A 144,179-nucleotide genomic window follows, 5' to 3' on the forward strand; every position below is an offset into this window, starting at 1 on the left:
CTAGCTGATTTTGACTCCCCCCCAAAAAAACCATTTATTTGTAGCTAGTACAAGCCATTTGTTAAGTGATAATTAGCTTTTCAATCGGGTATTTGGGAGTCATGGGAACACGGCTCAGAGAACCCGCAGGGAACTGTCAGGGTTTGAATCTTTGAGGTTCCTCTCTCGGGTCATGGGGTCAAAACTCACCACATGTTAGAAAAAAATGAACTCCACTGAGCTGAAAATTTATTGAGCATGAGCTCTTAGGAAAGAGATGAGTAAAAACTTCTGATAATTAGTCAAAAAGTCCTAAGTTAGCACAGCTTTCTGAGAAATTTTGACATGTTAGGAAACCCTTAGAACTATAGAATGGTTTTCTGCAACCACTCACCACCCCACTGCACATACACACACACACACGTACACTTACACACACACACCACCCACACAGGCTACCAAAGGTCATTCTTAAATTTCCTTGCGGTTTGAGTTCTGTTGCCAAATCAGCAGCAGTAAATGTTGGCCACAGGGGCATGCCGCTCTCTGTGTTCGGTTGCCGTGGGTCTCCGTTGGGAAACACAGTTCCCTCAAGCGACAAGGGCTTTGCCTTGCAATCATGAGTTAAAAATAGATGTGTACAAGCAAGAGGAACAACCATGGGAAGTGGGTTTTGGCATTTCCTTTGGTCATATGTGCATCTGTTATCCACCAACTGATTTCTAGAATGTGATTACGGATAGCTTACAGTAACAATTTTTATACCAAATACCTAATTAATAAAAATATGTGACTCTTCTAAGGTACCAATGCAAAATATGGTGAAGAACTGAAGAAACTATCAAGATGATTCAGATCCTAAAGTAAAATAAATCAGCATAGATTATAGGATTAAATATTCAGTGTTCGCCTCCCTTCCCTCCACTCTTCTTAATCTACATACCTTCCATCAGTGAGCTCATTCAGAACCATGGAGTTGAGCGCCATAATATGCCGGTGACTCTACAGCTCCATCTCTAGGCCTACACCTCTCCATTGAGCTCCAAACTTGTGTAGCCAACTGTCTCTGACATCTCGAAATGGTTGTCTAATAAGAGTCTCAAACTCAACAAAACAGAACTTTGTAGAGGTTTTTTCCCCAAGAACCTATTTCTTTCCTGTTTTTTTCCAAAATGAGTAAATGGCACCATTATTCTCTCAGTTGCTCAAACCCACCCTTAGGAATCACAATTAATTCCACTTTTTCCCTCATATCCAATTCATCAGCAGTTTGATCCAGATCTTTCCATATCCACAGCTGGTCTTCTGGTCCAAGCCTCCTCCATTTCCCACTTGGACTACTAAAATACACTTGCTTTTGCCCCTGATTCCTGACCCATTCTCCCCTGCTAAAAATCTCTAATATTGTCCCATCACACTTAGAACAGAGTACAAATGCCTTATCAAGACCTATGACGCTATACAGGATCCAGCTCCTACCTACCCATCTGACTTACCTCATCCCACTCCATGAATGCTCAGTATGCTCCCATGCCTTATTTCTGTTCCTCAAACAACCAATCCTGTCCCTTAGGGCTCTAGTTTCTTCCTCTTCCTGGAAGATCTTCACCCAGATCTCCATAGGGCTGGTTCTCTCTGTCATTTGTCTCACTTCACCACCTCCTCAGGCCTTCCCTGAGCACCGTCGTCTATATTATTCCCTCTACTCCTTAGTCACTCACACATATATCACCTCACCATGTTTTATTTTCAAAATGATTCCCATTGCTATCCGAAATTTTCTTTTCTTCTTTTTAATTTTTGGTCTCCACCCTTAGAAAGTGAATTCAAGATCAAGCACCTTGTCTGTCTAACTCCTTATTTCCCTTCCCCTTCCCTCTATTTCCATTCCCTTCGCTAGAAAGGAGGGCATTTTCTCTCACAAGTAGCACAAAGCTGAGTGACCCCACTGCATCTAACCATCTTGCAGGACCTGCCTGGGGCAGCAAGGGGAAAAGCAAATGACCTGCATGAGCCAGCTGGTCTGTGATATGCTCACCCTTGCCCTCCTACATGCTCACTAAAAGTCAATATGTAGCCAAGAACTTACCCAGTCAGGAACAATACCACCCAGACTACTAGTATGACTTCATCAGCATCCTCATTGGCTAGCATTTACTTCGAGCTTCATGTGGACCAGCAAGCATCCTAAGCATTTACTTTCCTGATCTCCTTCCATCTTCATCACTATTGTGCTAGCTACAACCATTCATGGCAGTTTTCAGGTGAGAAAACTGATACATAGAGAATTTAAGTAACTTGTCCAAGGCCACTTGACAGAGTGACAAACCCAGAATTAAAACCCAGGTCTGTCAGTCCACTCTTAGTCACCACTCTTATGCCACTTCTCTATGGTGGAAATCAACAACTAGAACCTTCTTTACAGTAATCTGACTTGCTCAAGAGGTTGAATTAGTATGTCCAGGGTGCTAGAATCCCTGAGATAATGCAGGATAAAGGAGAAGCCTCACTTACATTCAAGATTTTACCGGAAATGAACCCCCCAGGGTAATCTGTTTACTAGTCACATTTTGTATTTTCAAGACACAGTGTACTTTGAAGATAAAACCTCATTCATTCTCAGAAAATTTGAGTGAGAAACCATTGTGACCACTTTGCAGATAAGGCAACTGAGGCAGAGGACCAACAAACTAATGTGGCCCAAATCCCATAAGTTGCATCAGAAGTGGATGACAAAAAGCAGGTCCAATCTCTTGTGCTGTAGGCTAGTCACCCAGCATCTCTGAGCTTCTGTTGCCTCATCTGCAGCATGAGAAACCTAGTCAAGGGCTTCTCTGAGAACCACTGTTTTCCCAAATTCACATTACCCAGTTCTGGGTGTAGTGGTCACCAGTTAGCTCTGCCTGCCCAACAAGTGTGCTCTTTTCTTTTGTCAATGTTCCTGCGGGGAACCACCTTCCTTGAGAGCCCAAATGCAGTTCCTCGGCCAGGGGAGGGGAGGGCATGTGGCTCCATACTCGCTCTGCATCCAAAGGAGGAGGTGTGGTTTCCCAAAGGAAAAGGAAGGTGCCTTGAAGCCATGAAGGGTGTAAGCAAAACCCATGCACATCTACTGCAGAGACTACACCTCAGAGTACTCAAGAACTTAAGCTCTCTCCAAACCTGGATGCAAGAAGCCCCAGGCCTGGGTTCAGTAAGAAGAGAGATCCCTTTAAGCAGGAAGGCAGGAAGGGCATTGTTGGGGAACAAAGCAAAATGTGGACTTGAGCAACTTGTTCGAGGTTCAGGTGAGGCTCTGAGGAGGGAAAGCTGACCACCTGAGTCTTATTCCAAATTTTCTTCTAACCCCTCTGCTCCTTTGCTCCAAAGTCTGCACAAGGTAGCTATGTTCTCCCATTGTAAATGAAGATTTGCTTTTGTTTTGGTTTTTAAACTTTCCAAACCAAGTTATCTATAAGGATGATCCTTACTGTTTCTTCCTCCATTAAGGAATGACGGAAAAAAAATCTAGACTAATTTAAGGTCACTTAGATGAGAGGAAACAAATGTGACACCAAGCCAAGAAGGAACTAAGGAGATCATGGAAGAATACAGCAGTGGTGTTACTCCAGACCAGAAATCATAAAGGTGGCCAGAGGACTGATTCAGGCCTGAGCTATTCAGATGGTACAATGGGTCTTTTTAATTGAATTAATTGCCAGCATTTAAAAATTGAAGTTTTTCATATAAAAGGTTTGCATGGGAGCATTAGGCTAAAACTGAAGACCAGTCATTCCCTCCGGATGTCGTATAAATTCTCTGCTCCACGTCTCTCTCTCTCAAAGCTTAGTCCCTATTCACGTTCACTGCTAGGCCCCAGAGCCATCTGTATTTTGGAGCCTCTGCTCTAGATAGTTCTTTACAGCAGCAGCTGCAGCCGCCAGGAGCCAATGTCACATTTTCCTGAGCTTCCTGCTCACCGTGGAAACTGAACCACTCCTGAGAATGCTGTCAGAACGTGCACTATGTATCTTCTCATGCTTTGTCAGTCCTCCCTTTGAGGAAGAAACCTAAATCAATACCCAGACTAGTTGGAGAAAATAAGATCCATTATGGTTGGGGTTTACATTCCACTTAGGCTTCTGCTGCCAGACCCAGGGGTTTAATCTGAACAGCCTGAAGGAAGGTGAGTCAGTGAGGATGGGATGGAATGAAACTGAGAACTGCCCGCTGCCAAAGATCTGCCAGTTAGAGGACCCGGCCAGCTTCCAGAAACCGCTTAAGCCTGGCTGGGGCAAGGTGGAAGAAAGGGTGCTGGTTAAAACTGTAAGCCCCACAAAGGAACCAGAGAATAATACAGAAAAACAGCAAGAAAGGTGTCTGAAATGTTCATAGTCAAGTGAGGGTTTAGCAGTTCTATTTATTGGTGAATTTAAGAAATTTTAGAAAGTTAATAAGTAAATTTTAGGTCACAGAATTAATCTTATTTTTAGTCAATGAATTCTTTCTTCATCCACTTACTCATTCAACAAACATTTATTGAACACCTACTGTATGTCAGCCATTGTCCTAGGCTTGGAAAGCTTGAGCATGGGAGACGAGCAGAAGTTTACTTTTAACTTGTTATTTTTGTTTTAATTCATTGATATAAATTTTGGCCTAAGTTTTCTCTGAATCTCTGTAGCATATGACAATAAAATCCTAGAACAGCAATTTCAGGGGTGGAACCAGGGCAGCCTCTGACACAGGTAATAGACTCATGGCATGGGATGGCATGAAAAGCCACCCAATCAGTAGAAAGCTTGTTAGCACCACCCCATATACGTATATGTGTTTGTATATAAATTGTATACATAATTAAATAACACATAATTATGTTATATATTATATCAAATATATAATTACTATAAATATATATGTTAGAGTATATTTTGTACATTATAAAATAAACAAAGAAATGGATAATTTGAAAAGAATGAAATTTTAATTTATTTTTTTATTTACTATTTTAAAAAATAGAAGTCCTAATATTTCCTTACCACCCTGCAATGAATTGTCTTGTGCACTTTCTGGAGCATGTCACCCCAGGGTGGAGACCACTGGATTAAGTCGCCAGTTCCTAAAATTGTTGTGGGGCCGCGTGGTGAGAGTACCAGATGTTCACATCCACAGGAATTTGGATGGTCCTCGCTGATCCAATCCAGCGGGTGACGGATTGCCGCCCGGTACGTTCCCAAGGCTGCTAAGGTCCCAACTGATCCTCTAACCCACCTCACTCATTAATACACTCTCATCACGTTTTATTCTTCCTTTATAGCACTTATAATAATTTGGAATCACAAATATATTTGTGTGTTTTCTGTTTAACATCTGTCTCCCCGACAGACCCTAAGCTCTACAGAGAGAGGACACTTGGGGCATTTATAGCTGCTGTGTGGCCCAGCCAAGTGGATGCCATTTAGCATGTGCTCAGTAAAGACTTATTAGAGGAAAGGAAGGAAATGAAAAAAGGGCAGAATTGATTCTTCCACAAATACATTGGAACATATATATTTTCAGAGTACTGAGAAAGCAAGAGAAATTTCCTAGGAAACAGATTTTAGCAAAATTATTGGTGAACTTCCCTAATAATACCTGCCAGTGAGACAGACCACTAAATATGTCTGTAATTACAGGAAAAAGAAAAAAAATGTCAACTATGCCAGGCCAGCAATTTTTTTTTAAGTGCTCAAAAGAATTTAAGTGCTCTTATGCTCTTGGATCATGATAAATGCTAAAAAAAAAAATTTTGTTGAAAGACCAAATGAATGAACAAATGACTGAACAAAGTGTAAGAGACCAGAAAATATTAAACACTAAAGCAATAAAAATAATGTTCAGTGATAAACTAGCTAAATAAAAATAACAGGGAGATAGAAGTGATACTATACAATAGTAACCCATTAGAAATATAATAGTAGTTAATATTTATATAATGGTTACTTCGTGCCAAGCACCTCAGAAACTTATGTATATTTACTCATTTAATTCTCACAGTCATCCTAAGAAGATAATAGCCTCCTTTATTACCACCATTTTATAGACAAGGAAACTGAGACACAGTAAGGGGAGAACACACCCACTGTCTTGCAGATGGTAAGTGACAGACTCAGAGTCCCAGCCCAGGGCACCAGGCTCCAGTCTCTGAGGTCTAACCACTGTGCTAATACTGCCACTTTTAATTAAATGAAAATTTTACACATCCTGTGACATCTGTTGTTTCAAAGAGCAAATTGATTCTCACCCATGGCCCATCAAGAGCTTTAGTCCGAACTTTTATTTTTATGATCTCTAAAAAATGTCTGTTACTCTTTGAAGTTAAAAGTGTGTCTTGCAAAGGGATGAATGCCCTGACTTTCCAGGGGTATGTGGGTGAATACCACTCAAACATTAGAAATCTTCATAGAAGGGAATCCATTTACTCAGCAAATTTTGATTTTATATCTACTAGGTTTGAGCCACTGCTAGCACCTGAGGATTCAACAGTGATCCCCATAAGCATAGTCCCTGCCTTCAAGAAGCTTGTGATTGGATGGAGGAGAGAGACAATAAACAGGTAACTCCTCATTAATTACTGTTGTGAGCGCAGTGAGGGAAGATGCGTCAGGGTGCTGGGAGCAGGAGAGGCCAGCCACGGGGAACAGTTCAGAGTAGAGGGGGGCTCTGGAGCCTTTGTCTCAGCCTCAGCATGGGTTTGCCCCACCCCAGAGAAGATACTTCTTCAATCACATCCCGCCCCTCCCCCACTCCCACCAGATGTGTGACCTTAGGCAAGTCACAGCATCCTCAGTGCCTGCATTGGCACGTCTGTAAATTATGGATGATATTAATACTCATCTCATGAGTGTATTGTGAGGATTAAATGAGATTATAACTGTATAGCACTTAGAACTCTGCCTAGAAGGTAGTCAGCACTCAATAAGCATTAGCTGCCATCATTATTTGGAGCAGTATAATAGCACTATGTCAAAGCCAGAAATCTGGATCCAATGAATTTGGGAAGATATTAAAGCGAGTATCAATATGAAGGAATACTTTAAGCTCATAACCAAGATGAATTTTCACACCAAATCACTAAGAGGTTTCCTGAAACACCTACAAGGTCTGTTAAAATGGCCGTCCGGAAAGTGTCCCTGGGACGCCTCCAGGCTCATCCCGAGTCAGAACCCTAGAGTCAGAGCGAAAAGTCTGTTTTGGCTCTTCCCTGAAACTTAATCGAGTGTAGCTGGTGTCCCAGACACGGCATCCTGATATTTCAGATTTTAATAAAGTTATTTGGGGTTTGTAGGAAGAGTCTTGGATTCCCCTCTGCCTTTTGCCAATGTTTGATGTATTATTATTAAGTGATGGTAACTGTAATTATAATTCTATATCCTTTTAAGTAAATTAAAAATCTTTTGACTTTAATATTTATCATTGCTTTAAAACACAAAACCATATTCAAACCAATCCATATTATTTCAGCTTCATTGTGACTAGATAACACGTTCCCTTGCATTTTATTTTGCATTTGCCAGGCTTCTAGATTTCCAGTATCAGAAAATTAATTGGAGGTTCATATTTTCTATACTAAATAGGAAAAGTCATAACGGAGTGAACTTTCCTAGGCGGGTCACCCTTCCTGCCAGTGTGGTGGCCCAGCAAATTTTCAAGCCTGTCACAGATGGGAAAGATGGGGAAACACCCACTTCAGGAACTTAGAAGGAGGTGAGGGTGGGAGAGCAGAGGGAGCTGGTCTCCAGGCCTAAAGGAAGGAAGAGAATATTCCCACCTCTCATGAGTCATCAAGTAAAGTCTCTCCAGCCTGCTCAGGGGGCCTCCTGAACTTTGAAACTTGGTGTTAGTCCAGACATGAAATACAGAAAAGCACTCCTTATGCAATGCTTTCATCACCACCGCCGTCTTGCCTCTCTTTCATCTCGGTTAAGAGATATAAGACAGCTTCTTGTAACTGCTCCCTGTGATTGCCATGCTAACAAAATTGTTTACATGGAAATTAGGAAGATTTTGGAATCAAAGGGCATGTGGACATTGTAATCAAGAAAATGTCTTTATGTCCACAAGACTGCCCATATGGTAATGATTCCACCTAGATGCTAATCTAATTCAACTGTTTCATGGTATGTTGAATAGTGCCCAGGGTTATTGTCTGTTTAGTGAGCAATAGAATTAGACCCTCATTTATGAGGTGGTAGTGTTGGTCATGTGGGTGACCAGAAAGATCCCTCACAGGGATACAGAAAACACACATGCACACACACACTGGTCAGGTAAGTCTTCAAAAATCACTTAAGTTCTGGGGCTGGCCCCGTGGCTGACTGGTTAAGTTCGCGCGCTCCGCTGCAGGCGGCCCAGTGTTTCGTTGGTTCGAATCCTGGGCGCAGACAAGGCACCGCGAATCAAACCACGCTGAGGCAGCGTCCCACATGCCACAACTAGAAGGACCCACAACAAAGAATATACAACTATGTACCGGGGGGCTTTGGGGAGAAAAAGGAAAAAAATAAAATCTTTAAAAAAAAAAAAATCACTTAAGTTCCTGATGAAGAGACTTGGAATTCTAAACCAGTAATCTCAAGTTCCCTACAAGTTAACATGTCTCCTTAACAGCTGGACTCATGCCATCCCCATCCCAGAGAAAGGGACTAGAATCTCACAGAAAGCAGATTTTGCTCTAGAAACTACAGTCTGAACTCCCCAGGTTCTTTCCCCTTTAAGCAAATCCTCCCCACAGAAGAAAGATATGTTTATTTGTATTTTCAGTTAAGCTGACTATTTATCCACATTTCCTGCTGATGAGTCATTTATGCAGTTTACTGAAAAATAAAAATAAATTGAGAACTAAAGCACTGCAAAATTGAGGATCAAAGACGCAAAACTGACGTAAGCCCCAAATAGGTATGGGTTAAGAATTTAATCAGCAAACAGATCAGTCAGCACACCAGGACAGTACTGCCAGGGTGGCTGGGTTTTCGAGTTTTTTCTCCTGGGCTCAGCACAGCCTGCCTCTCAGGAGCACCTCTGTTGGTTTTGCTCATCAGATCTTTGTAAACAAAGCACACGCTGGTGTTTGGTCAAGGAACCAAACCACGTTTGCCTGGAGACCATATGAGGAAAGTTCTCAGGCTTGCTCTGCGTGGTGGCTGTGTAAAAAGTATATATGTTTGTCTCTGTAAATAAGAGGGCTGAGTTGAAGGAAGATCATAGGAGAATTGCCTGGTGCTTACAGTGTGCAAAGGCAGAGAGAGGCACCAGTCCTCGGCAGGAGATTGGGTGTGCATTCCACACTCAGACTCATTTGTCCTTGTCTACTCTAGGACTCATTTTGGCTGCAAAGCTGGAGGATGAGTGTAATTTTCATCTCTTCCTCTGGACACATTTTATCCAACATTTAAAAAAATAAATCACATACACTATACATCACACACACACACACACACACACACAATAGCTTCCTGAAAATATCTAGAGTGATTAAAAACATCACCAGGGAGCTTAGAAATGGACATAAATAACAGGCATTTAGTGAAGTTGTACTATGCACCACACGTATTATTTGTGTTAATTAATCCTCAAAACAATCCTATGAAAGGGTTGCTATTATTATTCTCTTTTCACAGATGAAGAAACTTGAGATGTGGCTTTTCCAACATCCAGAAGTGGTCCATTTTGACTCCAAGTTCAAGTTCTTAGCTGCTACTGTGCTGTCCCCTTAGAAGATAAATCGTCTAGCTGCATCTGATTGCATTATCATATCAAATCCTTTCTATTGTGCAAAGAACCAATTCTCCAAATTGAGTGTCTTAATACCACTCTCAGTCCACAATCTATAAAGCACACCTTTGAACTGTTGTATACATTTTCTTTACAATGAACAAACAGAAAAAACATTGAACTTTTCATTCAACTGATTGAAACATTGACCTTCACATGTTGCCTAACATAACAAATGAAGTTACACAATCATTTTATAGCTCCAGTCCTATCTCTGCTATTATAACCTCCAGCCTTTACAGGACTGTCCTGATGTAAAACCCACAGGTCCTCTGGACCTCACACAGTTCTACATTCACACAGCGCTCACCATGTTTATTAGGTACATTCTCACCTGTCTCAGGGGTCCCAGGTGTCTTAGCTTCCCTGAATGGAAAAAGACATTCCTGCTTCATTCTCTTTCTCTTTTTACAAAAACCACTACCCCCTCTGCCTACCTGCTCCTACGACCTCATTCTTCTCAGGTTTGTGTGCTTCAAGAAGTGCAAAACTGGTGAACTGTGGTGAAAATTCCACTGTTTTCCCAGATCAGGTAGTGCCTACGACTTCACCGAGGGCTGAAGAAAAGGATCAGCTTTAAAAGTCAGACCGTGTTCTCTTCTCTTCTCTGTTGTCTGCTTGGGCATCCCCTGTTTTCTCACTATCTGTAGACAGTGACTAGTCCTGAAAGTAAGGTTGTAGAATGACCCACGCAAAGCTCTGCTTAGAATATCTGGAATGGAATCAGTTATGTGTGAACTTCTGGTTTGCAATCCAATAACCCACTCTTCTTAAATGTATATTTATCCAAAACCACCCCTCCTCAGCAGAGCATTTACTGTATCACTCATGGGATCACTCTCTCCCACTCACTGGGACTCATTTGCCCATCTGTAAAGTTAAAGGAGTAGATTAAACCGTTTGTGACGTCACTTCCAGCTCTAAAGGTCTTTGATTCTAATCTAGGTTTCCATTTTCCTACACTAGAGTTTCCTTCCTTCCATCCATTCATCCACCCATCCATCCGCTTATTCATTCATTCACAGAAAAAAATGTATATATGGAGTGCCTACTGTGTGCTAGATATTGTTCTAGGCAGATTGATTAAGTAATAACTAGGACAGATAACATCTATCCCCCATGGGGGCATAACCTTCTCTCTTACCTCTCCCCGCAAATAATTTGAAAGTGTAAAGAAAACCAGTGGTAGAGTTGTTCTAACAGTGTTGTATAATGGAGTGAAAGCTGAGTTCAAATCCCCTTACTACATGTAAAACCTTGTGTAAGTCACTTCAGCTCTGTGAGGAGTCTTTCTTTATTTGGAAAAAATAGAGACCAAAATCTACATCATGGAGGTGTTATAAAGAATAGAGATGCTTGCAGAGTGGCTCGCGCATAGCAAATGCTCGGTCATGATCCATGACGATGTTACAATTGTGAGCAGGAAGAGCTGTTATGCACCCAGCAGGTTTCCATAGGCTACTCTCCTCGTTTTTGTTTAACTTGGTGGGGTTTTTGCCACAAAGGACATCTCTGATTTAATCAGGACTTTTCTGATTATACCCCTCCCTTGTTGAAGTACATGGGATTGTAACGTGACAACCCAACAGGCTGTACCCTGCATTTGTTTTCTGCTGTTGTAACAAATTACCACAAACTTAGTGACTTAAAACAACACAAATTTATTATCTGGCAGTTCTGGAGGTCAGAAGTTCAAAATGGGTCTTACTGGGCTAAAATCAAGGCATCAGCAGAGCTGCATTCCTTCTGGAGACTCCAGGGGAGATTCTTTTACCTTGACTTGTCCAGCTTCTAGAGGCCTCCTGCATTCCCTAGCTCGTGGCCCCTTCCTCCATAATGAAAGCCAGCTGTGTAGCATCTTCAAATCTCTCTTTGACTCTGACTCCTCTTCTGCCTCCCTCTTCCATTCTGAAGGACCCTTGCGATTACATTGGGCCCACCTAGATAATCCAAGATTTTATCTCCCTATTTTAACATCAGCTGATTAGCAGCCTTCATTCCATCTGCAACCTTAAGACCCCTTTGCCATGTAACCTAACACACTCACAGACTCCAGAGATTAGGTGGTGGATATCTTCAGGAGGTCACTATTCTGGCTACCACAACTCGCCTCAAGTTTCTCTCATCCACCTCCATCTTGGCATTCCAGTTACAACCTTCCTAACTTTGCCTCTAGTGTCCACCTTGTGGAAGCAATACCAACATGGAGGGCCCAATACGAGCTCTCTAGGGGACAGATTCAGGTCTCAGACAAGCAGCCGAGGGTCCTGAGCCGTGAGCAGTCCCTGAGTATCAAGACCAATCTGCCCTGCCGTTGTCCTTCCCTATCCAAAACCCCTCACTGCCTCCTGCTGCTTCCTGACTAAATTCTGAACACCTCATCCTGGCCTGAAAGGACCTACCTCCATGATTGACACCCTGTCTTCAGCACTTGTCACTCATTGCAATTGTGAGTTTACATGGCTGGGATCCTGAAAATCCACTGAGAAAGTCTTAAAGAGCCAGATCTTTAACATCAAACAACTTGGATTCAAATCTCAATCCCATAACTTATTGTCATCTTGGATATGTTATTTAACCTTATTAAACTTCTATATTCCATCTATAAAATAGGGGTAATACCTTTGTCAGAGGGCTGCCATGAGGATCAAGACTTATTGCATACAAAGCCCTAGCCCAGTAATTGGCACATCGTAAGTGTTTAATTAACAGAAACCATATAGCAGGGATGAGCAAACTTTTTCTGTGAAGAGCCAGATAGTGAATAATTTAGGCTTTGTGGGCCAGAAAGTCTCTGTAGAAATATTCAACTCTGCCAGTGCAGGTACGAAAGCAGCTAGAGAAAAAAATAAATGGGCATAGTTGTGTTTCAATAAAACTTTACTTACAAAAATAAGCAGGGGGCCACATTTGGTCTATAGGCCAGTCTGCTGACCCCTGCTATGTAGGCATATATCAGAAGTGCCCAACTGATGTTCACTGGCTCACTGTGGCCAAAGTGAATTAGACAAATATAAATTTAGGAGTTTCAAACTCTTCCACAATTTGCACCTGGTTTTGAACTCAGAGAGTCAGTCCCTATTCACATTTGACTGATGATGGAGACCTTTTTAATATCACATATTAATTCCTCTGCCTCTGTGATAGGCTAACAATGGCCTCAAATTCTATGTTCCTCCTCCTATTGACAGTGAAATCTAATTCCCCTTGTCTTGAATTTGGATTGGCCTTAGTGATTTGTTTGACCAATAGATGGTGACAAAAGTGACATTTGGGGCTTTCTGAGGCTGGATCATAAGAAGACTTGAAGCATAAATCAATACATACTAAAAAAAGAAGCCTTGAAGCTTCTTCCCAGCCCTCTTGGAATGCTCACTTGGTAAAGCCCCAGCCTTATGGGCAGGCCAGTTGACAGCCTCAGCTGAGCTTCTGCCATCATCCAGCATCAGCTGCCCTCCATCCTAGGACAGGATCCAGTCATGTGAGTGAAGAAGCCCTGACGATGTTATGTGCAGATGAACCAGCTGGCAAAGCCCTTTCTGATTTCCTGACCCACAAAACTGTGAGCAAGGTTAAATGGTTGTGTTAAGACACTACATTTTTAGGTGTTTGGTTACATAGCAATAGATCATCAGAATAACTGGGAGTTTAACTCTATGAGCAGAGCAATTTTTGTCTGATTTGCTCACTAGTGTTTCCTAACATTCTAGAACAGTGCCTAGCAATAGGAGAGATTCAAAAAATAATTGTTGAATAAATTAATGAGTGATGAATCCATTCTACCCTGCTTTGCCCCACCAATTTCCCTATAAACTTCAAGCCTCAGCTGAAGTATCGCTCTCTCCCAAAAGGCCTTCTCTCCCTGCCCACCACCCTCCCCCCATTAGATCAGATTCCTCCATTCTTTGCCTTTTCCTTCATTATGCTAATCTCTATTATAATTCACATAATGGTTCTTTCAAGTACGTGTTTAATGCCTGTCTGCCTTCTAGAATGTGAACTCCCTGAGGGCAAGGATGAGGTCTGTCCTGTTCGCTGTTCTACCTAGCACCCAGCAAGTGCCCAGCATCAATTAGGCACATAGCAAATATTGTTGAACAAATGACAGACTGCTATACCAAAAGGATTTTATCAAGAAAGTTCCAGGGATTTGTACAGACCCAGTCCAGAGAGCGGCATATATCATCATTGTGCATGAAATACTAGTTTTAAAATCTCTTGCAAGGACTTTTTTTCTTGACCTTTTCACTTTTTGCTGGACTGTGTGGCAGAGGTTTCTTCTCTCCCCACGCCCTGAGCATCCAACAGCTGCACGCTGAGCACAGACTTATTCAGAGAGGCAGCTTCCTGTCACATGGGGGACTCCGGAATCAGTTTTCTAACATTGCCGAATAGTCCAGAAGGGCCTGAGCTCACCTCGGCTGATCCTCGGGCCGAGCACAAGGCCCATGCTCTCCAAGGCTTCTGCCTCTGCAGGTTCCAGCCTGGCTGCCAAGCTGCCCTCTGCCCTGTGGGAAGGAGACAGTCTGCTTCTTCACAGGCCTCCACTGGGAATGGGATGAAGAAGAGGCATGCTGACGGGTGGTGGGGGAGGGGGGTGGCCAGCACGGGGCTTTTGGCATGGGAACCCAGGAGGGCGGCCCAGATCCTGAGTGGGGATGTAAAGAGCCCACCGTGGGGTAAAATAAAAGCAGCATTTCGTGTTTTATTCCAGTGCTTTATATTCCTTCACACGGGAGCAGGGAATGAGGAAACTGTATCATTGGTACTTAGCAGCTAACCCAGCTCAGCAAGTCAGAGGGCCCTGGTTCTACCAATTATTGACTTACTCATCTGAGTAAGTCACTTAAAAGCCCTGAGCCTCAGTTTCCTCACCGTGAAATGAGCATAATACCTACCTGACAGTACTGTTGTAGGCATCCGGGATTCATAAACAGCAATCATCACAATACTGACACATAACAGTATGTGAGCGCTATGCACAGGCATCACGGGATAAGCTCTACATGTATAAACTCATCACCTCTAAGGGAGAGCTGTTTCTTATTCCCATTTTACAGAGGAGGAAACTGAGGCTGCAGAGAGGTTCAGCCACTTGCCCAAGGTCACCTGGTTGGTACAGTGTGACGGGATCCACAGGACTTTCCATTACCCTAGAGGTTCAGAGCTGGGACTCCGGAGCCCGACGGCATAGATTAAAATCCAGGCTGCACAGTAGACTGGCTGGGTGACTTTCCTCTGGTCACACCCTCGTTCCCCAGCCTGCCCAAGCAGCTCTTTGGAGACGATTTCCCAGGAAGCACCCTGCTCGTCCTCATGGCTGCCGCAGCCACGTGCCTGGGTAGTAATTTACAGGGAGCTCAGCCCAGCGCAAAAGGGCCACATTCATAAAGCTTTCATTTCTTCCCTCTGGATATATAAAGGCAGTGTTCTAAACTAGGCTTTTAATACAGTTCAGTGTTCCCCATACTTCGGGTTGGTCTTCTTCCAGACACAAGAAGCTGAATATACTTTTTATACCTGCCCTTGTTGTTCTGTCCTTCTGAAGCGGACCGAGAAGGGGGTGGGGCCCGCTGCAGCCCGCAGAACCGCCGGGGCTCCAACCCCAAAAGCACTCTCGCTGCGGCGGCAGGAAAATTGGGAGGACTATAAAGTAAAATTGTCCCCAGTGGTAAAAATGAGACCAAATAGTGCCTACCTGGGTGTCTTCTCAGTAAACAGTCTGAAATTCTGTTTCCGCAGGAATTACCAGCTCGTTGAAATTTGCTTTCGGTATTTACCAGATATTTTCAAGACGTGGATATGTTGCAGGAAACAGAATCCCACTGGGCCGCCCTGAGCTAGGCTGACCCCACCCTCCCCGAAAACCAAACTGCCTTTAACCTAAAACCCAAGCCGTTTCTCAAGCCAGAAAAGAGGCCTTAGCCGAATTTTAAAAAGCAAACAAGAAGGCAATCTCTGGACCAGATAATAAATTCAGGATGATTCTGCTTTAAAAACAAACGCAAATGTTTTGCTTCAATATGCTCACAGTAATACAGGAACGACGTGGCAGGGGCTGTGCTCCGTGCGTTTAATCCTTACAGCAAGCATTGCAGAATACGCTCCTCATTTACGGGGAAGCAAAGTAAGGCCCAGAGAAGTGGAGGAACTCGCCCACAGTCGCAGAGCCTGTGAGGGCAGACTGGACTCAGATGTAGGTCTGTCAGACTCCTAAATCCGGTCTTCCTTTCCACCTCCCTGAAAGCTGGATGGATTTGTTTCTTGGGCTAAGTTCTTGGGCCCTCTTCACACTCCTGCCAAGAAGCAGCTTCGTGGGCCAGCCTGGTGGCACGGTGGTTAAGTTCGCACGTTCTGCTTCTCGGTGGCCCAGGGTTCTCCGGTTCGGATTGCAGGTGCGGACATGACACCGCTTGGCAAAAGCCATGCTGTGGTAGGCATCCCACATATAAAGTAGAGGAAGATGGGCACGGATGTTAGCTCAGGGCCAGTCTTCCTCAGCAAAAAGAGGAGAACTGGCAGTAGTTAGCTCAGGGCTATTCTTCCTCAAAAAAATAAAAAAGAAAAGAAACAGCTTTAAAGATTGTTTGAAGAAAGGGAAGGCCGACAATTGAAGTTAATTGTAGGAGCGCACCATGCACGTTTTCAGTTGTGTCTGTACAAGAAGGGACAGCTACTGGTGGAAAAGGGAACGTTTCACACTGATAATTGAGCTTATTGTCTGTGTGACAACAAGTATAACTGGTTTGACTGATGTTATCAATGAGCTGTGTGGGGGAGGGACAGGCCCAGTTTTGTAGTTGAAACGACTAGTTAAATGGACGGGGCATTCCACTTTTCAAATTGTCGCTGTGGCACCACACAGAGAGGACCAAGACGCTCAGCTCAGAAGTTTCACACATTCACATAAGCCATGTGGCTAAACTAGAATCCTAGGTCTGACTTTGAAAGATCAAGTGTGAGGTCTTCTCCCTTAGGGGAATGTTCAGAATGTCAAAAGCCACTTCTACGCAGCTGAAATTTGCCAACCATTCACCACTTCACTGGAGATCGTGTTCCTGCCTAATGCCTCAGGTGGTATTGTGGATGCTGCTGGAATTTAAAGTGTAATTTTTATTAGCAAGAGTATTACATGAATACATGCTCAGTGTTAAAAAACATTCAGATGATATAGAAACATATAAAGTAAAAATTAATGTCCCTTTTACCCTCCTAGTCCCCGTTCCCAACCTTTTTCCCTTCCCTAGAAACATCTGCTGTCAACAACACGTGCACACCCTTCTGTGCTTCCCCTGTACAGATGGTCCTGACTTACGATGGTTCAACTCATGATTTTTTGACTTTACGATGGTGTGAAAGTGATACGCATTAGGTAGAAACTGCACTGTGAATTTTGTTCTTCTCCAGGGCTAGCGGTACGTGGTATGACCCGCTATTGTGATGCTGGGCAGTGGCAGCGAGTGGCAGCTCCCAGTCAGCCACACGATCGTGAGGGTAAACACCCGACACACGTACACCCGTCCTGTCTATACAACCCTTCTGTTCTTCACCTCCAGTACAATATTCAATAAATGGCCTGAGATAATCAACACTTTATTATAAAATGGGCTTTGTGTTCCATGACTTTTGCCCAATTGTAGGCCAATGCAAGTGTTCAGAGCACATTGAAGGTAGGCTAGGCTAAGCTATGATGTTCGGTAGGTTAGGAGTATTAAATGCATTTTCAATTTAACGATATTTTCAACTTATGATGGGTTTATTGGGACATAACCCTGTCATAAGTCGAGGAAGACCTGTACAATTAGGTGCATGGATGCATAGATAGACAGATAGCTAGCTAATGTGGCATGTACATGTGTATGTAGGGTTTTTAAAAATCATAATTGGTGTCAGACTGTATAAATTATTCCACAGCATGCTTTTTTTTTTACTCAACAATCTCTTTCCACTCAGTATGGAGAGCAGTATACTATTCTTTTAAACCTCGGCATAGCATTCCATAGTTTATTATAACCATCCCTGTAATTAGACATTCAGATTATTCACAATTATTCACTACTACAATGTTGTAACGAACTTACACATTTATCCTTGTACATTCTACAGACTGTATCTGAGGGCAAATTCCTAAAAATAGAATTGCAGAGTCAAAGGATGTGTATTTTTATGTCTATTTTTTATTTTGATAGAAAAACTGCCAATTTACTTTTCCCTCTCCTCAAAAAAATAAACACACACAAAAAACAATACCAATTTCCTCTCCAACCAACAGTATATGAAAGAAAATGTGGAAATTTTGCAACTCCAGCTCCTTTAACCACTGCATGAGAGTATTTCTTTGCCAGCTAAAATGTTATTCTTGGTATCACAGCTTCCTGGTAGCTGATAAGCTCTTGGCGCCCGGTTCCGGTTCCGTGGAGGCAATTGGTGAGCTGCCCCCTGCCCTCCCTTAGCTGGAAGGGTAAGAACGCTCCACTGCCAGCTCGGGCTCCCACAGTCTTGTCCTTGTAATGCTCATCTTTGCATATTGTAACTTATCTATTTGTATTCTAGCTCGTCCACTGCAGAGTAAGCTTCTCAGGGCAGAAACTTTGCCTTAGTCACCTTGGCATTCCCAGCACCTGTCACAGTGTCTGACACTTGTCAGTGCTCTCTGAGCTGTTGTTTGAATGAACCGTGGGAGGGAGAGGAGGTAGGAGGGAGGGAAGGTAGCTTGGCTCCCTGACAAAGCTGTGAGGGTCCCTAACCCCACGAGATTTAGTAAAGCTCTATGTGAAGTGGAGAGACTCAAGGTTACTAGTTCTACCACACCCTGGAGATCGGAGCCTTTGGAACCAACCAGAGAGAGAATGTATTTTATTTCTAAGACATTCCCCAGCCACATACCTAACATGGGGGACACTGCCCAACTCTAATCTAAGCACTGCAAGATAAAATACAGGATTTTTGAGGCAGAAAAGCCATGTTCATTTTATTCTTTTGAGTTTTCCAAACATGCTTCATTCTTTTCTTTTCCTGCAGCTGTCTTAGATACTGACAAAGTTGTGTTTGGAAAAATGAAAATCATGGTAGTTTCTGGTTTGACTCTAGTCTTAACTCTTGGCACTCGGAGGCCTTCCTAGCACCACCCTGTCTTCTTTCCCACTTCATTTTGCAGACTTCCTGCAAGCTTCCTGCCCACTCCATCCTGCCTTAGCTTGATTTCCTACGCAGAGGAACCCACCGAAGGGAATCCTGTGCATGTTATTTAAACAGCTGGAACACGGCTTTGCCTTCTCTCTGCCCACATGTGGTATACACAGCTTACAGGATATGTTTTATCATTGACTCTTGAGCTGACTCAGGCAATTTCCAGAAATTATTAAAAATTTCCCAAATGCAATCAAGCTCAAGAAACGGCCTAGAGCCACGCAGGCTGAACTTGCATAACACATATCTAAGGCCCCCAGCACTTAAAGATCTCAAGTACAAGAGGAGAACCTGTACAAAGGCCAGCATCCACACACAAGGGAACGGAAGAAAAAAATTAAAGAAGGAGAGCTGGGAGGGAGGGAGGGAAAAAGCTCTTCAAAGAAAGACAAGAACATAGTAGTTGAAGGACCTGGAAAAAGGTGTGATGTCTTATATGAATCAACTAAAATGATGGATCCGCAGGTACTGCCTTCTCTAACATGCTAGTTTAATATGCTACATTAGTGAAAACCAGCTGCCTGTGTGCCTGAAACACTTGTTTTTCTATTAATGACCAAATGTTTCCTGTATCCACCCATTGCTTTAATACCCCAGGCCTCCGAGATGGCTGTAATACGTCAACAACATTGGGCATTGGCTTCATTGGTTAGTCGAGCGATATTTTAGTTTCTCCTTCCAAACCTGCCTCCTACTATCCACAGGGCCTGTCACCTCTCCCCCCCACTGTTCCTGAGCTTAGAGATTTATGAGTGGAAAACCTCTCTAGAAACTCTATATATTTTAGAGCCAATTAAGAAATACAAGTATTTCCTTACCTGGAGTTTTCTTTCTCTGATGTGTGTCTCCTATGCTGCATACCACAATGACTACCACCACTCCAATCCAAGGGCATCTTTCTAAATGCTATCACTTGCTTTCTGATTTTATATATTTATATTATTTACACATATGTATATATAGTATGATATAAATATGTAATATATAATATTATTATTATTATGAGAATATTATTTATTTCATTTGTCAAACTAATAGCATATTTGAACTTCCTCTAAACCAGAGGTTCTTAGCCACAGTGTTGAAAGACTTATGTATACCAGTGTTTTCAGTGGCAAATTCCCAACACTCAACTCAAAATGGATTAAACATAAAAGGAATGTATTAGCTTCTATAACTAAAATATATAAATAAACAAATTAATATGTGATCACACACACACACAGAGGCACATGTATGTGTTGTATGGACTCGAGGCATACTTTTATCGGCTCCAGCTCCTTGGGTCTGCAATTCTCTCAGCTCTGCTGGCTGTATCTCAAGCTGACTTCACTCATGGAGCACAATGAGAGCAGCAGCTCTAGGCTGCACATGCTCACTGTGCCGCATCTAGGGGAAAGAGCTTCTCTTCCTCACCTCCCCCTCCAACCCAACCATCAAACCACAGTCATGGCTGTCTCTCCAGGAAAACAGAGAGCACATGCCTTCCCCTGAACCAAAGAGAATGATAACAGGTTTGCTTAAATCAATCAGGGCATACTCCTAGAGCTGGGGATGGGTCATGTCAACCCAACCCTATGACTCCTGTGCACTGTGGGAGGTGTGAAATGGGGTCAGTCGGGATGGCAGCAATGTCCACAACAGAGGACAGTAGAGAAAAAGGAGAATTTCTAACTACTGAGCTCAGAATGGTACATAATGCACAGAGTGTCTTATCAGTGTCACAGTCCAGAAGTGTCTTTACTAATAATGTGAGTGGGTTGAGCATGTGAAATATTATCTAACAGGTATGACTCAAAAGGTTGAGAACCTCTGTTCTAAATTGTCAGCTATTCAAGGACAGGAATTGTGTGTTATTTGTGTTCGTTGCTGTAGCATATGGCAAGTGTGAACTGAATTTACTCCAGGTCTCCCTCACCCCCTGACCGCCCCTCACTGTTTTCTCTCCTTCTGTTAATATCCTGATGTTTACCTCCTCTTTCCTAGACCTGCCTTCCCTCACTTCAAAATTTCCACCATTAAGGAAAGACAAGTCCACCGTCCACCCCACCACCCCTTTTCTGGAGAATATAATTTGGAAAAAATAATATAACTCCTTGAATGTGTGATCAAGCGAAGTAGTTTCATTAAGAGGGTCAAATAGAGAAAAATGCGTTCCCTGTGTGAACAGTAAGAAAAGGCACCCATCCGTGGACTGGAGTGCCATTTGTCTGTGTAGCAATGTCAGGGAGACCTGGAGCTGCTTAAGGCTTTGATGCGATTGGATTTCATAAGATAAAAAGCTGTATTTAGACTGAACATGTGCCATGTGTCACATGTAGAGATGGTTCTCGTCCCACTATTTCAGGACGCGCATTTCCTATTATTATTCACTTAGAGGTGATGAGTTAAGGCTGCGCTGCAGATGCTCTTTCTCAATCCCCCTTGGGACAGGCACTTGTAAAAGATGTTTGTTTAGTCTGGGATATAATCTCTAGCCATGGATCAGGGTTTCTTCTACTCAAAGGGAACTGGCTCAAACGAGGCTGGATTATGATATCTAGAAACCACAAGTATTGACAGATTATGGTGCCCTCCCTCCTGTAATGGAAAACAAAAGAATGCTTTACTGTAAAACACAAAGTATACATGCATGCAGAAGTCAGAATAACTTCATGTTGGCTTTACAGATGGCAAAATGCTGAATAAAGCCAATTAATCTGAATTCTTCTTTACCTCCTTACATCTCTCTTTTAGTGCCCTTACTTTGCTGGTGGGACTTCAAGAAGATGCTTATTCTGTCTTTTTAATAATCCAGACTTGGGTCCAGAAAGGAATCAGATAGCTACCTTTGCCCAGTGAATTTTGCTATTCTAACCTGCTGAGTGGACTTTCCTTGGCCAAAAACAAAAACAAAAAAAGGGTAGAAAGCCTTAGGGCAACTTGGTTCTAGCGAAAGCAACGTTGAGGTCACCAAGAGAATCCAGCCTCCCAGACACCAAATGCTCCAGCTGCTGGTACCATGACCACATGGTGAGAGAAGTACCCTCTTTGACCAGGAAATATAAGAGTATGCAGGAGTTCATCTCCCTCAGCCCCACTGATGGACAACACTTTTATCTCGTGCTCCTACCTAAAGCCAGTCCTTCATCTTATGTGCATGTGACCCAATCCCCTCTAGCCAGTCAAAGACAATACTTCCACAATTCTTCCCTCCCTTTCCCAAATCCTCAGAACTTTCTCCTCTTTACTGGATCATACCCATGAAGCAGCAAACATGCTATTGTTTCTCTCATCTTAAATAATAATATTAATAACCTCCAAATCCCCGACAGCTACACTCCATTTCTCTACTCTCTTTGGCAATAAAACTCCTCAAAACAGTCGTCTATACGTGGAGACCCTAATTCCTCATCTCCCGTAAAGTCTTAAACCAGTCCAGCCAGGTTTCCCCACTCCCCTGCCCCATCGAAATAGCTCTCTTTGAGGTTGGCTCTCCACGGGACTAAGTCCGATGGTCAATATTCAGCTTTGACAGGGGTTCACACGACAGCACTCTCTCCTGGTGTCCTCCTACCTCCCCAGGCTCTCCTCCTCAGTCTCCTTTGCTTGTTCCTCCTCTTCTTCTCTACAAAGTTGGAGTGCCCCAGGGACTCCACCAATTCTCATTTATACTCACTCCTTTGGTGATCTCATTCATCTTGTGACTTTAATCTTGTGTTGACAATTCTGAGAATTCTATCTCTAACCGAGACCTCTCTCCTGAACCACAGACTCCTAACCAACAGCCAACCCAACTCCACTTGAATGTCTAATAAACATTTTTTAACTCAATGTGTCTAAGATGAACGCTTATTTTTCCCTTCCACTCACTCCCATCCCTACCAGTCCTGTTCTACCCTCAGTCTTCCTCATCTCAGTTGATGGGACCCCAAAGTTCTCTTTTGCTCAAGACTCTAACCAATCCATCAGCATATCTGTATCTTAAAAATAGAGCCAGAGTCCAGCCTCTCCAATTACTACTGCCTGGTCCAAACCTTGCCAGGAATTCTAGCCACTCTGCTTCCACCTGACCCCCTGTAGTCTTCTCTCAACACAGCAGCCACACAAATCCACATAAAACGTAAATCAGATCATCCTACTCCAGAGGCTTACTCAGGGTAAAAGCCAAGCTCCCACATAGTTTGGCTTTTCTCTTTACTTCCTGACTCCTCTCCTGCTCTTCTTCCTCTGTGTTGCCCTCCTTAATTCCACTGCAAACAGCCTGGCCCTTACTCTAGCACACTAGGCATGCTCCTACCTCAGGGCCTTTTCACTGGATATCCCTTTTGCCTGAAATATTCTTCCCCTTGACATCAGGATGACAAGTCCTTCATCTCCTGCAAGTCCTTGCTGGAAAGTCACCTTCTCAATGAATCCTGCCTGAGCACCCCACTTAAAATGAAACCTGCCCACCCTTCACCACTCCTGGTCTTCCTTACCTTGTTCTATTTTTTCCAAAGCACTCATCACTTTCTAACATGCCGTATAATTACTTACCTTCAATGCCTATTATTTATCACCACCCTCCCAGCAACCTACAGAACGTAAGCCCTTGTGGGGAGGGGGTTCTCTGTTTTATTCACTTTATATCCCAGATGCCTAGTACAGTGTCTGGTACTTCCTAGGGGTTCAATACATCGGAACTGATTTCTATTCTATAATCGACTGTTTTCACTTTATACATTGTGACCATTTTCTATGATTGATACTTTCGTATTTCATTCTCTGTCCCATCCTACGTGTATAAGTGACATACATAAGACCCTGATCCTGTGACTTTGTCACTGTCATATGAGTAAAAAGATTGGGATTTTCTCTTTCAATGGAGAGGACTTTCAAACCCCATCTCTCCAGGCCCATCCTGAAGCACCATTTCCATATGGGAGTACTGCAAGGAAAATAGGGAAAATGAGAATCAGAGCTAACGCAGTGACCTACTGTCTCTAAACTCCCAGCGTTTGTAGGTCAAGCACTTTTGCTGTGGCACAGTGGGTACGAGCACGAACTTTGGAGTCCGGCTGCCTGATTTCCTATCATGGGCCCAGGATTTATTAGGCCTCCACTTGTCATCTATAACCTGGTATTATTATTTTAATCATTATTGTTATTGTTCCCAAAATAGTTGCATGGGAGGTAAGATAGGCAGCAGAATGGCTCCCAAAAATGTCCATGTCCTGATCTCAGAACCTGTGAGTGTGTTACTTTACATGGCAAAAAGGGACTTTGCAGACAGGATTAAGGCTACAGACTTGGAGGTGGAGAGATTTTCCTGGAGTATCTGATTGGGCCCAATGTAACCACACTGGCCCTTAAAAACAGAAGAGGAGAAAGAAGAGGCAGGAAAGACAGGAAGCATGAGAGGGACTCAAGCCACTGTCACCGGCTTTGAAAATGAAGGGGCAATGAGCCAAGGAATAAGGGAGGCCTCTGGAACTAACAAGCCCGGCCGGAAGCCCAGCAAGGACGCAAGACCTCAGCCCAACATTCACGTGGAACTGAACTCTGCTGACAACCTGGATGAGACTGCGCGTGGATTCTAGACCCCAGGGAGACCCCCACCTTGATTTCAACCTACTGCAACTCACAGCAGAGAAAGCAGCTGGGCCCACGGGACTGCTGATCTACGGAACTAGAATAAATTTATAAGCCCACGACCAGGAACGTGGAGGACTACCAGGTAGCTATTTACTATTTATAGCCCCAAATACTCCTGCAGAAAGGCTTTCAAATAGGTTGGTGCAAATGGGAACTAACACACTTACCTCGCGTTAGACACCTTTCTAGGACCCGTACATACATCATCTCATTTAAAAGCACAGAGAGACTGGGACACATCCAGAGCAAGACCTTTATAATCAAGTAGAAGGTCAAGAGTCAGACAATGAAAGGGGAAGAAAATTGTACCAGAAACTGTGGTTGAGGTTAGCTGATTTCATAATTGTAATGGTGTTCATTGAAATATAGTATTTTTTATTGTAAAAAATTTCAAAGATCTAGAACAGAGAATAATATGACAAATATCTATTGACCCATCATCCAGATTTAACAAATGTAAGCCTTTTTGCCATATTTGGCTCAGATCTTTTCTTTTTATAATAAGAACAAAAATGTCCCATATGTGCTGTCGTCCCCTCTGCACCTGGCCAGCTCTCATCCCCTCCTTCCTTCCTCAGAGGGAACTACTGTTCCCAAGTGGTGTGAATCCTCTCTGCCCAGGTTTCCATAATTTTACAACATACGCCTATACCCACATGACGTTGTATGTTGTTGGGGTTTCGGCCTTACAGATGTTAATGTACTGAACCTTCCATTCTGCAACTTGCCTTTTCCATTCCACATTATGTTTTCAGTGTTTATTCATACTGATATATGTAGATCTAAGTTATTTGTTTTAACTGCTAAATAGCGTTCTATTGAGTGAATAAACTACAGTGTATTTACCTATGTACACATTCATAGACATTTAGCATCTTTCCAGATTTTTGCTATTACAAAAACTGCGATATTGAGCTGTCTTGTACGTGGATTGCATGCACATGGAGACTTTCTCTAGGAGACAGATAGATAAATAGATATAACTTACATCTAGCTGAGGACCCTGCTACACAGGTTATGCACGTCTATGCAGCGTCAGCTTCTCTTAACATTGCCAGATTGCTCTCCCAAGTGCTCGCAACAGTTTACACACCCACCAGCAGCATATCGGTTTCCCCACATCCTCACCAGCAATAGCTCTCATCAGACTTTTAAAGCATTTGTGTATCTGACGTGTGTGAAATTGTCCTTTTCATTATAATTTCCTAATTACTTTTAAGGTTAACCGTCTTTCCATAGCTTAACTGGCCAGTCAGTTTCTCTCATCTGGCAGTTAGTTATTTGTATCTTTTGTCTTTTTTTTTATTGGAAGGTTTGTCTTTTTCTGATTTATTTGTAATTCATTATATAATCCAGAAACAAATTCTTTGCTCATTGTAAGAACTGCAAATATCTTCTCTCAGTTGATTGCTTATATATTTAATTTCATTTAGGGTGCCTTTTTTAAAAAAAAACACACAGAAACCGATTTGACACAATCAAATGTATCTTTTCTTTTGTGTTGTGCTCTCTGGATCTTGTTTGAGAAAACTTCTCTACCCTGAGAAGATTCTTGGAGGCAACTTTAGAGGCCACGAGGCAGGAGGGCAAGGAGAAGGGGCCTTATTTGCAGGCTTTTCTGCCTCTGCTTCACTCAGAATAGCATCTCATATGTTTGTTTTGTATTTGGACTCCTGCATAGCTTTGCATTGAAGACGTCATCTTGCTGTTAAAAAGATTTTTTTAACTTTGAATATTGTTATATTTGCTCTGAGATTCCTGTCCACCAAAAGGAGAAAGATGATGAGTTACAGTAATTCATAAGAGAAAATAAAGAATAATGTGTCATTTGGCTTTTGTTTGCTGGGAAAGGAGGGCTACCAGTTTGCTAAGAGAGGGAAACTCAGCACGAAGTCCCAGGCGTAATGTATCCATGGACCCTCGTGGAAAGGAGGGACACAGTGAGCAACAGCACAAATAATAGTTCCGGAAGGTTCTGAAAGATTTTCATGTGGCCTTGCTTATGGAACTAGAAGGACACAAGGAGTTCATCTCGGAAGACAAGGTCCTTTCAGGGCTCTACTGAAAAAGAAAGTATGTGTGTTCTGGCTGCGTCCCAAGTCACAGATCTGCTGTGAGCTCCGCATAAGAGCTCTGATTGGCGCCTTTGCCTCTGGTGAATCAAAGGGTCTGGCCGAGGGAGCAATTCTCCCTCACGGGGCGTACATCCCGGTTTTCAGTCCCTGCTCTCCTTTTCTTCCTCTCTCTAGCGGGAGTAAGAGGGCTTACTATTTAGCAAACTCAAATCCTTCACGTTTTGAAGGATGCGGATGTTCAGCAGCCTACAAAACTGAACTAAACTTACAGAAATCACTTCTACCTTCCAGTTTCTACAAGTTTTCCTACCCACAACTCCACATTTGCAAATTTGGTGCCTGTCACCAGATGGGGAGATCCAGCTTATTCTCTCCTGTGGTGATAGCTGAATAGCCCCTGTTAGCTGGAATAGCTTATTTTTCTTTTAATGACTGGCAATTGAGTTAACATCTGTTGCCAATCTTTTCTTCTTCTTCTTCTCCTCCTCCTCCTCCTCCTCCTCCTCCTCCCCAAGTCCCCCCAGTACATAGTTGTATATTCTAGTTGTAGGTCCTTCTAGTTGTGCTATGTGGGACGCCGCCTCAGCATGGCCTGACAAGTGGCTCCATGTCTGCACCCAGGATCCGAACCGGTGAAACCCTGGGCTACTGAAGCAGAGAGTGCGAGCTCAACCACTCGGTCATGGGGTCGGCCCCTGGAATATCTTATTTTGAAACACGTATATCTTCAGAGATATGTTTCTATCTGTGGCAAAAGTACAAAGGTAAAGGAATAAAATATTTTACTTTATTATTAACTTGGCTTTTCCTTTAACTCTTTGCTCCTCCCCACATATTTATACTTTTTCTTTTTCTGTTTTGGTATGTATTATAGTCTTGTTTTACATTCTCTCTGCTAGGGCTCCTTCATTATGCTTCACTTTGTGGGGTTTTTTTCATCTAATCTGCTTAACTTTAAAATAATCTGTTTTTTAAACAGGGTTAGCACACATGATAATATGTTTCCTGGCCTTCTGCCACTGCCCATCACCCAGCTCTCTGGATTTAAGGTTTGTCTCTTCAGGAATGTGCAGAACTATTCTGAGTAAAGATAAAGTAAAGAATTCAAAACTCTTCCCCAAGAAAGGCATGCACAGTGATTTTTCATACCTGTACAGTAAAGAGGATGAGTAAAGCATTTCCTTTGAGCAGTAAGAATGTTAAAATTAAATAATGCTCAGCCAGATTTTTCTACCCCCACCCTAGAGTACATATCAGTGGAATTTCCACAGTGTGTTAATCCGTGGATATTTCGCCAATAAGTCTTCATGTCACAGGTCTGGGAATTGAATCAAGGAAAAAGAACGCATGGATTTCTCCCCAGATTGTGAAAGATCTCTAGGTCCAGTTCTAAACAACTACATGGCCAACACACATGCGGTCTCAAGTGTTTACTCAGAAAACGTCATGTATTTCAACTTATACGCCTTTCAAAGTACAAAGGAACCCGATTCACTAACCATTGTCACGGTCTTGGCAGGCAGGAAACAGAATACCACTCATAGGGTTTAACTGAAGAGACTTTAATAAAGGAATTATTTATGGGATAACTGGAGCCCACAGAGGATGCTGAAGCTTCAGGGACTGGCAACAGCAAGAAGACATTTCCATCCCTAGAGATATAAAGGACAGGGCAGAAAGGGTGTTGTGGTAACTCAGTGAGCACTGGAGCTGGGAGAACAGGCTGCGTGGCAGGAGCTGGGGTCACAGAGGAGTGTGGCCAATTGGCAGTGGAGAGACAACAAAGGAGCATGCAGAAAATATTCCAGCCCCTCTCCCTTCCTGCCTCTCATCTCCTGCTTCCATTGGCCAAACCCAACCAGCAAAGCTGGCAGGCAAGGAAGCCGGGTGAAACAGTCCACGGATCATTCTCCTGCACAGAGAAGGGTGGCGGGGAAGGGACCATTGCAGTGGGCAAATGGAAGACAACCAGCACTGAAATTAAGAGCGATCAGGTTTGAAATTTGCTCACAACTATATTTTTAAGGACAATCTGATTCAGTTGATGAGACTTTGGGGCAGGAGTGGTAAATGGCTTAATTTATTGTGAAGAGGCACTTTGGTCTTCTGAGGGATCTGGCCATGATAAGACATGAGCTGAGCCCCATCTATGGGAATTCTGTTGACCTGATAGAATGATAAAAACGTTTGAGCGGAAGGGATCTTTTAGAGAGCATCTAACTCAACCACCACTCTTTAAAGACAGAAAAAACGAAGCTCATAATCTTCTTTCCTTCCTTCTTCATAACAAGACAGATATTTATTTGATTGCCTTTTGTGTACCAGGCCCTGTTCTCACGTTAAGAATTCAACAGTGAGGAAAACAAAATCCTTTTCTCACGGAGCTTACCTTCTAGTCGGGGGAGAGAAGTAATAAACAACAATAACAAAATGTATATTAGGTCAGAAGGGGATGTGTGCTATGAAGAAAAGTAAAGCAAGATAGTAGAGAGTAAAGGAGAACAAGGGATTGGGTTTCTCCTTTAGAGGGTAGATGAGGAAGAACTCTCCGATCGGCACCATTTGAGCAGGGATCCAAAGAGGAGGAGGGACAAGCCATGTGGACATCTGGGGCAGAGCGTTGCAGGCAGAAGGAACAGGAAGTGGCAAGGCCCTGAGTGGGAGCATGCTCATTGCAGAGTTCAGTGAGAAGGGGCAGGGTGATGGGAAATGAGACTGGTGGGCCAGGTGTGAGCCAGCGCTGAGGAAACTTGCAGCCCACGTAGAACTTTGTTTCATTCTCAGGGAGATGGGAAGCCATTGGAGGGTACTGAAGAGAGCAGTGACGTGATCTGACTTACGGTATAATAAGATCCCTCTGGATGCCCTGTGAGAGTAGACTGAAGGAGGCCAAGAGCAGAGGCAGGGAAACCAGTGAGGAGGCTGTTGCAATAAACCAGCAGAGGGAGGATGACGGCTGGAAGCAGAGTGCAAGAAGTGGAGGTGGTAAAAAGTGGCTGGATCCTGGATGTATCTGAACATAGAGCTTACGGGATTTGCTGATGGAGGAGAAGGAAGGTGGTGAGACAGAAAATCAAGGATGACTCCAAGCTTTTTGGCTTGAGTATCAGGAAGGGTGGAGCTGACATTACTGAGCTAGCAGAGGAGAAGGTTTGGTGGAGTAGGGGGATAAATGGGAGTTAGGTGAGGGACTTGTAGAATTTTAAAGGCCTATTAAATGTCTACACAAAAAACACTACATATATACGTATACATGTATACGTATACACGTGTGTATGAGTATGAAACTCAGGAGAGGGGTTGAGACAAGGTATAAATTTGGAGATACTATTTAAAGTCATGAGAGGACAAGGTCATCTACAGAGTGAGTATAGCTATAAAAGAGAATAAAACTTAACACTGAGCCCTGGAACACACTAATAACATTAACACTTTAATTTTTATTATTGTTATAGTTAACACTTATTCAGTACTAACTACGTGCCGTTCATGGTGTTAACCACTTCACGTACATTATCTTATTTATTTCTCATAACAACTTTGTGAGAAATTTGCTATTATTCCCAGTTTATAGAAACAAAACTGAGGCTCAGAGGAGTTAACTAGTTTGCCAAAGTCACACAGCTAGTATGTGACAAAGCTGAGACTCAAGCCTAGACAATCTGACTCCAGATGAAGCAGCGAGCCCAAGCTTACATAGCAAGTTTGTGGCAGAAGATGTCTGATAAGCTTCTCTCTATGCTACGCCGCCTCTGCTGATTAAGTTCTTTCTCTTGCATGCAGTCCCTCAAAGAGCAGAATCACACTTGAACATACAGCATCCCAGTGCCAAGCACATCCCCATGCCCAGCCCCAGGTCACACATTTGATCTCATCCCTTCCTCCAACATTATGAAGTGTTCAACTCTGTTCGGAGGCCGAGGTTCTGAATCCTACGTCTTTAGTGTCTCCCTGGTGCCCAGCATAGAACCTTGCCCACAGACACTGCTCCATCGTTGTGGACTGGCTGACTGCAAGTCCACTGTGACTTCACTTGTCTTGTCTTGATGGTAAGGCAGAGCGTGAGAAGGGAATTCATATCCTCATGGCTGAGGTTGTAAATTAGGGCCAAGAAGAAACCCACCTTTGGAAGTCACACAAGACAGAGGACTTCCTCGTTTTAGCTATGATACATTGACTTGTCTAGGAGAATTAGTCATGACTGAGGACATGAACTAGTGGGTAGTCAGCGACCATTCTAGAGGCTATGTTTGGTATCGATGTCCCCTGGGGCATGATTGTCCAATCAGGGCTCCTTTCAAAGAATGGCATTTTGCTGTGTTTTGTACCTAAGCAAGCAGCACAGAGAGCCTCGCTTTAGCTTTCTACCACTAGCCTTCAGAGATGTGGCGGAACCATAATTGGAACCTTTCAAAGAGCTATTTAGATAAACAGACTGTCAGTTCTTGGTTATAAATAAACTGCTATCAGCCATCTGAAAAAGACAAAATGATAGCAATGTACCAAAATGCAAAGGGACACACATCTCAGAACGCCAAGCTATCCAGGACCAGTTGCGTAATCTGTAACTTCCACTGCCTCCGTTTCCCAAATTGATTAGGAACAAGGGAGGGAAAACAGCTCTGGCTTTCGAGTCAGAGGGGCCTGGGTCTGACTCTAGCTCTGATGTTCTCTAGTGGTGACCTCGGGCTAAGTGTTTAATTCCTTAGCACTTCATCTTCCTCTTTCACAAAGTGAGGAGAGAGAGTGAATAATTCCTAGTTCATAGAGTTGCTGTGAGAATATAAACAGAAGAGATGTGGAAAGCACCAATACAGGAACTGGGACATAATGGTACTTGGTAAATGATAGCTCTAGTGATCATGATGATGTTGATGGTGGCAGTTATGCTGATAATGATGATGATAGTTATGATGGTGAAGGTGATGATATTGATGGTGATAATGGTAGTGATGATGATGATGATGTTGATGGTAGCAGTTACGGTTATGATGATGGAGATAATGGTAACCATTATGATAATGTTGATGGTGATAATGGCAGTGATGATGATGGTGATGATGGGGTGGTTGTAAACATCAGCATCTAGCATTTAAGGACTTGGGCTGGGCCCATGACTCCGTAGGATATAAACTAGAAGTCTGAGAGAGAATTGCTATTTAAAGAAGAATGTTTAGTGAGATTAAACAAATGCTTGAAAACTAACTACTCAACTGTTCCTTATTATTAACAATGAGAATATTTAATATTTATTCACTGTTCACTTATGTGCCAGGCATAGTACCAGGTAGTTTCTATGTGTTTCATTTCATCCTCATGATACCCCTTTGAAGGAAAAAGTATAATTAGCTCCATGTCAGATTAGGCACCTAAGGCTCAGAAAGGTTAAGTGTCTGATCCGAGGTCACACAGCTGAGAAGAGCTAAAGCAGGAATTCAAGCCTAGGTCCGTCTGATTCCAGAGCCCAAGCTCATAACCACTGCACCGTATTGCCTATGTCCTGACCAGAGATACAGCAGCTCTTCTAAGAGGGAAGAGGTTAGGGTGCTCTGAGATAGAAAAGGGTGCATAGGGCTTATGCTGATGGTTCTTAGGAGAAATTCACACAAATAAATCAAAGTGTGTTTGAGATACATATGAGGGTTTAAGCTAGAGATTGCAAACAAGCAAATCAGAGAGAGATTGTGTCAGTCCCACATGGTATTTCTACATTTAAGATCAGGAACTTTCACTTTTAAAATCCAGATGTCTTGCTTTTCTTAAAACGTTGGATGATCTAGAAAAACTGGGTTGTGTTCCAGAATGGCTTCAATTAACTAGAACAACAGCTAGCTTTGTCTCAGGTGTGTTCTTCAGTTTGTCCAGTGCCCAAAACTCCATGTTTCTTTTCCTTGTAAACTTCACTTGTTTGTGCACCTGGCCTGGCCATGTAGATATCTGAAGAGTGCCCTGCTGTTGAGGCTCCTGCACAGGACCAGGGCACGGTTCACGTTACAGTTAGCAGAGCAGAGGTCCTTGCCCAGTAAATGCCAATGCTGAAGCAGGTGAGGAGGACCCGGGCTTCTCACGGACCATGCCATCTCTGCCTAGGGAAGATCAGTCTGTTGCTACAGCAACAGGAGTTTGCTCTGATCAGCTCTACCATCAGCCAAGGCCTCCTGAGCATCCATTGCCTGTTTTTCCTGCCCTCCTTTCTGGCTGCTGATCATTAGTTCCTTTCTCTCCCTTTTACAGGATTCTTATTCACCTCTCTTGCTACCCGTTGTTTTTACTGCAGGTTTCCTCCTAAACGTGTTTCGGAAAGCTATTTTTTTCTGGTTTAAAAAAAAATGGCTTGTTTTCAACTTTCCACAATTAGTTCCTAAGATCACGAGAGAGCAGGACCCCAGCAAGCCAACACAATATGACCTCCTTTTAAGCATTTTATTGAAAAGAGAGAAGTATAAATAAACATGGAGACAGGAAAACATCTTATCTGTATGGCACTTCACAAGTTTCAAGACAGCCCCTCTCTTCTCTCGTTTGATCCTCAAAACAGGCCAGTGAGGTGGGCAGAGTGGGAGTATCGTGTTCATTTTTCAGAGACTACAGTGCAGAAGTGAAGAACTCTTAAAGGTTCAGCAGTCAGTAGGCGAGAATGTGGATGAGCGCCCAGGCCGGGCCTGGAACGAATCACCACAGGCATAGCTCAGCTCTTGCCTCACCGCAGTTAGTTCACCGCCTTATCATGGACCTTTGCTCTGAGAACTGACGCTGAACCTCAAAGGCCAAGGATCTACTCATTATATTGCCTTTCTTTCCTGCTTCCCTTCCTTCCACAAATGACTATTGAGCACCCACTATGTGCCAGGCACTGTGCTAACCCCAGGCCACACAATGAAGTCAGTGTGAATAATGCCAAGAGAAGATGGCTCAAATGCTACAAGAATGCCACCTGTAGTTGTATCACTTTTTATGATTTTCAAAGCCATTTTCCAGCAGCCCCATGTGCTGAGTGTGTGCCCATTTTACAGATGGTATTTAGGTCCTGAAAAGCAAACTGACATACAGTTAGTAAGCCTTAGAGCTGAGATTCAAACCCAGCTCTTTGGGTTCAATGCTCTTTTCATTTCTGATACTACTAGCACCTAACAGTGCGTGACACACAGTGGGTGCTCAAGAAATGCTTGCAAAACTTAAATTAACCTCACATTGCTTCTCAAAATGACTGAAAACATCTAACACCAGCATTTCCTCTTCAAGGCGGAGAAAACAAGGCCTCTCAGGAACCTTGCAAACCTATTGCTCAGGAAAAGCCAACAATGCCTGAAATTCATCACTATTATTCTCACCTAAAGCAACATATGAAGCCAGAGAGAGAGAAAAGCAAACACCTCTGTGGAGGCAGATAACTGCAGATAAAGCTTTTTCCTAGGTTTGTTGACATTCTTCTTTGCCCAAGGACAATCTGTTAAGAAGAAAATATTTTTCCCTAACTACTTCAAACCACATTCCAGACTTGAGGTCCAATATTGGATAATAAGCAGTAGAGCAAATTGCTTAATTTGTTCATGCTCTTTTTCCCAAGGTGAGTTGTCAGGTCTACATGGGGAAGCTTCCAATAGCTTGCTCTTTGGATTTTGTTCTTTTTGGCAATTTGGTGGGGGTGCATGGGGAGCAGCTTGATAGGAAAATTTTGGCGTGGCTTGGTTCAAATATCGGTATAGAAACATGGGTAAGTGATTCCAGAGCCAATTCCGTGGTTTGAACCTTCTCTGTTGGAGGTCTGGCTGTCCACATCCCTCACTTTGGAATGGTTCGAGAGCATCTGCTGCCTGATATCACTCTCTAAGCTGGTCCACCCTTCCCTGCCGAAGGCCAGGCCAAAGTCAGTTCTCCCTCTGGAAAGGGCAACCTGGATGCTGGTAGGTAACAGAGCTGCTGTCTAGTTCACCAAGTTCATGGCCTCCTCTCCCTTCGCTACCACTTCGCTCCCCTTGCCTTTGTCTTATCCAACCACCTCTCCAGCACTCCCAGAATTAATAGGCACATTGGACTGGTGATGGAAGTGATAGGCAACAAGAGAGTGGATCCTGTAAAACAAAGGATATGGAGCTGAAAGGGAATAAAACTTTTATATTGAACCCTCAGACCCAGTGTCTTTTCCTTTCTTGTTTCCTTCTCTCTCATTGTTTGAATCAGCCGTGCTTCTCCAAGTGTAATAGCTGGACCAAGCAGAATCAACACCACCTGTGAATTTGTCAGAAATGCAGATTCTCAGGTCCCACCCAAGACCCACTGAATCTTTCTGTGTGGGACCCAGCAACTTGTTTTTATCCAGCCTTCCAGATGAATCTGATACACACTCAAGTCTGAACACAATTGGTTTAAGTTCTTTCTTCCTTCCACTGGGTATCATTCTCCTGAATCCCCGCACGGCTCTCTGTCTTCTAACTTTTCTATAAATGGACAAAGATTTTGTGATCACACTACAATACAGAGTCTTCAAACCATAATTTTTGAGATGAGATTAGAAGAAATGTCAACCTTTGAAAATTCAGCTAGCAGTAGTCAGTCACTAAGGTGTGGTGGAGAGAACAAGGACTCTAATATCAGATGGCTCTGGGTTCAAGTCCAACAGATGTTCAAATGCACCACCTGTGGAGCCTGAGTCCAGTTATTCACATCTGCGGACACTGTCTATAAAATGGGGATTAAAAAACCGAAGTTATAGGGGTATTATGAAGACTAACTGAGATAGCCCATGTGAAGTGACTATAACACACTTCAGCCACTCAGAAAACATGCCCTTCTTCATCTCCCCCCACCTCCAGTAAAATCACAATAAAAATACACACACCTGCACCTTGGTGTTCCTCCTTGCCTCTCCCAAGGCACTATCAAACTGTGTCCTGAGGCCAGCCAAAAGACCAAAGTATCTCTCAGTCTGTCTAATGAAGATGCTGGCCCAGCCTCCATCCTCAGGGTTAGAATGTAACCAACACAAATAAGTTATAACCTAGTCCTTTTATTTAATCTAACCTTACAGTGACTGTCATCAGAAAAGGTGGAAGTGAGCATGAAATCTAGAGAACAGAGATTCAGTGTTTAAAAATTTGTTGATATTCATCTAAAACTATCCAACAGAAAGAAAGTGACAGATGCCTTATCAGAATAACGCTAATGATTTTGGCCCCTAAAAATGAGGAGTGGCAGTTCAAAGCTTCTCCATTGTCTGAGCAAAAAAGTCCTTAAACATATTCTCTTCCCTTTGTGCTGGGTCTGCACTAATAATTTATTATTTGCTGACTCCTTACTTTGTGCCTGATCCTAAGCTATTAAGTGATGCACATGCATTAATGCATTGAATCCTCAGAAGTAATTACTATTACCCTCACCCCTAATACACAGATGAGAAAACTGAGATTTAAAAGCTAAAGACAACTTGCCTGAAATGACCAAGATCTGGATTCAAGCCTGGGATTCCACTCCAGAACCTGAGTTCTTAACCACTAAACCTCGAATTCCTAATTCAATTTCCCAGGTAGATTAATACAAGGGAGTGAATGTCCTGAGAAATGGAAAGCAGTATTCTACCCATTGGAAAGTTTTACGCTCCCACTACACATCAGTCAGTTGGCATTCTGATTTATAGGTCTATCTCCAATTAGTTTTCTCCAAGTCGGTGCCAGGACCCTGATAAACTCAGGGACAGCTGCCTGAATAAAGTGTCCAAAGCTACAAAGGTGAGGGTTAGGTCCTGTCCTGAGATTACCTCACCAAGAAATTGTCTACCCAAACAGGCCTGTTGAGGCAGCTAGCCCGCCAGCCAGTTATCTTTCACGCCACCTTAAATGCAGCTCAGTTCAATCACAGCTGTATAATACTGGATAATTCAGAGAAAAATTGAGGATGATTATGTTGGAAGGAGCAGGCTTCCAGAAGCTTTAAGGATATAGTGGAGTTAAACGCTGTCAGAAATTCTAAGTTAAAAATGACAAATAGGTTTCGTTTTAAGTGACAAATGCATCAACTGGTAGTAGTGATTGCCTGGGATCCCGCATTAAGGATTCTGAGGCCACTTTTGGGATAAATAGTAGAGAATGTTGTGATTGATTGGCAATGTCTGCCATGATCACAGGAGGTGGGCATAGGGGCCCATGTGTCTTATATTTATCATCTCTTCCTTGAATGCTAGAATCTCAGACAATATTGACAACTATAGAATGTAGTATCCAATTATGTTTAGATAGAAAATAACATATTTTCAAAAATACTTACCAATGATAAAATTGTGTGAAATCATTGCATGTATTTCATACAATGCAAGTGTACAAAATCAGATGGGAGAGTACTTACTGGTACATGTGCAGACTTCTATTTACTTTTCAGTACTTCTGTCCCCAGAAACTAGTTTCCACCTTAGCATGGTAAAAGTGAAAGAAAAAAATGATTTCCCTGTAACAAGTTTAGGGGTTCGTGTGGGTGCTGAATTTTCTTGTGAACAGAAGTAGATATTGCTTTGGGGACATGCTTCTGTTTATCCGACATAATCACAAAATCATAAATTAAAAATTTTAAGGGAGTAAAAAGCAGTTTGTTCTTTATTTTAAATATTGTGATGGGTGACATATATATTCTGTAAATTGGAAATGTACATAATTTAAGGCCCCCAAAACTGCTTTTGAACTGTCATCATTTGCAGATGATAAGATCATGTACACAGAATTTTTTTTTTAATTTACAGATAGGTTATTACAAGCAATAATTGAATTTAGCAAGATTAGTGGCTGTAATGTCAGTATAAAAAAAAACCCAGCTGTATTTCTATCTGTCAACAACAATTAGAAAATGAAATATTAAAAATACCCTATATAAAGCATCAAACAAGCATGAAATAAGTTAGGACAAATCTAGTGAAGGATGTTTAAGACTTCTACACTGAAAACTACAAAACATTACTGAAAGAAATTAAAGAAAATCTAAATAAATGAAGGGGTCTACCATGTTCATTGAATAAAAGACTCAATATTTCTCTTCCCAAATTGTTCTATAGATTCGAACCAATCTGGATGAAAATCACAGCAGATTTGTCTGTATGTGTGTATGTGTGCAAAAAATTTCACAGGTTGTTAGTGAAGATAACCTTGAAGGAGAAAACTGGAGGGCTTGCATTACTGGATCTTGAGATTTGTTATAAAGCTACAGTAATTAAGAAAGTGCAGTGATGGCATAAGAACAAACAAATAAACCAATAGAATAAAATCCAGAGAAGATTCCCACATATATGGTCACCAGATTTCTGACAATAGTGTCAGTCTGTAATGAGGAAAGGATGGCCTCTACAACAAATGATGCTGAGTCAATTGAATTTCCATATTGGGGGGAGGGGGAGATGAATCATGACCCCTACCTTACACCATCCACAAAAATCAACTTCAGATGGAAAAGGAAAAACAATAATCTTCTAGAAGATAATATAGGAAAATACTTTCATCACGTTGGGATGAGCAATGATTCCCCCAGTAGGACATGAAAAGCACCAATTAGGAGAAAAAAAATTAATAAATTGGACTACGTTAAAATTAAAAACTTCTGCTCATCCAAAGATATTGCCAAGAAAATGAAAAGGCAAACTGCAGAGTGGGAACAGATATTTGCCTTCATCTAACTAACGAAAGACATGTATCTATAATATATTTTCTTTTCTTTCTTTTTAAGATTGGCCCTGAGCTAACATCTGTTGCCAATCTTGTTTTTCTTCTTCTTCTCCCCAGAGCCCCCAGTACATAGTTGTATATTCCAGCTGTAGGTCCTTCTAGTTCTGCTGTGTGGGACGCTGCCTCAGCATGGCCTGATGAGCAGTGCTAGGTCCGTGCCCAGGATCCAAACTGTAGAAACCCCGGGCCGCCAAAATGGAGCACATGAACTATGGGATTGGCCCCTATACTATACTTTCTTAAAACTGTCATAAATCAGTAAGAAAAGACAAGTAACACAATGAAAGAATGGGCAACAAAATTTGAGTAGACTCTTCAAAAAGAGATATGAAAATGGCCAATAAAGCTCTCAAGATCTTACTCATCAGGGAAATGTAACATGAAATCACAATGAGATAATACTACACACCCACAAAAATAGCTAGATTTTTAGAAAGGAACTTGTAATCACAAGCACAAGTGTTGGTGAGAATGTACAGCAGATGGGACTCTTATGTCCTGCTGATGTATAAATTGATACAACATTGAAAATTGTTTGGCATTATCTACCAAAACTAAACACATAAGCATCCTATGATACAGCCAGTTTTACTCTTAGATATATGTACATGAGACATGTATAAGAAAGTTCATAGCAGCATTATTTGTAAGAACAAAAAACGTGGAACAATGCAAATATTCATCAACAATAAAATAAATAAAATATTGTGGAATATTTATGCAATGCAATACTCTACAGCAATGAGAAGAAATGAACATCTGCTTACTCAGCAATGTGGATGAATCTCACCAGTAAGTATATGGTAGAGCAGAAGGAGCCAGACACACAAGAGCACATACTATATGATCTGTACAACTCCATTTATATAAGTTCAAAAACAAAATTTATTGAAATAGAGGTCAAAAGAGCAATTCTATTTAATTCTATTTGGGTGGAATGGGGATCTTTCTGGGTTGCTGAAAATGTCCTATAATTTTATTTGTCTGGTGGTTAGGACAAGGATTTCACTTTAAAAACAAATCTACAGAAATAGAAGTCAGAATAGTGGGAATAGTGAGTTGAAGGGGCAAAGGAAGCTTCTGGGAACTGGTGATGCTACATATCTTGATTGAGGGGGTGGTTACATGGGGCATTCACTTTGTAAACGTTCATCAAGCTACTTGCTCACTTAGGGTTTCTGCCCCTTTCAGTGCGAATTTTTTACCTCAATAAGACTTTGCTTTTTTTTAAAAAAAGCTCTGTATTTGAGGGAAAGTAAGCAGTAAAACCCCTGAATAGTATGGACTGACCATCTTCATTGGTGATAATAATAGAAAATATTTATTGAGCATATAGTATGTGCCAGGTCCTGCGCTGAGTTCTCTATGTGGCCTCTCTCATTAATTCTCACGTGTCACTTGAGGATTGATCCTATTGTTCTCTCCATTTTACAGATGATGAATTTGAGGCTTAGCAAGCCCGTGGGACTTGCCCAGGGTCTTACAGTTAGTAAGCAGCAGATCTGGGATTCCAGCCCTGGTAGTTGTCAAATGAAAAATGGAATTCAAACAATGCTACTTTTAAAAGAATAAAGAAAAAGACAGGGGTGTGTGTCCCTGATGTCTGGTCATGTGCGCACTCAGAAAGCTGCCCACTGTCCACCCGCCCAGTAGATTCACCCTCAGCCTCTCAGGCCCAACAGAAGGATGCCGTAAATTGGCTTTTCCTTCACACGTTGTCGGCCTCCAGGACTGAGGGGGGTGGGTGTGTTTGTGTTGGATCTCAGGAAACTGCTGTGGCTGGCACTCACTGGATTTCCTGTAACTGGAGAAGAGTGATGTAACGGTATTGGACCAGGGTGGAAAACAGGCCTCACCATGAGGAGTGTGTGAAACTGCCCTCTGTCATGCCAGGCCTCAGACGGGCCCTCAGCCCAACCCGCCGTGCATCTCTGGCACACACACCCCTTCACACCTCCTCTCCAAGCCCCCTTGAGACTGCTCGCTTCTAAGAACCCCATGACTGGAAATACTAATGTTTGAGTCATTCCCAAGCACTGCCTTTCACTGAGAACTTAGAGCTGCTCATCAGCTAGAAACATTTCCCCGGTCTGAGTTGGAAGGTAAGATGGGGCTTTTTGCTTGGAGAAATTCTGCAGAGGTTTTTCAGAGACCTTGTGGTGAGTGACTGATTTCTGTCATTTCTTCAAGACAGTAAATAAACCCAGGCAGCAGGAGGCAATGAAGTGCCTGGAGTCAGTGGAAGGTTCTGGTATTTTCCGATCAGGAGCCTCCTTCTGCATGTGGAGGAGTAAGAGCCATCCTCAAGAATGAAGAACTTCAGCTCTCCTCAGAAACATGAGCATGACATTTAAGAGGTAGGAGGAGATGCGACAAGTAAGGAGACTCCATGATCCACCTTCAGTTGCTGACCTGGCTGAACAGTTCCCTTCCTCCCACTGCGTTCCAGAAGATTTCCAGGAGATTCTACTCTTCCCAAGAAGGCCTCAAGCACCTAATGTAAGTTTTGCCAATACTTCTAGAAAAATTGCCAGCACTCAAGGTTTCTCCCCAGCCAGCAATTTTTCACTGGGTTCTCCTACATTTATACTACATTGATCCATTCTCATCATTTATCCACTCATATATTTCTTATAAATTCATTCATTGACTTGCTCTATCATTCATGTAACAAATGTTTCTTGACTACTTACTATGTGCTCCAGGGAATCAGCTGTGAATAACAGACATTATTCTTCTTTTCCCAAGTTACACAGGTAAATGTTCCCAACTCAATTTTTATATATAATTGTACAGCTAAATAGCATTTATTGAGCACCTACTATGTGCAAGACACAGTTCTAAACATTTTACATGTATTATTTCATTAATCCTCACAATACTCCAGGAGAAATTTCTAGTTTATAGATGAGGAAACTCAGACAGAGGTGCTAAAAATAATTTCCCTTAGGCCTCCTCACTAATAAGTGACACAGCTGGGATTTAAGCCAGGCGGTCTTATCCCGCAGTCCATACACTTAATCACTTAACATGTCTATTTAGGTACATAGAAAAAAAATCCAGAAGCCTACAACCAAATGTCAATCAAAGTTATATTGTTGTTAGGAGGTAGGGAGAGGGTAGACTGACTCGTGATCTGTATTTTATTCTTGCTATACATTCTGTATTCTCATTCTCCCCGTGTCTTCCTTCTCTCCCTCTCTCTCCCTCTCTCCTGAGTCCATTTTACTTGTACAATGAGAAAAAATCGATAAGGTTACAAAAGCACTTAAAGAACAGGTTTGTAGGTCTGAGGCAGTGGAAGGGGTGCCTGGCGGCAGGAGCTTTCAATCAGGTCGAGGGCTGACCCTCGGGAAGTCCCACACAAGGAGCTGGGAGCCTCTTCACCTCAGAATTCTTTCAGCTCCTCGGCCCAGCCTGTAAGCCTTTTTGTGACATTGCCTGGTATTTTCAAATAGGAAGATTCTAAAGGAGGGAGGGTTTTTAGTGACCATGCTGGCCTCATGAGAACAATGTGTGCTCAGGGAACAAACACGTTGCATAATCACCGTCCCAGAGAAGGTTAACTGCACAAAAATACCTGCTTCGGAATAAGGCTTAGTGTCAGCTCAGTCACTATGACAAGTTACCAGTGACCCGGGCTGCAGATGCCTCCTCGCTCCAACTCTTACCCTGCCATGAAGTAAACAATCACGTTATTCTTTCGGTGGCATTCTCTGATGCCCACGTCAGACAGTTTGTTTATCTACAACAATATGGGAGGAATGCTGCTTCACGTGCTCACAGGGAAGAACACGTAACTCAACATCCACATTGCCGCAGGTCCTGTGCCCTTTGGGTCATTCAACCTTCAAAGCAAGGTATGGAGTCAAATACGACCATTCCCGTTTTACAGATGGGGAAACTGCAGCTCAGAGAGGCTAACTAGCTCATCGTATAGCAATTTTCCAGGAGATGATCTGATAGTCAAAAGGAAAGCAATCTTTTAAAAAACAGAATAAACTTAAGAAAAATGTTGGTACAAAATGAAATGCTGCGCCAGCTCATCCGTGTGGATGTTGAAAATGAAGGGGTTGGAGAGGACACTCATTCTTTTGAAAATTCATCTGCTTTCCATAAGGTAGACCTGAAACCGTATTTGGTCACTTAATGATATATTCAGACCAAAATACTATCGTCTGTGGCTCAACATGGTTAGGTTAGGTTGGGAGGTTGTATTTTATTCTAAGTGCAACAGGAAGCCATTGAAAGGTTTTTGGCAGGGAACCGACCTGACTTGATTTGTGTTGAAAGCTCATGCTGGGTGCTAAATATTTGTTGAATGAATGAGTGAATGAATTAATACAACAACAAACGAATGAATGAACATTAGGTGTGGTGAGTGCTGTGAACGCAAAGCACAGAGAGCCATGAAAGCATATGAGGAGAATTCAGCGGTGGAGAGGGTGATAAAGCTTGCAGCTTGGAGGCAGAAATGAAGAGAAGTGGATTCAAGGCATATTTATGACATAAAATTAATGGGACTTGCTGATGTTCTTGACGTGGAGCCTGGAGGAACACACTAGATGTGAAGGTGAGCTTCATTTCCTCACTTCTCCAAACCGGACATCCGAGTCAATTCAGTTCAATTTAAGATGAGTAACTGTTTTCCAAGTTGTTTATTAGCTATTTGTACAGAAAAGCGGCAGAATAGCTAGCATGATTTTCCAAATACTGAGATTCTCTCACTGAAAATAGGCGGATAAAAGTGGTTATTTTTATAGAATCTACAAGAATCAGTTGGTCTCTCTATGGTGCTTTCTTCAACACTCCCTGCTTTAATCTCCTGATATTTCTATAAGGTTTCCATGGCTAGGTTTCCATGACACCACAACAGTCAGTTTCATCCATTCTGCCAAAAAAATAACTCGTCAAAAAAAAAAAAGCCTTTTTCTGCACCAGAATGAATGCACCACTCTCCACCCCACAAGACACACACACACGCACACACACCCATTGCTCCTAGCACAGAGCTGGATACACAGATATTTACCACAACTATCAGTTAACTGGTCTGTTTAGGTTAAAATAGCTTTCACATCTTATAGACTTTTGTGGACCATCTGATTAATATTTATAAAGAGCAATTTTCAAGTTAAATGTTCTTTCACTCTGGACTCTCCGGAGACTAGTTGCTGAAAGCAGACGCTATTGTTTTACAAATTACAAATAAAATTCCTCTCATCTTATCATCCTCAAAGACTCACTGTTTTTTTATTATCTTGATTTCAAAAGCTAGTCCCAGAGGAGATTTTCACACACGAGTATGCAGCATAGATTTTCCTTTGCCCCCAACCTCCTTGTTCAGAATCTCTTGGCTAGACAGCCCTCCTGAGCTGGCCCTGTGGTGGGTTTCATTTGCGATTTCCATTTCTGTGACATGAATGTCTTGGCTGAGCTCGCAGAGGGTCCATTTACAAGTTTCAGGAGGTCTTCCCTCTCCAGATCCACAATGTGCCTTTCTGCGACACAGTGGGTTACTGCATCCCAGCCATGGGGACTGGTGGATACATGTCTCTGCCTATAATTCCAAGTCATAATGCTAGGATAACTAAATAAACAGCATGTGGACTCCATCATTCAGGCCTCCTCCTTTGGCTATAGCATGTTGACTTTTCTCGGGCAGGTGCACCTGTACGTGGTGGACAACTTTTGTGAAAGCAATTGAGAGGCTGTGGTATCTTCCCAGGCCAAAGGTTTCTGCCAGGCAGTAGCCACATAAAACACATCCGAATCATGAAAACTCTTTGGGAGTCCTCTAGGGTGAGTGTACAGTGGGCTCTCTCACACCAAAGATGTTGTTCTGGTGTCTCAGAAATGCCTACACTCATTGCCATTGTTCTAACTCGGTCTGCAACACACCCAGCTTCTATTGATTTTCCCGTTTGTCTCCGTAAGTGTGGAGTTCTAGCAGCTCTATAAACACAACAAAAGCCCAAGCCAGGCATTGACCAGGACAGCCTTATGGGTCCAGCTGGGAATTTTGTACCTTCTTGATGTCTTCAGAGTGGTCCTATACATTTATGTGTCTCAGTTTCATAAAGGGCTTGATGAAGGAGCTTTGTGAGTAACAGATCACAAAAATAAATGAACATTTTATTTTTAAAAAATCTCTTAATTGTCATGCCATGGTTGTGCACAGAGCCCTGAATAAGAATAAGAGCAATTTTAATATAGTGGTATAGCAAACATGACACAGTGCCCCAACAGCTTTTGGACATCGGTTTCCCTTCTGTTTCTCTTGTGTATAATGTGTATTGGGGGTGGAGAATGGGAACATATTTGATTGTGATTAAAACTCTTCAAAGTTTTCCAGTTGCACCTATTTCTCTCCACAGTTTACAATGCACTGCGTGTTCTGGGCCCTGCTTTCCCTCATTTCATGCTCAGTCACTTGACCCTGTTTCTCTGTGGTCCAGCCAACTGCCATTTTTTCAATTCTTTGACGTCTTCATCTTTCCTCCCACCCCAGAGCCTTCATACATAAATTTCCCAGTGCTGGACAACTCACACCACACACACATGCACACACACACGCATTCACCAACTACCCACAGTCGTCAATCACACACCCTCCTCTACCCAGTTAACTCCTAGTCATCCTTTGTATCCTAATTCAAGCACCACTCCTGCAGGAAAGCCCACCCTGACCCTCCCATGTCAGATTAAGTTCTTATACATTCTCACCCAATCTATTCTTTTCCTTCAGAGCATGTGACTCAGTTGGCAATTATGTAACTATTTGAGCAATTGTCACTGGCAGTCTCTACCTCAGGTTTTGTAAACCCAGTGAGAACAGAAACTAGATCTATTGTTTGCTAACTCTTATATCCTCAGCCTTGCCCATAAAGCCTGGCATATGGTCGGCTTGCAATAAATATTGGCTGAATGGATGGGTGGATAGATGGCTGAAGGGATGGATCAATAGGCACAAGTGTGTGCGTGCGTCTACCAGGGAATGGGAATATTGCTATTGTAACTTGAAGAGAGTAGATTTTCAGTTTTCTTTAATTCAGGATGTTCTGATAAACAGAAAGTAGAAATGACAATATTTGTCATATGAATCAACCTCTTTGCTAATTCTGCTTACAGAACCAGCATTCATTCAGTCACATAAACACCATGAATGATTCATGTGCTTCTGGTTAGCATTCAAGGAAGAAAAATCTATTTATACAACTTACAAATATCATATAAATACCATGTCTTGTTAACCATGCATCTGTGTTGATTTCAACTTAATCACAGAAACAGTAATTACTCCTCTCTAACACCAGTAACAGCTTCCTAATGTGCCAGAGATAAATTACTCAGTAAACAAATGTTTAAATATATTAGCAGTGACCAATTGAGTGTTATGTTATACACCCTGGACAGTCAGCCGCAGTCACCTTCCATTCATTTTCCCTTTCTCTCTCCACCTCCCCAGAGTGGAGCGGCCTGTGGAATTTGGGACAGCTCCAAATAGATAGGATGAGGAGGACAAATAAGTACACTGGAGCTTAAAGAGAAATGATACAGGAAGGCCCCGTCACCCACTACTGACTGGTACAATACAGCTGGGAATGCATTTTTGATTGTGTACCAGATAATTCAAATAGTTGCAGAATGGAGAAAGGTTGATAAAAAGCACATGGGGAATCAGAGAGCTTAAAATAGTCAAGATTGCATACCAAAGCTAGGTTTGAATTCTAGCTAATAACGGTTCATGCCCATTCAAAAGCTGGCTTAGGGAGAAGTGGTCATAGTATAATTCTGCTAGTAAAATTACATTCAAATATAGAAACTAAGGCCTTATAGAATTACCTTACACTTTGGCTTCCAGGGTGTAGTGTAGTCTTGCCTAAAGGGCCCAACAATCCATGAATCGTGGAAAAGGGGTTTTGTGATTCATGAAAAATGCCCTCTTACAAGCCATATTCTATGAGGACTGTAGTGAGTCCTAAGGCAGTAGTCATGGAATGCCCACAATACAATTCTTTCTTTCTTCTTCTTTTTTTGTTTTTTTGTGAGGAAGATTGTCCCTGAGCTAACATCTGTGCCAATCTTCCTCCACTTTTATGTGAGACACCACCACGCATGTCTTGACAAGCAGTGCATAGGTCTGCACCCAGGATCCAAACCCAAGAACCCTAAGCCACCGAAGTGGAGTGCACGAACTTAACCACTATGCCACTGGGCAAGCCCACTGTAATACAATTCTGAATTGCAGCTTCCATGCTATTTTAAAATTTGTCAAAATTAGAATAACTAATTCTTATAAACTTGAATTAATTTGCATGGATTTGCCATCATTCTCCTAAATTTATTGTTTTGGGTGTTTTTAAATATAAGAGCAATACATGCTTCTTGAAATACATATCTAGATATATATATAGAGAGAGAGAGAGACATCCATATAGGTATATAGATATAGCTATCTACATTAAATAGTACAGATATTTATAAATTGAAAAGTAAAAGTCCTTCATTTGCTCCTTCTCCTGCTGCATATCACATCTCATTCCCCAGAGACAAACAGTGCTAGCAGTTTGATGCATTCAGTTTTATTTTTACACAGATAGGATCCTACCATATATACCATCCTGTAACCTACTTTGTTTTTCTTTAAGACCTATTTTAAATGTCCCATTGGGGGAAGCTGGATGAAGGGTACATGGGGCTTATTGTACTTATTGTACTATTTCTGCAACTTCTCTTGAGTCCATAAATATTTCAGAATAAAAAATTTCTTAAAAAGCAATAAACTTTTCACTTTTAAAAAAAGTGTTTTCTTCCTGCTTTTTCTCCCCAAATCCTCCCAGTACAGAGTTGTATATTTTAGTTGTGGGTCCTTCTAGTTGTGGCCTGGCGTGTGGGATGCCGTCTCAGCATGGTCTGAGGAGCAGTGCCATGTCCACGCCCAGGATCTGAACCAGCAAAACCCTGGGCCGCCGAAGCAGAGAACGCGAACTTAACCACTCAGCCACAGGGCCAGCCCCCAGATTTTCACTTTTAAAAAGATGTATCTTTGGGGTCAGCCTGGTGGCATAGCAATTAAGTTTGCATGCTTTGCTTCAGCAGGCTAGGGTTCACCAGTTTGGATCCCAGATGTAGACCTGCACACTGCTTATCAAGCCATGCTGCAGCAGGCATCCCACATATAAAGTAGAGGAAGATGGGCACGACTGTTAGCTCAGGGACAATCTTCCTCAGCAAAAAGAGGAGGATTGTCAGCAGATGTTAGCTCAGAGCTAATCTTCTTCTTCAAAAAAAATGTATCTTAGTTATAGTACCATTTCAGTATATTACGACTACCTCCTTCTGTTGAACGGGCATTAGTATTTCATTGTTAGGATATATGATAATCCCTTTAACTAGTCTCCTATTGATAGGCATTTAGGTTGTTTTCTAGTTTTTCAATTACAGTAATGATGCAGTGGACAACCTTGTACTTTTACCTCTAGCTATGACACAGTTTGACAGGCCAAGCGCCTCACCTGTTTCAATTATTCTTCTGTATGAGGCACGTATGTATCTAAATTTTACAATCTCGGGTAACTGTGTCCAGGAGACCCTTTTTATTAGCAGGTGTGCATTTTTGTAAGAAACATCCAGTCAGAGCAGACAAAGCAGATTACTGGAAGGTTTGTGTCTACTCTCTGGAAGTTGTCACTTGTTTTAGGCCGTGGTCTCTCCTGGAGGGGGCTCATGTTCACCAAGTCCTTCCGCTGTGTTCAGAGGCGAACCTTTAGAAGGACTGCATGACTGAGCAGCCTTCAAACTTGACACAATCAGACAAACAAAACCATCCTCAAGTTCAACAAAGAGGAGAGAAGGAGTTTCTTCAAGTTGCTTAAAAACATAAGCAAAGAAATAATGAACTTCTAAAACCAGTTGCTTAATATTGTGCATCACCAGGACTTCTAAACTTGGCACCTCTTCCTATTTGACAACGAATGACAGACTTCACCAAAATTGAATACTTCATCCCTAGGATGAAGCCAGACTTGTTTTAAATGTTAATATTTGCCATCATAACACATATCCTTTTTGATATTTATTAAAGTAACAAATTTAGGAGTCCCTACTATGTGCAGGTCACTGTAACATAGGTATTGGAATACAAAGATAAATCAGGCACCCTCTACACCCCCCAAAAATACTCTATCTACACCTGTAGTACTTAACCTCTTTTGTAGCCATGGATCCCTTTGAGAATTTGATGAAAACTTTAGATCTAGGAAAATGTGCATGTTCATATACACCCAAAACTTCATAAACGATCTTAGTTAGTACTCTAAATTTGGGAGCCAACCATTAGTCCATGGACCTAGTTAAGTTAAGGTCCCTTGATCTACTGGAAGTGCAGGATGGGCAAGTGGAAAAATTAGAGATCATGCAGCTGAAAGTTTCTCTAGTGAAGAATGTAGTCATACTTACAGTCCTTCTCATTTGCAAAGTGCTTTCTCCTTTCCACATCCTCCTATAATAAGCTGACTCCATTTTTGTCAAATGAGGCAACGTGCTCAGTGAGATGTTGTGACTAGCCCAAGGCCACTCATCTACAAGCTGGAAGAACTTTGACAGGAATCCAGGTCTATGACATGTACTCTGTTTTGCCAAAGGTGGAGTAGATGACTAGGAAATGCCACGAGCAAGAGTTTCTTAAATATCCTAATGTCCACCATACAGGGATGGAAAGTTCTGACCAGTCATCAGGATTATCTGTATAAACGGACATTTTTAAATTTTAGAAACTATTCCTCTCTCTCTCTCCTTCTGTCTTCTTTCTCATTTAGCACATATTTATTTACACAACCAGTTCCCCTATTAACTTATGTATTCCTTGAAGAAGGGAACTATAGTTGGTTTATTTCCATTTCCTCAATGCCTAGCAACGTGCCCGGCATAGTCAGCACTAATTATCTGTTGAGTGAATGAAAGTTCATTATACAAAGAAAGAGATTAGAGAGATTAGCTTCTACTAAATGTGTTCCTCAGCTCATATTCTGCCTTCAAAGATTATCTCTAGGACATGAAAAGTGTCATCAGTTCACTGATGTATTACTCGTCATTTCTTCTGCATTTTTTATTCTCTCTCTTCCCCCACCTTTTATTTAACTGTGATATTTGATAAGTGGAACCAAGCTGAGCTGAGTCTAGTTTAAATATTCAACACTAAGCAGTCTTTCACTTCAAATAATCAAAAATTTTCCATGTTATATGCCAAAGTAGGAGAAACCTTAGGCAATAATTTAATTATTTAAATTAGTTGCAGGGTTTGGATTATTTTTTTAGCTGAAAGTATATTGAAAAAAAAATAGGAAACAGCCAAACTGTAAATTACCACCCAACCCAAGCCAACTTTGGAAGCAATATGTTTCTAAAACAATAAATGAATGGTTTTAACCCTTCTTGGGTCTTGGAATCTATACCCACACTTGACAAGAAGGAGTGAGGGAATGCCTGTATGTTATTCAACCACACTCAACTCCTTGAGGGCAGGGTCTATTCCTAATCTATCTTTGTAGTCTACAAAATTATCTGGCACACAGTGAAGGCTCAGTAAAAATTTACTTTGGATTTTTGCAAATTTGGAATTTTGAAATTAAATTGAAATTAATTTTGAAATTAAATTGGATTTTTGCAAAAGTTACACATTTCTACAATATATGTATATATGTGTGTACATATTGTATAAATACCCTATGTGGGTGAATATCTCAAAAATGCAGGCTATGCCCCATATCTTCCCATATACAAACTGGAAAAAGCACATAGTACTCATTTGTGTGTGACTACAGCTAAAGTCAGTTGTGTTATAAAATTCCATCTAGTATGTGCATATTCTGGTTAAAGCCACTCTGTATAACACCAATTCTTTACAATATTGTCTCTGAAAAATTTTCCTAAATAAAAAGGTAAAAATGGCCCATTAGAGTATATACTTCATGTACGCTTTTAAACTCAAGCCAGGACTGGAGATAGTACCAGCCACTTCAGCAAGTTTTCTACACCACACAGCCCACCCTCTCAGCTAAGAGGGGCTCCACTGCATCACCTTAAGCTGAGTATGGTCTCCAGTGTGGGTTGTAACCCCATATGAATGGCCTGTTCTAGCCATTCATTTTAGCCTTGATGCATAGTTCTGAACCACAGTGGCTGACCAAGGAAGGCTGGACTCACGGCAAAGAAGCTAAGGGAGGGTATAACATGATGGTGAAATGCCAGTTTTATGAAGGCTTAACGTGTTTTTAAGGAAATAGTTAACAAAACAGAGGGTTAAGATCACCATGTAATGGGAGATTTATGGAAGCTATGCAACAGTATCAACAGTCTAGGATACGTCACTGTAGCCTGGGAGAATGACCTGCAACTGGAAGCAATGATGGCCCAAGTTAAGTGAGGATTCAGAGGAATTACAGTAACCAGGAGAGCAATTGTTAAAGTACGGTCCAGGTCCTTCACCAACTCATTACCGAGCAGATGTAGTCAAAACTCCCATTTTCAGGAATACGTGGCACTCTTAGACTATGAAGTTGTTAAGTTTCCTACTACTTAGAAGCACCTAATCATTCTAGGAACAACAAGACGAGCTAGGAGAAGGTCCCAACCCACCTTCTTGTCTAAATTACTTTTGCAACAAGGAAAACTGAATTGGGGGACACACTTGGGGTCACTGTAACACTCAACACACAGTAATTCCACTTCCTCTAAAACTACCTCTCCCCATCTGGGGAGTGAATCCGAGGGCTCTAGAAAGGGGCCTGGCTAACTCTACCCTTTTTCCCCCAGCTCTCTAGACCCACATTGGCTAGACTGAAATGTGGTCACTCTCCACCAGCACCTAATTTAGCATCCCGGCACTTAATAAATATTTAACACTATCAAATGTACGTGCAGGAAGCAGCCTGGAAATGAATTGCCTCATTTTTAAGTAGCTTGGGAATTGTGCATTTTGCAAAAACTGAATTGACTTGTTAATAAAAACAAATGATTCCGTGTGTTATATGATATTCTTTTAGTGTTGGTTTCAAAGCCACATGTCCCAGAAATAGCTGCCTTATGAAGAGGGAATGACTCAATTTTTTATTAAAATGATGGTGATATTCATCTGTTCATTTGGCAAATATTTGAGCATGTGTTACGTGTCCAGTACTGTTGTAGGCACTGGGAATACAGTGGTGAACATGGTAGACAAGCTTTCATGGTGATTACATTCTAAGAAGCAAAGTAAATGCTCAAATAAATAGGTATATAATGTCATTTACTATGAAGAAAAAAAGTAGAGAAAGGGGATAGAAAGGATGAAAGATGCTATCTTACAAAGCATAGAAGGCATCTCAGAAGAGGTGACAAGTAAGAAACCAAAATGGAAGGAGAGTGCAGGGCATATGAATATCTAGAGAGAGTTCCAGGTAGACGGGAGAATAACAGCAAAGGCCCTGGGGTAGGAACAACCTTGGGCAAACTTGAGAACAGTGAAGAAGTCAGTATGTTTCGATGAGTGAGGAGGAAGTGAGAAAAGATGAGATTGGAGAGGTAGCAGGAAGTCAGGTGTTGCCAGGCTCTACAGGCCATGGTGAGGACGCTGGATATCATTCTAAATGTGATGGAAACTCACTATAGGCCTTTGAGTAAGGCATGGTCAGATGGATTAAACCCCCCAAACAACTTTAAAACCATCCAGGTAAAAACTTCTGTTTCCAATCGAAGGTGGACTAGATATTTAGGGCACCACTTCCTGTATCTGTTTCCAATCGAAGGTGGACTAGATATTTAGGGCACCACTTCCTGTATCTGTTTCCAATCGAAGGTGGACTAGATATTTAGGGCACCACTTCCTGTAATAGCACATCTAAAAGTGATGGACACACACACAAATGTATGTTGAGCTGGCATAAATGTAAGGGAATTCCTTGGAAGCTAAAAACATAAGTCCAGAAGGATACGTAAGCACTGGATGGCATTTGCCATGGGGTCATCTGCCAATTCCTGGTGAGTTAAAATCTAGATTTTAAAAGGCCTTTCATCTAGAAAATGGAGGCAAATCCTGACATATAGGCAGAGTGGGACACTAGATCATGAGACTCATAGTTGACACCTTATTGGTTACCAAAAGGAAAGAATCACCCTACAGAAGGAGATTGTGGGGATAGATGCCTGTTTGGGTTAAGGCCCTAGGTGGCACATAAAAAAAGAGTCCCTCTGAGAATTCCTAAATATGATACCTCAGTCACACAGATTTGGGACCATAATTCATAAAACCTTTGTGGCAAAAAGAAAAAAAAACTTAAAATGATATGGGGTCAGGAGTTCTCCCCTGCTTCCGCCAACACAAATTCTCTTGGGAGTAATATATTTTAAAAACATTACTTAAAAACATCTCACAGATAAAGTTTTCAAAGAAACATAAGCTCATCATCAAAAATCAACAAATACACGAGGAAATAAACCACCACAAGTGAGAGATGTTAAAACTACAGAATCAGACAAACCAAAAAGTCTCCTTATAGTCGAAGTATCAGCTACAGAACATAAAAATGTTTGATGAAATGTTTAAATAAATAAAAGATGGTACTGAAGTTATAACAAAGAAATAAGAAATTATCAAATTTGACTAGGCAGGTATGAAAAAAGAACCAAATATTTTCTAGAAATGAAAATATAGAAATCAAAATTAGAAATTCAATGGAGGGATTAAAAAGCAGATTAAGGGGGCCAGCCTAGTGGCACAGTGGTTAAGTTCACATGCTCCACATCAGCAGCCTGGGGTTCATGGGTTTGGATCCCAGGCGTGGATCTACATGCTGGTTGTCAAGCCATGCTGTGGAAGTGTCCCACCCACAAATTAGAGGAAGACTGGCACAGATGTTAGCTCAGGGACAACCTTCCTCAACAACAAAAAAAAAAAATCAGATTAAACATAATTACAGAGAAAATTAATGAACTGAAAGATAGAATAGAAGAAAATATCCAGAAAGAAGCACAAAGAGAAAAAAGGATATAAAAATAAGAAAGGATAAGAAACAAAGTAAACAGTGATAAAGTCTACATATACATTTTATTAAAATTACAGAAGGAGATCATAGAATAGAAATACTTGAAGAGGAAAATGGCTTAGAATTTTCCAGAATTGATGAAACAAACTAGCAAATTCAGAAATCTCAAGAGTGATTTAGAAGAAAGAGAAGGAGAGAGGAAGAGCAGAAAGAATAAATGAACAAATAAGAAGAAATAATACATGCTTAGACATAAAGTGAATACTGCATAACTGAAAGCAAAGAGAAATTGATTTGCGAAGTTTTTTTAAAAGTCAGGATAGAACTAAAATCTTATACAACAATAATATATGTGCTGTCACTGCTAAAACAGCAGTTAAAGGAAAATGTAATGCTTATATGAGAAAATAAGAAAGGCTACACATTATCTGGCTAAGTATCTACTTCGGGTATTAGAGAAATTTTTTAAAATATAGTAGAAGGAAAGTAATAATAAAGATGAGAGTAGAAATCAATGAAATAAACATTCAATAGAAATTATCAATAAAAACAAAAGTTGGGTCTTTGAAAGAACTATTAAAATTTACAATACAATAAATAATTGACAAGATTGATCAAGGTAAAAATGAAAGAAGGCACAAATGAACATTATTAGAAATATAAACAAGAACATAATTAATGTATTAACAGACTTTAAAAATATGAGAGTCTGACAAAGGGTTTTTATCCAAAATATATAAAGAACTCTTACAATTCAATAACGAGAAAACAAATAACCCAATAAAAAGTAAAATGGGCATGTGCATAAATAATAGGCAAATGATTTGAACATATACGTTGCAAAAGAAGATATACGAACAAGTACAGGAAATGATACTCAACATTATGAGTCATTAAAACCACAATGAGATATACCTATATATATGTACTAGAAAAGCTAAAATTCTTTAAAATTGTAAAAGAAAAAAATGGAAATATAAACTGCTACAGCCACTTTGGAGAACAGTTTGGCAGTTTCTCAAAAAGTTAAACATATATTTTCTTTGTGACCCAGGAATTTCATTCCTAAGTATCTACTCAAGATAAATGAAATCATAAATTCACACAAAGATTGTACACAATGTTCACAGCAGTCATTATACATAATAGCCAAAACGTGAAATCAACGCAAATGCCCATTAACTGGAGAATGGATTTAACAAAATCTGGTATATCCATACGGTGGAATACTACTCAACAATAAAGAGAAATAAACTACTGACACAACAACATGAATTAATCTCCAACACATCATTCCAACTAAAAGAAGTCATGTACAAAAGACTAAATATCATGTGATTCCATTTGTATTAAATTCTGGAAAAAGGTAAAACCAGTGATAGAAAATAGATACATGGATGCCTAGGGGCAAGGATTGAACACAAAGGGATATAACAATTTTTTTGTGTGGTGATCAAAGTATTATAAAGCATGTTAAATGTCGTTTGCATGACTGAATGCATTTACCAAAACTCATTGAATTTTACACTTAAAATGAGTGAATTTTATTGCACTTAAATTATACAATAATGCTATAAAGATATTAAAAATAAAAAAGGAAATATTATAAACAAGATTATGTCAACAAATTTGAAAATGTATATTAAATGGACTGTGGAAATTGCCAAAACACTATCACTATTAACAAAAAGAAATCAGTAGTTACAAATCTCCCTTGAAGATTACATAAGATCTAGACAGTTTTACAGGTGAGTTCTATCAAACATTCAAGGAACAGATCACTTCAACCTTAAACAAACCATTCAGAAAACAGAAAAACAATGGTAGGAGACAGACACTCTCCAACTCATTTTTAGAGGCTTGTATAACCTTGAAAGACAAAACTGACAAGAAAAATAGGAGAAAGGAAAATTACCCTCCAATCTCATTCATGAACATAGATAGAAAAAAATCCCACAATATATTAGCAAACCAAATTAAGCCATGTATAAAAAACATAAATCATAAGTTGGGTTTGGGCTGATTCCCAAAATGCAAATTTAGTTCAAATTTACAAAAATCTATTAATGTAGCTCACCACATCATCCAGTGAAAGGAGAAAAAAACACGTGATCATCGCAATACAGCGGAAAAAGGATTCAACAAAATTCAACCACCATCCATGATAAAATCTCTTAGCAAACTAGGAATGGAAAGGAGCAATCTTAACCTTATCAGTGGTATCTATAGAAACCTAGAACCACCTTCACACTCAGTGGAGACACATGCAAGCACTCCTGTTAAAATCAGGATCAAGACAATGATGCCCTCCATCACCACTTGTATTCAATAACATATTGGAGATCCTAGTCAGAATAGCAAGAAGAGAAAAAGACATAAAACAAATAAGTATTGAAAGTAAGAAAACTCACAATTGATATAATTATCTACATAGACAGCATAAAAAACATCTACAGACAAATTCTTAAAATTAATAAGAGAGTTTAGCAATATTACTGGACATAAGATCAACATTCCAAAACAATTGCAAATCTAGTTACTAGCTATAAGCAGGTAGAAATTTTATATTTTTAAAAAGATACCAGTATAATAGCTACTAAAATATAAGGTATTGAGGAACAAATCTTACAAAAGATGTGCAAAGTTTTATGTAGAAAATTATGAACCCATTTAAAGGATATTTATTAAGTGCTGAGAGTGTGCCAGGCACTCTGCTAGGTAGTAGAAATACAAAGGCTAGTGAGACAATGTTCCTACTCTCCAGTGCCAACAGGCTGGTGGGAGAAACTGGCGCCCAAGCAAATGGATGCCACGACACAGGACAATGGCAATGGAGGTGTGTTTAGAAACAATGACAGCAATGAGTCACATCCGGGAGGGTCAGAAAATGGGCATTCAAAGCTGGAGACACTTGTGCTCACTCTTGAGGATAACTATGGATTTTCCAGAAGAGCAAGGAGGGAGAGGGAGTAAGCAATGCTCACAAAGCAGAGGGCACAGGATGGGAAAACGAAAAGGTATGGGACATTCACAGCACCTACTCTCCACAGCCATAGCAGCTCAACAGGGATTGCTGAAAATGCCATCAATTGCCCCACCTCTGACCTCTTGGGGTATCATATTCATCCCATCCTACCTCTTCCCTCCATCTCTGCCTATCAAACTATTTCCTGGACCTGAAGGTCCAATTCATATTGCTTTCCCTACTCTCCCACACCATCCCGCTATGATCCATCTCTCCCCTCTGTTCTATCTTCCCTGGTACCTCCAATTTTAATGGACTGCCAGCTGCATTCTTCTGTTTACCAAATAGCAACTGAAGCATTTGCAAACATCTTTGTAAAATATCAAGCTGATAATTGAGTGGGCACTCAACATATGTGTCTTAAATGGAGGTCATTGCTCACTGTAAGGGCTTCTATAGAGTTGCTCCTTGCAGTAGATTGTGATCTGAAGGAAATCTGCATTGTTGTTGGTTTTGTTTTATTGCATGCCATCACAGTGAATGACCTTTGTCTAAACCCACAGGGAGACCAAAAGACAAAATCTGTAACACTTGGCCTCTCAGATAAACTCCACCCCGTGTGTTTCAAAACAATACGGATTTCCCACCCTCTCTCACCTCGCTCTCCTTCCTAGACCAAAATCCCCTGTGTGGGAATGCAGACAAGTTACTGACTATTGAGCTGCATTCTACTGATTAAAACACTAGTTTGCACGTCAGCTTGCTACACCTATGCACCACAAAGCAGGCTCAGCTTGACATGCACGGAAATCAGTTCTATTTCCTGATGCTCTACAATCTCTACATCATTTTTTTAAGTTAGTAATTTTGTATAATTCAGTGTAAGTAATGCTGTTCCCTTTCAGGTTCAGAGGAAATATGGAAGAATGGAGCAGTAGTAGGAAGAGCATTGGACCTGGAGTTCTCAGGAAGAACTTGGGGAAATCTCTTAAATCTTTAGAGTCTCAGTTTTCTCATCCTCAAGGAGGTCATATCCCTGACCTCTCTCATTCGGCTCTTGTGAGGATCAAATGGGCCAATGGCTGCGCTAGCAGTTTGTGAAGTGGAAAGCTCTGTTCCAATGCATGTGCTATCATTATTACTAAGAGTTACCAGCACAAGCTGATCCCTTCTCATGAGCTTAAGTCCTTTGAAGTTATTGTTATCTACTTAAGAAGAATCAGCTCTTGTGAGGCGTGCCCAGAAAGTCCATTGAGGACGTCATTGTTTTTAGACTAGTAAGATTAATCTACGTGAGTGAAATTTGTCATCTTCCTTCAGCATCTTTCAGCATCACCCAAAAGTCTATCTTTTTTTTAATTGAGATATAACCGACATATAACATTGTGTAAGTTTAAGGTACACAGCATGGTGATTTGATACATCTATATTGCAATATGATTACCACCATAGTATGAGTTAATACCTTCATCATGTCACATAATTATCATTTCCTTTTTGTGATGAGAACATTTGAGATCTAGTCTCTTAGCCACTTTGAAGTATATAATACAATACTGTTAACTTTAATCACAAACTGTTCATTAGATCTTCAGAACTTAATCATCTTCTAACTGCAAGTTTGTACCCTTTGACCAACACTTCCCAATTCCCCCACACCTCTGTCAACCATCATTCTACTCTCTGTTTCCAGAAGTTCAGCTTTTTTAGATTCCACATATAAGTGATAGCATATAGTATTTGTCTTTATTCCTCTGAATTCTCTCACTTAGCATAATGCCCTAAATTTCCATCCACGTTGTCACAAATGGCAGGATTTCCTTCTTTCTTATCACTGAATAATATTCATGTGCGTGCGTGTGTGTGTGTGTGTGTGTGTGTGTGTATTTACCACATCTTCTTTATCCATTCATGCATTGATAGACACTTAGGTTGTTTCCATATCTTGGCTACTGTGAATAAGGCTGCAATAAACGTGAGAGTGCAGGTATCTCTTCAATATCCTATTATCATTTCCTTTGGGTATATACCCAGAAGTGGGATTGCTAGCTCATATGGTAGTTCTATTTTTAATTTTTTGAGGAAACTCCATACTGTTTTCCACAGTGCACAAGGGTTCCCTTTTCTCCACACCCTCACCAAACACTTGTAATCTCTTATCTTTGTGATAATAGCCAGTCTAACAGGTGTGAGGTGATATTTCATCATGGTTTTGATTTGCATTTGCCTGATGAAATGGTGTTGAACATCTTTTCATGTAGCTGTTGGCCATTTGTGTGTCTTCTTTGGAAAAATGTCTATTCAGTTCCTCTGCACATTTTTTAATTTCTCTGTTAGATTTTTTGTTTCTCTGTTATTGAGTTGCATGGGTTCTTTCTATATTTTGAATATTAACCCTTATCAGATGTATGGCTTGCAAATATTTTCTCCCATTTGGTGGGTTGCCTATTCATTTCGTTGACTGTTTCCTTTGCTGTGCGGAAGCTTTTTAGTGTGATGTGGTCCCACTTGTTGATTTTTGCTGTTGGTGCTTGGGCTTTTGGTGTCATATCCAAAAAAGTATTGCCAACATCAATGTTAAGGATATTTCACCCTAAATTCTCCTAGGAGTTTTACAGCTTCAGGTTTTATGTTTAAGTCTTTGGTCTATTTTGAATTAATTTTTATGAGTGTGTAAGATAGGGATCTAATTTCATTTTTCTGTACATGGTAATCCAGTTTTCCCAACATTTATTGAAGAGACTTTCCTTTCCCCATTGAGTATTCTTGGCTCCCTTGTCAAATATTAGTTGACTATATATGGGGGAGGGGGTATTTCTAGGCCTTCTGTTCTGTTCTATTGGTCTATGCATCTATTTTTATGCCAGTATCATACTGGTTCGATTACTATAACTTTGTAGTATAGTTTGAAATCAGGAGTTGTGATGCCTCCAGCTTTGTTCTTCTCCACAAATTGAGTATAGAAGGAACATACCTCAACATAATAAAAGCCATATGTGAAAAACCCACAACTAATATCATGTTCAATGGTGAAAAGTTGAAAGCTTTTCCTCTAAGATCAGGAACAAAACAAGGGTGCCCACTATCACCACTCCTATTCAACATAGTACTGGATGTCCCAGCCAGAGCAATCAGTCAAGAAAAAGAAATAGAAGGCATCCAAATTGTAAAGGAAGAAGTAAAATTGTCTTTATTTGCAGATGATATGATCTTACATATAGAAAATCCTAAAGACTCAGCCAAAAAAAACTGTTAGAACTAATCAACGAATTCAGTAAAGTTGTGGGATATAAAATCAACATACAGAAATCAGCTGCATTTCTATACACTGAAAACAAAATACCTGAAAAAGAAACATGATAATATCATTCACAATAGCATCAAAATCAATAAAATACTTAGGAATAAATTTAACCAAGGAAGTGAAAGATCTACACAATGAAAACTACAAGACTTTGACGAAAGAAAGTGAAGAAGACATAAACAAATAGAAAGATATCCCATGTCCATGGATCAGAAGAATTAATATTGTTAAAATGTCCATGCTACACAAGGCCATCTATAGATTCAATGCAATCCCTATCAAAATTCCAATAACATTTTTCACAGAAATAGAAAAAACAATCCTAAAATTTGTATGGAACCACAAAGATCCCAAATAGCCAAAGCAATCACGATAAAGAAGAAACGAAAGTCTATCTTTTAAAAGATGACTGCCTTAAATAAAAATAATTATATTTCTATTGGTTTCATTATGTGGTGGCACTGTTTTCAGTGTAGCAAATCACCAGAAGGCGTTGTCTGCGTATTTCCATGGTTCAATTAAACTGAAAGACTATACAATAGCTCTAGATTCTCTATCTGCCAATAGTTGTCAGAATCCCTCCTTAATCAACACATGTCTGACGCGGTGGAGTCTTTCTTTCATTGCCTGTGAAGTGTCTGCCACTTGGAGATAGAGGTCATCCCCATCTCTCTATTACTATATTTTTCCATCATGCCTTCAGACAGTGAAATACTATGCAGCCTTTTAAATTGAGATTGAAGGTCTATATAGCATGATATGAGGTAGTGCTGTGGTGTCATCTCAATCTTGCAAGAGAAAATCTGAGTCTATATTATCACACAGCTAAAGGTCTGGATGGAGGCAACTTAGGGGCAACCTAGGAGGCAATCTTCCTCAGTCTCATTTTCTTCTTTTTTTAAAGGAAATAATAATGGAATTTACTTCCTGAGGTTGTTAGGAAGATTAAATGCATAAAGTGTGTAAAGCATTTAGCATTGTGCCTAGCCCACAATAAGCAGTCTATAAATGATAGCCAAATGATAGCTGTCTATAAATGATTATTACAATAGATGAAAAAATATAAAAATGCAACAGGTATTATCTCTGGGTATGGATTTTCCTTTTTTTTTTTGAGGAAGATTAACCCTGAACTAACATCTGCCGCCAATCTTCTTTTTGCTGAAGAAGATTGGCCCTGAGCTAACATCTGTGCCAATCTTTCTCTATTTTTTTATATGTGGGATGCTGCTACAGCGTGGCTTGATAAACAGTGCTAGGTCCATGCTGGGGATCCAAACCTGGGAACCCCAGGCCACCGAAGTAGAGATCACACACTGAACTGCTGTGCCACTGGGCCAGCCCCTCTGGGTATGGATTTAAGAATGATTTTTACGTACTTTTTTAGGCCCCATCCCTATCTTGGTCAACCATTCTAATGTGTTAACACATACTTTTTGTATACGCATCTTGCAAAATAGGTATTGTTTTGTATGTATTTTTTAATTGTGTGGAATTATCATATCTATCTCACCGATGTTACTTTTTTCACTAAGCGCTCTGTTTTTAAGATCCACCCATGTTTCTGTGCGTTCATCTAACTCATTCTTTCTAAATGCTGCTTAGTACTCCAGAGTGTGTGTCCTCAACATTTTGTCTAACTGCTCTCTTAAGGATCAGACTCATAGGCTGCTTCCAACTCTCCACTGCTACAAATAGCATTGCAATAAATCTCCTTGTGCACATCCTCTTAAGGAACCATGCAAGATCTTCTTTGCAATACATAACATAGAGGTGGGATTGCTGGGTTTGGGGTATGTATATTCTTAATTTGACTAAGTAGTGCAAGATGCTCTCCAGAAAGGCTGCAGTAGTCCGTCAGCAATGATGAGGTTCCTGTACCCTCACATCCCCATCAACACTTGGTCTTATCCATCTTTCTCACTTTTCCCAGTCTAATAAATATAAAGAGTTACTCACTGTTGTTTTAATTTACATTTCTCAGATTATGAATGATTTGGGGCATTGCTTCTCTTCATACATTTAGTAGTAATTTGTTTTGTTTTCTGTAAATTGCCTGTTTATTTCCTTCGCCTGTTTTTCTGTTGAGGTTGCTGTCTTTCTCTTGCTGATTTGCAGAAGTTACTTGTGTTATTCATTTAGTGAGGTTTAGACATTTCTAATATTTTTCCCATAGTGCCTTCTGTGTGATAAATTTTTCCACGGTGTCTTCCTTGAACGGATGGTCTTAATCTCGTTGGACTCAAAGTCATCAGTATGTTGTCTTATGATTTGTGCTTTTGAAATTTTGTTTGAAAAGCTTTCTCCTGCCCTTAGGTCACCAAGATCTTCTTCTAGATTAACTTTATAGTTGTGCCTTTTCCTCTTAGGTCTTTAAGCCATGTGGTGTCTACATTTGTAAGATATGTGAGACGGGAATCCAGTTTTATTTCTGTCTCTAAGTGAGCCAATTTTCTGAATGTAGGCTGCTAGCTACTGACTTGTGATATCCTTTTCATCATATTTAAGTTTCCACATGTACATATGGGTTGGTGCCTGAGCTCTGTACTCTGTTTTATCGGCCTTTTATTTGTTTTTTGCACTACCGCACCACTGTTTTGTATTGTATTGGTTTTGGCCCTGAGGTAACATCTGTTGCCCATCTTCCTCTTTTTTTTTTTCTCTCCTGAAAGCCCCCCAGTACATAGTTGCACATCCTAGTTGTAGGTTCTTCTAGCTCCTCTATGTGGGACGCCGCCTCAGCATGGCTTGATGAGTGGTGCTAGGTCCACACCCAGGATCTGAACTGGTGAACCCTGGGCCGCTGAAGCAGAGTACATGAACTTAACCACTCGACCACCAACCGGCCCCACACCACTGTTTTTGTTGCTATGGCTTTGTCATGTGTTTTTATATCTAGTGAGGCAAGCTCCCTTTCTGTTCATGTTTTTTTTTTTAAGCTTGACTTAGCCATTTATAAACTGTTAGTCCTCCAAATAAATTTTAAAGTAAGTTACCATGTTCCTCAAAAAAATCTAAGTAGAATTTTTGCTGAGGTTTATTGAATTTATAAATTAAATGGGAGAATTGATGTCTTTATAATATTAAGTTGTTTCATCCAGAAGCATACGATTTTCTCCATTTATTCAGATCATATTTTTATATCCGTTATTAATATTTTAAAGTTTTCTGTTTTCTCTGTAGATACTTTGTACATTAATTTATTAATATAATTAATTAACCCCTAGAATTTAATAGATTTCTTGATTGAATGATGTATTATTATTTATCATGTTTTCTGATTGGCTCTTGCTAAACAAAGGATTGATCCCGTATTCAGTGCTCTTACTTAGTTCTCTTACTGGTTCTAACAGTCTGTCTTTTGCATCTGTTGGTTTTTCTAGATAAGTGATCATATCATATGCAATTGAAGACAGTTTTATCTCTTACTTTCTCTATTAGTCAGCTCTCACTAAGTTATGCTACCATAACAAAGAATCCTCAAATCTCAGTAACTTAACAAAAATAAAAATTTATTTCTCACTTACGTAACATATTGAATACATGTTGGCTGTAGATCTGCTCTGTACGTTCTCTTGTTCTGGGATCCAAGCTGAAGAAGCAGGCCAAATCAGGAACGTGCCATTCTTGTAGCAGAGGAAAAGCACAAGGGAGCCAGTTAATCCACACAATAGCTGTTAATGCTTTTGCTCAGAACTGGCAAACCATCAAATCCATTCATATTCATTGGCCAAAATAAATCTCATGGTCAAGCCTGATGATAACAGTGTTAAAAATTTCCTCCTTCCAGATTTCTCAGAAAATTAAAAATAGAAATACTATATGATCCAGTTATCCCACTACTGGGTATTTATCCAGGAACATGAAATCAATAATTCAAGGAGACTTATGCACCCCTATGTTCATTGTGGCACTATTCACAATAGCCATGGAAGCAACCCAAGTGCCCATCAACTGATGAATAGATAAAGAAGATGTGGCATATATACACAATGGAATATTACTCAGCCATAAAAAATAATCGTCCTGTTTGCAACAACATGGACGGACCTTGAAGGTATCATGTTAAGCGAAATAAGCCAGACAGAGGAAGACGAACACCATATGATTTCACTCACATATGGAAAATAAACAAACTCACGGATAAAGAGAGCAGATTAGTGGTTACCAGAGGGGAAGGGGCTGCGGGGGTAGGCTAAAGGGGTAAAGTGGCACATATGCATGGTGATGGATAAAAATTAGACTATTAGTGGTGAGCACAATGCAGTCTATACAGAAACTGATATATAATAGTGTACACCTGAAATTACACAATACTATAAACCAATATAAAACCTCAATAAAATAACTTTCTTTTAAAATTTCCTCCTTCCAGAGAAAGGCTCTGCAAATTAAATGGTAATGAGCAGGCAAATGTGCCTTCTTTTGCAGGGAAACAGGTAGTGATTAATTGTGAACAAGAATATAAATCCACCACCCCTTCCAATCCTCATTCTTATTGTTTCTCTGTCTTTTCTTCAGCTTCAGCCAAGACCTCTGGGGTAACAGTAAGCATCCTTGTCCTACCTTTATCTTAAAGAGAATGAATCTTAAGTTTTTCCGTTAAGTGTAATACTTACTATGATTTTGGTATAAATACCTTTATCAAGTTAAGGAAATTCCCTGTTATTCCTAGTGCTAAGAGTTTTAATCATAAATTTGTGTTGAATCTTATCAAATGTATTTTTATTTGAAATTTGATTGATATCATCACACAGTTCTTTTCTCCATTAGTCTGTTAATACACTAACACACATAAATGAATTTTCTCTGCTGAATCATCCTGTATGTCTGAGAGAGAAACTATAGTCAATCTTGATGTATTATTTTTAAATCTACAGTTAGTTTAGCTAATATTTTATTAAGTATTTTTGAATCCATGTTAATAAATAAACTGGTCTATTACTTTCTTTTACGTGTTGTCCTTATCTAATTTTGGAATAAGGCTATGCTAGCCTAGTAAAGTGATGCGTATAGATTTCACCCTTTTTCTATTTTCCCAAGATTCGTATGAGTTAGAAATTAAAAATTTGGTAGAGGGGCTGGCCCCATGGCCGAGTGGTTAAGTTCGCGCGCTCCGCTGCAGGCGGCCCAGTGTTTCGTTAGTTCGAATCCTGGGTGCGGACATGGCACTGCTCATCAGACCACGCTGAGGCAGCGTCCCACATGCCACAACTAGAAGAACCCACAACAAAGAATACACAACTATGTACTGGGGGGGCTTTGGGGAGAAAAAGGAAAAAATAAAATCTTTAAAAAAAAAAAAAAATTTGGTAGAACTTTCCATTAAAACCATCTGGGCCTGGAGATTTTTGAGAAAGACAGGTCTTTGTCAATCATTTCAGATTATTTAATGCACACTAATGTAGCCGAATTCCATATTCCTTTTGTATACCAGTTTTGGTTTTTCACCTTTTTTCCAGGACTTTATCCATTTTAACTAGGTCTTCAAACTTAATGGGCTATAGCTGATCATAAAACTTACTGTTATGATGGATAGAATATACCAAAATGCTAGAAATTATCTCCAAGAGTAGGATGAAGGATAATAGGAATGTTTTATGTGTTTTATGTTCTTTGCATTATAGTCTGAATGTTTTACAGTGATAAAATATTGCTTTATATAATCAGAAACAACTTAGGCTATGTCTGTTTTGCACTGATCTTAATCCAGAAAACTTACCTAATTTCAGAAGGTAGTTTCAAACACCCATGCCCCATTGGGAGGTGGTATTTGGTGAATCCTTGGGCAGACTTGGCTTCTCAGGTACTGAATTCATTCCTAAACAAGTGGAGCCCTGCCAAGGGGAAATCATTACCTGTACATGGCCCTGAACCTCCCTGTGCACTTTCAATATTTTATAAATAATAATAATAAACAGGCAGTATCTGGCCCTCTTGGGTTTTACCAATTTATTTTCTATAAAAGAACATTTTAACATTGCCAGACTGGGTACATTTTTTTTTACTTGCAATTGAACTAGTGGAACATCAGTTGTTTGTTCTGCTTGTCTTTTTACTGCCTTTACTCTCCACTCAAGGATGGGTTTATTAAGCAGTGTATATTTCACTGAAGGCCTTGTAAATGCACTTTTTGAGAAAAAAGCTTTTCTTGGTATTTTGTGGTGAGTGGTGCCTTATTTCTATTTGGTCTTTAATGTGTATTGTGTGTGGGTCTGAATATCCATTGAAGCTATTTTCTTTTGAAAAGCTGTCTGACAACACGAGTAAAATTCAGTAATTGCATAGACATAGCCAAACGAGTTCAGCTAGTTCACATACATTTAAAACAAATGATACAGAGAGGTAGAAAGAGTATGTGTAGGAAGGGATTTTTACCATCCTCCTCTTTCAATTAAATGTCTTCAGTTCTCTAGGGAAATGTCTAAATATTTTATATATATATGCATGTGTGTGTGTGTGTATATATATATATATATATATATCTCCAAGAGTGATATTTTCTTCACTCTATCCTTGTCTTTCAGTCATATTAAAATAACTCTAGGTGCAAAAAAAGTTTCCTTTAGAAATAACAATGCCATTGGAAACTGTTTCTATATCTATCGAGTGGGATACGGTTGAATAGATTTTGGTACATCCATATCATGGAATATTGATATCATTAATAACAATTACTTGATCTCTGGAGAGATGTTCATGATATACTTTTAAATAAAAAAATTCAAGTTGCAAATAATAATAATAATTCTAGATGCTTCCATACTTTTTCTTGACATTAACAAAGGAGAACACAGGATGATGGAGTGAACTAACTTGGGAGGGGCTAGAAGCCACAAAAAAAATTTCATTCACAGACCTCTCTGCTCTCATCTTCGAAAAGAGGAGAACATGGTTTGGGAACACGGCACATGGCAGATGTGCCCTTCTCACCATTAGATGGATGTACAAGAAGGTTAAGGTAGAACGAGTCTGAAGGCAGAGACGCAGGCTCTGTGAACTTCTAACCATGTGACCTTGGGCAAGATACTTAACCTCTTTAGTCTGGGTTTCCTAATCTACAAAATGGGGGTGATAACAGCACCTAATTCATGTAATTGCCAAAAGGATTAAGCGAGATAACATATTAAAGCACCACATTTTATGTAATCATGTATATAATTATAGTATAAGGTTATGGATATAACTTTTCTTTGTTTCCCACTAAACTGTTAGCTTCACCAGGGCAAAGAGCTTTGTTGGTTTTGTTTACTATTATATCTCGAACAACTAAAATAGCGCCAAGGAAACAGTAGGTCCTCAACAAAATCAACATTTGTTGAATGAATACTGAATAACAAGAAAAAGCATTTATCTTAGTAACCAGAACATATCTAGTAAGTGCCTAATGAATAGTACTATGAAGATGATGATTACAGTGGAAATGGTGGTGGTGGTGGTAATGATGGAGGTGGCAATGATGGTGATGTGGATGGTGGTGGTGATGTAGAAGATGGGTAGTGAGGTGCAATGGTTATGAACAAAGGCTTTGGGAAACAGGCTGTATGAGTTGACTCTGGAACACTAGCTATGGATTACACCTTGGATCCTACCTTCCTCATCTGTAACAAGGGTATAATACAGTATCTACTCTGTAGGGTTGTTGTGAGGATTAAATTAGTTAATATTTTAAGCATACTTAGAAGAGTGCTAGCTGTTTTTATCATTATTACTACCACTTCTACTACTTACATAAGTCGTAACTGCTATTATGGACTATAATTTTAAATAAGAGCATTCAGGGAAACCACTTTATCAGTAAGGTAGTATGGGAAGGAAAAACTAACCCAATAGAAAGATCATTAAAACAAAGAAAGATGCACCCCAAAGACAAACACAGACTCAGAACGAAGGGATGGAAGACGATACTCCAAGCCAACAATGAACATAAGAAAGCAGGTGTCACCATACTTATATCAGACAAAGGAGACTTCAAAGCAAAACAGATAAAGAAAGACAAAGAGGGGCAGTTTATAATGATAAAAGGGATACTCCACCAAGATGACATAACACTTATAAATATATACACACCAAACACAGGAGCACCAAAATTTGTAAAGCAACTATTAACAAAACTAAAAGGAGACATCAACAACAATACAATAATAGTAGGGGACCTCAACACCCCATTAACACCAATGGCTCGATCAGCTAGACAGAAAGTCAACAAGGAAATTATAGAATTAAATGAAAAATTAGACCAGATGGACTTAATATATATAGAACACTCCATCCAAAAACAGCAGGTTACACATTCTTCTCAAGTACACACGGAACATTCTCAAGGATAGACCATATCTTGGGAAACAAAGCAAGCCTCAACAAATTCAAGAGGGTTGGAATAATATGAAACATCTTTTCTGATCATAATGCTATTAAACTAGAAATCAACTACAAGAATAAATCTGGGAATGGGGCAAAAATGTGGAGACTAAACAACACGCTACTGAACAAACAATGGATTATTGAAGAAATTAAAGAAGAAATCAAATATTATCTGGAGACAAATGAAAATGAAAACACACCATACCAATTCATTTGGGACACAGCAAAAGCAGTCCTAAGAGGGAAATTCATTGCAATACAGGCTCACCTCAATAAATAAGAAAAATCTCAGATAAGCAATCTCAAACGACACCTAACAGAATTAGAAAAAGAAGAACAAACAAAGCTCAAAGTCAATAGAAGGAAGGAAATAATAAAAATTAGAGCAGAAATAAACGATATTGAAACAAAAAAGATAGTAGAAAGGATCAATGAAACAAAGAGTTGGTTCTTTGAAAAAATAAACAAAACTGACAAACCCTTAGCCAGACTCAGTAAGATAAAAAGAGAGAAGACTCAAATAAGTAAAATTAGAAATGAGAGAGGCGAAATCACAATGGATACCACAGAAATACAAAAGATCATAAGAGAATACTATGAAAAACTATATGCCAACAAATTGGACAAGCTAGAAGAAATGGATAAATTCTTAAACTCTTACAACCTCCCAAAACTGAAGCAGGAAGAAATAGAGAATCTGAATAGAATGATCACAAATAAAGAAATAGAAACAGTAATCAAAAACCTTCCCAAAAATAAAAGTCTAGGACCAGACAGCTTCTCTGGAGAATTCCACCAAACATTCAAAGAAGACTTAATACCTATCCTTCTCAAACTATTCCAGAAAATTGAGGAAGATGGAGCACTCCCTAACACATTCTGTGAAGCCAACATCACTCTGATCCCAAAACCTGACAAAGACAACACAAAGAAGGAAAACCACAGGCCATTATCACTGATGAACATAGATGCAAAAATCCTCAACAAAATTTTGGCAAACTGAATACAGCAATACATTAAAAAGATTATACACCATGATCAAGTGGGATTTATACCAGAGACACAGGGATGGTTCAACATCCACAAGTCAATCAACATGATATACTACATTAACAAAATGAGAAACAAAAACCACGTGATCATCTCAATAGATGCAGAGAAAGCATTCGACAAGATCCAACAGCCATTTATGATAAAAACTCTCAATAAAATGGGTATAGAGGAAAGTACCTCAACATAATAAAGGCTGTATATGACAAACCCACAGCCAACATCATACTCAATGGGCAAAAACTGAAAGCCATCCCTCTGAGAAAAGAAACAAGACAAGGGTGTCCACTCTCACCACTCTTATTCAACATAGTACTGGAGGTATTGGCCAGAGCACTTTGGCAGGAAAAAGAAATAAAAGGAATCCAAATAGGCAATGAAGAAGTGAAACTCTCGCTGTTTGCAGACGACATGATCTTATATATAGAAAACCCCAAGGAATCCATAGGAAAACTATTCGAAACAATCAACAGCTACAGGAAAGTTGCAGGATATAAAATCAACATACATAAATCAGTAGCATTTCTATACTCTAACAACGAACTAACAGAAAAAGAGCTCAAGAACACAATCCCATTCACAATCTCAACAAAAAGAATAAAATACCTTGGGGTAAATTTAACCAAGGAAGTGAAAGACCTATACAACAAAAACTACAAGACTTTCCTGAAAGAAATTGATGATGACATAAAGAGATGGAAATACATTCCATGCACATGGATTGGAAGAATAAACATAGTTAAAATGTCCATACTACCTAAAGCAATCTACAGATTCAATGCTATCCCAATCAGAATACCAATGACATTCTTTACAGAAATAGAACAAAGAATACTAAAATTCATATGGGGCAATAAAAGACCCCAAATTGCTAAAGCAATCCTGAGAAAAAAGAACAAAGCTGCAGGCATCACAATCCCTGACTTCAAAGCATACTACAAAGCTACAGTAATCAAAACAGCATGGTACTGGCACAAAAACAGGTGCACAGATCAATGGAACAGAATTGAAAGCCCAGAAATAAAACCACACATCTATGGACAGCTAATCTTTGACAAAGGAGCTGAGGGCCTACAATGGAGAAAAGAAAGTCTCTTCAACAAATGGTGCTGGGAAAACTGGACAGCCACATGTAAAAGAATGAAAACTGACCATTATTTTTCACCATTCACAAAAATAAACTCAAAATGGATCAAAGACCTAAAGATTAGACCTGAAACAATAAGTCTTCTAGAAGAGAATATAGGCAGCACACTCTTTGACATCAGTATCAAAAGGATCTTTTCGGACACCATAAATCCTCAGACGAGGGAAACAATAGAAAGAATAAATAAATGAGACTTCGTCAGACTAAAGAGCTTCTCCAAGGCAAGGGAAAACAGGATTGAAACAAAAAAACAACCCACTAATTGGGAAAAAATATTTACAAGCCATTTATCTGACAAAGGGTTAATCTCCATAATATACAAAGAACTCACACTGCTTAACAACAAAAAAACAAACAACCCGATCAAAAAATGGGCAGAGGACATGAACAGACATTTCTCAAAAGAAGATATGAATATGGCCAATAGACACATGAAAAGATGTTCATCATCGCTAATCATCAGGGAAATGCAAATCAAAACTACACTAAGATATCACCTTACCCCCGTTAGATTGGCAAAAACATCCAAAACCAAGAACGACAAATGGTGGAGAGGTTGTGGAGAAAGAGGAACCCTCATACACTGTTGGTGGGAATGCAAACTGGTACAGCCACTATGGAAAACAGTATGGAGATTTCTCAAAAAGTTAAAAATAGAAATACCCTATGACCCAGCCATCCCATTACTGGGTATCTATCCTAAGAACCTGATATCAGATATCTCAAGAGTCCGTTGCACCCCTATGTTCATTGCAGCATTATTTACAATAGCCAAGACGTGGAACCAGCCTACATGCCCAGAAACTAATGATTGGATAAAGAAGATGTGGTATATATACACAATGGAATACTACTCAGCCATAAAAAAAGACGAAATTGGCCCATTCACAACAATGTGGATGGACCTCGAGGGTATTATGTTAAGCGAAATAAGTCAGTCAGAGAAAGACGAACTCTATATGACTCCACTCATAGGTGGAAATTAGTATATTGAGAAGGAGATCTGATTGGTGGTTACCAGGGAAAAGGGGGGGTGGGGGGAGGGTACGGAGGGGGAAGTGGTGTACCCACAACATGACTAACAAAAATGTACAACTGAAATCTCACAAGGTTGTAATCTATCATAACATTAATAAAAAAATAAAAAAAATAAAAAAAAAAAAAAAAGAACTCACACAGCTCAACAACAAAAAACCAAACAACCCAATCAAAAAATGGGCAGGGGACATGAACAGACATTTCTCCAACGAAGATACACAGATGGGCAATAGACACATGAAAAGATGCTCATCATCACTAATCATCAGTGAAATGCAATCAAAACTACATTAAGACATCACCTTACACCTGTTAGAATGGCAAAAATAACCAAAACAAAAAGTGACAAATGTTGGAGAGGTTGTGGAGGAAAAGGAACCCTCATACGCTGTTGGTGGGAATGCAAACTGGTGCAGCCACTATGGAGAACAGTATGGAGATTTCTCAAAAAATTAAAAATGGAAATACCATATGACCCAGCCATCCCACTACTGGGTATCTGGCCAAAGAACTTGAAATCAGCAATTCCAAAAGTCCCATGCACCCCTATGTTCATCGCAGCATTATTTACAATAGCCAAGACATGGAAGCAACCTAAGTGCCCATCAACTGATGATTGGATAAAGAAGATAGGGTATACATATGCAATGGGATACTACTCAGCCATAAAAAAGGACAAAATCGTCCCATTCACAACAACATGGATGGACCTTGAGGGTATTATGCTAAGTGAAATAAGCCAGATAGAGAAAGACAAATTGTATATGACTCCACTCATAGGTGGAAGTTAAACATGTAGACAAAGAGAACTGATTGGTGGTTACCAGGGGAAAGGGGGTGTGGGGGGAGAGTACAAAGGGTGAAGTGGTGTACCTACAACATGGCTAACAATAATGTACAACTGAAATTTCACAAGGTTGTAAACTATCATAATCTTAATAAAAAGTTAAAAAAAAAGAAAGAAAGATGCAATTGTAAATGACCAGTAAATAAATACAAGAATTTGTCTACCTAACAAGTAATCAAAGAATGGTAACTAAAAGAACGAAGAAACACATTTGACTCATTAGAATGGCAAAGATGAAAACAGTGATAACACCCAATATTACCAAGGGGTTGGAACAACTAGCACTTTTGTACATAACTGGTAGGAGTGTAAATTGGGACATTTCTGGAGGCCAAAGATCAATATCCTTAAAAGCCCCTTGGCCCAGAAACACCAGTTTTAATAATTTAGCCTAAAGAAATAATCAGACTAATGTTTTATAATACATGAATGTGAATTATAATCATATGTTATATATAATAGTAAACATTAGAATTTGTATCAGTATGGAACTAGTGAAATGATATATTTTTATCCATATAATGGGATATTTTTGGAGTTATTATAAGTGATCAGTATTTGTTGACATGAAAAAATGTGCTGCATTGTTAGGTGAAAAAAATCGTATTATAGGACAATTGATAGAGTGATCACATTTTTATTCTAAAAGTGTGTGTATGTACACATTGATAAAAGCCTAGAAACATACATCTCAAATGTTGAGTTAATGTTAACCATGGCTGCCTCTGTGTTACAGAATTACAGGTGACTTTTACTTTCTTTATATTTACTTGTATTTTCATAAATTTTTACAGTCAGCGTCTATTACTTGTATAATGGGAGGAAGAAAGCAGTCAAAAGGCTGTTTCCACATTGAAAGAAAAGGAGATTGATCAAGCATCTGATTAATTCAATCACTGAAGTCAACCAAATTAAAAAGATTCTAACCTCAGAGTCAATTCTATGATCTGAAACAGCAGCAACTAATAACTGGTAACCATTTAGTTACCATTTTTGTGACCATTAGTCTTTACTCTGACCCAGATGGTGGGATGTGTTGCAATCTCCCAGTGCATTTGGTGCAATGACTCATCTTAAATAATGGCAGAACTGTTTGAGACCATGCATAGTCAAAGGCTGGACTGGACCAAAATGATTTGAGCATCTTCAGCGATGGTCAAAGAATCGAATACATTCTGCCAAGAGGCTAGACTAGCAAAGAGGTACCCTCTGTCTTTTCTGCAGGCTCCACCTTCATTAACACTGCCTCTCCCTTGTAATGTTGCGTTGATCCATTTGTTTGTTTAATCCGGTGGTTTTCAAACTTTGGTGCATCAGAATCACCTGGAAGCCCTGTTAAAACACAGATTGCTGGGCCCTTCCCCTGATGTTTCTGATAGATCTGGAGTGAGCCCAGAGAATTTGCATTTCTAACAAGTTTCCAGTTGATGCTGATGCTGATGGTCCAGAGACCACACTTTGAGAAGAACAGGAATGACCAGCCTATGTCTAACTAATACAGCCATATGGATTATTCTCTTTTAAAAATCACTTTATTGCTGGAACAAAACTAATTAATGAAATTCAAGGTTTCAGTTGCCCATAGTCTCATTCCCTATCAAACCAAGTTTGTTTCCATTCCCTTCTGAACTTTGTCCATGTGCACATTCATTTACTCATATTTGCAGTAATAATAGATAAAAGTATGGAAAATCATAAAGTTTCCCCATATTATTAAAGGATGTGTTCTTCTTACTCCTCCAGCTAACCACTGACAGCCTGGTTCTGATACAAATCCTTGCATACTTTCTCTGTGCTCATACAAACACATATGAGAAACACTATAGAAAAGCAGTCAAGAGCTCTGGCTGCAATCCAGGTTAAAATTCTGGCTCAGCTCTTAGCAACTCTATGTCTGCAGGCATCTCTAAGCCTTAGAATCTTTTTTCTGTAGGATCAGAATAATAATACCTACATCAGGTTGTTGCGAAATTCAAATTAGTTGACACATGAGAAGCACTTGGCACAATCCCAGGCGTACAATAGATAATAAACGTAAGCCATCATTATCTGTGCACATGTGGAGGTTATTTTTACATGCATTTCTCTGTGCCTTTTCCTTGCAGTGCTGACATTCCTCCAGGTGAAGGGATTGAGCTCTAACTAACTCTAATAGTTGGATAATATTCTACAATAACATGAATGCATCCCTACTTGGTGAGCCATTCCCCTGTTGATGGGCATTCTGGTTGGTTCCAGATTTTTGCTACAAGTGCTGCAGCATCCTTGTCCCCCTCAGCACTTCAAGGCAGCTAGTTCTGCCCTTCCCCTTTTGCTGAGAAACTACCTCTTGCCCAGACCCCTCCTCAGACAGGGGTTTCCTCCACAGGCCATCTCCACTCTCTTGCTCTCTTCCTCAATCCTTCCCCTGTCAGGCTGACCGAGCCAGAGCAGAAGCCCCTCTGAGGCCCCGAGGAGGAACAGCTGGCAGCTGAGAAACTGAGCCAGAGGCCCTGAGACAGCGTCATCACGAAGGCATGCTCTGCCCTGATTCCCCAGGGGTAGAATTAAGGCCAGGCCAACAGAAACATGCCAGGAAGCCATTTTGACGGTGATGAGGGGGAAAAAAAATCCAGACAATCAGTTTGTGGATGGACCCAGCTGTTTCAATCCAGCACCTTGAGAACAACTCTGGCAAGGACACCAGCCGCAGATTTAGCCTGTTTTAGGAATTAGCCACTAATAATGATACCTTGTGTTGGCAAAGTGACTTACATGTTCTCAGAAGATTCTCTTGGCTCTGCTATGTCATTATGAGTTTTTCTGCTAAGTGACCCCCATGGCTCAGATCAACTGAGCTGTGATCTAGCTGTGCATTTGAGGTTTGCTGAAATACTACTAGCTTTAGCCACCTGTGAGTCAGGTGTTTTGTGTTGTGAGGCAGTTTAAAAATGCTCCCTTTGAATTCCCAAGAGGTCATCTAGTTTCCACTAGATGTGGGAAATAACAGTAATAAACCTGTATGTGCCTGGCACTGTTATCTCAAATGTTATCTGATGCTTAATCTTGCTTAAGTGCAGAAACTGTTATCCCCATTTTGCAGATAAGGCTACTGAGGCTCAGAAAGTTCAAGCAAGTTGCCCAAGGTCACTTATGGGGTCAGGAGTAGAGCTGGAATTCAAACCTAAGTCCATGTGAATAACAACCTCTGTCCTCCCCACCAGACACACAGTGAAATCACCAAAGCCCTACCTTTAAAAAAAAAAATTCTGTTTCTGAAACATAATAAGGAAAAAGTCATTTTCCCATAGTTGACTGGGGTTAAACAGGTGTGTGTACCAAAACTAGAAGCTAATTCTATTTTACACTCCTATGCAAGCAGTTAGTTGTAAATGTGATGATGCCCTCATGACGATAACAATGGGGGTGGTGATATCGTTCATTTACGGAGCACTCGAGCTGCTCCAAGAACTATGCTTAGCACTTGCATTCTCACGCTGACCCTTTTCATTGTTACAAGCCAGGTGTTTTGTGTTGTAAGGCACACAAACAAAACAAAATCCTGCCCACGTGGCAAGTGTGCACAACTAGGACACAGCAGGCCTGAGATTTGGCCTCAGGCCCCAAAGTCCAGAGTCTGTGCTTGAAATTGTGACGCTGCACTGCCATATGGAATCTTAAACACATTGCTTCATCTAATATTTGTTGTTACTGCCATCGAGTCCATCCTGACTCCTAGTGACCCTAGCCGAACCCTGCCCAGTCTTTTTGCACCATCCTCTCACCTTCTGGTCCTGTATCAGACAATGCTCCGCTACTATTCATAGGGTTTTTGTGGCCAATTTTTTCATAAGTGGGTGGCCAAGTCCTTCTTCCTAGTCTTTCTTAGTCTGGAAGCTTTGCCGAAACCTGTCCACCATGGGTGACCCTGCTGGTATTTGAAATACCGACGGCATAGCTTTCAGCATCACAGCAACACACAGCTGCCACGGTATGACAGCAGATGGGTGGTGTGGTTCCCTGACTAGAAAACGAACCCAGGCTGCAGGTGAGAGCACCAAATCTTAACCAATAACCGTCAGGGCTGGCTTTCATCTAACAAAGGGTACTGGGAAAAGAAAACAGACATTAGAAATACTCTACAAGTTCCCATTGCACTGGTGAGCATTCTTTGATTTATATATTCTATTCTGCAAGGCTCAGACATATTTAGACACTTTAAACTAATCATTACTTGTCACAGTTTATCTGGACTGCTCATTGTCATCAAGCACATGTAGACTTCAGGACGCAACTGCCCTCTGCTTTCCATCACGGCTTTTTGTTATACAGCCATAATGTTAATAGAGGAGCTCTTTTTCTAGCAGACGGCCATTTTTGTGGAGCTGAAGATAATATAGGTGCTCAGCCTAAATTAACTGGATAATTGCCTCAGTCTTTTTGGTAATTTGTCATCACGGGCTCCCACACAGCTCAAACAGACATCTGTCATGCCTAAGATGGCACTGTGTCCTCCAAGAAATGGAGAAAAAGCAGAAGTGAATTCTGCACAGGGCCCAAGGACTCCCTGAACTTGAATTTTAGCTCTCCACCCATGAATCACTTCCCCTGCCTGGAGCAGAGCTGCCCACTGGTTACCCAACTCCTGACCTCACTATCAAAGGTCATTATCTTGGTGATGTGTGCTGTCGTGTGCCAGCCAAGTTGGCGGCAGCTGCACATACCAATGGCATGGCATTTCTGCTTGACTCAACAGCAGCCTTTTATACAAGTAGAATTGTTAAGTTCTTATTAGCAAAACTACACACAGTCTGAACTCTTTTCTTGCTAGAATCAGTGTGAGAACTAGCTACTGAGACCAGCAAGCATCAATTTTAGTTGGCAATTTAGGGACTTCACCTTTACTAAGGTGAGGTGGCTCTTCCTAATTCTGTCTTTCACCAACCTGTGTCCTGGAGGCGCTCTCTGCTGCAGAGATAGGCCAGGAGAGAGAGAGAAAAGGTCACTTCCACGTGAAAACCCACTGCATGTGCTATTCCCCTCTTGGAGTGTCACAGTGGGGATTAGCATATGAAAGGCTCTGAAGAGTCCTGCAGTATAGACACATTAACTTTGTCTACCAGTGGGAAACCAGTGTTTCCCAGCCTTATTTGAGTAGTCAATTCTTTTTGAGGAAGGGAGTTCCATAAGGCTATAACGCCACATTCTCTCAAGAGGCCAAAGCCCCTGGATTCTACAATAATGAAAGTTGAGAAGACAGCACGCTGAGGCCAGCAGAAGCATAAAGGATTCCACTGACTTCATGGCACCCCACCCCTTCATGAGAGTCCCAGAACAACCTGACCCAGAAAAGTGGTCACAAAGCTCCGCATGAAAACAACTGCCCAAAATCTCTTCCATCAGTTCCAACCTACTCCTAACATACACCATGACTTCCTAGGTCATTATACAGTCGGGGAAAAGGAAGCAAAGCTTATCAAGAGAGACAACAACTTTTGTCCTGTTAGTTCTCATCTCATCTTTTAATACTGCACATAGGCCATGGCAAGACTCTTTTGAACCTTTACTAGATTTCAAAATCCTAAATTTATATATAGATGGCAGCATACAATCTTTACTCTCTCATGCTTATTTACAGAGGCTTGAAATCAAGTCCAGAAGTCTAAAGACTTATTTGTTTAACAGAAATATTCTAATGCAACAAAATGAAAAAAAAGCTGCTGAAACACTCCGAACCATCCTGTCAAGAATTAAAGATGGGAGGAAAGTCTGACAGTTTTCTGCTCCCTCTGAGTTCACTGCTAATTCTATTTCAGTCTCTGACCTCTGTATGATAACATCAGAACTCAACAAATACTCATTGACACCTGACAGAGCACTAGTGTTCCATGGAACCCAGTTTGGGGAATGTTATCACTTTATCCAGGCCTTCTTTAATGGCAGAATGCTAAGCATTCTTTAAATATTTTAAACTTGTGTTTAGTTTCACAAGGAATACACGTGACTCAATTCTCCTCTTAAAAAATAAGAACATTGCAAATAAAGCTAAGGATCTCTTTGACCGATATCCTCAGTCCCAGTCCCTTCCTCCTCCTCCCAGAGGCAATGAGAGTGTTTTGCCCCCTACTTGTACATACACACCACACACACACATATTCGTAATTTATGTAAAATATATAATATGGTTTGGGGGTTCTTTTACATTAATGGTATACTGTTTTGCAAGTTGTTTTTTCAGTGCAAAATGTGTTTGGGAGATCTATCATATTGATATGTATCTAGTCATTCCTTTCAAGTGCTGCGTGGCATCTCCTTTTGTGATTTCACCATAATTTACTTATCTGTTTCCATTCTGTTGAAGCTCGAGGTTATTTCCACTTCAGTGTTATTAAGCCACACAGCACTAAACATCCTTATCCACGGTTCCCCGAGCATAAGCAAGGGATTGCTAGGGTAGATACCTAGAGATATCACTGCTGGGTCACAGGTACATTTTCATTTTCAAATGATGCTGGCAAGCTCCGAGCAAAGAACACTCATCTGCCTGAGAGCCTTGGGAGGAAATCTGCACAATGACTCAAGGAAGTCAAAAAGGAGATGAAGGAAGTGATTGCATGAGCTGCTTTTAAAAATCCTCCGAGATTTGTTTTTACGCCAACAACCCAAAAAAGCCATTCACTGTCAAGACTAAAGTCATAGCTCCTTTTTCTCAATCCAAAGGCAGCTTTCTGCCTTTCTGAGCTTTCTTTTTCCTTTCCAGACTCTCCTTGGTGTTCTAAGTTTGTATTCTGATCTTAACTGCTATAGAATGTATGTGTACACACACGTGGGTAAGGAAGACAGACATTGTCATTGAATGTTTACCATTGAATGTTTTACCACTGAAATCTTTTTAATAGGAAAACTAAAGAACTCTTTTGTTTAGTGAGAAAGAAGTGGGAAAATGGCAGCCAGTTCATATACTGTTAAATAGAATAAAAAGGGAGGGGGGGAGAATATACACATCACAATGATGAATTTTCTCAAAAGATGATAGCTTTGCACTGAACAGCAATAGAATATTTATCAGCAAGATATTAGTGACCCATTCATACCCAATTAGGTTTTCTAAATTCAAGAACGTTTAAAACCTCAGGCTTAAATTTTAAATCTAGACATAACAATTGCAAGCACACTACTAAAGATACTTGTTTTCTTTAAAATCTAGGCACAGAAGTCTTGTGATGATGCACTACATCACGGCACTTTAAAGAACGGAAGGCACAAAGATAGACACCTATAGCTGTTCATGGCCCAAGCAGACCCCAGAAGGACTACTGTCTTTTCTTGCATAATACAGTTCTTTCAATCTACCCCGTACTAGGCCCTCGGCCTCCCAACACCCCCACAACTCTGATACCAAACGAAAATGAGGGAGTAGAATTGTAATGTAAACATCAGCCACTGAAATTAGAGCAGGGACTTTTGCAATTATACCCTGGAGTATAATTTCCTCAAGGGTGGAAACTTTTAAGATTTGGTAATAGGAGTCAAAGAGGTAGGAACAATGGTTTATGGCTTTTTTACTTTCAATTCAGAGTATTGTTTGTGGCCTACGCTTTGGCACACCCAGCCAGCAAGGATGGCAAACAGTATAATTTGAGGGGCCCCCAAGCGCCTAAAATATGGCAATACATCAGTGCCTGAAATTCCCACCATTAACTTTACTCGCTAAGGGCCTAGTAGAGACATGCTCGTGATGTTTTTCGTATTATTCTTTAATTTTAAAATTAATTGATTGTAAGATTTTAAAGAAAAAAATATGATTACAGAAGCTATACAATAAAAACTAAAAATTCTCTTTCCACTTCTTTCAGCCTAGAATTCCATACTTCAAAAACTACTATTAAATTTTCGTAAACTGTATATCCTTCCAGAAATCAGGTAATATATATTAGATAGACAGACAGACAGACAGATAGATAGACAGACGTTTGTGCATAAAAGTCCTTCAAACAAATAATATTATTTTATTCATACTGTCTTCACCTTATTTCTTAGTACATTTTGGACACCTTTCCAAGTCAGTACTTTTTTATCTTTCACCTTCTTCCAAGTAGCTGCATAGTGTTTCAGAGGTCCATACTCCTCTGGATGTGCTAAAATTAATTTATAAATCTGGTCCCTTAAAGATGAGCATCTGAATAATTTCAATTTTTTTCTATTAAAATAATATGGAGGGTCCAGCCCTGTGGCATAGTGGTTAAGTTCAGCATGCTCCACTTCAGCAGCCTGGCTTCACAGGCTCAGATCCCATGCACAGACCTACACCACTCATCAGCCATGCTGTGGTGGCAACCCACATATAAAATAGAGGAAGATTGGCACAGATCTTAGCTCAGGGCTAATGTTCCTCAAGCAACAAAAAAAAGAGGAAGATTGACAATGGATGTTAGCTTGGGGGGAATCTTCCTCAGCAAAAAAACACTTGTTTTAAATAATAATAATTTGGAAATCAACATCTTTGAACAAATATTATTGCATATAGGAATAAGCATATCCATAAGATTGTTTTCAAACAGTGGAATTGCTAGAGCAGAGAAAATATGCATTTTAAATTCTGATAAATATTGCCAAATTTCCATTGAAAAAGTTTATACGAATGGTATACAAGACTGCCAATATTCCTCTACATCCTCACTAACACTGAGTTTTATCAAATATTGTAATTCTTGTCAATTTAGTAAAAGTGATTTATTTTTAAACTGCTTTTGTCAATCTAGCAAAGTATAGTGCTTTGCTTTGTGTTTCTTTTATTATAACGAGAGTGAACATCTTTTCACGATTATTGATCACCTGTAATTTTTTTTCTGCTGGCCTTTCTGCAATCTTTGCTCACTTTAATTTTTCTATTTTGTGCAGTGAATGGTACAAGCTGTCTCTGTATAAAAATAGGCTTTGTCACATGTGCAGCAAATATTTTTTCCTAGTTCATCGTTTATCTTTTTACTTTGTCCATGGCATTTCTTACAATACAGAAGTATTTCACTTATGTAGGTAAATATACAACTATTTTCCTTTATAACTGCTAAAATATTTTCATTTTAGATAGATATTTAATGATCTCTTCTTTTTCTGACTTCTGGAGCACATACGATTTTTATCACATATTTGCCTATTTGACTCAACTTTTACTGACTCATATTTTAGTTAACAACTCTGTGTGTGTGTGTGTGTTTGTATTAACCTCTCCAACTAGATTAAAAGCAATTTGAAAGTCTGGAGGAATGAAATACTTCTTTATATTCCCCACTCCACAGTGTCCAGTATCTAGAAAAGGAGAAATGTAGACTGAGGAGAATTTCAAAGGAGAGCACTGCTAAGAAGAGTACTATGAGAATCTAGAGAGGGATAGGCCCAAACTGACAAACTGACTCAAAGAAGGTTAGGAATGAGTCCCAAGACAAATTCCATCTTCTCCCTCTTGCCTAGAGTGGAAGTAGTTCTTAGTTTTCGTAATCTTGCCCTGCCCGCCTTCCCAACTGTATCTTGTACCCTGTTCTTTATATCTCCCTACTCTGACCTTCTACCTCTGGTTCAAATATGTACCAAGTTAGCTTTTGCCTAGGGCGCCTTCCTGGAATGTTCTTCCCCTTAATTTTCACATTCCTAACTCCTTCTTGTCATTCAGACTTGTGGCAAATTGGATTGTCCAAAGATGGCCACACCAATATATATCCTACCATGTGAGGTTGACACTCCTCCGTCAAGAGGTGGGGGTTCTGTTGCTCCCTGTTGAAACTAGGTGGATCTTTGTAATCATCTTAACAATAGAGTATGGCAGAAGTGACACTATGTGACACAACACTATCATAAAAAATAATAGAGCTTCCACCCGTCTCACTCTCCCTCTTGGGACACTCATCCTTGGAACCCAGCCACTACATTGTGAGGAGACCAGGATACCTAGAGAGGCCCATGTAGGTATGCTGGCTGGCAGTCTCAGTTACACACTCAGCCAACAGCCAGCATCAACCACTAGACATGAGATTGAGCAAACCCTGAAATGATTCCAAGCCCCAGACTTCCAGCTAGTTCCCAGACATTATGAGGCAAAGACAAGCTGTCTCCATTATGTCCTCTCAGAATTCCTCACCCAGAGAATCCACAAGTGCAATAAACTGTTGTTTAAGCCACCGAGTTCATGGGTAATTCATTATGCAGTCATGGTAACTGGAATAAGACCTCAGCTTAAATGACCTCAAAGAGGTCTTTCCTGGCCACCCAATCTAAAGTTGTGACCTAGTTATCTCAGTACCTTCCCTAATTTTACTTCTCTGCTAGCACTCTCTGTTAGCTTCCTTATCTGTTTGGTTGGTTGGTTTGTTTATTGTCCGTCTCCTTCCACCAGACAGTAAACTCTAAGTGCACAAGGACTCTACCTGTCTTGTCCACCTCAAAGTCCTCAGCCCCTACAACAGTGTCTGGCACATAGGAGGTGATCAACAAATATTTGCTAACTGAATAAATGAATGAATGAAGTGTTCCTAGGCAATTAGAGTCTTCTATTCGACCTTATTTTTGCTACTTGATGTAACACACTTTTATGAGAACTTACTCTGTTTTCAGGGAATGTGTTATATATAGTTTCCTATTCTGTGGCTTTATGTGTACTTCAAAGAATGATGTAATGCAAATAGACATAAAAATAAGCAATAACCAGGAGATACATATAATGAGTTTTTTTTTTAATTGAGCTTAGAAATGACAGAGATGAGGAAAACAAAATAAAGAGAAGTAAGGCAAACTCTTTGAACATTAAAAAGGAAAAAGAAAAAGAGCTTGCCAAAGAAAGTAATGGTTATCAGTCACATACCAAACTGAATTTTACCATTGTGATACGATTTGTAACTTCTTAAAAACAGTATAGTCTTCTTTATTTATTCAAAGAATATGACCATGGTAGTCAGAGAATTCATTAGATGATATGGGAAAAGCCAGCTCTTGGAAATCTGATTCTTTATGGTTGCGTAGAATATTAAACCAAAAACCTTCCCCTCTCCCCTGCTTGCTTACCACTCTGCCCAAAAGGGGTCGGAATCAGTGACCAAGCCAATGGAAGAATGAGAGAACCCAGAGTGTATAAATAGAACTTGGACTTTTTAAAAAGTTTTAATCTAATTGCTCTAGAAATTGTTAATAAAGTAAGTCTGGTTTAGCCTGCTACCACGGAAGTTTCTTCCTGAGACAGCGAGTTTTAGGGCATCTAAAAATGTCTCATTTTCTCCCTTGGACAAGCACATTTACATTTTTGTTTTCAAAATCAAAACCACACTTGCTGTTTTATAAAATTTTGGAGCCAATTTAATAGTTCCATTGGCCTTAGAGAAAGTATTGGAATCTCAGAAAGGAGCACAGAACTAGCATATTATAAGGAGTTGCTAGGGTAAATATGTATTTTTTATGACATCCTTGGGAAAATGAACACCTAACAGCCACGGACTTGCAACGTGCTTGTGCCTATTATAACTTACAGCCTACACTGATGCCTTCTCGCCACTAAGAAATGTTCAAAGTTCCTTGGCTAGAAAAAGCATAGGAGATGAGGCAAGGCCTGTTTGAAGTTAACTTTTCTCTGGAATAATAATACAGAGCATAACAAGTAATGCTTTCCAGAGGATGCCAAGATTAAAATGAGAGATGCTAAATCCTCTTCTGTTCCCTACCATCCAACACTTAAATATTACTCCATGGTCCTTTATTATGTACCCACTAAAATACCCAAGTTGATATTATTTGCAACTGCCTACACCTTTCCTTCTGATTTGGCACCTATTCTGTAACTTTTATCATGAATCTCAATTTAGGTAAAATTCTTCATGGCCCTCTCTTCAAATATGGGTTGAGAAAAGCAAATTGAAAGACTATAAAGTAAAATTACTTGCCCCTCTTAATCCTCATGAATTGAGTCAGAAGACAGCAGGAGCACTGACTCAGAAACAGGACTCAGACCATTCATTAGACGAAGTCCTAATAAGACCAAAATTGTGGATCCAAGTCTACACGTGGGTTAACTTTACTTCCTTACAGAGGATGCCAGAGGATGCCTCTAGTCTTTCTTCATGTCCTTGATGGGAAGGCAATTAAATGAGTAGAATATGAAGATTAGTCAAAAAACAGCAAATATGTATGACACAGCCCCTGTGAACTTGTGCTCCAACCTGCATTTACTATCTTAGGTTAAGCCGGGTCCCCATTCCCTCTTGTGAGTTGGATAACAAACAGATGTCCCCTGGTTGGGAGTTACCAAACCAACTGTTGGCTTCCCAACCCTGGAGCTTGCCTTCCTGCAAGGAGACTAAGTGGGAGCTAATTAGATATCTTTTACTTAGAAAGTATATTCACGGACTAGATTTTTCTGCCTTCAAACTTAATGTCCTTTAGGTGTGCCAATGCTTTTAGCCCACTTATCCCTCGCTATTTTCTAACTTTCTCTTTCCGTTCTTATGTTTGTTCTCTTTTCACAGCATAATTATTAGGAAAAAGTTTGTTCCAGGAACAATCAGAAAATAACCCAAACCTAATCAGTCAAATGACCACAATCATCCTCCTCCTCCTCCTCATAAGAAGGTAGCAAAGGTCAACCTGGTTTTAAAAGAACAGATTCTAGTAAGCTTAAAATCCTTGAGCATTCCCTCTCTGTGTTAAATCTAAACTGAAAAATCCACCTTCTCTGTTTTCCTTTTACCAAACTCCATATCCTAGTTTAAGAAAATAAGCTTTCAGGAGTTTTTTTGGAACAACTTAAATGGCAAGTTGAAAATCAAATGATTCTGACACAACAGTGATTTTGAACTGCCGATGAATATGCCATATGGGTGAAATTCTTCCTGAAGTGCATGTGGGTGTGTTTAAGGCTAGGATGCTTGGGGCAAAACACATTTCAAGCTTTTTAAAAATCCATATATTTGCAAAATCATTTGATGCCCCTTTTTGTTTAACTGATTCCAAATCTGTCCTATTTCAAGGACAGAGTCTCTGGTCTTTTCTAGACACCTTCCTTCTCTGTTTCTATGTAAGTATACTCTTTCTTATTCTCAGAGGGAGAAAATGTCAAATTCCAGAAACCTGGAGCTTATCCATACCCTTAATTCTAAAAGTAAGGCAGCAGGATGGACAGAAGAGACAGAGAAACGCATTTCCAGTGGAGTGGCTAATGTTGGATGCACCCTGTTCAACTCAAGCTGCCCACCATTGCTCCAGAATGTTTTACAGCCACACTATCCTTGATTCATTGGAAGCTTAGGGTCAAGACTTTTTTTCACGAACTGCTATCAAGCCAAGTTTTCCCAACCCCAAAATGGAACCTGTCACTGAATTTTGAATTTAAATACAAGAATACACAGTTAGCCTCACTAGCCGTCATCTTGTTGGTTTTGATTTATTGTTTTAGTATATTAAGATTACTCTGAGTCCTAATTCAGTCAAACACTCCGGAGGAGTTACATTATACAAGGGGTTTTTGGTCTAACATCAGCGTATTTAGTGTTCAGTCTGTTATCAGTAGTATTCTAGATAAGGCTCAGAATCCTTCTCAAATAGTGTTCCAAATCCTGTTACCAATCAGAGTCGGCATTTGAGATTAAATCTATTTACTGTGCCTGCCTTAGATGTTCCCTTTTCTCTTCATTGGAATTATTCACAAGTGGGCAGTCAGAATTATGATCTTTAATAACTATATGTCTCTTGCACTAGATCTGTTTTAGGATTTATCCCCGTGACTTGCCTGCTCAAGTCATTTGAAAGTTATCTTCCCAAAACTGGGTCACACATGTCAGTGCCTGGAATCACCCAGCTTTAGCAGGACGGCCACCTTCTCCCAGGTGCTCATCCTTTCCACATCACAAATCAGTGGCTTGTTGCTCATAGGAAAAGCGATAGTAAACTCCTGTGGTTTTTTCTATATTGTGACTGATAAAATCAAAGCAAATCAAGAATTTATGAAGTTATATAGAAAAAAGAAAGAGCAATAGAACATTAACTATGGTTGCTATTGACACCAGGCTAGGTGGAAAATACGGAAAACACTTTTCTAGTAACAGATTATGTAGACCAAAGGCAAGAGAGTACCGCTTCTTCCATCTTATTTTCCAGCTAAGAGTCTCATCCAATCACGTGCTAACTCCCTGTGAGATAGTTCTTGCTTTCTTATGTTCCAACTTCCAATTGATTTTGTTCATCGCCTCTAAGTATTTGTATACAAACTGTAAATTTAATGAAGGCAGGGGTTTTGACGTACTCACCTCCACATCCCCAGTGCTGAGTACGGTACCTAGCATATGTTAGACACTCAATAAGTATTTGATGAATGAATGAACGTGAGATTTAAATAATTATTCCTTTTTGTTTCCTCCTGAGAAGTATTCAGTTCGTCCTCCAACATAGTTGCTACATAAAAGCAATTTGAGGAAGAATGAACAAGTTGCTATATTGATCCAACTTGATCTTCCGAATTTGGCAAATCACAAGAATTTACTTTGAAAGACAAAATAGGAGTTACTGATTTCCAGCCTCTCTCCCGTGTCTCTCCACTCGTAATCTTAAAACACAACACACAGATGCACACACGCATATACACTGGAACAATGGAGGCAGTTTAGAGAGCATATTATTTTGTTCTATAACAGAAACAGATTTGCACACAGCGCTACCACATTACCCCTTCAATCCCTCTGGTATCTGAGAATATTTTTGGCTAAATGGCTGGTACAGGTTAGGCCTGCCTGTCGGCTCTGGAATCAAGAAGTAGCAAAGTGGCTCCCATCAAAACAAAATCACCAGATTAATCTTGCTCGGCCGGGTACCAGTCCAACTAACCATCCGTTGACAATTTCATAACCTTCTGAATCCATCCAAAACAAACAAAACAGTGCCTGATTCCAAAAGGAAGAAGAGGAGAAAACGAAATATTTCTGTTTCATTTACCTTTCAAAAAAAGACAAAATGTAAGCTAGGATGTAATATGAAAAGCTTGGGTTTAGTAAGATCACAGAGCTAAGTCGCTTTGGGTACAAAGTGTATATTTTTGAGTGTACCTGGTGCTTTCAAATCGGGACATTATAATAACTGAAAATTACAGGGCAGTGACGGAGCCTCACGGTTAAGAGCACAGCCTTTGAAGTTATGCAGACCTGAGTTTGAGTTCCTGTTTTGTCACTTTCTTTCTGTGTGCCTTGAACAAATTAGTTAATCTCCCTGTGCCTCAATTTCCTCAGCTGCAAAGGGGGATACTAACAGTTTCTTTTGCACATGCTTATTAAAAAATTAAATGAGATAACCTATGTTAAGCATCCACACAGTGCCTGGCACAGAGAAACCATTAATAAATGTTTACTATTAGAGTCATGATTCTTACATTAATCCACGAGGAATGAATTTGGCAAGAAGGCTGATGGATTAAATAGAAATAGCACAGCAGCGTCTTATCACTGAGAACACAGCCTTTCTGAGAAATTAGCTGACCAGCATGCCCAATAGCTAACTACAATTCATTTGGAATGAAATGAAGACAAATATGCCATTGTAAGAACCAGGATAGAGAATTGCTAATAAGGACGGACACAGCGGTTAGAGGAAGAAAAAAGGCAAGTCAATCCAGCGTGCTGTGGACCAAGCCTGTGGCCAGTGGTCCCAGACTAGAACATACTCTGAAAATCTTGACGGCTCCATCCAAAAGCTGAATCAGAGTCCTGGGAAGCTAAACCAGTCCTGTCACATGCCTACCCTTTGGTAGCCAACAAAATGGCGCTTGGGGAGATAGACACTCCACTTGGGAACTGACTAAGACCCTTTCCGGGACTTTCTGTGAGGGAGGGTCACAAGGTACGCTGCACTAGGGGGTCTCCAAGGTGCCTGAGATTGGATGTCCAAAGCAGAGGTCCTTCCAATGGGCAGCTCACACCACACACTGGTCAAGCCTTCATTAATTTCTTTCACTTGAGATCCCACAGACACCAAGGTGGAGATGCCCTGGTCTCATGGAGCTCCCAGCTCAGGGAGAGGGTGTCTGGACTGGTGTGACAGTACAGGGTGATGGGTGCCCTGGTAGGGATATGTACAGGGTATTTGTGGACCTCAAGAAGGAAACATTTCACCCGCCTTGGAGGTGAAGAGGCTTCTTGGAGAAAACATGTAGTGTGGGACATGAAGAATGAATAGGCAACAGAGGTCCGTGTGGGAGAGGAGGAGAGAGGAAAGAGTTCGGCCAAAGGGCCAGAGGAAGAGCGAGAGCACAGCACGTTTGAGAGATTAAAAAATGGTCTGTGCAGCTGCAGCAGGGAGCGTGAGCACACTCATCTTTGTGATGGATATCCAACATTAATTTGCACTTGCTCTGTGCCAGGCCCTGCGACAGGCAGACCCATTATGAGTATTAGCTCATTAAATCTGCACAGCAACCCTAAGAACTAGAGACTATGGTTCACCTCATTTTACTGATGGAGGAACTGTGAACTAGAGAGGCTGGGATTCGAGGTATTCAACCTGAGCCGAAGGTCTCGCATCCTGTAAGTGAGCTGAGATTCCACCCGGGCAGTCGGGCCCGAGGGCTCCCACCCTCAGCCGCTGCATCTTCCTGAAGGCGTGGAGTCCCGCCACCACGGGGCAGCTCACCAGGAGTTTTAAGACACAGTGGATTGGAAAGTGGCTTTGTGTAGAGGTTTATGTCTATGGTTTCCTGACGTTATTGCAGAATAATCTGTCCACAAAAAAAAAAAAACAAAACTCTCCAAATACGTTTCTGAGTGATAGAAAGTATGACCACATGTTTTTACTTCTACACAATTTTTACACAGGTTTTACCTCTAGAATTGGACTCCCAATTCTCGCAAAGTCTTAACTGAGACTATTTTGAAATCCTTCAGCTAGAAAAATGGCCTCATCTGAGAGGGCTGTTGCATCTGAGTGCCAGGCAAACTTTCTACGTGTACCCGAGGCTGGAATTCTGTCCAAAGGCCAGGGGCAGGAAGCTTTCTACCTAGACACTGATCTTCCAGGTGGCTGTTTGAGAAAGAAGAAAAGTAACTACGTATATATAACTTTTCTACACATAATAGCCAACTAGAATATTGGCCTCTGCTGAAGTCCTACGACACCTGGCACAGCATAGTAGATGATCAAAGAAACCCTGGGAATGAATGAAGATATAAGAGCATAAATAAATAAATGGAAGAAGTTTACGCTATTTATTCATTCCTTGGCTTTCTCCTTAACTTGGGGTATGACAGCGTAAGGAGAAACGTCTCTGACTAGGGTCAGGAGTTGTAAGAACAGATACAACTTCTATGACCACAACAATCATATGATCTCAAAGAGGGATTTGTACATCCACATTCACAGCAGCATTATTCACAAGAGCCAAAAAGTGGAAGCAATCCAAGGGTCCCATCATACAATGGAATATTAGTTAGCCTTAAAAAGGAAGAAAATTCTGACACACGCTACAACTTGGATGAATCTTGAAGACATTATGCTAAGTGAAATAAGCCAGTCACAAAAAGACAAATACTATGTGATTCCACTTCTATGAGGTACCTAGAGTAGAAAAATTCATAGAGACAGAAAAAGTACGATGGTGGTTGCCAGGCACTGGGGGAAGCAGAGAATGTGGAGTTATTGTTCAGGGGGTAACGGACTTTCAGCTTTGCAAGATGAAAAGAGTTCCGGAGACGGATGGTGGTGACGGTTGCGTAACAATGTGAATGTACCTAATACCACTGAACTGTACACTTAAAAATGGTTAAGATGGTAGATTTTGTTATGCGTATTTCACCACAGTTTTCAAAACTTTTTAAATGAAGGCAGAATAAAGACATTTTTAGACAAAAAATAATGCAAACTATTATAGTATAAGTATAGCTTATGATATTATTCCAACATATACTTTATATAATATATAACTGTACTATGATGATTATTATCCTACCTAACATCTACTTTATACACTACATTATAATGTAATGAGAATATATCAATAATACTAATTGCTATTATAGCTAACGTCTACTGAGCTCTTCCTATGTGCCAAAATCTGTTCCAGCTATTTTTTGCTTTATATATTTATAATAATACTATGAGGCAGCTACTATGATTTTCTCCTACTTACAGATCAGGAAAGTGGGGTACAAGGATGTTAAATAACGCTCCAAAGGCACACAGCTAATAAATGAAGCTGTGATTATTCTGAAGGAATAGCTGAAGGGTGGTAGCCTTATTATGGCTAATGGAGGATGCTTGACGCACCTGACCAGTGTTTAGATTAGCCAGACCAGAGGTCCCAGCAGTTTACAACCTCACACCAAAGTTCTCCAGGCACAGCTGATCAGTAATAATAGTAACATAAAAGGGGTTCCCGGACGCCTGGTACCAAAGTGAGGAGTTTAGATGTATTATCTTGTCCAATCTTCCCAAGAACCAGAGGAGATAGGGGCCTCTATCATCCCCATTTTTCAGATGAGGAAGCTGTGACGTGGAGAGGTGAAGAAACTTGCCCAAGCCCACACAGCTAATAAGCGGTGGAGCCAGGACTTAAACCCAGGCAGTCTCAGGCTCAGCTCGGTGCGTGGACCACAATGCCAGAGTGTCTTCATTGGTGATCTGAGATCTAACTTCTTGGTTTTATTCTTAATAATTGTAATAAGAGTTAATATTTATCGAGCACTCACCGTATCCTGAGCTAAATGCTTCCTCCTGGGTCCAAAAGGACCCTCTGAGGGAGGTAGTGTCATGAGAAGAAAATGGCCCAGGGTCTCCCCACTAGCAAGGGGTGGAACCAGGATTCAAATCCAGGTGGTCTGATTCCAAAGTTGCCCTCCTTGAGACGTCACCCCTGCCTCCTCAGAGTGGCAGTCTCCAGCAGCATCCCCCAGGAGCTAAATGCAGACTTTGAGACCCTACTCCAGGCTGAATGAAAGAGAATCGGCATTTTTACAAGCTCTCCAGTGATTGATTCACGTGCACATCAAAGCTGGAGAGATGCTGGACTGCATTTCCCTCCCTTCCGCAAAGTCAGGCCACAGGATACAGCAGTAAACAGCATAGACAAGGTCCTGCCTTCCAACAGCCTCCAGGCTAGTAGAGGGAGGGGAAACAGACCAGAAAGAAGGAGAGGAAACGATAACGAAAGGAGCTAAACCCAGGGTGCTTCTAAAGAGGCAGATTCCTGGTCTCCACCGGAGACTGACTGAGCCTGAGGCTCTGGAGGTGGGCGCCGGAAATCCGTTTTAACAAGGCACTTCATATGCTCTCTAACATTTCAGGGCCCCTGTTCTCCCCGGTAAGGCTTGGGAAGAAGCAGAGAAGGACACCAGCATCTTTCTTACTTTTCTTATCACCCCACACCTTGGGGCCGGAGAGGTAGACTGCAAGAAACGTCTCCCATAGGCTGGCCAACAGATGATCAGAAGATGAGGAATTGAATTTGGCCCCTCTCTGCGCATTAATTTAAAACATTGAATCCCAGAGATCCACATGATGCTACTTAATATGGCGCACAAGCCTGCAGGCACTCCCAGTTGACCCTGGGAGTATGGAATGGTCCCTATGGAAACGGTTCTCACTTCTGAGCCTGCCTTTGCCTGTCTGTTACACAGCAAAGGCCATCGCCCCAGCACCCTCAGGACAGGTCTAACATGACAGCGGCAGCCAGGCCCTAGGCAGACACTAACCAATGCCATGAGTACCATCCCAACCAGGAACCAATTCTCATCTGAGATTCTGGCCGGATGCCTGGCTCCTAAGGAGTCTCATGCACAAATCATTTATTAGCAACTCTGACACTCTCCCATTACTGATGGCAGCTAGCCAGCCTCAACGGGAAGAACTAGGAGAAGGAATTCAGGCAAATTATTCCCAAGACTTGGAGTTTGAAAAGACAAAATCAGAAGAACCAAGAGGAAAGGAATAAGATAGATAACTTGCCTTTTTCCAAACAGTAATGAGAACCATAACAAACATGTACAAGTACTTACTACAAGCTAGGCGCGGCACTGAGGAGTCAACCTGTCTCATTTAATTCTCCCAACAGCCCTGTGAAGTGGATCTTGTTTTAATTATCCCCATTGGACACAGAGTTGTAAAGCTGTCACTTTACAGGGAAAGAGTGAAAGAAGAAAAGAAGACAAAGCGGGGAGAGAGGGAAGGAGGGAGGGAGAGGAAGGAAGGAGGAAGGAAGGGAGAAAGGAAGGGAGCGGAAAAATGGGCAGAGCCCTCAGCTTTCTCCTGAGTTAGAAGGAAAAATGACTGTGGGAGACCTAAAGCAAAGGGAATTTCTCTGAGGATCAGGAATAACATGAATGGATCTGACTTTTTACCTTAATTTGGAACAATTGGAATCCTCAAGAGATTGACTTGTTTCGTTTTCTGTAAACCCAGGGAAAAAGAAGTTGGCTGAATTTTAACCACCTCCAAATAATAAACACACACACACAGAGTGTTTGTTTTCCTGATTATAACTTCTTGGGACTGAATGGAAAATTTGGCATTCCGATTAACTGTAGCTTACAGTAAAATAGCACTAAATGGGTGTTTTATATGCCCTTTGTTCCTCATTCTCTTTGGAAGATTGTCAAGAGGTTAACGAAACTAAAACTTTGGGATTTAGATCTTTCATAACCGGAAACAAGAGCCTCTCCAGCCTTAACAACTGGAAGCAACTGCACTTCTTTGAGCCTGTGGGATGTGCCAGGCACTGAGGTGGGTGCTGGGCGTGCATTGTCCCACTGAATCCTCTCAGCAACCCTGCACTGAAGATGTGATTAATATTTCCGTCTTATAGATGAGGTAACTGAGGCTCCATGAGGTTATATAACTTACATAAACAGTAAGTGGAGGAGCTAGAATAGGAACCCAGGTTGTTGGACTCCAGAGCCTCCCCTTTTAAGCAGTGCGTGAAACACTAACCTATAATAACGTTAGCACAAAAATTTGTTCTTTAAATTAGCCAAATTTGTTGCCTGGCATTCTTTAGAAATACAAAAAATGCATTTGGCTAATTGTTTTTGCATGGGTTTACAGGCAAGGGCTCAGAAAGCCATCTTCCCTCTTTTATCAGAGTGCTTTGACCTCCACCCGGGGCGCTGAGGGAATGCCTGTGATTCCAGAATGTTATCAAGGAGTCATTGTGCCACTCAGTCATTCAACCATCTCTCCCCAGCCTCCATGGGGAGTGCACATGTCCCACACAGGTCCACTGGGCGTGGCAGATTGCCCCAGAAGGTTGATGCATTATTCGTTCAACATATTTTAACCGACTGCCATGTGCCAAGTGCCATGCTGGGCACTTCACGTGCTATTATTCTTTAATTCTCAAAAATACCCTGTGAGGTAGGTGTCATTAGTCTCCCTATTTTATAGATGGAGAAATAGAGATTCGGAGTGGTTAACCACAGCTGGGATTCTCACCAGGCCTGTCTGTTGACTCTCAAGCCTGCTCTCTCAAGCATTATGAAATAGCAACCATGAAAAGATAGACTTGGTACCCACCCTGGAGAAGCCATCACACCAACAGAGGAGATGTATATGAAGCCACTATTGCCCAACTAATTATTTCATTACCGTTATGGAAAGAACTACATAGTTAAAGTAGAGTGCCCTGTGCATGTGTTGAACACAAGGAATTGACCTGGGGGATAAAGAAATCTTCCTTGAGAAAGTGATGGTTCAGTTGACAGCTAAAGTGAGTAGGAGTCAACCAGGAGAGGAGAAAAGGAAAAAGCATTTCAGATAGAGGGGATCAGCATATTTGAAGATCCTGACTTATTAAGAAATACTGGCGTATTGGAGGGAATGAGTGATAGAAGATGAAAGAACCTTTTGAAACAATCGTCTACAGTCCTCATCCCTTCTCTTATACTTCTTTGTGTTATTCTCTCTACTAAGAGAGGAACGAGCCTCAGGTTAAACCCACCCACTATCAAATTCCTCAAAGTGTACCCAGAGTTGCCTAACAGACATTTAACACATCATTGATAAATGAATGAAATGAGTGGATGAATGTGTGAAAACTATTTGGTCCAAAGTCAAGCAATGTACTAGGGAGGAAAAAAATCCATGAAATCAATTTTTTATTTCACATAGATACATGTTTAATAGGTGGTTTTTCTAATAGTCAGCTACAATTTTTTTAATTATATGAACTAATGAGGAAAGAATAGCCTTTTTAACAAACAATGCTAAAAAAAAATGGACATCCACATGCAAAAGAATGAAGTTGGACCCCTCCTTTACATCTAACACAAAATTGACTTAAAATGGATCATAGGCTTAATGTAAGAGCTAAAACTATAGCACTCTTAGAAGAAAACGTAGGTGTAAATCCTCGTGACGTTGGAATAGGCAACAGTTTCCTACATATGGCATCTAAAGGACAAGCAATCAAAAAAATAAACAAATTGCACTTCATCAAAATTAAAAATGATTGTACCTCAAAGGACACTACCAAGAAAGCAAAAAAACAACCCTCAGAATGGAAGAAAATATTTGCAAATCATATATATCTGACAAGAGACTTGTATCTAGAATATATAAAGAACATTTACCACTCAACAATGAAAAAGAAATATCACCATTGTTAAGTGAGCAAAAGATTTAAATAGACATTTCTCCAAAGAAGATATACAAATAGCCAATAAGCACATGAAAGATTCTCATCATTAGTCATTAGGAACAAGAAAATCAAAACCCCAGTGAGACACCACTTTGCACTCATTAGGATTGCCATAATAAAAACAATAACAATAATAACAAATGTTTGGCAAGGATGCAGAGATTAGAACATACATTGCTGATGGGAATGTAAAATGATGCAGCCACTTTGGAAAACAGTTTGGCAGCTCCTCAAAATGGTAAACATAGAGCTCATAGGACCCAGCGATTCAGCTTCAAGGTGTCTACCTAAGAGAAATGAAAACACGTGTCTACATGAAAACTTGTACATAAATGTTCACAGAGGCATTATTCAAAATAGCCAAAAGGTAGAAACAACCTAAACGTCCATCAACTGATGAATGGATGAGCAAAATGTATTATACCCATATAAAGGTATGTTATACGCCAATAAAAGAAATGAAGTACTGACACATTCTACAGCATTGATGAAACTTGGAAACATTATGCTAAGTGAAAGAAGCAAGTCACTCAGGACCACATTTTGTGTGATTCCATTTATGTGAACTGTCCAGAAGAGGCAAACCCACAGAGATAGAAAGTAGAACAGTGGTTGCCTGAGGTGGGGACAGGGAATGGGGAGTGGCTGCTAATGGGGATGAGGTTTCTTTGAGGGGTGATGAAAATGTTCTAAAATTGATTGTGGTGATGGTAGCACAACTCTGTAAACATACCAAAAACCATTGAATTGTGCACTTTAAATGAGCGAATTTTATGGTATGTGAATTATATTTCAATAAAGGTGTAAAAGAAAGGTATATGAACTAGAACTAGCATCCCAACTCTCGAACTGACTAAAACTGTTTTTTCTTTTCATTTTTCACACTCAGCTGCTGAGGAAAGGCTCTGATATGGCGTGTCTTTCCACCTCTCTCGCTCCCATAAAAAGCGCTCCTTCCAAGATATATACGGCAGGAATGAAGATTGGATCAGGTCTTCTCAACTTTCTTCATTCGCAGGCCTAGAGTCATAATTGTCTTCTGACTAATGAGCCCCGAAGCCCTACAGAATCCTGAATTATTCAAAGAAAATTAAAATATTTTCCCTCTCCTGTATCTCCAAGCCTTCTCCCCACCCCCCAAAACAGTCTGTGAATAGAAAGCTTGAAATAAATTTTCTTCTTAGTTGGCGCTAAGCAGAACAGCCAAAACGGCAACAATAAAACCAACCCATTTCCCAAGAATTCTAGTTATGTGGCTTTTTGCTATAGTCGCAGCAGCGTCTTTTAGGCCGACTTTGGCCGCAGTATGAGGAATTCAGGTTACACAAAAGTCATTCTCTTAGGAGCATTGCTGAACAACGGGCTATTGAGCAAGCATGTAAGTTTTCCATCTGTGGACATCGTTTTTTTCAGTTTCTTTAAAGATTTCTATCTGTGAAGTCCAAACTCCAGTAGGTTTCGTCGCCCCATAAAGTAAGAGGGTGAACAGAATTTCTTATAATCCCCCTCCATTCCTATTACAATTTTCAATAGTTTCCTTTTAACTATCAGTGCTTGCGAGCCCTCCTCTGTTTTACTGTTGTTCATTTTTAGCTTAATGACCACCTCATTGTATGCATCATCTCTCTGAAAATTTCGGGGAAGAGCCATGTGAGAGAAATGCGCTTTTGGAATTTAGAACAGTACATTATGTGTATACTTCTATATTACGTTCCATTTGTGCTGCTCCCCCGGCATTAGCCAAGCTCAGCGGCAAACTGAAATGGCCGCGATGTTTTCCATTTGGAAAAGATAGCGTATTTAGCAGATACATAATAGCGTTTGTTGTCTTTACCATTAAACATAGTTTGATGTCTTTGCCTCCCAAACCAGTTTTAAGCATCAGCCTACCAAGTTTGAGCTATTTGTCCAAGAAGATTATAACCTCGATGCTTTTATTTTCAAAAAAAGCCTCTTCTTAACCCTGAAAAACTGACAAGCTTATCAGAAAAGTTTTGTCTTTAAGTTTTAAGTTACTATTTTTAGTACCAATAGAGTCTCTAGCAGAGAGTCATAATAACAGCAAATATTTATTAAACTCTCACAATGGCACAGCCACTGTTTAAAGATACAAATATAAAGATAACTAACTTAACCCCCACAACCCCGAGACAGGCACTATTATTAGCCCTATTTTACACATCAGAAAATGGAGATAGAGAGAGATGGAACAACTTGCCCGAGCTCGCACACCTGACAGGTGGCAGAACTGGGATCTAACTCGGGAGACTGGCACCCAGGCCACTACACCTGGTAGCAGGAGCTTAATAAACCTCTTTGAGTGAACAAGTGCAGGATATAGAGCAACAAAAGAAATCTATGACAGCGAAATTCCATCTACTCTTCTCCACCCATCTTTTCCAAGCATGTGCCCTCCGGGAAGCCTCCCCAGATTGCTAGAATAGAAAGAACATTGTTCTTTCATCCTTCCTCCCTGTTCTTTCACCTCCTTCTTAGTCGTGGAGAGACCTTTCCAGGGGATGTGTTTATAGAGAGAAATATGTGCTTACAAAGCAAGCCAGTTCCCAGGAACCCACAAATCAGTGAGCCAATGCCTAAGGTCAATTTATTCTTTGACTCATTATGACCATAAGAATAAAACAGAAGAAGTCTGGTAAAGCAGATATGGACAGCAACACTTCTGCAGCTGCCCAGATTTCTGACACTGGGTTTTAACCTTATCTGTTCCTAGCATTTGAATGACACCAAGATTGCATGATTAAAATAGGACTTTATTAACTAATTTGAAACCCTCTCTTTTGTTCCTTGCTAATTAAGGAGACAAATTCACCAGGCTGCTTTCTGACGTTCCAAACCAGAAGTCAATATTTCAGGTCAAAAGCATTCGGCACATCTAAACCTTATAGTGGTGGCAGCATCCTTCTTCACTGAACACATCATAGCCGCCTTGGTCATTTATTCAGAAGGGTCAGGAGACATACGACAGCTAAATGGTCTGACGGAATGGCTGCACCAACACTGGAAAGACGCGAAGAGGAGTTAAACGGAGCTAACTGAGCTCACGGGAAAGGAACGAAAGCCCAGTGACTTTGCCTCACCTGTTGAGAAATTTCGACAAAGCCTCATTTTGAGCCACACACTGAAGGGGCTGAACATGAGAGTTTACATACATTTAGGTCATGTAATCTTCCCCACAGTCCTATGAGATTACCTTATTATCATTAAAAAGAAGGAAAGTAGAACGAAGATTTGAAACTTTTGAGCTCTAAAACCCTTGTTTTTTTTTTTTGTTTTTTTTTTTTTTTATTAATGTTATGATAGATTACAACCTTGTGAGATTTCAGTTGTACATTTTTGTTAGTCATGTTGTGGGTACACCACTTCCCCCTCCGTACCCTCCCCCCACCCCCCCTTTTCCCTGGTAACCACCGATCAGATCTCCTTATCAATATGCTAATTTCCACCTATGAGTGGAGTCATATAGAGTTCGTCTTTCTCTGACTGACTTATTTCGCTTAACATAATGCCCTCGAGGTCCATCCACATTGTTGTGAATGGGCCAATTTCGTCTTTTTTTATGGCTGAGTAGTATTCCATTGTGTATATATACCACATCTTCTTTATCCAATCATCAGTTTCTGGGCATGTAGGCTGGTTCCACGTCTTGGCTATTGTAAATAATGCTGCGATGAACATAGGGGTGCAACGGACTCTTGAGATATCTGATATCAGGTTCTTAGGATAGATACCCAGTAATGGGATGGCTGGGTCATAGGGTATTTCTATTTTTAACTTTTTGAGAAATCTCCATACTGTTTTCCATAGTGGCTGTACCAGTTTGCATTCCCACCAACAGTGTATGAGGGTTCCTCTTTCTCCACAACCTCTCCAACATTTGTTGTTCTTGGTTTTGGATGTTTTTGCCAATCTAACGGGGGTAAGGTGATATCTTAGTGTAGTTTTGATTTGCATTTCCCTGATGATTAGCGATGATGAACATCTTTTCATGTGTCTATTGGCCATATTCATATCTTCTTTTGAGAAATGTCTGTTCATGTCCTCTGCCCATTTTTTGATCGGGTTGTTTGTTTTTTTGTTGTTAAGCAGTGTGAGTTCTTTGTATATTATGGAGATTAACCCTTTGTCGGATAAGTGGCTTGTAAATATTTTTTCCCAATTAGTGAGCTGTTTTTTTGTTTCAATCCTGTTTTCCCTTGCCTTGAAGAAGCTCTTTAGTCTGATGAAGTCCCATTTGTTTATTCTTTCTATTGTTTCCCTCAACTGAGGAGTTACAGTGTCCGAAAAGATTCTTTTGAAACTGATGTCAAAGAGTGTACTGCCTATATTCTCTTCCAAAAGACTTATTGTCTCAGGCCTAATCTTTAGGTCTTTGATCCATTTTGAGTTTATTTTGGTGTGTGGTGAAAAAGAATGGTCAATTTTCAATCTTTTGCATGTGGCTGTCCAGTTTTCCCAGCACCATTTGTTGAAGAGACTTTCTTTTCTCCATTGTAGGCCCTCTGCTCCTTTGTCGAAGATTAGCTGTCCATAGATGTGTGGTTTTATCTCTGGGCTTTCAATTCTGTTCCATTGATCTGTGGACCTGTTTTTGTACCAGTACCATGCTGTTTTGATCACTGTAGCTTTGTAGTATGTTTTGAAATCGGGGATTGTGATTCCGCCGGCTTTGTTTTTCTTGCTCAGGATTGCTTTAGCAATTCGCGGTCTTTTGTTGCCCCATATGAATTTTAGGATTGTTTGTTCAATTTCTGTGAAGAATGTTCTTGGGATTCTGATTGGGATAGCATTGAATCTGTATATTGCTTTAGGTAGTATGGACATTTTAACTATGTTTATTCTTCCAATCCATGTGCAAGGGATGTCTTTCCATCTCTTTATGTCATCGCCTATTTCTTTCAAGAGAGTCTTGTAGTTTTCATTGTATAGATCCTTCACTTCCTTGGTTAAGTTTATCCCAAGGTATTTTATTCTTTTCGTTGCGATTGTGAATGGGATAGAGTTCTTGAGTTCTTTTTCTGTTAGTTTATTGTTAGTGTATAGAAATGCTACTGATTTATGCACGTTAATTTTATACCCTGCTACTTTGCTGTAGTTGTTGATTATTTCTAATAGTTTTTCTGTGGATTCTTTGGGGTTTTCTATGTATAAGATCATGTCGTCTGCAAACAACGAGAGTTTTACTTCTTCGTTACCTATTTGGATTCCTTTTATTTCTTTTTCCTGCCGAATTGCTCTGGCCAGCACCTCCAGAACTATGTTGAATAGGAGTGGTGAAAGTGGGCACCCTTGTCTTGTTCCTGTCCTCAGAGGGATGGCTTTCAGCTTTTGTCCATTGAGTATGATGTTGGCTGTGGGTCTATCATATATGGCCTTTATTATGTTGAGGTACTTTCCTTCTATACCCATTTTACTGAGGGTTTTTATCATAAATGGGTGTTGGATCTTGTCGAATGCTTTCTCTGCATCTATTGAGATGATCATGTGGTTTTTGGTTTTCATTTTGTTGATGTAGTGTATCACGTTGATTGACTTGCGGATGTTGAACCAACCCTGTGTCCCTGGTATAAATCCCACTTGATCATGGTGTATAATCTTTTTGATGTATTGCTGTAATCGGTTAGCCAAAATTTTGTTGAGGATTTTTGCATCTATGTTCATCAGTGATATCGGCCTGTAGTTCTCCTTCTTTGTGTTGTCCTTGTCAGGTTTGGGGATCAGAGTGATGTTGGCTTCATAGAATGTGTTAGGGAGTTCTCCATCTTTCTCAATTTTCTGGAACAGTTTGAGGAGAATAGGTATTAAGTCTTCTTTGAATGTTTGGTAGAATTCTCCAGAGAAGCCGTCTGGTCCTGGACTCTTATTTTTGGGGAGGTTTTTGATTACCGTTTCTATTTCCTTACTTGTGATTGGTCTATTCAGATTCTCCATTTCTTCCTGATTCAGTTTGGGGAGATTGTAGGAGTCTAGGAATTTGTCCATTTCTTCCAGGTTGTTCAATTTGTTGGCATATAGTTTTTCATAGTATTCTCTTATGATCTCTTGTATTTCATTGGTATCTGTTGTGATTTCTCCTCTGTCATTCCTGATTTTATTAATTTGCGATTTCTCTCTTCTTTTCTTGGTGAGTCTGGCTAGGGGTTTGTCAATTTTGTTAATTCTTTCGAAGAACCAACTCTTTGTTTCATTGATCCTTTCTATTGTCTTTTTTGTTTCAATATCGTTTATTTCTGCTCTTATTTTTATTATTTCCCTCCTTCTACTGACTCTGGGCCTTGTTTGTTCTTCTTTTTCTAGTTCTGTTAGGTGTCGTTTGAGGTTGCTTACGTGAGCTTTTTCTTGTTTAGTGAGGTGAGCCTGTATTGCGATGAATTTCCCTCTTAGGACTGCTTTTGCTGCATCCCAAATGATTTGGTATGTCGTGTTCTCATTTTCATTTGTCTCCAGATAATATTTGATTTCTTCTTTAATTTCTTCAATGATCCATTGTTTGTTGAGAAGCGTGTTGTTTAGTCTCCACATTTTTGCACCTTTCTCTGCTTTTTTCTTGTAGTTGATTTCTAGTTTAATAGCGTTATGATCAGAAAAGATGCTTGATATTATTTCAACTCTCTTGTATTTATTGATGTTTGCTTTGGTTCCCAAAATATGGTCAATCCTTGAGAATGTTCCATGTGCACTTGAGAAGAATGTGTAACCTGCTGTTTTTGGATGAAGTGTTCTATATATATCTATTAAGTCCATCTGGTCTAATTTTTCATTTAATTCTATTATTTCCTTGTTGATTTTCTGTCTGGATGTTCTGTCCATTGGTGTTAATGGTGTGTTGAGGTCCCCTACTATTATTGTATTGTTGTTGATGTCTTCTTTTAGTTCTATTAAGAGTTGCTTTACAAATTTTGGTGCTCCTGTGTTGGGTGCGTATATATTTATAAGTGTTATGTCTTCTTGGTGGAGAGTCCCTTTTATCATTATATACTGTCCCTCTTTGTCTTTCTTTATCTGTTTTGCTTTGAAATCTACCTTGTCTGATATTAGTATAGCGACACCTGCTTTCTTTTGTTCATTATTAGCTTGGAGTATTGTTCTCCATCCCTTCACTCTGAGTCTGTGTTTGTCTTTGGGGCTGAGGTGTGTTTCCTGGAGGCAGCATATTGTTGGATCTTGTTCTTTGATCCATCCTGCCACTCTGTGTCTTTTGATTGGGGAGTTCAATCCATTTACATTTAGAGTGATTATTGAGACGTGGGGACCTACCACTACCATTTTGTGTCTTGTTTTCCGGTTTTCTTCAGTTTCCTTTGTTTCTCGTCCCATGGTTTAATCTGTTCTGATGTAGAGCTGCTACTCTCTGTTGTTGTCCTTCTACTTATCTCCTCTGCTCTTGGTTTTGTAGCCCCTTTCCTTTTTTGGATTTTTCAGGAATGAGGGTTTTCCTGAGGATTTCCTGAAGAGGAGGTTTTGTGGCAATGAACTCCCTTAATTTTTGTTTATCTGGGAAAGTTTTTATTTCTCCATCGTATTTGAAGGATATTTTCGCTGGGTAGAGAATTCTCGGCTGTAGGTTTTTGTCCTTCAGATTTTTGAATATATCATTCCACTCTCTTCTAGCCTGTAAAGTTTCTGCTGAGAAATCTGCTGATAGCCTGATGGGGGTTCCTTTGTAGGTTAGTTTCTTTTGCCTGGCTGTCCTTAATATTTTCTCCTTGTCGTTGACTTTTGCTAGCTTCACTACTATATGCCGTGGAGTTGGTCTTCTTGCATTGATAAAGTTTGGAGATCTATTGGCTTCTATCACCTGAAGATCCATCTCCCTCACCAGATTTGGGAAGTTCTCAGCCATTATTTCTTTGAATAGGTTTTCTGCCCCTTTCTCCTTCTCTTCTCCCTCTGGTATACCTATAATCCTTACGTTGCATCTCCTAATTGTGTCTGATAATTCTCGGAGAGTTTCTTCATTTCTTTTAAGTCTTGCTTCTCTCTCCTCCTCTGCCTGCAACAATTCTATATTGCCATCTTCCAAATTGCTAATTCTTTCCTCCATATTATCGGCCCTACTGTTCAGAGCATCTAGATTTTTCTTAATCTCCTCTATTGTGTTCTTCATTTCCAATATTTCTGTTTGGTTCTTCTTTATCGTATCAAACTCTTTTGTGACATAGCTCCTGAACTCGTTGAGTTGTCGGTCAGAATTCTCTCTTAACTCAGTGAGTATTTTAATGATGGCTGTTTTGAAGTCATCATCATTTAGGTTATATATCTCATTTTCTTTGGGATTGTTTTCTGTGTATTTGTTACTTTCTTTCTGTTCTGGAGATTTAATGTATTTTTTCATATTGCTTGATGATGTTGATTTGTGCCTCCGCATGGAGATAGAGTTTAGTTGCTCCTTTCACTTGTTTCAGCTGCTGCGGTTGGGGGAGCAGCTGTTTATACTTCACCAACCAGGAACCCTGTCCGTAGTTGCTAACTGGGCCTGGGCCCCTCTTCGTAGCCACAGTGGCCCTTTGGATTCCCTCCTCTGCCGTGGGGGCCGTCACGGGGGGCTTCAGGCTGCAGGGGCCTACTGTTGTTGCCCACCTAGATGCGCTCTCTCCTTGGGGTCTGCAACGGTGTTATGGGCTTTTCCAGCGGCCAGGGGTGGGATCACTTATATTTGTCGCTCCGTTGCTGTCGGCACCCACCAAATCTCACTTGTCCTCTATGGGTCGCAGGAGAGCTATTGGCATCTTCTACAGTCTGTGGTTAGTACACCTAGCTATGCTGCTTTTGCCCTGGGGTCTTCCAGCCTTGTGGCTGGCGGCTGGGTGCCTTCTACTGGTGCTGTGCAGAGGCTTTCCCTAAGGCTTCTGTGAGCCTGTAGGGTTTCCCCCTAGGCTACTAAGCTGGGTCTCTGGAACTCTCTCCAGCCCCAGTCCTCTCCGAGATCTCCGGCAATCCCTAGCCTCACCGGGTGGGCAACGGCAGCTGGGGGTCGCCCCGTCCTCTGGGCTTCTCTCCGGGCCTCTGCCGGGAGCTCTGAATGCTCAGCGTGGCCCCTCTGCTACCGGCAGACAGAGAGTTTTGTCTGCTGCCTGGCGGAGCTCCGGCGCTTCCCCTCCGGGTCGCCGGACCCGCCTTTGAAAGTTCCCCCGCCCCGGTCCTCTCCGAGATCTCCGGCAATCCCTAGTCCCACGGGGCGGGCAACAGCAGCTGGGGGACGCCCCGCCCTCTGGGCTTCTGTCCGAGCCTCTGCCGGGAGCCCTGAATGCTGGGCGTGGCCCCTCTGCTAATGGCAGACAGAGAGTTTTGTCTGCTGCCTGGCGGAGCTCCGGCGCTTCCCCTCCGGGTCGCCGGACCCGCCTTTGAAAGTTCCCCCGCCCCGGTCCTCTCCGAGATCTCCGGCAATCCCTAGTCCCCCGGGGCGGGCAATGGCAGCTGGGGGTCGCCCCGCCCTCTGGGCTTCTCTCCGGGCCTCTGCCGGGAGCCCTGAGTGCTCAGCGTGGCCCCTCTGCTACTGGCAGACAGAGAGTTTTGTCTGCTGCCTGGCGGAGCTCCGGCGCTTCCCCACCGGGTCGCCGGATGCGCCTTTGAAAGTTCCCCCGCCCCGGTCCTCTCCGAGATCTCCGGCAATCCCTAGTCCCCCGGGGCGGGCAATGGCAGCTGGGGGTCGCCCCGCCCTCTGGGCTTCTCTCCGGGCCTCTGCCGGGAGCCCTGAGTGCTCAGCGTGGCCCCTCTGCTACTGGCAGACAGAGAGTTTTGTCTGCTGCCTGGCGGAGCTCCGGCGCTTCCCCACCGGGTCGCCGGATGCGCCTTTGAAAGTTCCCCCGCCCCGGTCCTCTCCGAGATCTCCGGCAATCCCTAGTCCCCCGGGGCGGGCGTCTCTCTGGGACCCTCCGGGCGCCCCGAGCACCAGGCTGGGTCTCCCCGCCAATGGCGGGGAGAGACTCTCCCCGCGGGCTCAGGTGTGCAACTCCAAAGTTTCCCTCTGCATTTAGGAGTAATTGCAGGGGGTTTAAGTAGGGTTCTGGTCACCTGTTTCCACCGTCGCTCCTCTGTTGTGTTCTCGCTCCTGCCCTAGATGTGTGTGGATCCTCTGGGGGCGTCCGTTGGAAGAAATCCGCTTGCGGGTACTAGGCTGCCCGTCGGGGTCGGAGAGTTTTCACCTATTTCCACATCCTCCCGGAGGAAAGTCCGTCCGCCTTCCGATGTATAGTCGCGTGGGTGTCTCAGACGTCCTGAGATGCTGTCTGGATATCCTTTGTCAAGCGATAAGTGTCCAAATAATTGTAGACTCGAAGGGCGAGAGACAAAGAGGACTACTCACGGCGCCATCTTGGAATCCACCTCTCTCTAAAACCCTTGTTTTAACCGTTACGACTCTCCTACATGAACATATATCTGAGCATGAAGACAGAACCTTTCTGGAACCAATTCGACTCATTTCAACAGGCTCCTCAGTAGGATTTTATAGGCAGTGAAAACCCATAGATCCAAACCATTTCTCTCAGGAGCCTGATTTTCCCCCAGTCTGGGCTTTGGGAGTAAGGTATTACTTCTAGAACAACCCAGTTAAATGTAGACAGGAGATAATAAATTATAGGTGATAACAAATTTAGATATAGGAAATGATAAATTATTGTATGTTCTTGTATTGTTTTATTACAACTCTTGTGCCATATTACACTTGGGTAATAAAATTTGGTTGTTAGTGTTCCAATGCTGCATAATGCATCAGATTTCAAAATCTTTTTGGCAACATTATTTCATTTGATCATTGTGACAACCTTATGAGGTAGGCAGATAGGAGACTATTATTCCAGTTCCTTGGAATGAAAACCGAGGCTTTGTATTCCCAGAGGGGCACAATTGCTCAGCAGTTGAGTGGATACTGGAATCCACCTCTGTTTAACAACCCAATCAGTGTTCTTGTCACGGTTCCACGCTGCTTCTCATAAATCCACTGAAACACATTTGCACACAAACATAAACTGGTCATCTAATTACCCATTTCTCAAATGGCTTTCAGAGATGCAGTACGGGTCAGGTTTGACAGGTAAAGAGTGAAAAGATCCAGTATATTGGATACCGCAGTGTTATCTAAAAGAAGAGAAATATTGCAAGTAAGGACACTCACGGCATTTGTAATAGCAAAAATAACCCATCAACAAGAAAACAGATTATAGTGGGGTAGTCATACAATGGAATACTACACAGCAATGAAATAAATAACCTCTAGCTAAATGCAACAGCATGAATGAATCACAAACACTTGAGAGAACGATGCCAGTTGCAGAAGAATACATATAATATAACACTTAGATAAACTACAAAAACAAGCAAAATATATAATGCTATAAGTTTGCATATGTGTGTAGTGAAAGTATTAAGAAATGTACGGAAATAGTTGTAACCAAATTCAGACTACTCGTTGCCTCTAGAGAGCAGAATGTGAGAGAGAGAGAGGAACAGGAACATAAGCTTGTATCTGTACTTGATCCCTGGTGGTCGTGATATTTTTCTTTACACTTTTGTGTATGTCTTAAATATTTTATAATACCTTTTTTCAAAAAGGAAATGAAGAAGGCAATTATTCATTCTGCAAACATTGGCTGAGGGCAGGTAACACTGTGCTGGATGCTTGAATATAGTGGTGACAAGAGAGACACTGTGCCTGCCCTCACAGACCTCTGATCTTGCAGAGAGGATAGAAGAAGCAGCTTTCGCGCAAGAAAGCACAGGGAGCAATGGAATCTTGTGACAAGGAGACCAAATATAGTTCAGATGACCTAGGAAAGCTTCCAAGAGAAAATGAAGCTTAAGCTGAGACCGAAGAATGAAAAGTTTTAAGTATTAGAAAAGGGAAGAGCAGTCCAGATTAATACTGTTCAAAATGTCCACGTCTCAAACTAAACATTGGCACAAGCAGAGGGGAAAGAGGCATGAGATAAGGCTGGACAATGAGGAAGGAGCCAGATCACACAGGCCCTCACATTCATTCTTTGCTAACATTTTAACCAGACGAATGGAGCACTGACGATGGGCCTGGTAGGGGGCTATGTGCTGGTAAAGTACTAAGTGGGGTTGGGGAAGGGAGGGGAAGGGAGCAGAGCATCCTAACACCTTTCAGGATTTTCATTTCAAAACCCTCTTGCTAGGTCCAAAACTGTTCCCATATTCTTATCCTAATACAGAAGCAATTTCAGGAATTGAGGACATGGAACAAGAGATGGGGAAGCAGAAGGCGCGAATGTTCGTGAGCCGGCTAGGTCTTTCCTCCCCTTCCTACAAAGAAATTGCTCTGGCAGATTTCCACGTTGTAGGTATTTTACCATTTGTCATAAGCAAGTTACACAACCCGGTTAGTGATTAAATTACCAGCAGAGCTGCTATTTGAGTAGGGAAGGTTCAAGGTTGTTTCTTGCTCCTGCACTTTGGTTTAAAGGGAATTCAGTGAATTCTTTCTTAAATTCCTTGGTTAGAAGAAGGAAACATAAAAATCATGTCCGATCTGTGGTAGACAGCGTAAAAAGCAGCATTCAGGCACATTCATCAACTGCTAGGGCCCCTGTGTCTAACCTCAGCCCCAAGTTTAGATTTATAAAGTGTGAGCTCATTGTCAGTTTCATTTATCTCTGTTATTAAATTTACTGGGCCTCCTTCAAATGACATTATATCTTCTTATCTAATTCAAATAAATGTCTTACTCATGGCTAGAATGTAGATAGTGAAATCTTACTGTTAACTCAATAATTGAGATAATCTCATTGTTTTGCTTTCCTAATAGAATCTTGAATTTATTGCTCATGCCTGGGATTCCACTCGGTTTCACCAAACTTTTCTTAAAAATGCTGCTTCTGAGCATTCTCTGTGTCTCAGTGTTTCTGCAAGGATGGAACATTCTTGCCCTATTCTCTAACTAGCATCTATCTTCATCTGTTTATCTTATACAAAATAATCACTCAATTTGACATTTGTTTCTATTTTCATTAATTATGATTAAATATACTGATGGTATGGTAGCTAAAGGCACAGGCTTTAGAATAAGTCCTAAGTTTGAATCCCAGCTCTGTGACCCTATGATGACTTAACCTCAGTTTCCTCATCTGTAAAATGGGAATTATGATAGCTACCTCATAAGGGTATTGTGGAAATTAAATGAGATTATCTTCAGTGCATTGTCTGGGCTGGATGTCTTATAGTAACTGTTCAGATTTTAGCCAAGTAGAATAAGATATCGTAGTCTGTATCTAGCTTGACTAGAAATATGGTTTATCATTTAAAGATTCGACCACCCTTCTGAAGTGTGATTTGTGAAAGAGATTTTCTTTCTACTTTATACCATCCTGTACTTAGAGCATTTGGATCTGAGTCACCAGCGTTTCCTATCTTATGTATACAAACTGACATCTCAGTTCATTTTGTTTACTTTGGTTCCATTTTCCTGATGACTTTCCCAGCTTCCAGGTGGGTCTCCTGATCTAGAGGAGGCGGTAGACTGCCCCTCAGTACCTGCTTTAGGTGACTATCCCAAAACAGAGCATTTGAAGTTCCCAACCACAGCAGCCAGCGCTGCCTGGTAACCAAGAGCAACAACCTGTAGGGCTGGAGGCAGCCAGGATAACGGAATGGGATTACCGTGCGCACTCAGCCTGAAAACACCCATGGCTGCCACCCCACGCGCCATGCCCTTTCTTACAGTTGAGGCTTTATACATACTGTAACCTCTGCCTAGAACAATCTTCCCTACGCTCCTCCTTCATCAGACTAATTCCTATTCATTTATCAAGTCTCAGCTTGTATATCACCCTCTCCAAGAAAGCTTCTCTGCCTCCACAGACTGGGTAGGAATCTCTATTATGTACCCCCATGACATTCTCTAGTTATCTCTATCATGTGTGGGCAGTCCTCACTTGGCATAGTTCCAGTATGCATGAACTTCAATCACCACAAGTTAGGTACGTAGCATCAGTCCTCCAACAGCACAGTTCAAACTGGAGTTACCACAGTACACAAACTGTGAGTAATTGCATAAAGTATAAACTTCACTGTTTGCTTTTCAGTCCACAAATCGCATCACAAAAAAACAGACTCATACCATGATTAGTAACAATTATGTCACTGCTTCCAAAGTCTATTGGTGATTGGTCACTGCACATTTGTTATTCAGTTCACACACAGACAGCAAAGGCAACAGTTGTGTTGCCTCCTTGTTCCCCAGTGATAAACCCATGTGACTTTTTCCATATCTGGGTAATTGAAAGAGGGAATTAACCAGAAAAGATGAAAGTGCAGCAAAGAGATAAAAAGTGATTACCCTGGAAGTCAAATTCTAATGGAATGAAGTGATTACCCTGGAAGTCAAATTCTAATGGAATGAAAATGGAGTTATAGAAGAAATAGCTGGCCATGGAATGTTGACATCTTTCCCACTGGATATAGTCTAGATATGGAAGCAGAGGAACTTAGTGAGGGCAACTTTATTGACACAAATGAGCAAAGTGGTCATGACAAAAGGATGGTGACGTCCCAGGAGAAGGGATGCTGGCAACATTTCACCCTGAAGGAACTCTCGGAGACACTTCTTATTGACATAGAAAGAGCAAAGGATAAAATGTTAGAAGCTGAATCAAATTTAGAAAGGAGCACAATAATTTGCCAAGAAATAGAAAGCATGTTTGCTCCATGTTGTGATCTGATGAGGGGAGAAGGAGAGCACTCTTCAAACAACTCTTGATAAGTTTTTTTACAGCAATCCTCAATGTTGCTAATGTTTTAAATAACAGTGTACTAAATAAATAATAGTGATTCTATTTTTTTCATTTTCCTATACATTTATAACCAACAGTAAGAGAGTTTTTAAAGGTCAAGGAGCAATCATAATTTTTTCCATTGATTATGATGATCACTTGGCACAATTTCAGCTTGCATGGTAATTTTCATGGTCCTACACTACACTGCAAAGTGAGAACTGCTACATTGTAGCTAGTTACCACACACAAGGGCAGAGATATGATTCTGAGTTCGGATGAATGAGGGAGTGAATGAATGAAGGAATGAATGAATTCTAAGTGGGCTTCACCTATATAAAATACCGAGGATGAAAGAGGACATTCTCATCCTCCATGCCATAGCTCCTCCCGAGTCTGGATGTTCAGCCCATCTTCCAAGATCTGCTCTGTGCTCAAATTAACTCTGTAGCGCTAATAACAGCCCTGAAGCTGGGGGTCCGTTCCCCAACCAGCAGGTCAGTGCAGCAGCTTGCAATTGGCTCCACCAGGTCCAGGCCGAGCCTCAGCCAGACACAGCCACAGCCGCCACTGTCTCAGTCTGGAGCTGGGTTTATGATTCAGATACTCCCAGGCCTAGACTATGGTCATGGGGCGTAGGGCTATCTTAAATAAATGAAAGTTACTGTATAATATAAACCTCAGTCTGGCCAATAAATTTTATATCCTCTCCTCCTACATCTTTACTAGAACTGTTAATAAATATCCAGATTTCATACTCATGTTTTCATGGTGAGGAGTAGTAAAAGTGGCCAAGATGTCAACATTGCCATGACAGCCCTTCAAATTCCATAAATGTAATCCCGGGATAATTTAAAACCTAACTCTTCTGGTATTTTCTCAGTACTTTTATCATTATAATGCTGTTGGAAATGAAAATGGTAAGAGACAGACTATGAAAGGGGCAACATTCCCACAGCTTTTGGATGTCAGATAGGCAATCTCATTAAGACTTTTCCAGGAAATACCACAAACCAACTTATTTATGTTTCTTTTTCTCCTGGGATTCTTCTCTGAGGATGTTTTAAAACTTGAATTAACCTCTTTTCAAAGGCCCTTAATAACTCCTTACTTCATGAATGTATTGAAATTTTCTCAACTCTGTTGTCCAGGGGGTGGTTGGGAGTTTCATTCCTCCCTTTATTTATTTGGCAAATATTTATTGAACACCCGGCTCTGTGCTCGGCCCTGGAATCCACGCGAGCAGTCAGACATGCCCTTCTGGGACGCACAGACTGATGGCAAAACAGAAAATAAACAGATGGACAAATCAAAAGACTTGGAATTAAACTCACACCATGTGCTGTGAAGGGAACAGAGTGAAGGGAGGAGACCAGGAAAGACCGTACTCAGAGAAGACGGTCAGGGAAGAACTCTGAGGAGGTGAGACCTGAGATGTGAAGAGTTGAGGGGAGAAATTTCCTCACATGCCAACGGGCTCTGAGACAGGAAGCACGTGGAGTGCTCAAGGAAATGTAAGGAGGAAACTGGAAATTGTGTGCATATTTGCACATAATGGAAGCCGTTTCGGGCCAGAGAACTGGTGGGGCTCTCTGGAGCTGGCCTTTTGCCACAGTGAGCCTAGCGCCCCCCTGCAGTCTGGTCCTCTCGGGCTGAAGGAGGGTCCATGAGGGACACTTCCATGGAGAGCCTCAGTTTCCCCCCTTCTGTTTCCTATTGATGGCAGGCCTGTCCTGAGCTAAGACTCGTGCTTGGAGGCTCCATCCAAGCCCCTTCTCTGAAACTTGCTGACCTTGACTTGGGAATCACACTAGGGTTCTCAGTTCCAGGCTAATCTTTCCACAAGTGCTTTTTCTTTTAACAATGTAAAGCACAGCAGTTTTCTTCATCATCTCCCAACGCCCGCAAGCAGGAGGCTGGACACCGGCTGGCCGGCATCACCACCAGGAGGGCAAGGGGACCCTCCCCAAGGAGTCTTCCTGAGGTTGTGGGAGGGGAGGATGGCTCTGGGCCAACTCCGCACAGGAGGGACCCTTGCTTGGTAGGGGCACGGAGAGTCATCAATCTATTTTCCCGTCCTTTTGGCTTCAGGATTTCCAAAGCAGCACAGCCTACATTTGTAAAGCTCATTGCAGTACATAATTGAGAAAGTCTGTGATTTGAATTAAGCCAGGAAACTACTTACCACTTGTCATCATGTCATACAATGAAACTATAACTATGTGTAGAATAATTTTTAAATAATCCTTTATAGGACTTTTTTGGCAGTTTAGTCCAGCTATTCAAAGGGACTTTGCAATATTTATATCTGTTATTAAGAAGTTTTGGGGAAAGGGGATAACAGGGAAGCTGATATATCCAGCAAGTCACTTCTTTCTGGAGACCCTCAGTTTCTCTATTAATTAAAAGGGGATAAATAGCACTTTCGACCTCACAGGACTGTTGAGAAGACTAAGTAAGCTGATACGTGACCAGGCCCAGTGCCTGAGTCACAGTTAGGATTCACAAACAGTAACTATTATCATCATATTACAGTGAAACCCTGTTTCTCTCTTTTTTTTTTTTTTTTTTTTTTTTGCTGAGGAAGATTCACCCTGAGCTAACATCTGTTGCCAATCCTCCTCCTTTTTTTTTTTTGCTTAAGGAGGAAGATTTGCTCTGAGCTAACATCTGTGCCAATCTTCCTCTATTTTATATGTGGGTCGCAGCCATAGCATGGCCACCAATGAGTGGTGTAGGTCTATCCCTGGGAACAGAACCTGGGCCATGGAAGTGGAGCATGCCGAACTTAACCACTAAGCCATGGGGCCAGCCCCCTATTTCTCTTTTTAAAGAAAATTCTGTGGCTCAGACTTTTTATCACTAAAACAAACTGTTCCATCAATTAGGGCCAAGCAAAGGTTTATTCTATTTGGTAGGGTGATTATTTTTGTGAATTTTCCTTAGATTTCTCAGTGTGGTTAGTAATTTAAAGATTATAGTTGGATCCTTACTCCATGGATAGCTGGCGCAGTTCAGTCCCACAGAGGGCAATTCTGAAGCCACACAGAGGTCAGCAAGTTGCTGACAAAAATAATCCATAACAGTGATTTTGGCTTCATTAGAACTACTAACATATGGCCCACGCTGTATTTATTCCACTTTCTGGGGAAGAGACACTTTGATGCTCTTTACTCTATAAAATGGTTACAATAGATATAAAGGGCCTGGTTTTAATCATTGTGACTTTTGACATCCGTAAAAAAAAAAAAAAAGAAATCTGTGCTTTCTGGTTCATAACCAGTGTTTCTTGAGTGCTAACTATGTGCCAGCCACTGTGCTCAGTGTTCTATACGAATTGCCTCATCTACCCCTCTATCTATAAATTAGAGATGTGGGGGAGGACGGACTTTTCCTCTACCCCCTCTAGGTCCTACTGGCTGGGCTACAAATTAAATCGACGTGAGACAGAATAACAGGAGAAAATCAAACAAAGCTTTATGACATGTGTACATGGGAGAAACACAGGAAAGCTGAGTAACTCGCCAGAATGGCCGAGGCTGCCGGTTTAAACACCATCTTCAGCTAAAGACAAAGGAGGATGTTGTGGGGTGGGAGGTGGTTCGGGTCTTCAAAGGAGAGGAAGGCAATTCACATGGAGAGGGAAAAGCAAACGTTTGGTAGATAAGATGGGTTTAGCCAGTCACACAGTCACAGCCTACCGGTACCCAGAGTTACCTGTGGTGGTGGCCCGTCTTGGGGACAGGGCTTTTATCTTAAATTCTTTTAGGCGGTCAGGGGGCAGGTCAAAGTTTCTTTTAGAGTCTTTTGTTCTTAAAAATAATCAAGCCAAAGAGCCACATTTTGAGGTGGCCAATTCTGATCCCCCCAGACACTACTCCTGTGCCCATTTTCCAAATGAGAGCACAGAGGTTTGGAGCTGGGAGGTACTGCTGCCCAGGTCACCCACCTAGCGGCAGTCACAAACCCCTGTCTCTGTCATCTTGACTGTGCAAGGAAGTTGTCAAGAGCAAGATTTGACACAGAGTCCTGGGCAAGTCATATTGCCTCTTTGTGCCTCAGTTTCCTCCCTGGTCAACTAGGGACAATAATCCTGTTTACCACAGATAGCTTTGTGAGGATTAAATGAGATAATGCTTGTAAAGCACTTAACCAGGGACAACCAGCCTCACCCTTCGGGAACCCCACCTACCCCTCCTGGAATATCACACTTTACTTGATCGGAAAGAATTTCCCCAGAAGGTCTGGCCTGACAGTCCGTTGTTCCTAGCTGAGGTCGTGTTCCATAACCAGCTCCACCCCACTGTTTTGGCTTCCTCAGAAGGAAGGTTAATTTTTCATAGTCACTACAACTTCCTTAGTCAGTACCATTTGATTCCCAGTCTAAGAAGTATACATCCTCCTGTGATTCTGTTGATTTCTGGGCTAACAGATTTAACAGACCTCCAGGGTCACATCCTTCTCTGTTCCAAGCTTTCCTCTTCATAGCAATGAAATCTTAAGGAAATCCATCAGGCCAGCTTGTCTACTCTTAAAGGATGTGTTTTGCAGGAGGAAGGATTGGCTTCATGGCTCTCCTGCAGCCAGGCCACGCGAATTCATTGAGGGCCACACACAGTACTCAATTCTTTCTCTTTCTCTCTCTCTCCATCTATTACCTACCCACCTACCTACATATCTCCCTATCTTCTCAATCTCATTCTCATTATTATATGCAAGTCCCCTATGAGGAAATGTCTAAAAGACAGGCTCTAAAAAGAGCCAGACTTCCCGGGGATAAATCCTGGCCCAACTACTTACTAGCTGTGTGCCCTTGGGCAAAGTATGTAACCTCTCTGTGCCTAGTCCCCTCATCTGTTAAAAGGGGATACTAATAGCACCTACATCATAAGGTCGTTTGAGAAGTAAATGAATCTGGCACTTAAAACAGTGCCCGGCACATAGCTACTTCGGTATGTTATTATTGTTGCATTTAATAGATGGTAAACTCTGGTATTGAGAGGTGAAATAACTTACCCGAGGTCTCACAGGCCATGAGTTGCAGAGCTGAGACTGGCTGTTTGCAGAGTTGGTGCTCCAACTACAGCGCGATACTGCCTCTTGTTTAGCACACCCCATGCTTTCGCTCCTCAGCTGAGCCTGGCTGGGCATTGTGGGATACTCAAAAGACAAAAACGCCCATCGACCAACAGTTTCACTTCCAAGAACTTGACCGAAACTGGAACAAGTGTATAAAAGCATAGGTGTAAGGAGGTCACTGCAACGTTATTTGTGATGGCATAAGACCAGGATACTTCTTCAGTTAAAATGGCTAGTATATAAAAAGGCTGTTAAATATAGTACAAACTAAATAAACGAATGTTTCTCTATATGTATATGACCTTTTGAACCTAAATTTTCATGGAAAATGTCAAATAGACTTTTTAAATGTCGTTGGGGAATAGGCTGTGGGAAACGTTCACAGACTAGAGGAGAGAGAAGGGGGCCTTGTGCATTCTCTAGCTCTTACGCTTGCTCCGTTTCTCCCCCTCTCTCTTGACAGCCATCCAACTCAAACTACCAAAGAGTCACTCACTTCAGGGCCCACTACATCCAGGAACTCAACTCTGTTTGCAGAAGGAAGGCGAGTTTTTCTCTCCTAGTTTCAGATTGAAAAGTCCCAGAGACGGTCTCTGGCCCAGCCTGGGACAGGGTGGGGTGATATGTGTGGGGCTGGGCGGCACACACAGGACTGCAGAAGAAATGGATGCACGTCAGTCTCTCCCCCGAATTTGATCTACCACGTGGGAGACAAATACCTGGATAGTCAGGTAAAGGTTTAGGCTTTTTCTTTTTAATTAAAAAAAGTTGTTGTGCTGCTTCAATTAGTACAGCGCACTGTGCTCTTCCCTTTGCATGTGTAGACACAACCCTTTTTAAATCTGTATTAAAAAATAGAATTGGCAATGGCTTTTGCTCCCAGCTGAGCTTGCCAAAAAGGTTGGAAGTAAGCAGGCTTCTTCCTGCCTCTCTTGGCTGTGTGCCCTAGTAGAAAGAAGTTAGTGGAGACAGAATCCTTCTCCTCTTCCACTTTCCCTTGAGCAATGAGCAGACTAAAGGGTGGGGTCCAGGAGAAGGGCCCCCGCCTTCCACAACCAAGGAGGCGGTGATGTGGAAATATCAGGTACCGGCAACAAAAGTTTGGAGCTTCTGATCCAGTTCCCCACGCTCTTGTTTAATACTTAATCATCCCTCTTAGCATCTTCCTGTTGCTGCTCCTTGCATAAAATTGGAAGGGACTAATTGCCTCAATCTGTATTTTCTATAAAGCTGTGCTTAATGCAAAACCCACAGGGACTCCTTGTCTGATCATTTTGACCTAATAGGCTGTTTTATTTGCTGCCAAGAAGTCTCTTCTATCTTCCCCTTACATTCTAAAATTTTCTTAGTCCCAAGTAACAGTAAGCAGCATGGGAGATATTTAAACATTTCCTGCAGAGAAACAAGATGTTAGTTGAATAACATACCCATCTCTCTGGATGGGATTAATTCTCAACGGGGGTTGCTGCCATGAACAGGAATCTTTATGGAAATTACCTTAACTATAGTTTTTCCTAAAGACTATTCCAGGGACCAAGAACAATCGTTCTTCTTCAAAGCTTCTACATCAGAAATATATAAAGAAAATGTCAAATTGCTTCAAGTAATTAAAATTGAAATTGGAGGGCTCTTGTGATCTAAAACGTGTCACCCAACTGTAGACTTTCTCAGAAGAAAAAGTTCAGTGCAACTCTTCAGGAATGAAAGGACAAATCCACCCAAGTCATTGCATAAACCAAAAGGCTCAGGGCTAATCCCAAGCGAATGAGAGAAGGCCAACCCCTGGGTGCTGTTCCTTTGCTGCCAGAGAAACCCTTGCCCTGAAATCTCTTTCCCTCCAATGTCTGAAATCCGCCTTTTGTGAAAACTGCCTTAAAGCTCCCAATAATCACGGAGGAAAGACAGAAGCAATCCCTAATAGCTTCCAGTCAATTTGTTTGTTAAATCTTTGCCTACCTTGGAATTAGAGTGTTTTCTTTCCATACTTTCTTTTTGTAGATCTTACCATGGATAGAGACATAGGCAGAATGAGTGTATATTACTTAGGAAAAAAATTTTAACTTTTCACTTTATGACAAGAGATGTGGTAGCACACAGTTCCTTCAAGGGAGGAAGGAAGGAGAATGTTAGGTTGAATGTGGAGAGACAAGAATAGGAGACAGAGGGGGCCAGCCCCATGGCTTAGTGGTTAAATTCAGCACGCTCCACTTCAGCGGCCTGGGTTTACGGGTTCGGATCCCAACTGTGGACCTACACCGCACGTCAGTCATGCTGTGGCAGCGACCCATGTACAAAATAGAGGAAGATTAGCACAGATGTTACCTCAGCAACAATCTTCCTCAGAAAAAAGCATATACAGGAGACAGAAATGAAGGCATGGAATACCTAAGCCACAGTGGTGTTAGGCCAGGATGGAAGTGCTCACCAGGACTGGGTCAGGTAGAGAGTGAGCACAGTATAAGGGGAGGTACCTGGATTTCTGCAGGAGCCATTTTCCTCTCTCATCTCTGCTAACCTGTGCATACTAGCTCTATAATGTTAACAGGTCCTTGAAAAAATATTTGGACTTTGAGTCTCACTCCACATCCATCACAGTGAATTCTAAAAAGTCAGAGCTGGTTTCCCATCCTGAAAGCATTCCAAAGAGATGATATGAATAGTCCAGCTTGACCAGGCATCCACACCTGAGCCAACCAGCTAGGACCAAGAATACAAGCATGGGTGCCTGGGCACCCCCTGAGCAGACTGAAGAGAACTTCTCAGAGGAAAGAAGGGTCAAAGGGATTCTGTAACTGGTGGGACCATGAGGAGAATAGTTTAGCCTCTATGAGCCTATGCTTATCAGCAATATGGATTATCTCTCCTCTTGTAAGGATCACTGCCTTATAAACCATAAACAGCTAGTCAAGAATGCTGGGACCCGAGTTGACAGTAAGTTTAACACGAATCACCAGTGTTATGAGGTTGTCAAAAAAAAGCAAGCTTGACCTTGGATCAAAATAATACACTTTAAAAAGAGAGAAGTGACAACTTTCCTCTATTGAATAAAAACCTGATTGCCCTAGAGGAGAGCTTTTGGTGTGAGGTACCTCTCTAAAAGAGATGTTGGCAAATGGCAACAGGATATTATGGAAGTTAATAAAACTTCTTTACAGCATGCCATCATATCAGTTAAAAAGGCTTAAAAAAAATTCCAGTCCACAGGGTCTTAAGCAGTTGGAAATTTATTTATTTTTACATAGCAAGGCATCTAGAGACAGGTAGTTCCTGGTATTGAGTCAGTGATCCAATGATGTTCAGGCTGGCATCTCTGTGATTCCTTTGACCTTTCCTCATGGTTGCAAGATGGCTGTCAGAACTCCAGCTGTCTCATCCATATTCAAAGCAGGAAAAAGGAGAGGAGGTGGTCTACTAGCTTGATCTGTCCATCTTCTCAAAAAGCAAAAGCTTTCTCTGAGAAAACTTCAAGAAGACTTTTGCTTACATCTCACTCATTAGAACTGTGTCTCCTGGCCACCTTTAATGGAAAAGAGGCTGGAAAGGTATTTGGCAGAAAGTGGCAAGGAAGAATGAGATCTCTAATAGCTAGATTTCAGTCACATAACGGACTACTATCCTGAATTTTGTATCTAGCATCCCCACACATATTTTCACTATGTATGGTTATTTTCATAATATTGCTTAAGCCATTTTAAAATTTTGTGCAAACACTGTAACTTAGCCCCCTTCAAGTTGGTTTTTCAGCTAAGTGTGATTTTGGAGAATTATTCATGTTTATACATGTGATCTAATTCATTCCGTTTTACTGCTATCTGATGAGCACTGCTTTGGTGAACGTGGCACAATTTGTTTATGCATTCTTTCATTGATGGACATTTAGATTATCTGCAGTTCTTGCTACTACAACAATGCTGCAGTGAACTTCTCGGGCATGTCTCTTTCTGCATACATGAAATTATTTCCCTAAGGCATATCCGTGCCCAGAGATACAATTGCTGGGTCAGAGGGTCTGCACTTTTAATTTGATCAGATATTGCCAAATGGCTCTCCAAACTAGTCTACCAGCTACCCATCCAACACAAGTTATTATCGTTCTAATTGCCCACGTTCTCAACAACTCTTGGTATTGTCAGACTTTTCAGTTTTTGCCAATCTCATGAGTGTGAAATGGTATGTTGTCACTTTAATTTACATTTCCCTTATTACTAGTGAGATTGAGCACTATGTCAGATGTTTATTGGCCATTCGGCTTTCATCTTTATTAATTTCCTATTGATATCATTTGCCTGTTTTCTCTCTGATGTGTTGTCTTTTCATTATCATTCATATGTTTCTACATCTGACTCCCCAGACCAGACTGTGAGAGTCTCTAGTTAAGAGCTCCGGCTTCCACTATTCATTCAATTCGTATCCACTCAATGGCAGTTATGTGCCAGAAACTGTGGAGACACGAGACAAGACATACAAGTCTTTGTCCTGGAGATATTATTATAGCTTTACAATTCTTCAAGTATGTCTGGCACATAAAGAGATTTTTTGAATGAATGAACAACAAATAACCACAATTCTAAGGAATCTGGGAGCTGTCCTCGCGGTCTTTGTGTAGAGAAGTTCTCAAACTTGCTCTGTGTAGCTCTACTGGGAAGAGTGAGTACAAACAGGTGAAAGCTACATGGGAAGAGTTGGGCTCAAAAAAACAAAAACTTTCTAATAATCAGATGTGTGCAAAGGTGGAATAGTGAACACCCCATCTCTGGAGGTATTCAAGTACAGCCTGGTTGACTATCTGGCATGCCTGTTGTATAAGGAACAGAGCGTTAGATAAGGGGTTAGACTAGTTAGGTCCTCCTCTATTCCCTGAAATTTTGTAAAATGTAGTTTATCATTTTAGTTAACTGAACATCCCAGTTTTTTAAAAAATCCCTCATAATTATGTGTAAAATTCACATCTGTCCATCTGATGATTTCATATTAAAAATGCCTATAACTGCTCACCTAATGCTATAAATCTGACCCTTTCTTATGTCTGTGGTTAGTTTCATAAATCATTTCCCTTATAGCCCTTTCACCTTACATAACCCTTCACATTAGGACAGAATGAACTCAACCTTTTATTTCACGCAGATGACCTAATGTGTTACACCATAATGCTTGAAGAAACAATGAAGAAATCTTTGCTTCCTATCCCAACGCTACACTGTAAGGAACAAAATAACTGTTCTGAAATCAGCCCTTCCATTACCATACACACATCCAAAAACTTAGAAGCGTAATGCTTGGAATTAGGCTCTTCACTGGCTTAAAAACACACACATTCTCCTAGAGTCACGGATTTAAAAGTAGGAAGAGACCTTAAAATCCTTTACGTTTGCTCAAATCAGGCATCTGATATTAGGCAGCACAAGTGAAGAGCAGTCCCCTTTTACCTTCTGAATAGCCATCTTGTTTGTACAACATAGATTGCTACATGGCTGCGTAAGCAGTCAGTAAACATTTGTTGAGTGCCTCCTGGGAATGTGACACTATGCTAAAGTTAGGGCCTGGCATGATGTGCAAGAGATAGAGTCTCTACTTTCCAGGAACTTGCAATCTTAGTGGAGAGAGAGGTCACATGTATACAGAGAACGAAGACAATATGACACACCCGATGAAAGCCAGAGTCTGGCACGTGGTAGGCATCAAAAAGTACGTCTGTAACAAGAGGGCCCAGGATGACTCCCAGAGTTCTGGCACGTACTGGGATAGATGGTGATGCCATTCATTGAGAGAAAGAACACTGGAAGGGGCAAGATTGAAGGCAAGGGAAGTGGGGAGCAGGCGGAAAGATCATGAATTTATCTTGAGCATACTCGGGGTGAGATACTATTGACAGTGTAGGAGTTGGATATATGAGTTTAAAACTCAGAGGAAATACCTAGGTTGGAGATACAAATTTGTGAGTTGTTTGCACATAGGTCAGAAGTGAGAGGGGAGAGCTAGGGCCACACCAACATTTAATGGCTAGGGAGAAAAGGATGTCTCCACAGAGGAGGCAGAGAAGGACAGGTAGGTATCATAGACCCAAAAGGAACAAGAGGCATCAATAACGGGGTCGAATGCTGCTGAGAGGCCAAGGGAACGAGGACACAGAAGGGGCTATTGCTTCAGTTTGAGGAAGCTGGAAAAGAGTGGGCAGAAAAGAGTGCTGATTCCAAAGGAGCAGGATGGAGATGGTGCTGAGATGGGAGAAGAAGAGGACACATATTCTGGGGAGGGGGAACAGCACCACCTAAAAACCAAATGACAAAGTAGCCATCAGGGAACCATGTGGCAGAGTGGAAATTTCCTGCGTGGTCACCCTCCGGAAGGGAACATTGGAGAGGAAGCCTGGGCCGGAAGGGCACTGGACGTCTGGCAAAGAATTTGGGTTTTCCTCTCCAACGAAAAAATGTCAGAAGTTTCTGAGCCTAGAAGTGACTATGTAAGGCCATGATAGAAGCTTAGCAGTTGTGGGAGATGCGATCCTTCTTAGTCACTGGGTGGGGACATACTTTAGAAATGCAAATTCAAGCTGAGATTCAGCAGCAAAGGACAAAAACACACTTTTAAAGGACAGATTTGTTGCACGGTCCTGTGAGCTCATGGATGGGAAAGCCTCCACCCTGGGAGGGAGGTGCTCTTCAGTGGTGTTATTATCAGTGTCATAGCCATTGCCTCCCCCAAGGTCAGCATAGAAAACCAGAGCTCCACACAGAAAGTGGGAAAATAGTAACTACTTTCCTCCTGTAATTTCTGACTAGGTGAGTTGGGTAAGGATGGGCTGCACTGGGTCCAAGGAGTTGAGCTGATCGGGTTCCCACAGCAGAGCCTTCATCTTTTCCGCCTCCACCACTTTGGTTAATTTTACAAGTATGAGGTCTCTGCTTGCTCTGGTGGACTCAGGCCCCTCTGGACAGTTTGGGGCAGGGATTCATCTTTGTGTGTTTTAGGAACAAACTCCTATGGTACTCACCCCTCTTCCTCCTGCCTCCTGTCTCTAGCAGAGAAATAGAGGAGGGAAGTAAGATAAAAGGGGTTTGGAATCCTTTCTGGCGTTTTGCAGGGGGAGATGAGGTGCTGGAGAAGTCAACAGAGTTGGTGGCAGGAGAAGACATGCTAGGTGAGAGGGAGAGCAGTGAAGCTGATTCCTCCCTGTGTGCCTCCCCCTATCCCAACGACAATAACAAGATTATTCCTTCCTTCATTGATTGATTGAGAACTTACTACATGCTCAACACGGACCTCGACACTCAGGATTACCCAGGGACCAGCACAGACGCTAACCCTGCCCGCAGGGAATTTGCAGTCTAGCGGGAGAGACAGAGATTCAAGTAGTCACATATGTTGACATGCATTTGCAAACATGATGAGTGCAGCAAAGGACAGCTGCAAGGAACAAAAAACAGGGGACGCTATCTGGATCCTGAGGGCGACTTCCCTGAAGAAGTATTGATATTGCTGAGCGGAAGGATGATTAGGACTCTAAATAGCCAAACAGGATTGAGAAGAGAGTCAGAAGAAGCAGAGGAGAGGCCCTAAGGCTGGAAAGAGACTACCAGTGCTAGGAACAAGGAAGAAAGGCCAGACCACAAGGGTAGGCGAGGGAGATAGTGTCAGGGAGGTCCCCAGGGGCTAAGCCACCCAGGGCTTCCCCAGTGATAAGGATTTAAGCAGTTATCCTAAAAGTACAGGGCAGCCAACGAGCATTTTTAAGCAGAGGGCAGATGGTGAGATCAGATTTATATTTGAATCATCAACAACAAGAAAATGAATGGTACTGCTCCCGGCATTGCATACATGTTTGGAGTTAGTAAAGTGCTCCTCTGCCTTCCTGTCCTAGAGTTTGCCCCTGACCCTGGCCCTGTGTTTTTCCTGGGGTCAATGGATCGCTTGGCTACTGCAGAAGGAGGAGAAGGACGCAGTGGCAGATGTTCCCCTGGAATAGTGGCCAAGATAAAACTGCTTTCAGGCGGCTGGCACACACTTAGAAACGTGGGAGTCAGATAAGGGCATCTTGGAACTGTTTGGAGGTTCGTCTAGCCTGCTTAAGAATGCAATGCATATGAGGGAAATGCCCAAGATACACGGCACAGTGGAAAAAGCCAGAGACAAAGCAACAGACGCAGGACCCAATGCCCTGGGTGTCTCTGTGCTCATACATTTGTAAGTGTGCATGAATATATTTGCATGGAAAGGAAGCCTAGCAGTCAATACATGAAAACTGTTAACAGTAGTTAGCGCTGCATAGCGGGACTATAGCAATATTTTTATTCTTCTTTATGCCTTACTGGTTTTCCAAATGTTTCTCTAGTAAATCTGTGGCAGTCAGTGAGTAAGCAAGAAGATAGCTTCTGCTGCCTTCCCTAAGATCTTAGCTGGTGCTGGTCCTGCCTCTTTTGGTCCTCACATCCCCAAACACCCTTGCTGAGCATCAGCTCTGCCCTGGGTGATCTGAACAAGAAAACTCAGCCCCCACAGACCCGTTTTCTCTCAGGACAACAACTCTGCTCCTTTAGGATCTCAAACTATAATGCAGAGTGACCAAGGAAGAGCTCACTCAGTCATCCCTTTAATCAACCAGTAGTCACTGAGTGGCTCCCTCAGTACCAGGGGCTGTGATTCAGATAAGAAGAGTGAAACGGGTCGCCACCCACAGAAGAAGATGGAGCCACTGAAGTCCCCTAAGCCTCACCCTTGTATATTTTGCCACCCATCTCACCCGCCAAGGAAGCTAGTAATTTCACAAGGCTAATCTTTTAATAAGTTTATGTTGCCATGGACAGTTGGATCTGGAAGTCAGGACTGGCTTTTAGGATTGACCAAAGTGGAAAACAGTCTTCCATTCGATATAAGTCCCCCAAAATCCAAGTACACACCCATGCCATGGCACTGGAATCTCTACAGAGAGTCTATCCTAACACAGTGCCTGTGACATAGAAAGCGTTCAGAAATGTTTCTTGATGTATTTATTAGGAATCTGTGAATAGCTGATGAAACTATCTTAAGCCAAAAAAGACTTCATATAACTGAAAAGTCCAGGGTAGAACTGAGCCTCAATGGCCTGACCCGGGTCACAGGTCCATTACTGAACCAGTCACTCTCCTTGGAAGAGAGACTAGATTGATTAACTAGGTCTAAGTCAAGTACCAACACCTGGAGCCTGGGAAAGGGGCCAGCCTCCTTTGAAAGCTCAGACTGAGTATGGCATAGGGATGGTTCCCCCAAAATAAATTCCCCCAACATTCTCACCATGCCAATAAACAATACCTCAATTACCTCATCTGACATCAGATAAAAGAATGGATGCCCACCAGGTAAAAACAACAGACACCCATAAAACCAAGGGAATTTCTCAGGGCCTTCTCAAGGTATTTTCTTCCAGCTGAGTCCGTGGAGGCAACACTGTATAGTAGGTGGAACACTGGGCTCAGAAGAGACCAGAGTTCTAGACTCACTAGTCCTCCTGCCTCTAGTCTACCCTCAGATCCATGTTCCACAATATTCCCATGATGATCCAGCTAAAATGCAGATCTAACTGCGTCTCAGCTTGGAATTTCTCACTGCCACCCACCCCCCCGTCTCCTGACCCCAACCCCATTACCTGCAAGATTAAGTCCAGGGCCCCTAAGTGGCGTGCAAGGCCATCCGCCTGCTTTTCAACCTCATCCCCCTTGGCCTCCCACTGTCATCCCAGCAGCATGCACACACAAGCTGAGTCCATTCAGGTCTTTGCTCATGCCTTTCCCTGCAGTGTCCCTCACCCACCTTTTACCTTGCCAATTCCATCTCATCCTTTACAACTTGGCCAAGACATCATCTCCAAGAAGCTCTCCCCTCTATCCTTCCTGTGAGCTCCATGATACCCAAAGCATTCCTCTCTCTTTGTGCTTAAAGTATTCTAATTACCTATTTGTAATTATATTCCTACAAAATAATCATGGTAGGAATCGTGTATTATCTGTCAGTGGCATACTCACTGGCCTCCAGTAGATGCTTATTAAGTGTTTGTTGAACTAAACATTTTAGGACTGTGTTCCTCCATATATAAAATGGGAACATTGGACTGTATAAGCTACGAGATCCCTTTCAGCTCTGGGACATCGTGGGTCAGACTAGCTCTTGTCACTAGAGAGCACAATCAGGAGGGAATGAGACATAGAGAAGGTAAGTTTTGATTTGGGGGCAGAAATTCAGAATAAGTGCTAAGCAAGAGGAGATATCCCTGCCCAGATTGGGCAGCCTATCAATTCTGTATACTTAAGAGGGAAAAAGATTAGAGTCTGTCAAAAAAAAAGACAAAAATGGTGAGAAATAGAGCTAATTCACCTCCAGATGGTAAGCTCACCACATAGTACATGTGGGCACTCACAGACACAGCGTCTAGCATGCGCTGGTCACAGAATACGCTCAATAATTTTATTGAACTGAATGCCAACAACCAACTGTGTCTGTTTCTCCACTGGGAGGATGAACTGGCATTTTCCTGGTAAAGGGAGAATCAGGAAATACCTGTCTATATCATACAGACAGCCATAGACCATCCCAACTGATTCTCACCATGCTGGCAATTCAGCCTGCAAACCCCCCAAAAGGGCTTCTGCGAACCCAAAGGGAAGGGCAAAAATTTGAAGATTAAAAACTAAAGTCCCTGAAAATGCTGAAAGCTTAATAGCAATGAAATTGTCCCCCTGGACTGTGAACCACTTGAGTATTTGCAAGGAAGACTCATGCGAGTGTTCTCACCAACTTCTTAAGATTCCTTTGCTGTTCTTTCGACATCTGGTAGAGATTGAATCAGAGGCAGATTGAATTTATGGTTAGTGGAAAATCCACTCTGAAACTAGGACAAAAAAAGTCAGTATTTCATCATTGTTAGGCAGAATGACTTTCCCAAGAGCTTCCTCATTTTTCAAAAATTGTATGTCAGTTACAGGGGGGAATATAAGCTAGATTTTTATGAAAATCACATATTCTAGGATGAAGTCTAATTAAAAGCGTTAAGAATACATTTGCATCAAAATAAAATTGTGTTTGATGGATCTAGCACTGATTTTCTAACACCCAACGGAGAGTTTATTTTCAGGGGCATTACCTCATCATTTGTGTTGCTGGTTTGTTTTTTTAAACCCCTATGAGTTTGTGCCAAAAGATGTGTTTTGTCTCATGACCAGAGTTTTGGTAAAATAAATGTACTTTGCTTCGTTTAATTTATTCATTTAATTTCTGCTTGAGTGATAGTTGTCTGTCTTTTCCCCTCTTCTAACACAGACTTCTTGACAGACTTCTAATTTTATGTAGAAAATTAAAGTAATATTCTTTCTGAATCTGAATTGATTTTGCGCAGGTCTTGTTACAGAAATAATAGCAAAGAGAAAAATAGACTCCAAGACCTTGAATTTTACGGATTCCTTCTTTGCAGTCTGGCTCAAAGCCATAACATGAAGTCAGAGTTTTTGTCTTTCTCTCTCCTCTTCGTATCCCACGTTTAAAGAGCAATAGCTTGACTCGTGTCACTGGTTTGTATGACTTTGTTGTTGCTGCTGAAAATAAATCAGTTCAAGGGCTGGTAATTAAATCATCTTCTTATATTTTTTCCCTTTAAAAGTCACTCAGAACCAGAACCTTCTTTTCCCCTAGTTCTGAGAGGCGATGTCAAACAGATCTTAGACTCTTGGGCTCTTGAGGTTGAAGGGAACCCTCAAGGTCGTGAAGTCCAACAAAACGGAGATGGGTGAGAGCGCCGCCATCCGGCTATAATTCAGCCCCAGTCTTCACGTGACAGTTTTATTTGTCGTCATTTATCCAGATATTTGCCCTGGTTCTTTCTTTTACTTTCTTTGTATACACCTCCCTCTCCCTTTTTTTCCCTTCCATAGTGTAGAGCAAAATAACTGTTGGCTAGCAAATTGACCAGGATAAAAACAAGCACATTTGAAGATGGAAGCCAATATCTACCTCCACTCCCACCCTCCAGAAGAAAAGAAATTCCTGTTAAGAATTTATTTATTTGTTCCCATAGATGAGGCTATCCAGATGACAGCTAGGTTTCTGCTCTATGATATGTAGATGCAGTCTCAGAATTAGTTGTATGTTCCTTCGATAATGTTGCATCTCTAATGTTCTATGGCCTCATGATGTATGGCCAAGGTGTCTGTATTAGATAAGGATTTGGGAGAACCAAGTTTTAGAGCTGACATTGTTCTACCAGCTCTGTGGCTGTTAAAGCCCCTTAAATGCTGTGGGTCTCAATTTCCAAAATGCAAACTTGACCTCAGTCTCTTCCACTTCTAACATACCGGAGTCCTTGATCTCTTCTGAATACCTTCTCCAAATACTAGTGTTCTGTTTGTAGTCCTCTTACGATATCCAACTTTAAATTATCCTTAAAAGAAAGCAAAAGTGCATTAAAAAGATGTTTTCACTTTGATCATATACTTTTCCTCTATAACATCCATAGGAAATCAGTGATAATATTTACAGACTTTGTCAATTGCCAGTTTAATGCCATTCCCACTTTGTAGAGGGCAATTCCTGCTGCCCTGAGAACATGCCCTGCAGGAGCCAGCCCGAAAGTAGGCTTCCTCTAGTCTCAGCGGACCCAGACCCCTCCCCGGCACAGAAGGACCAGAGGGCTCGGCCACCCAAAGGAAGAGGGATATTTCTGAGCCCACTCCCTCCGCTCCCCCGTGGGCCCTGAGGTAAAATCTAGACCCAAGCTGTCTAATAGAGTAGTTCCTATCCCCATGTGGCTCTGGAACACTTAAACTGTGCAAATTAAGAGTTGTTATACATATAAAAATGCACACTGGATTTCAAAGACTTGGTATGAAAAGACGATGTAAAATATCCTGTTAATAATTTTTCATATTGATTCCATTTTGAAATGATCATGTTTTGGATGTATTTGGTTAAAAAATATATATGATTAAAATTAATTTCTTCTGTCTCTTTTTAGTTTTTTAATGTGGATACGAGAAAAATGTTAAATTATATATGTGGCTCACATTTAAACAAAAATGATGTAGAGGTCTCTCCTGCTGCTGGTTGGTCTTGGCTGCCTGGATCATTTCATTGACCATATCTGGACTCATCAAGTAAAAGGGCCACGATCAATTAGGAAAATCTCCCCTGGGGGAAGGGCCAGGAGCCAGGTCTGAGCCTCGCTCTGGGCGAGATTCACATGGGCACATTGCTTTACACTAGGCAGAGAGGAGAGGCCCAATACCCCCAAAAGGAGAAAAATGTTTCTCAAAGCCAAGTTACGTAATTTCTGATGTTTTTAAATTTCTTTGTAGAAACTTCGACAAATTCACACTGATTTCAGCACCAGGAAAGCTGCCAGTTTGGCAGTCCCCTGCTGAATTTTCCCTCTGATCTGAGGTACAAAGTTCCTGGACTGTGTAAATTTTCCTTCCTGCTATAGTACTTCTGACCTGCTTGGAAAGTTTACAGTCAAGAACGTAAAACCTCAGCAATAAGATTGCATTAGGATGTAGGAGAAAGTTTGTACAAGTGGGAACAAAACAGAACCAAAACTGCCTGATGCTGATGCAAAGAGGGGAAAAAAGTCAATTCACTCTCACGAACTTCCTCCTCGCTAAGACAGCAGACAGTGAATCTCTTCAATCAGATATGTGCTGCAAGGCCCTCTTCATGTCCCACCGTCAGGAGCTGCGTCTTACACCTGCAAATTCTGCCCAGCTACCCTCCCCACTAGTCTCCCCAGAATCACTCTATGGTGCAGCCACACTAAGCCGCTCACAGTTTCTCAAGCACATCCTGCTGTTCCCTCTGTCTAACATGCTTCCCCCCAGTCAGGCCCCCCACCTATGAAAAATCTAAACATCTTTCAAAACTGCACAAATTTACACATCTTTCAAAGCAACCTGGTTTGCTTTCTGAGGCCTTGCCTCAACCTCAGGCTGCTCCACAGGCTATGTCCCACACATATAACACCTGAACTGCACCCTGTGCTGATGTGTTTGCCTCCCTCTGCAATTTGCAAGATGCTTCAAACTAAGGACAAAATATTCTTTCTGTTTCTGTTGGCAGTGCCTGTATAGTTCTGGCCCATTATAGGCAGGGGAAAAAAGTGCTTGTGGAAAGAACGAGTGAATGAATGAACAAACAAATGAATATTTAGTTCTATTGTTTCGGTATAACAGACCAGAATTATTTCCATAACCAAACTAAGATGTTCCATTCTCCAATGCTAAAATGGCCTATCTTCATTTTTGAACTTTGAAGCCTCTGCACGGGGCTTGTTTAACTTCAAAAGACATACGGAGATGATCTATTTCTCCATGTTTAATTTATGTTAATTCTGTTTTATTAGCAAGTGTTCAGGAAGCATGATGAAGAGACAATCCATCGGCATTTGATGATAGATGAGCCATCTGGATGCATCATCAGTCAGTCCATAGGACACACACTTTGACTTCTTGGTCTAGGAATCAGGAGAAGCGCAGATTCATCCATCTATATTTGATTACACAGGCCCTTTGTAATCAATAAGATTTATTTTGCAAGAGGTTTGGTAGGTGAGAGATGTATTTCTATAACCGTGGAAAAACACAGTGAAGTCAGCAAGCTCAAACTGAAATGGAGGCCATTCCATGCTTGCAAAGGCCCAAAACAAAAATATTCATTCATTCTCTTATTTTATTTAGAACAAATCATGATATACGTCTGTCAAGAAAATTGAATGAAATTATCCTTCTGTTTTTCTACCTTCTGTGATAGACTATAATCTTCATGAGGGCAAGGATCTTGTCTATTTCATTCACCAAACAGTGAGTACCACCATAAGGAAGTAATCTACAAATATTGTTGACCAACTAGATGAAAGAAAGACAATTGGATGAGAGGTAGAAAAAGGCATGTTATCAAATTACTCCCATAACCACCTAGTGTTGAGAACAGCTCATTTTTGGTAAAGACATTCTCTCTTCTATAAAAAGAAGTTTGATGTGTTGATGTTGTTAGACTATAGCTTTCTCCCCACACCATTCTTGAATGTAAAATTAAGAGAGACGTACTTTATGTCAAGAGGAAGCCAAATGAATGGTGGAAATTGTTTTCATTCCAGAAACGTCAATAACCAAACATGGAAAAACATGTTTCTGCAAAGTGACCACATTGGTGGATTCTTCAAAGAGCCTATTAGATAAGAAAGGAGATGCTGGTACCAATAGGGAGACAGCAATCCATAGATGCTTTATGTGTGACTGGTTCCGTCTCTCTTTCCATTGAGTCAACGAGGCTGGGAAAAGGTTGTGCTAAGTTTCTGGGTTTCTGAGTTATTTGAACCTTTCAAAAGCATGTTGAAACCAGAACTTGAGGGGAAAAAAATGTTTCACAGACTGGAAAGTTACAGCCTTAAGGAGACCTGGTGCCAGAGCTATGACTGGTTAAAAATAGTGGGTTCACAAAGAGTTTTTGTCAAAATTAACTATACCCTTACTGATATAACTCTAAAGTTAGCTTAGTATGGAAGAAAAAAACAGCAGGAGAAACATATTTTACTTAAGTATGAGTCCCCAAGCTAAAGTTTTTTTAATTCACTGAAGTAGCATTGAAAGTTTGAAAAAACCTATTTTTTAAGGTGTCCAATGTGATGTTCTGACATACGTATATGTTGTGAAATGATTACCAAACCAAGCTAATTAACATATCCGTCACCTCACATAGTTATCTTTGTGTGTGTATGTGTGTGGCTAGAACACTTTAGATCTACTCTCCTAGCAAATTTCGAGTATACAATATATTATTATTAACTATAGTCACCATGTTGTACATTAAGTCTCCAGAACTTATCCATTGTATAACTGAAAGTTTGTATCCTTTCACCAGCATCTCCCCATTTCCTCCACTCCCCAGCCCCTGGTAACCACCATTCTACTCTATTTCTATGAGTTTTTAGATTTAGATTTCTATGACATTTTTAGATTCCACCTATAAGTGCCATCATAAGTATTTGTCTTTGTGTGTCTGGCTTATTCCTCTTAGCATAATGTCCTCCAGCCTCATCCGTGTTGTTGCAAATGGCATGATTGATCACATTTGACTGAATAACATTCCGTTGAGTGTGTGTGTATACATACATATATACACAATATTCCATTATATATATTTCATTTTTATATTGCATATAAATATAATATCACATTTTCTTTATCCATTCATCCACCAACAAACAGATTGCTTCTATATCTTAGCTACTGTGAATAATGCTACAATGAATATAGGGGTGCAGATATCTCTTCAAGATAGAGATTTTATTTCCCTTGGATACACACCCAGAAGTGGGATTGCTGGATTATATTACTTCTATTTTTAATTTTTTGAGGAACCTCCATAGTGTTTTCCATAATGGCCATTCCAATTTATACTTCCATCAACAGCATATAACAGTTCCTTTTTCTCCATATCATAACCAATACTTGATATCTTTTGACTTTTTGATAGCCATTCTAATAGCTGTGAGGATATATCTCATTGTGGTTTTGATTTGCATTTCCCTTGTAATTAGTGATGTTGAGTGCTTTTTCATATACCTATGGGCCATTTGTATATCTTCTTTGGAAAAATGTCTATTCAGTTCCTCTGCCCATTTTTTAATTGACTTAATTGTCTTTTGCTGTTGAGTTGTATGAGTGCCTTATACATGTTGGATATTAACCTCTTATCAGATATATGATTTGCAAATATTTTCTCCCATTCAGTAAGTTGTTTTTAAATTTTGTTGATTGTTTCTTTTGCTGTGCAGAAACTTCTTAGTCTGATGTAGTCGCACTTGTTTTTTTGTTTTGTTTTTTGGTGGTTTTTCTTTTGTTTTGTTTTTGCTTTGGTTGCCTGTGCTTTTGTGTCAAACCCAAAAAGTCATTGCCAAAACCAATGTCAAGGAAATTTTCCTCATTTTTCCTTCTAGAAGGTTTATGATTTCAGGTTTTACATAAGATTTTAGTCCATTTTTAGTTGATTTTTGTGTCTTGTGTAAGATCAAGGTCCAATTTCATTCTTTCGCATGTGGCTGTCCAGTTTTCCCAACACCATTTATTGAAGAGACTATCCTTTCCCCATTGTATATTATTGGTGCCTTTGTTGAAGATTAGTTGACCACATATGCATGGGTTTATTTCTGGGCTCTATATTCTGTTCTATCGGTCTATGTGTCTGTTTTTATACCAGTACCATACTGTTTTGATCACTATAGCTTTGTAAGATAATTTTAAATCAGGAAGTGTGACGTCTCCAGCTTTAATCTTCTTGCTCATGATTGCTTTAGCTATTCTGGGTTTTGGGGTTCCAAAAGAATTGTAGAATTATTTTTTCTGTTTCTGTGAAAATGCCATTGGGATTTTGACAGGGATTAAACTGAATCTGTTCATTGCTTTGGGAAGTATAGACATTTTAACAATATTAAGTCTTCCAATCCATGAGCACAGGATATCTTTCCATCAATTTGTGTCTTCAAATTATTTCATCAACATTTTATAGTTTTTAATGTATAGATCTTTCACCTCCTTGCTTAAATTTACTCTTATGTATTTTATTCTTTTTTTCTGAAGATTTTATTTTTTTCCTTTTTCTCCCCAAAGCCCCCCAGTACATAGTTGTATATTCTTAGTTGTGGGTCCTTCTAGTCGTGGCATATGGGATGTTGCCTCAGCATGGCCTGATGAGCTGTGTCTTCTCAGTGTCTAGGATTCGAACTGGCGAAACCCTGGGCCACCGCAGCAGAGAGCATGAACTTAACCACCCCGCCATGGGCCTGGCCCCTATTTTATTCTTTTTGATGCTACTGTAACTAGGATTGTTTTCGTAATTTCCTTTTCAGATAATTTGTTGTTAATGTATAGAAATGCAACTATCAGGGCTGGTCCCATAGAAGAGTGATTAAAGTTCTGCATGCTCGACTCTGGCAGCCTGGGGTTCATGGGTTCAGATTCCAAGTGCAGACCTACTCCACTCATCAACCATGCTGCGGAGGCATCCCACATACAAAGTAGAGGAAGATTGGCACAGATGTTAGCTCAGGGCAAATCTTCCTCACAAAAATAAAAATTAAAAATAAATAGGGGCCAGCCTGGTGGTGCAGTGGTTAAGTTCTCACATTCCACTTCAGCAGTCTGGGGTTCGCCAGTTCAGATCCCGGATGTGGACATGGCACTACTTGGCAAGCCATGCTGTGGTAGGCATCGCAATCCCACATACAAAGTAGAGGAAGATGGGCACAGACATTAGCTCAGGGCCGATCTTCCTCAGCAAAAAGAGGAGGATTGGCAGTGGTTAGCTCAGGGCTAATCTTCCTCAAAAAATAAATAAATGCAACTATCAAACAAAATAGACTTTAAGACAAGACTGTAATAAGAGACAAAAGAGGTCATTAAATAATGCTAAAGGAGTCAATCTAACAAAAGGATATAACATTTGCAAATATTTATGCACCAAACATAGGGGCACCTAAATATATAAAACAAATATTAACAGACATAAAGGGAGAAACACACAGCAATACAATAACGATAGGGGACTTAATACCCCACTTTCATCAATGGATGGGTCATTCAGACGAAAATCAATAAGGAAACACTGTCCTTAAAGGACACATTAGACTAGATGGACTTAACAGACATACACAGAACATTTTATCCAAAAGCAACAGAATATACCTTCATCTCAAGCACATATGGAACATGCTCCATGATAGATCATATTTTAGGCCACAAAACAAGTCTTAATAAATTTAACATGACTGAAATCATATCAAGCAGGTTTTCCAATCACAATGATATGAAACTAGAAATCAATTATAAGAAGAAAACTGGAAAATTCACAAATGATTGGATATTAAACATCAACTCTTGAACAACCAAAGAGTCAAAGAAGCAACCAAAAGAGAACTAAAAAGAATCTTGAGATAAGTGAAAATGTAAATACAACATACCAAAACTTATAGAATGCATAAAAAGAAATTCTAAGAGGGAAGGTCACAGCAATAAATGCCTAAATTAATAAAAAAGACAAATCTCAAATAAACGACCCAAAGTTTATACCTCAAGGAACTAGAAAAATAAGAATAAACTAAGCCCAAAGTTAGTAGAAAGAAAGATAACAAAGATCAGAGCAGAAATAAATGAAATAGAAACTAAAAACACAACAGAATGGATCAAAAAACTAAGAGCTGGTTTTTTTGAAAAGATAAGCAAAATAGACAAACTTTTAGCTACACTTAGCAAGAAAAAAAGAAAGAGAACTCGAATAAATAAAATTAGAAATGAAAGAGAAGACATTACAATGGATAGCACAGAAATACAAAGGATCATAAGAGACTACTATGAACAATTGTATGCCAACAAATTGGACAACCTAGAAGAAATGGTTAAGTTCCTATAATCACACAACCTACCAAGACTGAATCATATAGAAATAGAAAATCTGAATAAACCAATAATGAGTATAGAGATTAAATCAGTAATCAAAAGTCTCCCAAAGAGAAAATCCCCAGACCATATGGCTTCACAGTTGAATTCTATCAAACATTTAAAGAATTAATACCAATCCTTCTCAAACTTTCCCAAAAAATTGAAGAGGAGGGACCACTTCTAAACTTATCTTGCCAGATTAGCACTACCCTGATACCAAAGCCAGACAAAGACCCCACAAGAAAAGAAAATTACAAGCCAATATCCCTGACAAATAGAGATGCAAAAATCCTCAACAAAATACTAGCATAACAAATTCAAAAACACATTAAAAGAATCATACATCATGATCAGGTGAGATTTATCCCTGTGATGCAAGGATGGTTCAATACATGCAAATTAATAAATGTGATACATCACATTAACAGATGAAAGATAAAAATTATATGATCATCTCCTTAATACAGAAAAAGCATTTGACAAAATTCAACATCCTTTCATGACAAAAATTCTCAAATTAGGTATAGAAAAAATGTACCTTAAACAACAAAGGTCATATGTGACAAGGCCACAGTGAACATCACACTCAATGGTGAAGAGCTGAAAGCTTTTCCTCTAAGATCAGGAACAAGACAAGAATGCCCACTCTTGCCACTTCTATTCAACACAGTATTAGAACCCCTAGTGAGAGCAATTAGGCAAGAAAAATAAATAAAAAGCATCCAAATCAGAAAGGAAAAAGTAAATTTGTCTCTGTTTGTAGATGGCATGATCTTGTAAACAGAAAACCTCAAAGACTCTACCAAAAGAGTGTTAAAACTAATAAATGAATTTAGCAAGACTGTAGGATACAAAATCAACATACAAAAATCAGTTACATTTCTTTTTTGCATGTTTATGTGTGTGTGTGTTCCAATAAAATTTTATTTACAAAAACAACAGGCATGAACAGGATTTGGCACATAGGCATAGTTTCCCACCTCCTGGTGGTGAAGTCATCTGTCTAGGGGCTGGCCTGGTGGTGCAGCAGTTAAGTGCACACATTCTGCTTCAGCATCCTGGGGTTTGCCAGTTCGGATTCCGGGTGCAGACCTACACATTGCTTGTCAAGCCATGCTGTGGCAGGCGTCCCACATATAAAATAGAGGAGGATGGGCACAGATGTTAGCTCAGGGCCAATATTCCTCAGCAAAAAGAGGAGGATGGCGGTTGATGTTAGCTCAGGGCTAATCATCCTCAAAACAAAAACCACCTATCTATAAGCTTTTGTAAGAAATCAGAATAAATGTTCCCCATGCTTTAATTGGAAGGTTTGCTTTGATTTGAGGAATGCTTTACTCTGGTATTGCCAGGTACCAAGAGGACATGTGAGTCTCAAAGATGCCTCTTGCACATCTACCATCACACAAGATCAACTTCTTCAATTTAACTTTTTTCTTTTTTTGTAATTGAGACATAATTGACATATAACAGTATATTAGTTTCAAGTGTACAACATAATGATCCAATATGTGTCTACATTGTGAAATGATCACCACAATAAATCTAGTTAACATCTATCACCACACATTATTGCAAATTTCTTTTCTTATGATGAGAATTTTTAAGATCTATTCCCTTAACAACTTTCAAATATACAACACAGTAGTATTAACTATAGCCACTTTGCTGTACATTACATCCCCAGGACTTATTTTATAACTGGAATTCTGTACCTTTTGACTATCTTCACTCATTTTGCCTACCCTCCACCCCTCACCTCAGGCGGTCACCAATCTATTCTCTGTATCTGTGAGTTCAAGTTTGGGGAGTTTTTTAAGTTTTTTATGTTTTTCTTTTTAAGATTTCACATATAAGTGAGATCATATGGTATTTTTCTGTCTCTGATTTATTTCACTTAGCACAATGCCCTCAAGGTCCATCCATATTGTCACAAATGGCAACATTTCCTTCTTTTTTATGGCTGAATAATATTCGATTGTGTGTGTGTGTGTATATATATGTATGTATGTATTATATATATATATATATATATATATATATATATTTACCACATTGTCTTTATCCACTCATCCATCAATGGACATTTAGGCTGTTTTCAAGTCTTGACTATTATAAATAATTCTTCAATGACCATGGGAGTGCAGATATCTTTTTAAGTTAGTGTGTTCATTTTCTTTGGATAAATACCCAGAAGTAGAATTGCTGTGTCATATGGCAGTTCTATTTTTAATTTGTTGAGGAAACTCTATACTGTTTTACATAATGGCTGCACCAATTTACAATCCTACCAACAGGGCACGGGGTTTCCTTTTCTCTACATCCTCACTAACACTTATTTTCTTTCGTCTTCTTGATAATAGCCATTCTAACAGGTGTGAGCTGATAGCTAATTGTGGTTTTGATTTGCATTTTGCTGATGGTTAGTGATGCTGAGCACCTTTTCATGTACTCGGCCATCTGTGTGTTTTCTTTGGAAAACTGTCTATTCAGATACTCTGCTCATTTTTTAATTGGATTTCTTTCTTTCTTTCTTTCTTTCTTTTTTTTTTTTTTTTTTTGCTATTGAGGTGTATGAGTTCTTTCTATATTTTGTATATTAACCCCTTATCAGATATATGATTTGCAAATATTTTATCCTATTTGGTAGGTTGCTTTTTCATTTTGTTGATGGTTTCCTTTGCTGTTCAGAAGATTTTTTGTTTGATGTAGTCCTATTTATTTATTTTTGCTTTCATTGCCTTTGCTTTTGGTGTCAAATCCAAAAGAAAGCATTGCCAAGACCCATGTCAAGGAGTCTCAAATTTTTTTCCCTAGGGCAGTGCCCTGAAACAATCAAGTTTATGTGCCTTCTCCCAATCCCTCAGCGTTGAGCTGGCTTTCTGTGTTCTCTCATTAGCTGTCTGCAAAAGCTCACACTCATCTATGGTGGGGGAGCATGCAGGGAGCCAGCCATGGTGGGGGAGAGGCATCAGGGAATTGGGGGTGCCTGTGGGCCAGTTGCGGGTCGGGGGCACAAGTAAGACATCCCAAGCAGTAGCCTCCTGATAGAGACTGTGAAGCAGTTAATAGAATCCACAGCCCTTTGTTGAATTCTGAATCCTGGTTGCCATGAGTCCCCACTACTCTTTCCTGCTCCCAGCCTCTCCCAACCACCTCCCATGCCTGGGATATCCCCTCAGTATTTTGGGTGAGGGAGAAAGAAGTGGGTCTCTTGGGCTGCATCCCATATGGCTGGGGAAGCTGGGTGCTTATTCACTACACTCTCACTTTCCCTGTGAGAAAAATCCAGGCTGAGGACATCTTTCTTGGCAACAAACTATGCCACCTTTCGTACGATGAGGCTTGGGAGAGGAGTAATGTGGTTAAAGTGAAACTATTTTTCTTACCCTCTTCAATGTGTCTATTCTCAGATTTTTTTTGCTCCAATGGTGTTCTAGAACTTCTCCACTGGACTCCTGGACTCCCACAAAAGTACTCCCATCCATGGGAGTTCTGTGGGGGATAACAGCTGAAAATTTCTATTCCACCATTTTGCTGATGTCACTGTTCAGTGAAAGTTTGAGAAAACTTTAGACATTTTGTATTCCCCTCCCTCCAAGAAAATAAATATTTTTCTATCATCATCATCATCTTATCAGTGTGCATAGCCTCACACCTCTATGAGTCATTGGAGATGCTATCGTGTGATGGCCGAAAGCATGGTCTGTTGTACTACGTAGTCAAGCCAAGCTTTCCATTTATTAGCAATTTGACTTTGGGCAGATCATTTAACCTCTCTGAAAATGGGGATAATGATAATATCTACCTACCTCATAGGGTTGATATGAGGATTGAACAAAATAATGCATGAAAATTGACTGGCAAAGGGCAGGCACTCAAATCATTGACCATTTATTATTGTCATCATAATCATCATCATTACAAAAAATTAGTATGATGTGTGGTCATTTTGGGCAGGATTGAAATGTTTACCTTTCCTGACCATGAAAAAAAAATCACTTATTAAGCAAAATACAATAAATAAGGTTGTGAGAGGAAGAGTATACTTCTATCATAAAAAGTTTTTAAGACATTAGCAACATTAATTTTTGTAAAAGCAACCAGAAACTGTGCGTTCAAATTAATTTTGTTTGCTCTTCTTTAATCCTTAACTTTACAAAAAAAACTCATTGTATCAACATTTCTATCAATGTTTTCAGCTTCATTTGTGTCCTAAATATAGCTGAAATCTATAAACTACAATTCTTTTTAATATATTCTAAAATTCAGATTTTACCCTGGTTAATCAATGCACTTAGTTCAAATAAATGAGTTTGGGGAGTGTAGAAGGAGGGGAGAAGGAGAGGGAAGGGAAGGGAAGGGAAGTGAGGAAAGAAGGAAGGAAAGTCTTTCATAAATTTACTTGAAAAAAAGACCTTTGCTAGAAAAGAAATTTACTGTAAAACCGTCTTTGCTGGTGGCCGATGATCCAGGCCTCATTACTAAGCACCTTTGCAAAAGCTGTAATGACTGACACATTATCCCCTGTTAACTTAGTCCTTTGTCACCTCAGCAGTATATTTCTCAGAACCACAGCACAAGATGAGGGAGCCTCGCATAAACCACGAGCATTGAGACTGGATGGACTGCCCAGTTACCAAATTCTAAATTGTCACTTCCAAACTTGGTTTGGCCGAGTTTAGCCTTGTAGAGAGAATTTTAAGCTTATAATACTGAAAAGTCTCCAGGAGGCTCCTCTGAGGCAGTATCTCCCTCCTTACTTCAGTTTCTATCTTTTAGTTACCCTGAGGTCCACTGTGGGAGAAGATATAGGTTCTAGCAGAATTGTTTTAAAACAGTTCAAACATTACAGATCAGCTTGAGGAGGCTGTATTTCACAGAAGTTCCAAAATTATCCGATTGCAGACCGCCTGCGGTGGCTTTCCCAGCTTCCTTTATTCAGGGGGAGGATGTTAAATACAGATCTCCAGTCTCCATTCTACACATTCTGAAATCGAATTTCTGGAGTGGAGGTTGAGGGAAGGACTCTGGACACTAACAAGCTCCCGGGTGATTCTAAAGTGCAGGAACAACCGCTGTAGGACAAAGACCAAGAGAAGCTTGCCTAGATGACCCTCAAGGACCCTAGGGCCCTCTCTTCTATACATGATGCCATAAACATTAACCAAAAGGAAAAACTCCAAATGGGAAGGGGAGAGAGCAGAGGCAAGAGATTTCAGGCATCCTGCAATGCAGCCTCTTCATATCTCTGCTCATTCTTTATGTTCCAGTCCGAACATTATCTGTGTGTGTAAAAACAGTTCAGTTAATACTTACCGAGCACTACGAGATGTGCCAGATGAGCATCACAGGGCAGAAGAGCAGGCAAATGTTAACTAACTCTAACACAGGCTGTGACGAGTGCTTCCTGGTGGTGTTAACAAAGTGCGGCAGGAGCAACCGTTGACTCTGATGGGGAAGAGGGGCGGGCACTTCGGAGGAGGAAACTCACAAGACGGACCACAGAAGCTACTTCATGCACAGAAAAGTGAGGGAGAGGTGTTCCAAGGCAGTGGGACTGTGGACGTTTTTGGTATCTTCAAGAAATAAGGAAAACGTCCTGAAGCCTCACCATTCTCCAACATAGACTAGGACTGATCAGCGATTTCAGCTGAGAGGGCCTAGGAGCAACGCCATCCCAAGGCCCAGACCTTGGTTTCTAATATCATTGTCCAAAAAAGGGAACCAGGGCTGCTTGGAGAAATGACTAATCCTAGAACAGGATTAGGGCAGGGAGTATACAAGATGAGCCTGTCAAAGGAGCATAGGTGCCGACTGAAAGAGCTCCCAGGGGCCAAAGCCGGAACAATTTGAGGAACAAAATAAATAAAGTAATATTGAATTAGAACCCAAAGTATAAAATAAATATTCATAAGTCCTTACTGGCATAAATAAAATAAATAAATGAGGGAAAAAGTCAAATCTCCCATGCAGAAGAATTCCAAATAATTTATGTAGATGTTCCCAAAAGGGAGGAACATGACTCGCCACTCCTGAAGCGTGGACCGTGCATAGCGACGTCTTTCCAAAGAGCAGAGTGTGGAAAGAAAGTAAAAACAGTAACTTGACAGCAGAGAAACCTGACAAGCACGACCTCAGCCAGGTGACCATAGTTAGCATCAACAGTGATGAGCCATCTTGATCGCAGCCACCCTTAGTATGACACGATGAGAAGGGCACTTCTTCCCTGTGGTCTTTCTCCTAAAAATGCATAACCTCTGTGTAATCATAAGAAAAACATTAGAAAAATCCCAATTGAGGGACATTCTGTAAAACACTTGACCAGTACTCCTCAAAACTGTGAGGTCATAAAAAACAAGGAAAGTCTGAAAAAAAGTCACAGCCAAGAGAAGCCTAAGAAGACACGACAACTAAATATAATGTGGTTTCCTGGATGGAATCCTGGAACAGAAAAAGGACAGTGGGTAAAAACTCAGGAAATCTGGATGAAGTGTGGCCTTCAGCTATTACTAATGCATCAATACTGGTTCATAAATGTGTCAAGTGTAGCATACCAATGCAAAATATAAGTAATAGAGGAAACTGGGTGCAGTATTCTAAAATTAAAGTTTATTTTAAAAAATAGAGATGTTCACACCTGCTTGCCTGCCTTGTCTGGTTGTTATGAATACCAAATGACATAACGTATGTGAGACTACTTTCTAAACTCTGATACACACCACAATTATAAAAGGGTTTTAAGTATTATTTTATTTAAATAAAATTATTTTTATTTTTAAAATTCCTTTTAAATTATTAAATTACTTGTAAATATTTAAAATTATTCTTGGTGTAAGGTTGGATAGTGTGATTATGTAGGGTATATCAGACTATGAAGAGCCCCAGAAGCTGCGTTAAGGAGCTTGGGTTTGAGTCTGAGGATAAGGAACCATTAAAGGTTTCTCAGCAGAAGTGGAGTGCAATTGGAAGGAGGCCATGGAAGGAGGCTGGAATCATGGAAACTGCAGAAGTCTGGGCAGAGATGCTCAAGACAGGGCAGAGGAGGTACAGGGAGGAATCAAGTGTCAGAACCTAATCACCTCTGACACAGCTGATTTTGCCCTCTGTACCCCAAACCAGGAACCCTCCAACTCAGACTTTCCAAAGACAGTGCTAACCTGACACTATTTTAATATTTTTAATAGAAATGATTCATTATCAAATAAGTATATGTGAATTTGTACATCTTGGTAAAACTCTTACAAATACAGAAATCTTTTTTTTCGTTTCACAGTTTTGTTTGTTTTGTTTTCTGTATGCTTTTTGGTGAGGAAATTGGCCGTGAGCTACCATCTGTTGCCAATCCTCCTCTTTTTCCTTTTTTTCCTTCTCAAAGCCCCAGTTCATAGTTGTATATTCTAGTTGTAAGTCCTTCCAGCTGTTCTATGTGGGATGCTGCCACAACATGGCTTGATGAGCGGTGTGTAGGTCCACGCCCAGGATCCAAACTGGTAAACCCCAGGCCTCCGAAACAGAGTACGGCAACTTAACCACTATGCCACCACACCAGGCCCAGAAATCTTTTGTCATTCTATGTGTCTGACTTGGGTTTGAGTAGATTTTATGCTTATCATGGCAGCCTACCACATGTCAGTGGTTAACTACTCAGCCTCAGTTTCCTTCTCAATGACACGGGCATCATTATAGCACCTACCTCATGGGTTGTGAGGAAATGTAAATGCATATAGTTTATTGCCTGGTACATGACAAGCACATGGCAAATGGTAGCTCTTATTAATGGTGGTAGTAGAAGGAGTAATGAGCTTCCTTGACATTGCTCAGGAGAATTATCAAATACAGTGAAATAAAGAAATTCCTGCTGCTACTCATCCTGGAACACGCCACGTATTTGCCCTGGTGAGAAGCAACCAGATCATTATAATGAGTGTCGACAAGGGAGCATCTGCTCTCAGTGACTTCCCTCCTGAGGCTCATTTATAGAACCACCAGTTTTGTTCTCTGTCCATTCACCTTAACACATAGCAAGCACTCAGCAAACATTAGCTATTCTGAATAGTGTTATTAGGCCGTGCCATGCTTCTCCCAATGGGCGGTCCACACACTTGCTCTACTCAGTTTTAGGTGCACTGGAGGGCAATTGCCCCACTGTCTGAAATGGCTCCTAGGGCTCCTCCAAAGCTAATTTTTGTATACTCCATAGAGCCTACTTCTTATGCCAGATTATCCCCAACATACCCTCCGGATTTCATAAAAGTCTATCCAGCTGTTTCCTGTGAGGTGATGACAGGCAAACTGACAGAGACTTAATTTTATGAGCATAAGTTGCGAGGGTTTTCTGTGCCCTGCTGTTATCTGTCACTATGCTGTCGGCAGCTTGAGGGCAGGACCCCGTCCCACCCATCCACACACAGGGCTTGGCCTCCAGCTGGTCCCTACTAAAAGCTGCTGACAATCACTGCTAAGATAAACCTCTCTTCCTTGGAGTCCCTGGGCAGAGAGGCACAGCACCACCAAAGTGAACCTCCTGACACCATAGTTTCACGTGGGGTTAACTCTCCTTGTGAAACTGAACTGCATTCGCCACCTCTAACAGTCCCATTTATTTTTAAAGGAAATGAGGCTATTTTCTTCCCTATTCCACCATTCCAGGAATCTATCTCTAGATTTTTTTTTTAAGGTAAGAACTATCTAATAATGAGTAATTTCACTGGTCTATATTTAGCAGCAAGGAAAAGATTTTTGGGTCATTGCAGGGAAATTCTCAGAAACTGTGCCCACCGGGAAGAGCTAAGAGAAGGTAAATGTCATAGATTTTTTTTTTTTTCCTTCCAGAGCAGAGGGGTTCACCACCAGGAACAGGTCTCAGAGTATAGACGGTAGGGACTCAGTTTCCTCATCAACAAAGTGGGCACTATAGTACTTACCCTATAGGGCTTTGTGAGGAATAAACAAGATAGCAAAGATAAAGGGACCTGGCTCAGTTCTTGGACACTGTTGGTCGGTCTCCACCTGTCCACATCTCAGCCACACCCGCATTCCCTCTCCTCTGCTGGACAGCCTCATGGCTGGTTCCATACTTTTAGGCTCTTCCCTCTAATCTCTCAATTAGCTCTTGCCCTTCCTAAAGCCCAGCTCTGAGGTATCTCTTTCCACCTTGAAATCCTTCTAGGCCTCTTTCAGTCTTGGGCTGGTATCCTTGGCCTCCATTACTATGCTACATCGCATAGTTCTAGAGTTGGCTCCCACTGTTTGCCTGTATTGTGACTCAAAATTTCCCAGTCACTGTCCGATACTGTACTGTTCGATAGATAACTAATCCATAGATTAAATGAGTTGGTTTCTGTAAAGTCTTGAGATGAATGCCTGGAACATGGTAAATAGTATTGTCTTGATAGCTGTTGTTGTTGCTGTTCTGATATATTTTAAGCGTACAGAAAAATTTAGTATATAAAGCAACAAATACTCATGCCCCTGCCACTCAACTTCATCAAATCATATTATGCCATATTTTTTTATATCTTTTTTAAGAAGCAAAACATTACAGATATTACAGAGTTGAAGCCCCCTCTGTACTCTTCTCACTCTCCATTCCCATCCCTCCCTTTATGGCAGTGGCTACAGTCCTGAATTTGGGGTTAATCATGCTTTTATCTTTTTATCTTGTGTTCTAAAATTTTATTTACATGGTATAATACTGTACATACCTTTTTTCAAATCGAATTTTTAGTCAACACTATGTTTTTGAGATTTATCCATGTTGAAATATGACTTTAGTTAATTCATTTTCATTACTGTGTTGTATTTCATTATATGATATTCTTTAATTTATTCATCCCACACTCATATTGCTTCCAACCTTGAAGATAGAAGAAATCTCAGAGATCATTGTGCAGATAAGAAAATGAAGCTAAAGAAGGGAAGTGATTTGGCTAAAGTCACACAGAAGACAGCAGATAAAGAACTTTTTAAAAGAGATTATAGTAGCCTGGAGTGGCCAGTTTTTGTCTGCCCAACCGATTGCCATTTGCTTTCTTCAGATTCCTTTGTGGAACTCATCCCTCATTCCCTAAGACCTTGTTGGGAACGTCGGTTATTCCCTGGCCAACTAGCAAGAGAGCCCAGGACTCGTCTCCGTCAATCACAATACCATATCCCTTGGTATACAATGATTGGCTCAGGGAAGATCACGTGACTTA

The 144,179-nt window shown here is 40.8% G+C and overlaps 2 long non-coding RNA genes across 2 annotated transcripts; one reads left to right on the top strand and one right to left on the bottom strand.

Annotated features, from left to right (window-relative positions):
* The first annotated feature begins 41,945 nt into the window (after positions 1-41,945).
* On the top strand, positions 41,946-95,951 carry LOC139075276 (uncharacterized). The gene is made up of 2 exons (XR_011525506.1): positions 41,946-42,210; positions 95,599-95,951. It is a non-coding gene; the product is annotated as an uncharacterized lncRNA (long non-coding RNA).
* On the bottom strand, positions 94,152-114,601 carry LOC139075275 (uncharacterized). Its single transcript, XR_011525505.1, has 3 exons — positions 114,473-114,601; positions 105,714-105,806; positions 94,152-94,996 (listed from the first exon to the last, which is right to left on the bottom strand). It is a non-coding gene; the product is annotated as an uncharacterized lncRNA (long non-coding RNA).
* Between the last annotated feature and the right edge of the window lie 29,578 nt (positions 114,602-144,179).

The sequence above is a fragment of the Equus przewalskii genome, chromosome 13 (genome assembly GCF_037783145.1).
Source record: "Equus przewalskii isolate Varuska chromosome 13, EquPr2, whole genome shotgun sequence".
Taxonomy (NCBI): domain Eukaryota; kingdom Metazoa; phylum Chordata; class Mammalia; order Perissodactyla; family Equidae; genus Equus; species Equus przewalskii.